General features: G+C 38.2%; 5 protein-coding genes, 1 long non-coding RNA gene and 1 other non-coding gene across 23 annotated transcripts in view; 2 read left to right on the forward strand and 5 right to left on the reverse strand.

Moving 5' to 3' along the window:
* Positions 1–6,436: 6,436 nt before the first annotated feature.
* Positions 6,437–51,573, reverse strand: TECPR2 (tectonin beta-propeller repeat containing 2). Of its 4 annotated transcripts, XM_074583944.1 has the most exons (21): positions 51,400–51,523; positions 50,527–50,771; positions 46,458–46,742; positions 46,237–46,365; positions 45,689–45,820; positions 44,592–44,749; positions 43,177–43,489; positions 42,239–42,371; positions 40,479–40,943; positions 38,834–39,825; positions 37,211–37,394; positions 35,038–35,211; positions 32,648–32,828; positions 31,047–31,188; positions 29,438–29,678; positions 28,567–28,656; positions 27,481–27,714; positions 23,613–23,761; positions 10,583–10,724; positions 9,199–9,348; positions 6,437–8,932 (listed from the first exon to the last, which is right to left on the reverse strand). In XM_074583944.1, exons 2-21 carry the CDS (start codon positions 50,587–50,589, stop codon positions 8,775–8,777), a joined length of 4,515 nt encoding a protein of 1,504 aa, XP_074440045.1. In that variant the 5' UTR covers positions 50,590–50,771; positions 51,400–51,523; the 3' UTR covers positions 6,437–8,774. The 4 variants fall into 4 exon arrangements, with proteins under 4 accessions (XP_074440045.1, XP_074440049.1, XP_074440048.1 ...); XM_074583948.1 differs by lacking the exon at positions 50,527–50,771 and having other exon boundaries at positions 51,400–51,573; XM_074583947.1 differs by lacking the exon at positions 50,527–50,771 and having other exon boundaries at positions 43,177–43,486; positions 51,400–51,531.
* Positions 51,061–57,638, forward strand: CINP (cyclin dependent kinase 2 interacting protein). 6 transcript variants are annotated; one of them, XM_074583964.1, is made up of 6 exons: positions 51,553–51,580; positions 51,957–52,117; positions 52,592–52,760; positions 53,927–54,053; positions 55,621–55,750; positions 57,308–57,638. In XM_074583964.1, the coding sequence occupies exons 3-6, from the start codon at positions 52,684–52,686 to the stop codon at positions 57,508–57,510; spliced, it is 537 nt and encodes a 178-aa protein (XP_074440065.1). In that variant the 5' UTR covers positions 51,553–51,580; positions 51,957–52,117; positions 52,592–52,683; the 3' UTR covers positions 57,511–57,638. The 6 variants fall into 6 exon arrangements, with proteins under 6 accessions (XP_074440062.1, XP_074440063.1, XP_074440065.1 ...); XM_074583961.1 differs by lacking the exons at positions 51,553–51,580; positions 51,957–52,117 and adding an exon at positions 51,061–51,241; XM_074583962.1 differs by lacking the exon at positions 51,957–52,117 and having other exon boundaries at positions 51,495–51,580.
* On the reverse strand, positions 57,632–60,520 carry LOC141742220 (uncharacterized). Its single transcript, XR_012586632.1, has 3 exons — positions 60,396–60,520; positions 59,070–59,126; positions 57,632–57,746 (listed from the first exon to the last, which is right to left on the reverse strand). It is a non-coding gene; the product is annotated as an uncharacterized LOC141742220 (long non-coding RNA).
* Positions 60,521–60,525: 5 nt separating this feature from the next.
* ZNF839 (zinc finger protein 839) lies at positions 60,526–73,595 on the reverse strand. 2 transcript variants are annotated; one of them, XM_074583950.1, is made up of 8 exons: positions 72,653–73,595; positions 70,680–71,612; positions 68,495–68,746; positions 67,658–67,750; positions 67,151–67,303; positions 65,312–65,452; positions 64,168–64,306; positions 60,526–62,437 (listed from the first exon to the last, which is right to left on the reverse strand). In XM_074583950.1, exons 1-8 carry the CDS (start codon positions 73,331–73,333, stop codon positions 61,461–61,463), a joined length of 3,369 nt encoding a protein of 1,122 aa, XP_074440051.1. In that variant the 5' UTR covers positions 73,334–73,595; the 3' UTR covers positions 60,526–61,460. The 2 variants fall into 2 exon arrangements, with proteins under 2 accessions (XP_074440051.1, XP_074440050.1); XM_074583949.1 differs by having other exon boundaries at positions 70,680–71,609; positions 72,653–73,480.
* Positions 73,596–73,953: 358 nt separating this feature from the next.
* On the reverse strand, positions 73,954–74,027 carry TRNAI-AAU (transfer RNA isoleucine (anticodon AAU)). Its single transcript has one exon. It is a non-coding gene; the product is annotated as a tRNA-Ile (tRNA).
* An 887-nt stretch (positions 74,028–74,914) lies between these two features.
* MOK (MOK protein kinase) lies at positions 74,915–94,828 on the forward strand. Of its 3 annotated transcripts, none has more exons than XM_074583960.1 (11): positions 74,915–75,046; positions 79,586–79,700; positions 81,444–81,533; positions 83,170–83,240; positions 87,179–87,257; positions 87,704–87,752; positions 88,673–88,851; positions 91,289–91,390; positions 91,813–91,986; positions 92,214–92,325; positions 93,299–93,803. In XM_074583960.1, the coding sequence occupies exons 1-11, from the start codon at positions 75,040–75,042 to the stop codon at positions 93,662–93,664; spliced, it is 1,344 nt and encodes a 447-aa protein (XP_074440061.1). In that variant the 5' UTR covers positions 74,915–75,039; the 3' UTR covers positions 93,665–93,803. The 3 variants fall into 3 exon arrangements, with proteins under 3 accessions (XP_074440061.1, XP_074440060.1, XP_074440059.1); XM_074583958.1 differs by lacking the exon at positions 81,444–81,533 and having other exon boundaries at positions 74,939–75,046; positions 93,299–93,496; positions 93,584–94,828; XM_074583959.1 differs by lacking the exons at positions 79,586–79,700; positions 81,444–81,533 and having other exon boundaries at positions 74,919–75,046; positions 93,299–93,496; positions 93,584–94,828.
* A 4,105-nt stretch (positions 94,829–98,933) lies between these two features.
* Positions 98,934–144,179, reverse strand: part of WDR20 (WD repeat domain 20) — a 47,682-nt gene continuing 2,436 nt past the window's right edge. Inside the window, exons 2-5 of one of the 6 annotated variants that reach the window (XR_012586631.1) lie at positions 117,483–117,665; positions 111,165–112,442; positions 109,329–109,396; positions 99,880–99,916 (exon numbers count right to left, since the gene is read on the reverse strand). Coding sequence is in view for 5 of the 6 variants with exons in the window: in XM_074583951.1 (XP_074440052.1) it covers positions 99,863–99,916; positions 111,165–112,442; positions 117,483–117,665 (1,515 nt within the window). In the remaining variant the exon portion in view is untranslated. Of the gene's footprint in view, positions 99,421–99,715; positions 99,917–103,919; positions 104,040–109,306; positions 109,397–111,164; positions 112,443–117,482; positions 117,666–144,179 lie in introns of those variants that run through there. The other 5 variants (XM_074583952.1, XM_074583951.1, XM_074583953.1 and 2 more) reach the window with 5 other exon arrangements.

Below are 144,179 nucleotides of genomic sequence, written 5' to 3' on the forward strand. Positions count from 1 at the left end.
GGAAGATGCACATGTTCTGCACCTTCAAAAGCCCTAACTTCCTGCTAATGCCATTCAGATCTACCAAACAGAACACAAAAGGAGACAACAGTACTTAAAGAATTGAAAACAAGGTAATACCACCTACATAAAAGAATCAAGCAAAGCAATGAAACATTAAACGGCTCGGATAGGTGTTCTCATCCCTTGATATTATTACAGGGATTGCTCCCTTTATCCAGTCTTAAATGCTTCATAGAATGGGACTGTCCACCATTTCCTGACAACAGCACAACCAAATAAGCCTTTTTAAGTGTTTCCTGCCATTAAGCCCGAGTCTTATTTCCTCATTCTTCTTCCACAGGTCAAATTATTCTCTGCAGCATTCCCTGAAACCATCATACTACCTCTACTACACTAGCAACCACGGATGAAGGCAGATATTCTTTAAAGTCTCACTGACTTCTTATTCCTGCCCCCCACCCCCCATGTCATTATCTTTGCTCAGCTCATTATTAATACTGGTTTTCTCAGAACTTCTTTTCTGAAATTCAGATGCTTCCAGCAGTTTGTAGTAACCTAGGTGCGAACACATCAATATCGGAGAGAAAATAAACTACGTTAGCACTATGCAATGCGAAAGAGCTTCACCCTGAACCAGGAACAAAACTGCAAATATTACACAAAACCTACCAGACAGGTCTCCCTGGGACTTGACTATCTTTTGGAAAGATACGCTCCTGTTTCCCAACCAGTGGCACAGAATGGCTTCCAAAGATACTCCTTACTTATCTGGACTACAGCAGAGACACTAGGAAAAAGAAAACAAAGATGATTCCTTCCCCAAGTGTCATCCATGTTAAAACTTTACGAGTCACTGCCAAGGAAGAAAGACAATCAGTACCTGGCTATCACTTCATACAAAGTAGATGCATTTATTTTGCAAAGTCACTCGCCTGGGATGGCATCCAAAAACATCCCTTACTTAGCTGAACAGAAGCAGAGTTGCCTCTAGAGATGTCATATGATGAAGCCTCAGATCCTACTAATATTCCTGAAGCCATATCCAGATCCATTGTAGTGAAAGCTTTGCCATGGATTTATACAGGACCAAATATGAAAGACAAGCATTCCAATATTCCCTACTTGCCTGGCTGTGTTTTCACAAAATAATTTTTCAAAATAATCAAAAGATATTTTTTTTTCCTAGACACCACGTTATGATTATAACTGTTAGCAGTATTTCTTCAGCTTAACATAACAACTGAATTCAGATACTGCAAATCTGCTACTGGGAAAACGGCTAAATATAAGCCACGAGATCAATGATACCAATGTTAATAAACAAAAATAAACTCATTTTCAATAGTTGTCAGATTATGTATTATTTTTGGGAAAGCAAGAATATGTACCCGCTTCTCCTGCAGTAGTGTTTCTGGAGCAGTGATTCTCAAACCATGGTCTATCAGGCACTGACAAGTGGACCATATTTGGTTTACAGATGTGTACAACTTTTGCAGTGCTTTTTTTATTAGAAGCTTGACGGAAAAGTGCAGGAAAACCTGCAAGGAAGTTTTAGTGGTGACCCAGGTCAACGCACTCAAGAATCTGGGGAATCAATATTTCAAATTTACTCACTCCGCACATGTTGGTACTTGTACAACTAACAGAGATTAATACTGAAAGATGAAAATTTTGAATGCAGAAAGCAAAAAGTATGGGTACACAGAGACAGGTCTAATTGTTGGGTCCATTAGACGATGGATTTCAAAAATACCCAGCTCAAGCTAAAGGTCACCATGACCCATAAAGGTCCTTGAAAAATTGTAGATGGTAGATACAACAAGAGCTGTGCTTGTACACAACTCTAACTTTTAAAATGAAAACTGCACGCAATTTGGTGAAATTCAGCATGAAGAGAGCATGAATAAAATTTCATTTGTAACAACTGATCGAGGGTGTGGTATATACCTGTGTTATGCTGACATGTTCCACCTTGGCTGACTTCAGGAACTGTAGCAGGGAACCCTAGACCTAAAGCAAGAATCCTTAGAGACAGACCTAAGAAACCACACGTTTGCCAAGATCTGCAAAAGATTCCTATTATCCACCACAGAAGCTGGCAAAACTACAAGGCATGGAATCGTATGTAGGCTATGAAACTATCCACGCTGCCCAGAACAAATGTGCTATGGGAGGTACTGAAGTTTAGCTCTTAGCAGTGTGGTTCTGCAGAGAGAATATTCTTCTTTAGGTCTCTGAACCTGACAGTAAGAGCTCCCAACCTGCTCCTAAAACTGGCTTTGAGCGATCACTGGATGTATGAACAAAGCATGGCCTTTTAAGTGAAAGCTGAGCTCACCTTGCCCAGTATGCTTTGAAAACTCATCTGGCAAGATACAGCATCTCTTGCCCATTAAAAATAAAAACAGCCAACCATCTGTCACCTTCCATCTTGAAAGTCTTCTATTAAAATCGGGTTTAAGAAGTTACCATATATTGCAAGCAGCCAGCAATGGTGAAAATCATGCTGCGAAGGACTATGGACAAGGTTAAAGGTAACAGAAACATCCGCTGGCTTTAACTTCAGTTTTAATAAAATACCAAAGCTTAAGTAGGAGCTGCTTCGCAACATCCCTGGACCTCAAACTCCTGTCCCAGAGCAATTAGAAGTGGCAAGATGGGGCGGAAGGAAAGAAGGCAGCATACACAGCACTCAGAACTGCCCCTACACAATCCTGCATTTTCCTCCCAGGAATGCTCTACATGTAATCACATAGTTGTGCATGGAATGACAGGAGAAAGATGTCTCCACTGAGCAAAGAACAAGTATGAAAAGAAGTCAGCAGGCCTTAAAATCAACAGGATTTAGCTCTCCAGTATATCTGTTCTTACTACAGACAAACATCTATTTCAGATTTTTTTGTTGTTGTTTTAAACACACGCTCCACGCTGATAGTATTTTTAGTAACCAGCCAATTAGACCTGAAGCCCGACAGATCTCCTGCACAAGTACCTATGGCACCAATGTTAATATTTAACAAGGTCAGCATTATTATTACAGTAATTTTAAAGTGAATTAACAGTGCTAAGCCTGTTACTTCACAGCGTTACACTGATCGTTTACCATCTTCTCCTTAATTTAAAAGGTCCGACTTTCACCCCAGCACCGTGGAACGAAGTGCAGATCCGCAGCTTCACATGTTTGTTATTCCCAATTTGGAGCGCTGGGTGCGGCTCACGGAGAGAACAGACTATAGCCCATCTGTTGAGGCAGAGAACGGATTTAGCAAGACAAGCGTGGGAGCCGAGCAAGTAAAATCTCAGTCATCCTAGCAATTACCCTACTTACTTAGCACTTCCCATGATCAGCTGCCTGGTCTGTCTCCTGTAACAACCAGGGATTGTGGGGTTTCTTGCTGGCAGTTGCATTTTCCCCCCTGCAGCTCAAGCAAACTCATTCTTTTTTGTACATTCCCTCACTGCGTAACCAGGCACATGTGCCAGGCAGGCTGCCGGGGGCTACCCTGGAACTTTCCTCCCAGTCTTTTATTTTTTCTGGGAGAGGTCTAATTAGCTTGATGTTTCACTTGACCCGGGGAGCTTCGCTAAATTCATCCAGCCCACAGTTAGGCAAAACACAGCAGTGTAACAATTTCAGCAGGGAGTCACTTATCGACTATTCTTATTTCATGCTTTAACAGACATAGTATCTATGCCGCTTCTCCATTCTATTTAGACGATACCTATGCACACTCCTAACAACAGAGAGCTCCTCCTGGCAAAGTATACAGGTCCACTGAATACAAAACAAAGCACGCAGGCAGCTTGTGCAAATTCTGGATGGTAAATACAGGACGATAACACAATTCTGTAAAGTTCTCTAGGTATATTTTCTCTTTCTATGAGATTCAAAACACAAGTGTTGTAAATCAAAGTCTCCTTCCTTTATCCGCCATAAATGAATCTCAGCTGAGGCTATGAGAAAGGTATATTAAAGAGGAAAAAATAAGTCACTGGTTTCTTCTATACTGGACAGAAATAGTCAATAATGTTTGAAAGAATAATTCATAACTACAACTCCACTCAGTGCTATTCAGTTGTGCACTATGAAGTGCCTGTATCAGAATCACAGGCTATGAAAATCAGTATATTTTAGCCATTTCTGAGGGCCAAGATAGAAAGGGCATTTTTCAGTTTGGAGGATTTAGTATTTTAGTATTTAAGATTATATTAGCTTTTAGAGAACAGAAACCAAAGCTTTTATACATGTGTGTGTGTATACGTATATATAGTCCACATTCCATAAGAACATAAAGTTTCTCAAACAGATATTTACTTTTTCTACAGCACTGGTTTTTTTCCTCACACTAGCATCAATCAGGATTTAACTTCATGGCTATTATAACAACTTTGATAGACCTATTCAAATAGATTTCGAGTCAGATAAACTCAAAGACCAAAAGGAATTATAACAGTAATTTCACCTAGCTTCCAGTATTATACCAGCCACAGCATTATCTACAACATTTCCTGCACTGAACCCAAAACCTCACTTCCTATCTTGATTTCAAGTGATGAGAAATCCATAACTGCTTATGTGATAAACCTAGATATCGCCATTTAGTAGTCTAGGGAGATCATTTCATTTACCCAGATATTTTAGTCTTTATCAGTGGAGCTCTGGCTGTAATAATTCACAAAAGATAACGAATGCAACTCAACCTTCATTTTCCAGTGATTAAAATCTAGTCCTCTATATTACAAGTTCTCTTCTGTTCCACTGATGTGAGAGTCGTTATTTTTAACTACAATAGCTCATTATCAAACAGTCAGGGTGATCTACTCTGTTTGGCAAGGGATACATCTGCTTTCTTTGCTGGCTACTTGCCACCATAATACTACTTCCAACATGCAACTTTCACTTTCAGGAAGGCTGTAAGAGGAATAAAGCCTGCATCCCACATTTTACAGCTAGAAATCCTCAACTCAGGTCTTATCTCTCTACTCCTGATGGTAGGAATGGGATGTGGACAGGGCTGGTTAACGTAAAAACTGAAGAACAGAGATTTTTCACCAAGGCAATGAGGAGATCTCTTTAACTTCAAATATGACTTATGCTTTTCTAATTGCTAATTAACAAGGCAAAGCCATAGGCATACAGGCACTTGAATTTCAAGCCTTTACACTCAGAACAGCATTACTAAGCATTACTGTCTCAAGGTTGCTCCTTGAAATCTATCCAAAAGTCTAGCAGAAACAACAAGCAACAGCTCAACTCATTGAAGGGAGTTGTATAAGAGAAGCAAGAAAATAAATGAGAATGCCACGCTAGTCTGAAATAACTCACAAGTGCCTTTGAGATATTTGACAGGACTCATCTATTGAGAAGTAATGAAGAGGAGTTATGGGGTTCAGACCTTCTGATGTCCACATGTGTGTGGGGCGAAGAAGGGAGGTTCTTGTCCATGACATCAAAAACACTTTTTGTAGAGATACAAATAGTTGGGAATAAATGTGACTCTTTGTACCTGTATAAATAAAACTATGCTTAGACAATCTCACAAGTCCATAATTAAGTGTTCCTCACTGTAATTTTCTTAGCAGTAACAGTGTTTCCTAACAACAGTTCTACGATCTAACTTAAGCAATTAATGTATTTTCTTTGACACTAGATAGTGAAAGATTTTCTTTGTACCATTTAACACAATCCTATTCATTGCTGCAAGACAAAGAAAAACAAGAGTTACTTATATATCCAAGACGGCTGTTTCACACCAACTCATCACAGTCATCTGAACTTCCTTAAACTGTGACATAAGGATTATTCCTGCATAATACCAACAGGCTGGTGCTGTAAGGAGACTACCATTTCCCTGCAGGAGCCAGCAGAAGCAGCAGAACCGGTTTGTCAAGATAAAAGCTATGATAATTAGCGCAAGGACATCGCCATCTGAATCTGAACAGGATTCCTGGGGATGGAAGTGGGTTTAAGTGTCAGAAGCATCATTAATCATTGCTATGCTTTCTTGTGTGAAGTTACTCAGGTCGCAACTCTTGTCAGGAAACAGTTCTCCCCTCTGGGAAGTGAAGCCAAGGTGCTCTCTTGAAGCCCCAGCTGCAGTTACAATTAAAAGCCAGAAACACAGGAAGTCTTCAGATGAGTTCAGATATTTTAAAATGCAAGGAAGGGTGCAGTTACAGCACATGTGTCGAGGCTTAACTGAAAAGTAAAGTTACTGAACAGAAACTTGGTTCTGGTTTTACCTCAGACCAGGACAACATGGTACCACCACCTCTTTTCTGCTTCAACATTTTCTAGCACATGCGCATCCTTCATTGAAAGCTGAAATATTTAACATGCAAGTGTAATTTTTGTTTAGCATGTAAAGAAAGAAACTTGTTTACTTCTGTTAGAGCAAGACCATCTTAATATGAAGGCAATAAGATTCATATTCAAATATGAGAAGAGTTTAATTGTCTTTGCTTGGAAGATGACCATTTTGCTGTTTGACACACCTGTCACAATTTAAAAAAAATATATGAAATAAGCTTTACAATATCCAGGTCCTTACATTGTCATTATCATATTGTCTGGGGTAGGGGAGGGGTTTCATAAGCATGTCTGTCTTCCATATCAAGACAATTTCCAGACACAGAGAACTGTCCTCAGAATCATACAACAGATGAGTCTTACCACAGTAATTTATTTCTTAAAAATCTAGTTTATTGCACTTGTCTCAAAGCACAAACAAAACAAAAAACCTAAATACAGAAATAAAAGTAAAAAACCCATCCTATTTTCATTAAAACTACCCTAAAAAGTAGTCTGAGAAGAGCTCTTGACACCAATTTAATATTAATGACCATAGCAAGGTACAGTATTATACAGTAAACAAACAACTAGCAAGCTCAAGCCATTACTAAGATGACTTTGAAAAACGTAATACAAAAGTGTCACTATTAAATAATGTCATTGTACTTGAGCATCTGGTGCTTGGCAGGGCACAGAGAAGTACTCCTGTCCCTTCTCCAAAGTGATAGACTCAGGAGCTGCCACAAGATACTTTTAAGCTGAATTTCAGCTTCTTCGGGGTCCTCAAGATATCAAGCTATGCTTGCATGAAACAGACTGGTTACTTCACAAGCTGATTCCATTACAATCCACTGCCAGACAGGCTAAAAAAAACCCTCCGGGGTTATCTCCGTATACGGATGAGATAGCAATAAAGCAAACGTATCATCTGTAAAAGGGAAACAAATCTGTCCTCCCTATAAGACTGAAGGATCAGACTGAGAACTGACAGCCAATATCACAAGTGCTACTAAAAAAAAAGTGACATAACTTGGTTCTCTCACCACCGATTCACATTCTCACCTTGCACCAAGTTTGTTCCAAGTTTAGTGCAGTACACACATGAATTATTCTGAAAGAGAACAGAGGTTAAAAAGAAAACACATCCTTTTCCGTACGTATTAAGTTCTCAAAACAGAAACATCCCCACTTTTCAACTCTTGGCCTTTTCTGAAGTTGGCTCTTCTACAGTATCGTTAGCAGCTGCTTAAAACATTCTGATGATTTATAAGCTTAGAACGAACACAAAATAACTCCTCCGCCTACATACTGAAGTTCTCTCATCTATAGTTCTATTGCTTAAAAAAGATGAGGTATCTTTCAAAGAAGATTTAGAGTTTAAAGAAAAATAAACTGCAATGATTAACTTAGGTTACTTCCCAGTTCATCACATACCTCTGCTGCAACATCTGTTAAGTATAAGACACTTCAAAATTTAGCTAACATAGCTAAAAATGAGAATATTGTTAAGTATTTTCTCACAATATCACAATTTTTAATGGGATATATAGGTAATTCTATCAATTACCATTTTTCCTTTTAATACATCTAAGTTTGGTACTCAAAACAATTTGAGTCCAAATGTTAAAGCACTGTCTGGAGGCACAAATACAGCACAACAGGAATTATGAAAGCTGCCTTATACATTCCTGCTTTGTACTACAAACCCAACATGCAACTTCTTCCTATTCCAAAGTGGGACTTACCCCCCAAAATCTGTCACCTTCCTGATGGCTGTGTGAAATGGGCAAAAGTCCCCTTGATACTAGGTGTAATCCAAACTTCTCCCTTGGGAATGAAGCCAAATTATGAACCAAATTTCTAGAAATGCAAGATTAGTATAGCCTTGCAGATATTCATATGGCGATGGATCAAACTAAGTTCAATGCAATACCAATGCTGTGTCATCATGATGTTCTGAGATATTACTAAGAAATACTTTGCCATATTTTCTTCCATGCTGCAAGGGAAAATAATTCTAAATACACGTACAATAGTCGGAGAGCGTTCCCATCAGTTTGGAGTTCCAAGTACAAGAAGAAATTGAGAAATGCTTAATGTTTCTGCTGTAGAGAAATATTTAATGCAACAGAATTCCTTCTCAAAATAAGTACACATGTATTAGTGTGCATGCTGTTGTGAAATAGTCACTTTCATTACTAGTAGGATTAACTTAAGAGTTATATTTCCAAAGGAGCTTCTACAGTAGTACGGTATAACAATTGCAGTATGCCACACCTAAAGAGTCTCCCAAGAGATAATGGAACAAACATGAGAACTCACAGCTTGGGGGATATTTAACAGGTCAGTTTTTCAATACAAAAGTGCTAATATCACAGGTCCAGCATGAGTGGCTTTTAGATCCAACATTCTGTACATACATTACAGAAATTCTGTATGTCCTTCTGTTTTTTTCACGGCTTCACATGCTTGAGAGACTTCATATCACTTCCCATTCATCTTCAAAATCATCAGGGTGAAGCAGAACAGAAGTGTCATTATTTTTTGGCAAACTATGGGAATGGCTAAAGGTCTTAGTGAGGCGCTGGAGGAGGGATCCTGAAGCACTGATCGCCCACAGTTCATCTAGAGGGGTCACTGCAAAGCATAAGTTATCCATCTTTTAATGAAGGTAGCAGGTTCCAATTATAAATGTTAAATAAATAATATTTGGATCTATTTTCCTAATTATACCCAGAGAAGGTTTTTACTAATGTGATAAAATCACCCTTGGTGAAACTCTCACAGCCAAAAAAGCATTTAGATTACACAGCTCTCCCTGCATATGGTCAGCTTGAGCACCGTCAGGCAGAAGTCAAAGCAGACATCACAATGTTTTGGGCTGTCACACAGAACAAACTTGCCTGTTAACCGTGAGACGTTTCCAGGAATCTTCTTCCAGTAGTCTCCTGCTGGATTCTTGTCAGTAATCCCATATCGACGAGCTACATCTCCATTCGGACAGCGTGCCCAAACGGTCCTTGTACTTATAGCCAGCTGACAAGCCTGCAAACCTAAAGATAATTGGACACGATGAGGGAATAGTCACAGGCTTTCTTATATACTAAATACACTCACAGAAAAGTTTATTAAGAGAACACGGCAAGATTGTAATAGTTTTTATATATTTATACATTAATCTAGAGAAGAACTCTCCATTATAAGAGGGACAAATAAATACCTAGTTTTTCAGGAGGCTTTCTGAAAAAGGACTGGCAAGAGGACAATTTAGGACTACCTGTTTCCTTACACTGACTTTAGGGGAGTTGAACAGAGCAGATGCTATTCAAATCTGAGCTTTTGCCCCTGTGTAAGCAGAGTATCAGAAGGTAGGCCACTTGCAGCACATGAAGCTCCACATGAACATGCAACTGGTGAACAAAAAATAATGCTTTAATTGCAGACTTTGTACTCACTGCACTTATTGACCATAAGGATATCACACTACAGATACATTTTGGTATGTGGCCACAGCCACAAGCACCAACCAGTTACAGGATCTTCAAAACATACTTTTTGAGCCTCCACTGCATTTTACTACCACATGGGGGATAATCCAATTTATAGCTTTAGTTTGTCTAAAAATGGTTAACATTATAGACATTGTGGACTTTTTGTTTCTTCCTCTTCACAAGAAAGCAAGTACTCCGCAACTAAATGCCATGCATTTATGCAATGAAAAAATCTTTAAAAAGCAGACAGTTTCAATAAACAGTTATTTAGAAAGAAACAACTAAAATTTAGTTTTATTTCCAGGCAAGGCAAAAATGTAATTACCTAATCTAGAATGCGTCCAGCACACAGGATTAACAGAAGGATGTGCAAAATAGCATTAGGTTTTTGTTAGCCACATCTAGATCACATTTAAACACAAAACTTCCCACAGCACAGTAGTCTCCTGTTACTTAGGAATACTACTTTAGTTCTAATTGAAAGGGAACTCTACCATTTATTAACTCAGTGGCAGGAGCCTGAAACAACACACAACGGAAATTCATCCAAAAAAATCAGATTTCTCTTTAGTTAACTACTCAGTGTTTTCAAGTAAAACCAAGGTCCTTTTTAAAAGATAAGAGTTATCAAACACTTTACTATGTTCCCTATAAATAATCACACTTGATTGCTGAGAAAAATATTTTATTTAAGCATTGCTATTTAATTTAAAAAGCAACAGGGAAAAACAAAACATCAAAAAAACAACACTGAGAAATGGCAGAAAGAACAAGGAACTGATGCATTAACTTTTACCTGGTACATGTTCCCAGTCAGTGCCTACTGGCATTTCATCTGTAATTCCAACTCGTACGTGGACATTCCATTTGCTATCAATTGCCCACAACATCTGATCATTTGGACTTGAATGAATGCTGACCAAGTTGATTCCTACTGGCTATAAAAATTAAGCACAGTATTTAAACTTTGTACTATTGTATCTTTGTACTATTGTATCGCTTGTTCACAGAAGTACACAAGGGAAGTAAAACATTTACCAGATACTGAAGACAGGAAGAAATTTAACTGACATTTTATTTGTCATTGTGCAAAATTACCAATTTTCCAAAAAGTCAATACCTTCATAAATAGAAAAGGAAGATGAATGAATGTCATGATGTCATGAATGTTACTGATAAAGATATTCATATTTAAATGTTCAGCATCCAAGTCTAATAATATCAGTATTTGCTTAACCACTGTTATTCCAGTCAGGTACGGTTTCAACTGCAAGTTGAAGAGGGAACTCCTCCACTGAACTGCACAAAGTGCAATATTTTCCTCTTGCCTTCCTGAAAGTTTTCCTAACAACTAAATCTGCACTTTATTTCTAAATAGCAGTATTCTAAAAAAGCAGTACATTTTTACAGTCTGAAAGTCTCCTCTTTGCAATGAAATGGTGATCTGCCTTCTTCCCTGTACTCCATTCTACAGGAATACAATGGTGGAACTCATTGCAGACCACTGCAGTAGTGGAGCAGCCACACCTGCAAGAGAGTATCCACAACATCACCTGTTGGCAAACCCAAGTGAAACACACTTCCCATTCCGCTCCCAGGCAAGTCCTTACTCTGGCTGCTTCTATGGGGATTTGCCTTAACTGCTGTTCAAAATCAGTGTTACCGACCACAACATCGTACGGATGTCAAAGACAGTGATTTTGTAGCAAAACATATCAGCCAACAGGTTTAGTGAACACTAATATCCTGAAAAAACATGTACTTTAAATAAAACACAGATAAGAACAAGAAAAAAAAACCACCTTTTTCTTTGCATCAACCTTATAAAGCCACTGAAGACAACAGTAAGATGCCCCGAAACGTGTCATCACCTCACAAAGCACTGCATTTCTTGCTTTATCCTCATAGGCATAAGCTGAATAAATACACGAACAAGCAGCTCTTTGCATGTATAAACCTAGGAATACAGAAGCATTATCTGCATATGTATATAAGGACACGACCCAATCCCAGATGGGTGTCCTAGGCACATAAGAGTTACCTGCTTTGGTTTTGCTATTAAAATTCTGGTGCTAACACATGTCTGACAGCTCCAACCATGTTCAACTTTGGATCACCAAATCAATCCTGACTGTTCAGGTTGCTAGGCCTTTGATAAGACTGTCTTCTCATGTTTGTGCTCTCATTAGGTACTTGCCCTCCGTTGGAAGTTTGAGGCTGGTAGAGGCTTGATGAAGTGTTTACCTCTGGTTCCAGTAAATTCACAATGGCTGCACTTTAAACACTTACAGCAAGACAATAATTGTCTTGAAGAGTGGTGACTACATAGAATATATAACTGCCTAGCTACTTTCAAACTGGTATTCTGCCATACTACAAATAAACTAAACTACTGTATTGCAAGGAAAAACCAAACCAACAAAACCCAACACACACACACCCCCACCCAAAACCAAACCAACCAAACAAAACCCAAACCACAAGAAAACCAAAGTACCCCAAAACTCCATACAACTCTCCCCTCTGGTCTTGCTGCCTCTTCACTGGAAGTCATCCTCAACTCGTGGGCCTGTTCCTGTTTCTCCCCTCCATTTTTATTTGCTTGTTTCTATGGCAACTTTGGCTCTGACTCCTTCCCAGTTCACCCTGCTCTCTTCCTCACACCACCGTCATGGGGTGTGCCTCACTACTGTGCTGCTTCCAGCCTCATCACATCCCTCTCCATATTTCTACTCTTATAGTCCCGTGTTTTCAAATAAGGGGTCTGTGCAATTAATAGCTTGTGCAGACTGAATTACTGCACATAACAGGAGAGCTTTGCCTTTTTTCTTTCCCTTTTCTTCTTCTTTTTTTTTTTTTAAAATCCACTTATCCCATTCTCCCTGCAACGTTCTTCTGCCACAGTCGCCTCTTCCTCGGATTTCGGACTTTCTGCCACTTTTCCCCCCCCATCTCCTTCAAACCATGAATTGCCAGTGTGCCTGTCTGAGCTCCACACTTCATGTTCCAAGTACAGTCCTTCACAAACTGTGCCAAACAGCTTGGTGTGAGCCTGTTTACTGAACTGTTGGGATTTGCGCACCTAGCTCTCCACTTTTGCATGTCAGGATCCCACTCCTCCCTTTCTCTGTCATTTGTCTAGAAAAAGAATTCCCTGAGAAAGAACTGGAGAAGTATTTCCACCCAGAAAGCCTTACTGAGTGCTTACACCCAGTACCTAAGCCTCTGCATTACTACATATTTATAAATACTGGAAGCTAAGAAAAGCAGATAAAACACCCCAAAGGGGTAGCATGAAAGGAGCTCCATGATGCTCAGCTAGATTGCTTCAGATACCACTGTGGGTTCAAGTATAATCAAAGCAATTACCTCTACCTTACTCCGCAGCATCAACACAGCTAAGAAACAAACAGAAATTATCAGGTTCAAAGTGCATCTCTACAAGCTTGGCCAAAATTCTTCTCATTCTTTGTTTTTTTAAGTGAGCTCCTGTTTCCTCAAGTTTCCTTGCCTCTCTGTGTATTTCACTTTCGGTTTCTCTTTCTTTTTCAGGCTACTTAGCTCTTTCTGATAAACTCACATCAATAAAACAATCCTCCTATTCACTCTCAGTATAAAGGATCCAGGCAATACGTTGATGGCAGCGTCCAATGCTGTTAACAGAACACACCCCACTCCTCTGCAGCTTTCTGCTGTGACACAGACAGCAAATGACACAACTGACAGGACAGCAAGTGATATGATAACACACTGCAGCTTTTGGCACAACAGTGACAAGACATGGGGAAACAAGTACAGGCAATTCTTAGAGCCTGTTGCAGAAGTTTTACCTCTAGGTTTTTGTTTTGTTTTTGTTTGGTTGTTTTTTTTTTACCCAGAAATCAGCGACCTACAACAAAAAGGTGTTCTCATGGCTACCACACTAGGGTGGAAAAAATTAATTTAAAATTTTCTTGACATAATGTACCATTTTTTGGAACAATCACACTGACATAATCTCAGATATCCCTCATTTTCACTAAGCTTTAATTACCCTAAGCAGGCTTTAAGTATTTTATAATCTATATAACAAGAAACAGATCTCTACAGCAGCAGTTAAAGATTAAATAAACTTCTGTCATAGCTTGAGATATCTGTGCAAATTTATAAATCTGCTGATAACATTTCAGAGACGGATAACCATGAAAATTAATGAATTATTTCAGCATAGCCTTTTCTCAGCTGGTTTAACTTCCAATAGCATTCATGAGATTTATATACCTTGACTGTGAAATATGTCATATTTGTAATTTACTGAAGACTTTGGAATTTTAAAGAGTCTCTCACCCTTCCTCCTCAGATGCTGACACACCAAACTCTGTTTATTGGTTTATCCACAATACTCATCACTGCAAGAGATCGACTTGGTACGGAGCATTAATGGATTCAGCGTTATCTGATTAAAAAAAATGGTGGAACACTGTTTTCCTTTTACTTGTGGAGCCAAAAATTTCTACTCAAAAAGTCTCAGGAGACTGACTGTTTTAGGCAAGAACAGAACACAGATCCTCCTGCCCTCTGGTCTTGTACTTCAGCTACAAAAAGCCCAGTCATTCTCTGTCTTTTGAGGATTTCCCACTACAGCCATGGACTGCAACACATGCCAACTATGTACTTTTCAACACTTAAAACTATGTGCTGAGGGCTGTGCATACCTTTATCGTCTGCTACGAATAAAAAACAATGAAAAATACTTCATGAGCACCCACGTGTCTGATGAGAAAACAGTGCTGATAAAATCAAGTAAACCTGAAGGAAGCACTTACGTGACAAATTGTTAAATGATATCAAGAAAGAGTGCTTGTGCTAAACATATTTAAGTTATGAAGTTGACCATTAGCCTTATGATTCTGCGCAAGTCATTTCCTTTCTTTCTGCAAACCACGGAGAGATAAGCTTCACTGTAGGTACTTCATTTAAACAATACTATCAGACAAAATCCAAAGTAAAAACTAATGCAGTTCCCTCCCCTGAACTACTACTCAAAAGTTTTATTTTATTGTAATTACTTCGGTCACAGGTGAACCCAAAACACAGTGATTCAACTTCCTTGTCAAGGAGGAAAGGACAAAGCATGCACATACACATGCACAAAAGACATCAGAACGTTTTCCACGTCACGTCTCAGAAGCAGAGAACCCATGTATCAGCAGACCTCCGCTATCTCTGTTCTCATGCAAATATCCAGCACCAGGAAGACTAAACATAAGATTCTTAGTCTGTCCAAGCCCAACCCTTTTTATAACAGGTTGGTTGCTACAAGCAGCAAACAGGTTCTCCTCCCTTCAAAAGACAAATCAGAAACACCTTCAGCTGGTCCAGGACAGGCTGCAAGAAACTCAGATCAAACATACTTCTCACACTGTCAAGCATTATCTGTAGATCAGACTAGATTTTCATCGCTAACAGACATCCAGACCCTATTAACTAGTATAACACACAAAGATTGCAATTTAGAGAGAACCTCCCAATATAGGCCTGACTATTTGCATATTATTTTCAGAGCTCCATTTGAATAAAGGTTGATAAAGCACTTTCAGCATTGGAGATACCAAGAAAGCACGAGCAATGTAAGAGCAGTATTGACAAGAATGTTTTGCATTCAGACTTGGAGGAGAACAGCTTGCTAAATTAAGTGCCCCTTTTTTCTCTGCAGAGAAGTTCAAGGCAATATACAAGACCAGGAAAGATGAAACTATGTTTAGTCTTCTTGGAAGGCACATGTTCTTCAGTAATACTGCCATTGAATTGTCAGAAAAAAGATTATTATTTATTGACTGAAAAACCAGAGCACTATTTTCCTCAGAAGCCTTCCAACAACATGACCCTTTCCCCCACTTTCTGCCTTTGGTGAATAAAGAGATAAGGGCCTTCACTGGATATCTCCAGTCTATGGCTAGCACAATCAGGAAGAAAAGGCAAAGCCAAGCAGTCAATTCCTTGACCTCTCCTTTGTTGACTCTAAATTTTTTATTCCAAGGTTTTTTTTCTTGCAGAAACACATGAAAGACTACAACATATGGCATCAAATCCTAGAAAAGGTCATACCAAACCCATGTGACTATTCAACATGATAAAGCTCAACAGAAACATAAAATACTTTCAAAATATTTAGTACAACTGTTCCTTACAAGTAATAAAAAAAAAAAAATTAAAATCTAATGCAATCACTTTTAAAGACCATACAAACTACAGGCCTACTCAGGTTTGCCCAATTGTCTTGTGGTCACACTGTCTTATACCTAAGATTATAAACTGTAATGTAGTGGATGACAAGCTGCCTGTAATTACCACTACAGCTATTTTTAATAACGTACTGAAAAATTGAACTATTAGGACCAGAACAACTAAGTTTTTACAGAAACGCATGTCAAGTAAACACTATGTGCAACAACTTCCCATGAAACTGAACATAATTTAGCACGAGGTAATAAAAACCTTGTATAAGCAAAACTCTGAGTAACCAAGGCATTTTTTCAATTTTGTTTTTTAAAAACACACCTTTAACAAGCATCAGTAAAACATCCTCTCACGCAAGCTACACCAGTAAAGCACACCCCTCTAGTTTTTGAGATGTAAATACCTTACCAAGGAAAGTAAAGCATTTTTAAGGTAAAAACACCCATGCGTTTTTAACATCAGCCTCCGCTCTGCTTTGCTTTGCTCTGCCAATTTTAAACAGTTATTAAACTATTGCTTTTTTTGCCATTTTGCTTTTTAGTATTTGTCCATAGTATTTAACATGTTTGTGATGAAAATGCCACACACCTTTGATAGTAACAGAAGTTCCCATTTCATTACTGCACTGCTTTATGAACAAATGCATATAACCTTCATGTGTTACAATTCATTTACATAACCAGAGGGGAAAAGAGACATCAAAATACCTGTACAAGAAAACTCCACAAACTCAGAGAGGGAGTTAAAAAAAAAAAAGTAAAAAAAAATATAAATCAACAAATGTTGACCAATTCTGAAAAGTTACAATCTGAAAGGATGCAAAATATATCCCGTAAGTCACAGGAACAGTAGAAATGCACTCAGGATACAACAATTACTCCTCATCATGTAGTACTCATCCAGTGCTAAAGCTCTGGACTAAGTACTGTCCCAGGTAAAGTGCGGCCCCCAAATACAAGGCAATGCTGTCTGTGTCTTAAACTACTGGATAAAACAACAGTACTCCAGGGGTGAAGGATCAGAAATGAGGCCACTGCTTCCCAGAGAGATGACACATTTGCTAGACTATATAGTCCAGTCTCCTCTGCCGCGCTTACTTCTTAGCTTCATTAGACTTGGGTTCAGTACATAGCGTCTTCCTACAGACCAGACTATGCGGCAGCTCTGTAGGAAGGGCCATCCAAGCAGGAGATACACACCACAACCCAGCCCTCCAGATCCCTGGGAAGGCAACTGATTGCTAGGCTGGTTTGCAGAGAGGTTGTCACCACCTTGTCTGCTTACAACATCATCATAAAATAGGGAGACAGTAACACACCAAGCTCCTAATTCAAGGTCAGAGTCTGATGTGCCCACCAGTTACCCCAGAGCGTCTCCTTACTCAGCGTGGACTTTTTGGCTCACTGAAGTTCTCTTCACTGCCCATACACCCTGAGCTCAGAGCCCACTTTTGCTGCCCCAATTTACTTCCCAAAGCTAAGCTCCCAATTACAACCTGTCAACTGGATCCAGCTCCCCCCCGTCTTTAAAAATAAAGCAAGCTGAAGTTCAGTCACACAAAAAACAACAAAAACTGCTCTAACCAAAATTCAGAAAGTGCAGATGCAGATTTAATAAAAATGCAACAAAACAAAAATCCCCAAACCTCTTAGTTTATACTAGCACAAGTCATTTTTTTATGACTGTCTCTCAAAATTCCTTTTCAAGGACTCTTGTTTATTAAATACTTCAGGCTATCACTACCTGCAAGCACATGAGCAGTTCTGCTGAAACCAAGACACATGCTTGCTAAATCAAGACGCATATCCTTTACCCATGAATTTTTACATCATTAGGTTTTTATTTTTAAATAGAATAATTCTGAAAAAACTCTCAAAGCTCAACAATTATAGTTGTAACCAACTGAATGTTAAATATATTTCTTAATCTCTTGGAAAAAAATGTATAATTCTGTGTTAGCTAACCAAAATACAGGCACAATGAAAGAGTGCAGATGTGAGGATGTTTCTAGGACTGAACAAATGAAAGTATGAAAACCGATGGTTCTCCTTCCCACAATTTTTGGTTTCAGTGTAAGCTAGTCTTGTCAAAAAACAAATATACCACACTGAGATCATATTTCAAAAGGATATGGAAGGATCGTCTACTCAGTTTTCTGGGTGTATGTCATTTTGTGCATTTTTGTGATCTGAAGCTTCTGGTGCTGATAATAATTGCTATCTAATGTGACAGGCTACATGCACACTTTTCTGAACACGGCGATAGCAATGCCTTAAAACAAATATCAGAAGACTAAAACTCCAAAGCAGAAAAATGCAGTGAAATATAGTGACAGCATTTTTCTTAACCAGCAACAAAAAGGAAGAAAATAAGCACTGAACTGAGCAATGGAATCGGTGTGAGACAACTTTAGTAAAAATGCTGGAATTGCATTTTTTTGAGTATCTAAAGCACCTTTTACATAACTTAGATTTCTTAAGAAAGTCATGCCTGTGAAGAATAGTACATATGTGAACTTAAACATTATGGTATTCTAAGACAGCTAACCAAAATAACACTGCTGCAGGACCTTTGATTTCCTATACTCATTTGCAACCCACCTCGATACAGCCACAGACTACTGCCAAACGGTTTTTCTCTACATCATTTGAAAAGTGCGGTCCTCCAGGAAAATCCTCTCCCTATTAATGTCTTCAGGGGGAGTAAAGATAGATAGAACAACAGACTAGCTAGTCTGGTCCACAGATAACCAGAAGGTTTAATGAGTGTATTTCCTCTCCAACCTAAGTAGAATTGGTCTAATAAAAGATACTTCTGCATCTCATCTTAGCACTCCGAAGTAGAACTCATAGCAACTCAGAAAGATAATCTGTGCAACAGCTAGGTTATGCAAGCTAGTCTGTGCTGGTGAAAACAACCAGATTTAAAAAGAACAGTCATGTGGATTAGATGCATCAGAAAGAAGAGTTTTTCATGGCAAGTACTTTCCAAAGTAGCATGGATGATTCTGAAGTAAAAGTTATAAAGCATTTTCAACAGAAAAATCCCTCCCCCTCCAAATATTCAATCCTTGAAGATCATTTCAAACAAACCCTTCATACGTTTCAGCTTTGATTTTGGCACCTACCGAGAAAGATCTAATGGCAAAATCTGATCTTGAGGAATGCTCACAGCCTCCTCCTCTAAGTACCACTTAACACAAAACTGGCCTTAATAGTAATAGAAACCTCACTGAAAAATGCAAAGGCGAGGCAGATGAGGGAGGAAGAAAGTCTCCAGATTTGCATTAAGCATTCTGTAAGGTAAGCAGAATTTTATTTAAAGAGAGGAAAGGAAACAAAGGTCATGACAACCATTTGTAACAAGTCACCACTCATCCGTAAGGCACAGCCAACCTCCTCACACTGAAGGTAGATTAAGAGAAAGGAAGGTACTGAAAAGAAATTAAATCTAGCGTGTATTGATTTTGCAGAGTTACAGAGAAATTTCCTAAATTTCAAAGGATATTTTTAACTACCATTTGCTTTGTAGTTTTAACAATTTTTGAGTGACAGTGAAAGTGTGAACAGCCTTAATTTTTTTTTTTTGTGCATGCGTGAGGAAAAAAAAAATAGCTCCTCCTAGATCAGTAAGAATTTCGACTCTCTTATCTATGATATCAAGCTTAAAATATAAAGAGACAGTTACTAGGTTGCTTATGGGAAAAGCAATAAATCAAAAGTTTCTCTAACTTGAATGCACATACTGCAAGAGATCACTTTATGGCTAACTAAATTTAAGTTGCGCGGTACTCTTCTGCTGAGACCTAGGAACTACAAAGGATATACAGTAGGCAAATAGCAAACATCTCCTTAAATAAAGCCCTTTTATGCCACAGTTTGGAAAAACTATGCAGAAATTTACATAAACGTCTCAATGTAATAAAATTGCTTTTTCAATCCTATTCTCTAAGAAATTCAGTTACGAAAGAGCGAAGAGTAGCAATTAAGCAAACGGCAATTAATAAAATGTTTAATCTATTTTTAGAGTAAGATTGATTGTTTACTAGTTGATTGGTCACTCATTACAAATACTTCTCCTGATCTTTGTTTCCTTTAATTCTCTTAAATAAAGCTTTGCTTATCTGATAGATCCCTTAATGCAAACCTGAGAAGGTGGTTCTTAAGGCCAGTTTTTATGCTAAGTAGTACTTGTAGGAAGTGAGCATTTCTCGAGATAAGATTTTGTCTCTGCCTTTTTTTCCAGAAGGTGCCAAAAATAAAAGCTGAAATGTTGAGAGAGTTCTTTTCAAACAAGCATACAATTTCTGGGGACCTTTTAAAGCAATTTGATGATGTTTAACTTTTGATCAACTTCTACTCCATCATCACCCAAATTAGTTTTATTGACTATATTAATTTTATGTTTGATTTTTAATTATTCTTTCTTTAGGCCAGAGATCTGCAAAGCATTAAATCTTCATAAACAGACATGCACAGATATGTAAAAACATACTCTATAGTATCTACATAAATAATATTTATATTTCCTGTTCTTTTTTTTTTTTTCATTAAATTTAATGTATATTGAGGCATGCTACAGCAGGTAATAGCTCTATCCTGTATATTAACAGTAGAATGAAAAACACTTTCTATTTCCTGGACTAAAATAATTTCATCGAAGAATTCTGATCAGCTTTGTCAATGTCCTTGAAGCAGCTTCCAAAAAGCTGCTTAACTACATGATTATTTTGAGTTCTAAGACTGCAGAACAAAATAAAGGAAGCACAGAAAACATCTGCATATAAACTACTACTGCTCAGATACTGTAATGATGTTACCAACCACTTCTGAATTGTTGGGTAAAATAAAGAAAAGGGAGGGCACAGAACATAAAATGTTGTTTTTCATCTCAATAGATACCGCAGAAGGGAGTTACAAAGGGAGGAGTAACAAATGAGAATGGTTTTAGTCTAGATTAAAACCCAACTATACGGCATCACAGAGCAAAGACTGAATTTAAATTATATTCACTGATTTTAGCATGAGTAAAATCTCATCAAAACTATTGTCTCTGAATACCTTTGTGAAGTTGTGCAAAGACGGATGCTGTGAAATTGCAGCACTCCTTTAACGAAAAGTGACACCATAAAAGCAGAGTCTGTAGCTGCTCATGAGTCATGAGATCTGGGATATGGCAAGTCATATTGTCTCTGACATTTACTAGGGAACGAAATATCCATAGTTGGTTTTAAATTACGTTATTTGAGAATGTCCCTGTACTTAAAGCAAGTGAAAGGCAATTTTGATTTCCTTCTTCAAACAGAAAATGACTGAATCGTTCACAAATACTTCTTAAAATATTTCTGTTGTTCTGAAGATAAAGTGATGCAGCATGAACTGTGTCAAAGTGAATTAAGGGAGAGATAACAGTAAGGTGCTGCTAATAAGCAAATACTGTTCACTGAATAGTCCACTCCTCAGCCTGTTATATTTGTTATCCAAACGCTAAGTTAGCATTTGGAGATAATTTTAAAGTTCACATATTTTCTTATTTTGCATTAAGCCTTTGCAAAAGCATGAACGGCTGCTCCTTCAGTACTTTAATGACATGTTTTAATATGCTGGAATTTTCTCAAAACGAGCATGTAACCCACAAGCTTTTATCTCCTCTGCAAGCAATGTTTGAATTTTTGCCCTTTCATATCGACTCATTAAATTTGCAATGTCAGGTGTTGGCAAGATAACAGGAAAGAGAATGACACTGCTCTGGGTATCAGAAGGTTATAATTTTGGAAGGCAACATCATCCAGCTTCCACAGTAAGGTAACAAGAAATTTCAACCTTGTCTACTTAAACACTTTATACATAAGGAAGTCACTGCTAAATAATGATTCACGACAAATCCCAATTTCTTGTAAACACCTTCGTATTGAGTAGTTTAATCTACTTCACTGGAGGAGTAGAGAGTGCACTTAGTACAGACAAAACAGTATTGGCGTAGAGAAACAGCTTTTCAGGCTAATTTCCTAATTGCTTTGGTAAGAAGATACTACACAAGTTAAACTCTGTCTCTTGGCAAACTCAGTTGAAGTGGAACACATCCTGGAATGTGTTTCCCCTCCCTTTTTAATACTACTACCCTTATGGAAGACATCATCACTGATATCCTCAGTCTCCTTTTCCTGCTGCTCTACCCCCTGTTAGCACGAAAAGATTGTCTCTTACAGACTACATCAGAAAGACCCACTTGCAGCACACAAAGAACGAGCAGTGTAATCTAGCCCTTGTTGCAAGTGATATTGGTACTTATTTATCAGTCTGTACTGCTATTCTGCAAACCAAGGTGCCACTTCTCCAGCTCTGACTGACCACATCCCCAGCACAGAAGAACAAGTCTAAATTGTTGTGCTGACTGATGGGATGCAAATCTGCAGTTTCATTTCCCTGCACGTCTTCCCTGTTATACCCTGAGATTCACAGAAGGCGCTAGTAATTGGCTGATGAGAGATAAGCAGAACTAAAAGCGAATGATGTAAAAAACAAATAAACTATTGCAACTCCACTGCCTCAGATTTACTTTTATTTCTTAATATGTCCTTTCAAAAGTACCACACATTTCAAAATCTTCAAGAGAAATTCTGTAACATTATAAAATGTAAATCAAGTATGCAAACACATCCAGTGCTACTGTGCTAGATCAGCAGACAGTTCAAATGATTTTGTGCCAAGGAGCAAAGAATGAAATCAGTAGTCAGAGGTCAGCTCCATTGCAGCAGTCCCAACCCACGACACAGAAATTACTCCCATTTCATAGTTTAACTTGCAAGGCATTAGAGCAGCAACGAAAGCAAGCACTGAGGTTTAAGGAGAGATTAAAAAAGAAACCAGACACTGGAGAAACATTTTGTCCATTCACTATATTCAGAAAAGATGCTCCCAGGGTACTTTAGGAGGCTCCCAGATGGCAGGTAGAAAGGATATAAAATCTGCACATTCCAGGAACACAGGAGAAGAGCTGCAATTGTACTGCACGCTTACTAACCACTGGATGATAAGGAAAGTCCCTAAATCCAGGCGCAGCACCCTGGCAAACATCCCAGACTCACAAGGGTGAGGACAAAGGGAGAGGGAGGCAGGCACTTCACCACGATGCCACTTGAGCAAAGCCTTCCCACACCCTCTGCTTTGTGCTGTTTGCCAGTCCAGCCTCTTGGCTTGCGCACAGCAGGTATTCAGTATAGAGTCCAAGACTGCAGGCTACTACATGTCTATAAAGCTGCTGTGTTACGAGAAAAGTAAACTTTCATTAAGAATAGAAAGCAAAACAAAACTTTCCACTTTTGAGAAAAAAAATGAAGTTATTTGATTTGTAATGATTAGATGAATTTGGGATGACTTATGGTGATAAGGCAGCATATTCATAGTACATTATACAGACTCTGGGTTTTTTTCTTTTTTTATTTTTGAGAGAGAGAAAGCCTATAGAATTCAAACATGTGGGACAAAGTTTTAAGCTACAAATTTAAAATCTGGCTTTATTGTTTTCCATGACTGTTAAAAATTGTTCTTTATCAAACGCATAGAGCTAAACCACTGGCTTACAAAGAATTGTGATCAACATTTTACCTGTATAGGTGGCTCAATCATTATCCATGCGGGAAGCATCAAACTTGGGTTAAGAGGTTGAGTTCCTACTCGGAAATAAATGCCACCACTGGTGTCACAGGCCCAAACATGCTGATTTCCACAGGTCAAGCTGATCAGCTTTACAGCACCTAATAAAAAAAGACTATTAGCAACCTGTCATTTTCCTTTCAAATTCAGCTAATAACGAGAACTTTTATTTAGACTTATTGTATTAAACTAACTTTAAACACAGTCACATAAAAATGATTAAAAGTTAATACAACTTGTGAGAGAAAAAAAATCACTGGATACAATGAATAAAAACAACAGGTAGTGTATGTGAGGTACTTCTCTTTTAAATCTAAAAATAAATGTTTTAGTCACAGGATACTGCAACTTCTAAAGTACGCTAAAAATATGCTATTAAAATAACTGAATTCAAGTAGGGAAACATTCTGTGACAAATGTTATCAGTGCCTAGACAAACTTTCACATGACCTAATGTGAACTTTTCTCTGTAGCTGGCCATGCTTGTAGACTTTTAAAGGTGTTGAACTGCTAACACATTCAGCAAAGAACATTCCTAATGCTACCACTGCTTTAAAAATATATGAGAGCATATGGATTATACATTTCAGTGTTAACATACCAGTGTCACATCTGTAAATAAACGAGCTGATTTTCAAACTGTATTCAACAGTGTACGTATTTATTACACCTATCTCAAAAGCGCAGCAGTATTTTAATCCTATGTAAGTCAGCCCAATGAAAACAAAGCTGCCAAATAAGTAAGTTTTGGAATTTTGAGATTTTTTTTTTTTTGCATACCCAATCGCACCCATCAATCTTGCTATTAAAAGTTTGCAAAGATAGTGGAGAAGCATACCTGATATTTTAGACTAAAAAGAGATGCAAGTTAACTGTCAACTGGAACTATTACTCTTTCAAATTCATTTTAAAATAGCGGTGTGATGTAATATATGTAACATTTGACTTTCTTTTATTCTTTTTTCTCCCAGCGTCAGGACAACACAATGCTAAGTAATGGAAAACATGTTCTACAGAAAGAGGGACCCAATCAGTACAGATATACTACAGAAGGAATGCTCTGGTCACACTCCAAACTAAAGACTCTAAAAATAGGCCTCGCTGGTTGGTTGAACATGCCAGCGCTGCTTGGGATATCCCATTCTTGGTAACAGCTCTGTCTTCAGTGATGCAAAATCTGTCAGCAAATCCTTGTAAAGTGCATCAGATACAGCATTCCTTAAAGAGGGGGGCGCAATTTTATCCCACAAAGTGCAAGTTTAAAACATTTTATTTCTGCAGAAGGTAATATTCCCTGTTGTTAAGGCCCGCTGGGGGAAAGAACAGGAAAAAACAGGACTATACAGCTTTATCTTTTAGTTATCTGTAATAGTAAACAAATCTTTTCATGAACCAAAATTATTTAACTTTCTGAATCATAGCAATACAAATTAATTCATCTCACCCCAAAATTTCCTTTAATCATACAGCTTCATATTAAAAACAAATGACAAAACTATACACAAAAAACTTCTACTTCTTGGGATAATAACATCCAGAACAACTTTCTTTTGCAGGCAGGGGCTTGACATTCAGCTACAAAGTCAAAATCTTACTTTAAACCTCATTATCCCTTCTAACATAAAGTATGACTCGAAGTAATGGCTTTGTCACATGATGTCTCAGCTGTTGAAATGTTCCGATCCAAACAAGCATCAGAGCACTCAAATATGGAATCACATATCACCTACTCGGCATAGCTGATATTATTTACGTCTGCAGTACAATCTGATATTCAAAAATGCAGCCCTTATGTAAATGTTTTGGGGTTTCTCCCTCCTCCCACTGACTGTTTTTATCTTAGGAGAAGGTCATGCTAGCCACATTCAACTACTGTTTAGAGAAAGTAGCATGATTCAGAGGCATTGTTTATTGTTGAAACCTAAAGGTCATTCTGCTGTGTTTAGAAACCTTGATACTGATAGTGGAAACCTAATCAAAATAATATACTAGATACTACTCCCAGTACATAGTGTTAGGGCAAGAAGAAGATAGCACCAACATAATATGAATGTTTCAACATAAATGCTGGCAACCCCATTGCTTCCACACAGAACTCTGGATTGTATTTTACAGCAGCTCCCCACCCCAGCAAATTACAGTCCTAATGTTTCAGGAGTAAACTTAAACATACACTTGATCAATAACAATAGTTCTCCAATTTCTTCATCCTCATTAGAGCAAATAAAGGCTCTTATAATATAACAATGGATATGTACTACCTTGCTGGTCTCTACAGAAGTCTCTTGTCAGTCTTTATGGCAGTGATCCACCACACACATTTAATTGGAGGAAAAATGCCTAAAACATGTTCATGCTTAAGTATTAACCCACAGTGACAGGTAAAGTGGAGTGTCTTTATACAATAATACCACCAGAGTGTCACGAAGCTGACAGGAACAGCTGAATGTAAAGGTTGAACTTCTGAACTACTGAAGTTCACAAGCCAGATGCTACAATCGGCTAGCACCAATTATACTGATTTCCTTTATGAGTGCTTTGAGGTTTTCAGACAATAGCAAGAAGTTATTTATTATTTCAGTTATACAGTTATTATCTAAACTGCTGGAAAGCAATGGTATAATGAGAAAAGTTTCAAACTCTACTAAGCAACATGAGAAGGAGAGTGTGGACAAACCTATCTTTGTACATCAGTGAAAGTAAAGGCATAAAGCAGGGCTTAAACTATGGTACAATTAGTGGTCACAATTATGGTACAGTTCATCAGGTCTGGAAAACCTGGTGTATAACTGGCATTAATTTTAAAAGACACATTTTAAGACGTTTTCCATGAAGTATTACAAATTGTATACTAAAATTCTACATAAGGCTTAAAGTCTGCCAGCTGTGTCTGCCTTTCCTTAACCCTGAAGTTAAAATTGCTTGTCTGTTCTCAGACCAGTCATGAACATTGCCATTAAAAATGGAAAAATTGCAAAACATTTTAATTATTTTTAAAATGGTGCGAGAATGGTGCATAGTCTCAATTTCTTCTGTCTTCTCTTGAAACAGTAATGCAGGTTAGCATGAAGATAAGAATGTTCTAACAGTCTGACTGTTAGACAGACAAAGAAATAAATCTGATTGTAATATTACTGATGAAGCTGACAAGTGGCCTGATTACCCCAGAGCCAAACTTGGAGAGTATTTTAATGATTAAAACATGGCCAACAACCTTGGTCTTATGCCTAACCAAATAAAAAGAGCAGTTAACCGGCAGCGTGTTCTTAACATTATGCTGAATCATTAGATCGGTATAAACCTGAACACAGGAGTGTTATCAGCTGCATCGCGTAGGATGATGCAACTCTTGGAGCATAATTTTTCCTTTGCAGGATCCTAATGAAGCTTTGGCCACTCTGTTAAAAACGCATTTAACTGCAAATTTCAGGGTCTTGTATGGAACTGCCCAGGACCACACGATTACGGTTACACTGTAGTACAAGAACTAGACTGGTTAAAGCTACTGATAGACCTGCACAACACTGTGACAGGCTGAGTCGTCTCAGACTGACAAACTGTAAGCAGCACATACACATAGAAAGTGTGCAAACAGTAAACATGCCGTCTCTAGCAAAAGGCTAAATTAAACATCGTTTGAAAGCCATAGTTGCTCCTGATGTTTTACAGTCCTCTGCTGTGAGGCCCATTATTGTAAGGTCCTATTTAACCCAGTAAATATAATATTCTATATCAGTACAACAAAAGATACTTCTGAAGAAAAATATTGACTGTCCACTAAGAGAGTTAAGAGATAGTCTACTCAATAAAAATGTCATACCTAGTTGAGAGAGATCCAGTTTTGTCCAATGCATCCCTGTTGGACAGCTGGATGAAAGCGTTCTGATAAATATCTGCCCAAGACTATCCAAACCCCAAATGGCATCCTGGCAGGCAGAGTAGTGCACCATTTCAGCCTCCGGTGGCAGCTGCACCGTAGAAGGACGAAACTGAGGATTCTGATCACTGACACAAAACAGATCCTTGCTGCTTTGGCACAGCCACAGAAAGCTTCCTATGGAAAGGACATTTCTGTTATTAAAATCATTCCTAATCCACTCCGAGAAAGCTTACACATCCACTTCTGAAAAAATGATCAGTACATTTGAAGACAAAATTAAAGCTTCTTGGCTATGTTCATAGGCTAAGATTTTGGAGGACAAACACACATCCTAAGCCCTTATTTAGGCACCTAAACACTCACTTTCTCAAATCGAGGAACTAGTAAGTGATCTCGTTTGAAGAAATAATTCATTTGAAGAAACTAATGGAAGACAGACATAACAGTGCACTGTCATTTCCCTTTATTCTTTTGCTCTTCTTTATCCTTGATAACTGCCTTTGAAAAATAGCATTCTTTTTCAGTTCTAAATCACACACTTTTTCCAATAAAGCCAGTGTACTTAGATAATGCAATTTCTAACTATTGTAACTAGCAGTTGTATTCCCTAGCATGGTTGCACTTTTACCGATAAAATGTGCAATTTTGCTGCAATAACTGCACTGACAGGAGAAGTACTTTGTTAGTACAGGCATTCCAGCAAAGCACGCTCCAAGATTTCATATTACAAAATTCTGGCAGTTCATGCTGCGGCAATTTAGGAAGCTACTGCTCCTAAAGGACTGCCCGGTTTCTCTGTTGGATGCCACTCCACATCAAAGGTGGCAGAGTGAATCATATGCTGCTTCTTTTTTTATTTCCAGTACTTATACAGATGTATTTCCACCTTACTTCAAATATTTCAGATCTCTGCATACAGAAGAGGCACCCAAAATCTGAAGTAATTCAGGATATTTAATTACACCATCAATTCCACGCAAATTAAAAAAATTAGATATTATATGCTTGCACTGTTGATTCACTAACCTTCTTTAGATGAAGCTGTGGAAGCCAACACAAAAATCCATTTTGTGGCAGAAGCAGTACCACGAGGCACAATATTATTCCAGTAAGTGCCTTGAAAGAAAGAACAGAGTGCTATTAGTATGAAACTCAATTTTCTATTAAAATTTATTACTTAAAATGCTACTATTTTAAAGAAATTATATTGCAATCAGTTATTAACTATCATCTAGACAAGATTTTCTATGTATATCTTTCAAGAAACTGTTGGAGGGGGAGGGAGAGAAAACCTCCTTCTGACACATATGTACACACACAGAGAAAATTGGGAATGCAGAAAAGGAGGAGAAGGGAGAAGACAAATGATCTTCATCAGGAGACCAATTTGGTGACAAGGTTAAACAGACAATATATTAGGGCTATTCTTAGTGTTTACCTGATCAAAGAAATGTACTAGATCAACATTCTACTTTGAGAAATATAGCAAGAAAAATAAATAAAGCAGTTCCTCTATTATCACTGTAAAACCATAACTTTACTCTTCTGCATAGTCACATCGGTCATGAACCAGACTCCACTGTGCTAGATATAACAGGCACAATAGCTTAAGATTGCCTTCTCACCCCAGAGAAGAGTGTAGGTACTAAAAGGAGTAACTTATGCACAGTTCACTTGTGCACAAAGAATTTTCCATGAAAATATTTACCTTTAAATGGGAAAGTATTTAAGACCAAATGCTAAGGAATCATTTAATTTAATTTTTAAAAATGGAATTGTTTGTTAAAGCTTCCCTAACTCACTGTGGATAATGTTTGTGGTGACAGAACTGTCATTAATTACTTTCTCCTACTTATTTTTCTTCACTTGGAAATATTAGATGTAAAAGCACACCAACCTATTAAGTTTCCCTTTGCCACATGGAATTCATTTTTGCCTGAAGAGATCCAGACTCCACTGCCATTAACTCCAAGGAGGCTGGGTTGACACTGAAGCTGCTGTGACCAAAATGCCATTCGAAGTTTATCAGCCACCTTCTCCACAGGTGCCTGAGCTGCAGTTGCCACTGTATGAGTTGCCTGGATTATCGTCTGGAACAGGCTGCACTGATCAAACACTACATAATCAGTGATGCTTACCTGGAAAAAAAGTAAAATAAGTGTTCTTGATAATTAGTTAAGCTTTTGGGTGAACTGCAGAATCTTTCATCAGAAGCTTTTTTTTGGTGTGTACAGGAAATGTACATTTTTTATGTACAGGAAATCTACCAAGGGTAGATCTACCACTCTGAAGGCTTTCCCTACCTTCAAAGTGTAGGAAGGGAAAAATAAAAACAGTACGTTTTGAATGAGGAAGAGTCTTGATAATAAACCAGAACCAACATTAAACATGATCTTACAACTCCCTCCTACCCAACAACCCACTTTGAATTCTGCATCGTAAGAAAGCCCTTTGTTTTGGGATGAGACTTCTCTCCCGATAAAAACACGTTGAACTCTGCAAACTAAGAGGTGAATTTTCAGTTTCCCAAAGGAACAGAGAAACCTGCATACCAATTTAAATCACATCACAAAAAACTGTATGTAATACTCCTTTACAACAACCTCACGGGCATTTTAATTCATAAGGCAGGAGGAGGTCTAAGTAAGCATATGCCCAAGTTCCGTCATGGGCAACTAGGTTGGCAACACTCTGGGATACTCCTAGAAAGAAAGGGAATGCTTAAGAGCACAAAAACAAAAGCAGTTTCCTGCTAACCTCAAAGCCAAGCTATTCGTAATGCCCATATGCAAGAAGAGATTATATATGCACATAAATTGAAATTCTTTTCACTTAGGTAGACATGTAGACAAGCAAGTTCTCTGTATAACTGGTTTTGTACCCCCTTCTCCCTCACAGCTATCTCTGGGGAAAATAAGAAAAGCTGGGGAAAAAGAATCAGGATTTCTAAATCAATACCAGAGAGTACTTGCAGTAACTTTGTTGTTACCCACATGATCTGTGACTGAAGCAAACAACCCCACACGGTTTGAAGAAACCTCAACTGAATGGAAAAATGAGTAATAAAAGCATTTTTGCAAGGTTACTTACTATTTGTTTCATCTAGCTAAGGAAAAGGAAGGGTACTGGAAGACGAGAGAAGAGCCTGCATTCAGCAGCCAGACTTGAACATTCTGCCTAAACGGCATGTCCTACTACCCCTGTTAAGATACCAAGTTACATGCACCATTGATAGGACCTGGTAGAGCATTTTCTTGTGTTCTTGAAAACTGCTGTGATGCTGCTCTGGATGACCATGGGATGGGGTTTTTTCCCCCCTTTTGTATAGCAGACATGAAAAGGGACTTCAGCCATAGCCACACCGCGGTTTTAATATATTGAATAAAGAGTGCTATAATATAACAAACAATTCATTGAATTTTATCTTAGAATCTCATGGGAAAATAATGCAAATAATAAACCCAAGGTAAAGGACTAAACTGAAAGCAAAATAAAAAAATGCCTACTTGCCACCAATGGTTATCATCTCCTTGTGGTTTCTTTGAAACTATACCAGTTCTGAACCACAGATTTCCGTGGATATCCAAAGCCCATAATGTCTGCTGATCTCCAAGGGTTATGCACACTGGTTCCAAAGCTTGCATTTCACTGGAAATGCAAACAAGTAAAAAAAATTAAAAACCTTACTTCAAATTTATGCTTGCGCTATTTTACGGAAGCTGTTACAATGCTAACAGCAGTTCAAAATGATCGAACTCAGTGTGGCCAAGCTCAAAAACACATTTGACTTTAAATTTTCACAGTTATTCAGTAATTCAAATTTTACTAGTTTGCATAAGTAAAAAACATCCAGCAACAAAAAATTAGTCCTTCAAAGATCACTCAAGATTTGAAACTTGGATACATCACAATAAAACTAAGCAAAAACTATTTTGTTCAGTAAATAAGAAATAAAGAGCTGTGTTCTTTAAATTTTTGATACAGCAGCTTCATAAATGTATCTCCTCCAACTTCCTTGACCTATTCTGAGACCAATACTAGCAGTTCGGGGACCATAAACAGAAAATTCAACCTAACTATGGCAAAGATAAAAGCTGAGTTTAGGACTATAAGTTTCCTGTATAAGTAAACAATTTTCAAGCTCAGAAAGTCAACAAGATCAGGTGATTGTATCAGACATTTAAAAGGTAGCCAACAATGCTATTTCTTTCAGAGAACCTTTCTCAACAGTTTAAGAACAAATACGGATTGCCTTCTGCAATTTTAATACAAAGCCTAAGACATTAAACGTACTCAAGGCATAGGTCAAGCAAATATTTTCATTAAGTAAACTAATCAAGTACATGCAAATTTCGGATTTGAACAAGACACTGAATATTTCCTTAGACTTTTCAAGAGCCAAATACCAGGCCGGGAGGTAACACAAGTTAAAGCTTCACAACAGGAGAGTCAGTAGAAGATAAAATCATATGATGACAAGAACTGGAATTTCTTCCTGTACCTGCTTCAGGCTGATGTCACAAGAGAGACTATATTCTAGATTCTCAAAGCCAGCAGTAAACACTCAGTGCTTTTAACTTTATCACAAACTAACTACAGCAAGCGTAGGCTCAACTACAAAGCTAAATATAAATTATCCAGAATACTTATAAAAATCTGTGACTGGGAAGGGGAAAAGTATTATCCAGCTGTGTGGATGACCAAGAAAACACTGAGATTTAATCACAGAAAAAATTCACTCAGATATCTGAGCAGCTCATTAAAGCTATTACAGCAAAGATTAAAGAAACAGTATTTAATAAAAAATGTCATATTAACAGATATTATAAAGGTCTTTTAAAAAAATGTTAATTCTTAAACTCACTTTAACTGTGTTACCACATCTGTTTATAACAATTTCTTCCATTACATAGCAGTCATTCATCAGACAGAAAAAACACCAATTACTCTGAATATGGCTGGACAAAGACTAAAGGAAATATATATATATATATACACACACATATCTATGTATACACCCGAGTTCAGGTAACACTTTTTCAAATGTCAAGGAGTTCCATCATTGAAAACAATTATTTGTGTCCTTCCGGTTATGACGCTGTCCCACCTGACAATATCACTCTTCCATTGTTCTCCTTCAGGACAAAAGCTGCGTACTCCCTCCCGGTATAGCAGGGCTCGCTGCTCACTCAGTGCCCACACAACATTATTTCTGGATGTAACCTGCGACAGTGGATAAGGGCAGTCAACCTTTACTGCTCGGGCACAAGGACGATCCACACTCAGGCCTAGAAATCAAAAAAGGAAGATTGCTTTACAAACTTTGGCTTTTTTGCAACTAGAAGAAGAGACAAAGCTACCCAACAAAAGAAAATGAGGAGGTGAATATCCCTGACATGCTAACACTTTTCATTTGATGACTATTTCCTTTATCGACTGCTCTTTCTATAAACTATTATTTCCTCTAATATAGCTGAATTTATATTTTAAGAAATAAAACACTGTGTATCTCCTTCAGCATCCCGCAGAGCACACAAGTCCTGTCCTGTCATTTCTGTTCCTCTTCTCCCTCTAGTGTCAGTATCAGGAATCTCCATTTATAAGACATGTATTAGACTTGACAGAAGCATCAAAGGAAAAAGCAGTAATGGAAGAACTTTTGCCAAAAACATGCCAGGCAGAGAGTCAACCTGATCTGAATAGTGGCAGCAGAGCTATTACAAAATAGCATGCCACAGTGTGCAGTACTGAATTAAGGAGAGAGGTTCAGGTAGATTTACAGGCGGTTTGCACACATTTATACATATAATCTAGAGGAACATGTCATCTTCACAATTACACTGAAGCTTGATTTGCATGTCTGCATGTGAAAACACTTTAAGAGACAAAGCTTTTGCTTAATCCTCTCATGCTGCCAAAGCAAGTATGAACAGACTCATCTGTATGATATTCTAAAATAACAAGAAGAATGCTCGTTTCCAAACCTCTGAGCGCACACTTTTGTTACAGAGGTTAGACAGGATCTTGGAGAAACAACTATCACTGATTGCCTCACATTAACAAGACGGGTATACTGAGAATTTATTTTTGGCATCAAAGACAAATTTAGAAACGTAAGAACAGCAGAATATAAGCTATATAATCAAACCTATGTCTCACAGAGAAGAAAAATATTGATTCAAACCTCCACAGAGCCCTGTGTGATTGGCATCAAAAGTTCACTCTATCACCACTATCCATGCTTGATGGCAATATGCATGTCACCTTGGGCAGGCCACTTGATTTCTCTGTAACTACTAAACTTAATTACAAGAGCATAATTTAAGAGTAGAGATTCTTTGAAACAATGTTGTGTATTTAAACGCTTGTCTTAATCATGAAGAACTTCTATACTGTGCTACAGCAATTAAATCTACAAGAGACATTAGGAGAGTACCAGAATTAAATGGAAGATAAATAAGAATTTTGACAGCCACTCTGAAATGTTGTCCTGCTTTACTGTGTCTTACTGTTTCCCTTTTACATAGTCCTCCTCTTACTTCTCCAGTAATTCCTCCATCATGTTATTGGTAATTTTCCCTTACCGACTCAGCTCTCCGTGCAAAGTCTGCGTGCCAAAGAGTCCTTGATACTCTTCTCCCTTAACTCTAGAACTTGGAGCTCCATCCTTCATCCTAGCTCCTTGTATTTTGCCTGAATACTCTCTTCATAACATCTTTCGAATGCATCCTCTTCTATTCACTGAAGCAGATAAAACTAAGGCCATCACTTCAAAGTTGCCACGGCACCGTCCCTTTTTCTGATTCTTGCCTCATTCGCATCCCATGAGAAGGCAGTTGTAAAGATGGCTGCTCCACAGCCCTGTCCATTCCTCCACTGGCTTTACTTTTTCCATCACATGAAATACATACCATTTGCCTGTACTTTCAAAGCGCTTTATGATCTTCTGTCTCTGAATACCTTCCTTTCAAATGGTAACCTTTACCTTCAACAGATCCATGCTTTTTAAAACAAACCGCTTCTACTTTTCCCTACACTGCTCTCCATACGTGAATTTCTTCTGAACAGCCACACACTATCTCATCACCTTTCAAAGTCCTTAAAATTTTGTTAGAATCATTAAAGCAAGAAAAGAAAACCCACTTAAGGCTCAGTTGTTTCAGGGCACTGTACCATTTTCAAGGCAAGGATATTATTTCAATATTTTCTGCAATCCTTTTCCATTTATCTGCATCCATCCCATATCGTTCCCATGTCATAAATCCTCTATACTGTATGCACTCTGTGTGGCACAAAAAATAAGTGGCTATGAACCGCGTTTTCCAGCCTCCTACACAGGATCTCACAATTGTTTCCAACCATTTCTGAAGATAAAAAGGTTTCCCTGTGTCCTGACTGTGGATAAAAGTTTAAAACAAATTGTGACCATTCCATAGACTTGAACTCTAATAATCTTAGCCCGCAAAAATGCAAAGAGCATACAATTAATTCAGGTACCTGTTTGCAGATACAGATCTCCATTTGTTCTGATAATCCAGGCAGTGTCATCACTTAAAGCTACAAACACAGCCTGGGGTAAAGCCTCATACCAGTGGCGTTTTCCTTTTATAGTTACTTTTCCACAAGCAAACGCTTTGTTAGTCTTCTGTTCAATCTTCCAGAGAAGAGCCCCTGTATGAGGAGTTAAGAGAGAAAATAGTATCACTTGGCAATTACTGTAGCAGAGACACCACATTTGTCCCACCTACACCTAAACTAACATGCGGGGAAAGGCAAACCAGTAGCATTAAACAAAAATGCAAGATTTAAAAGCGCTTATAATTTTTTTTTTTTTAAAAGCAAGACCAGAACAGTGGCCAACTTCTCTAGGAATTGCTGAAATGCATTTACCTTTACAGTATGTGCGATTTTTAAACATTAAAATGCAAGTCATTTCTTAGTTGTACACTGAAAACTAACAAACAAAGCAAATTCTATGTCAGGGCCAAATAAACCTACCATTAAGAGACTGAAATTCATGGCTTACTTCTGTACTAGTGTGGTGCATCCTCAGTACGTAAAGGAAATGGATTAATTCTAGTACTTTCAACTTTTACAAATACTAGTAGTAAATCATAACTTTTGTGGACCAGTCATGAGTGACAGACAGCCGAAGAGGTGTCCTGTCCCATGTTGCAGTGGGCAGCGCTATTACCTGCTTGTTATGTAGCACATGAAGAGCAGACAAAACTCAGAAACGTAACTGCACAAATCCATCTTGAGAACTTTTTCCCTCACTCAAATTAGAAAGCATAGCTCAGAAAAAGAAAGCCAAATGGAATTCCAAACTTGGATGCTGATTGGCATCCGTGCTGGTTCCTACTGGCACTACATTGTCATATTCACTTCCTTTGAATAATTCCACAAAGTCGCATTTAATTCCATTCTGACATATGTGGTTAACATGCTCTTGTGTTAATACATCCACAGGAAAACGTGGATGATAAAAATTTCTATGGATTCAATGAAAAACTGGGTGAGCTCCTGGAATTGAGGGATGATAAACGCAGAGAAACAACCTGTTGCCCAGGAAAACTCTGAGCCACCGACAATTGCAGTCTGAAACTACCAAGGGCAAATGTCATACTTGCTAGCCCATTCCTTTTCCTTTTCTGCAGGCATCTGCTTTTGACCACTGTTAAGGACAAGATACTGAGCTGGATGAGCCTACGATCTCACCTAATACAACTACTTTTAAATTTTTTTCGTCCGTAACAAAGCTCAGCTACAGATCAAGAAGAACATCTTTCTTCTTAAAACGGATAGGGAATCTTCCCCTACAGAGAGAAGGGAAGATTGACATGTGCTTTCAGAGATGACAGGGGAAGAAAAGTAGCGTCAGGGCAGGAGACTAAGTAAAGAAAATGTCTGAGAAACTTGCATTTTCACACCAGTCCTGGAACAATCTGGAAGGCCAGAAGTGACGCAAGTTTATAACCAAAAGCTGTTTAACTTTAATCCAACATAATCCTCATTCCCAACCATCCAGAGCAAACTCATATGTAAATGCACCAAAAACTGAAAGATTTTTCTTTAGTATATAAAAAAGTCAAATCAACAAACAAGCCCATTCACAAAACCAATTCTACATTTACAACAAAAATAATTTTAAATTTGGAAATCATAAGCAGTTCTGGATCAAAACCCAAGATTTTGTACAGACAAGGACCTCTTCATTCATCTCTGCCTACCGCTGAACTGCTACTTCTGAAGTTCATTTTCATCAGGCAGCCATGTGTTGAAAACTTCCCAAAATGCAATGTGAACCTGTTAGAAAGACTACCTAGACTTAAACTAGAACATGTTATGCAGAGCTAGTGAGGATTCAGTCATATCACCCAATATGACTTTTTATAAAAAAGAAAAACCAAAAAAACCCACATTACTTCTACTTGAAGCAAGCCCCAAACAGACAAATTTCTAGAAGTACTGTATTAAAAAAACCCCACACAATAAACTGCCTATGTGGAAGTTACACATGTGCTGAACTGTATCTGTAATCTCAGAAAAATTACAAGTTTCACCACATTAAGTAATAGCCATCATTAAAAAAATAAGAAAGCAAGGAAAATGCATGAGTCCATGGAAGTTTCATATTTAGGAGCTTGCAGGGGAGCAGAAGCCAACCGACCTGAGGGGGAAACTGCCACCTGCTGGACTCCATCTTCGAACTTCTGCCACCGCAGCCCGGCGGAGGGCAGGGCGCTGCAGTACAGGCTGCCTCTGTAGTCCAGGCACCAAATATACTTTTCTGAGACAACCAGGCTCAGGATGCCGTAACCGGGGCCAGAGTATCCCATCCAGCTCTCTGCAAACTAAAAACCGTAGGGTCAGAACAGTGTCAGGTGTCTTCAAACCGCACAAGAAAATGGCTGTATTTTCAGCAGCTCTCATGTTTTGATTAAAGCAAGCTAAACTTAAGATTGCTAAGTACCTTGATCAATAAATAAATTTGCCTTGTGTAAAATAAGAGTATGTCTGTCAGTGTTCTCTAAGATAGTATGTATCACAAAATAAGACTGCTAGAACAAAAGTTTTAGCCAAAAACCTCAACTTCCACACTGTCATTACCTCCAACAAGTGGAAAATTTTCTCATTAATTAAATAACACACATTTAAAGTAAATGGAAGATGCAAAAAGGAAAACATAAAAACGTAAGGTCTGTCTGTAAGTCCAGGAAATTTATTCTCTATGAAGTGATGAGCAAAGGGAACAAGATAACTGGAGTGCAGATAGCTGAATATCCAACTCTGATAATCTGTGTGTGGTACAGGAGCCATGTAGTGCAGAAATCTGGTTTACAGACTATCTTAAATTTTGATAGCTTGCATGAGTTGAACCCAAGCACTGCAGACATAGCCTATAATATAAGCATCTGTGGAGCTTTTCTAAACATTCCAGAATGTAAGAATATCAAACCCTGAAACTAAGTGTCTTCTACACTTTGGGCTGCAGTTGTTACTAAAGACACCATCAACTTACAACTCAACCTTTGCCAACACATATTTGTTTGATCTCAATACAAGGCTGTTATAGATTTTAAAAAGAAACAAAACACCCAATTTAGAAGAACTGTATTTCCTTCTTAAGACTTCTGCTAAAACTCAGTGATTTTAGCAATATTGCAGATTTAACAATTTATTTTAATACTTTTTTTCTATATTCTATATGAGAATTACTATTTCTGGACATGTTCACCCACAAAATAACAATGAAAGAAAGTGGGATAATAGAAAAAGGAAAAATGCCAACATTTTAAATAGTACTAACTGCTGTGTACAGCACAAAGACTAATCATTATTCTGAGTATTTACAAGTAAAATGAAACTTAACCAGGGGCCAGCTATGTAAGATAATCAGCATTAACTCCCCATGAAGTCAGCTGAAGTTGGAAACAGCATCGTGCAGAATTTGGGCTACTGAAGATCCAAACAAGGAGCAGCCTTTGAGCATGACTTAGTTCTACTGTTCACTCTTTAATTCATGGGTTTATGACAGTATTTTTGTTGAGCTTTGAATAATACAGCCAGGGCAGCTTCTACACATTGTAAACACACATCAACCATTCTGAAGCCTGATAACACCACATTGTGGAACAGTTGCAAGATACGTTGCTGTTTGGCTTTATGCTTTGTTTACTCAATTCAAATAAGGAAAAAATTTTTTTGCTGAAGAAGTAAAGGATAGTGTTTACGTGACTGTTTCTTTCAAAATGCTGCAATTAAGTATTTTAACTAAATTGAAAACACATACCTGATCAGATTTTAACAGCACCGTTTCATCTAGGCTTATCTTGGCCACATCCTGGGAACCAGGCCCAGCACCAACTTCAGGCATGCTAGTCTCCGAGGATGAATACGGTAATCCATGTCCATAAATATCCTCTTCATCACTTGAGGCAGATTTCTCAGCCTTACTTTCATGAGTGTCTGTTACCCATTCAGCAGTGCTAGTACTAGATTTAGCTTTAATTACACTTTCAAAATTCCACCCAGAAATGGAAGTGTTATCTGAATAAACATCATTGGAAGTGTCAGAGTGGGGCACAGAAGGATCTGACAGAGCACTGTGTATTAGAGAGAGTTGCTGTTGGTCTTCCCTACCAGTTTCACCACTTTCCTTTGGTGGCGATGCCTGAACACCAAGTACACTGTCACATTCCAATAACATTTGGTCTGTAAGGTCTGGCTCTTCAAAAGATTTTTCAGTATCCTGCAGCTTTATTTTATCTAAATCTTCATCTATTTTACATAACGTAGGAAAATCCTGCTCCTCCTCTTGGCTCAGCTTTCCAAGATGGCATTCATTGTCTGCAGAAACCACACCACCATTACATTCACCATCAACACTGCTTGTCAAGTCTTCCGTGAGGATTACAGGAGAGACAGATGTCAAAGTATCTGTAACAGCTGAAGTACCCATGCCACTGTCACTGTTCGGAAGTTTCTGTAAATCAACCATATCTCCATTTTCTTCATTAATTAGTACAGTCGCAGACTCAGGAGACTGTAGGACACTGAAAGTTTCTGAACCGTTATCTTCTTGCAAGATCGTATGCGATTCCACGCTGAACATGCTTTCCTGATCTGGAGATCCAGTACTCAAATGATCAATGCTGCCACTCATTAGGCTGGAAGTCATGGAAAAGGAGTCTGCATTCAATGAATGTGGACTATCACCAGAAAGCTGACGCTCATAAACTGGTGTACCTTCCAGAGAGCTGTGGTTTTTCCTGGTCCCACTCTCTGTTCTCACAAAAAAAAAAAAAAAAAAAAGAAGGGAGGAAGTAGTATTAAAAACATCTATTACATTTTGATACAAAGTAAAAAATTAAAATATTTTTATCACTGGGGGAAGAACAGTTAAATCTAAATTTCAACATACTGATTTCTTTCAACTTCAACACTAAATGATACATATAAAGCCAAAAAAGTCTTAACAGCAAAAGATTTTAAAGTTGTAGCACCAATATAAACAATTAAAATAATGAAGTACTGACTCTATTTTAACAAACTAAAAAGCATGGCTAAGAAAGATACTGTCAAATATTCTAAATAGGATGAATAGATATTATACAATTCCAAAATAAAACTGGAAGCAGAGTTCACTGCATGTTACCATTAACCCATACATTAGAACCTTAAGCCTGTGTACATAAAGCAAAACAAAGTTAAAAGAATAAAGCAAATAGATCTAAAAAGACTTAATCCATTTATCACTTTCAAAACAGGCTTTCATCTTAAATGTAAATGGCCCATCACAACCACTGATATATCTCAAGAGCATGACAATACAATACAAACAAAGCATGTCAAACACACACACACTCTTGTGTGAAACATCAAAAGCGACATGTTCCAATAATGAGCAGTGGCAGCGAATGTTCTGCTAGAATTACCTTGTTTCTTCTTTTTTTTCTTTTTCACTTTAATTGGCTTTACAATGAGTTCTTGATCAAAATCTTCAGAGCTGATCGTGCTGAACCGTTGTGAAGAAAGGTGACCTTCTCTCTGAGCTTCTGAAAGTTGGTCTGCACATATCATAAAGCTAGAGCCACTGTCCACAGAATTTACTGAGCTGCTCCTGCTTCTTGATTCACTTACTATAGAGCAGCCCCTTTTTCGTGTTTCATTGCTCAAATCTCCCACTCTATCAAAACTTTTCTCCGACAGCGTTGGAGTTTCCAGATCGTCTTCCACTAAAGAATAAGAGTCATTTTTATCACCGATAACCGAAGGGGAAGTAACCATTTTTTTATCTGTTTCCACTGAAGGGCTAGATGATACAGGTGCAACTACTGATAATGGGGTCAGCAACTTAGGGCTCATGTCTGTTAAAGGATTCGGCAATTTTGAATTCACATCTGAAACCAACAAAAAGAAAAAGAAAAGTATAAATACTAGTGCATCAAGGGAGTAGGGGCATAGTTCTTTTAAAGTATTGAAAGAAAAGCAGCTTTATGCAATGGAAAAGTATTCTGTTTAATTTGCAACATTTCAAATATATATATACACACACACAATATGCAAACTTCATGTAAGTAAATCTATATTAAATCATTTCAGTAAAATTAATCCCCCAAAGCCTGTATCAAACTTCTATTAGCAAAATTCTGCATTTATGTGTATGTATGACAAATGGTACAGGTCTTTAGCTTGGAAGCCCCAGCTGTATCACACAGTGAAGTGCCACCATGTATCTTCAAACTTCTTCATTCAAACATTTAGTATCTTGAAAAAAAAAAAAAAAATCAAGGAAAATTTACCAGATAAACCACTGGGGTAATTAGAAGAAAATACACTTCAAGAACGATCCTTTCAAACTATACTTGAAAGTTAAGATGAAAATAATAAACACCCCCTAGAAGTTTGTGAGTAAAGAACTGCTTAAATGCCTAAAGCTATCACTAATATGCAATGATAAGAAAGTTCTCTAGCATTCAGTGAGACTTCATAGCATATTTACTAGCATTTTGCTAATACAAAGTATTAGCAAAGATACAGTATTTTAAATAAGTAGTCCTTCTGTGAGTGTAATATGCTGAATAACAGTGTTTACAATCTTTACAAATGAGAAATCAGGCAGCAGCATCATTAAGGAAGTATTATTAATCCCTTTTAGAGAGTTCTAGTAACATAGGTTTAGTTCTTTCTTTTTCATTGCTGGGAAAGTTGAGATTTCCTCTGGAATGTGTGTGGTGACAGGTGGCACAGAATCAACATATTCAGGTATCTCCAACCCAGTCAACTGAGATTGATCAATAAAGAGATAACCATGATCAGGAATCCAGATTGCTTCAGCATCATGGTTTTGAATAAGGTCTCAGTTGCACAGATTAGAGATGCCTGACTAGGATAATGCTGATTTGCTCTCAAAAAAAAGGGAACCATAATTAATTTCTTATTGCCCCCATTCTCACTGCAGCCAGAAGAGAAGCTCAGATGAACAGACAGATCAGGTGCCTAAATATAATCTGTAGAAACAGGTAAGTAACTCTACAGAACCTGGTAGGTTTTTGCAATAACCTGAAGGTTTTTGTGTGGGGTTTGGTTTGAGTTGGTTTGGGTTTTGTTTTTGTTTTGTTTTTTACTATTAAAAAAGTATGATAGGTACCATGTTCTATGAGGTACATACTAAAGTTTGCTAATCTATACAAACCTATTGATGACAGTCCTTCAGGTCTACTTGAAATTCTTATTATGTCTCTATCTCCCTTTAAGAGAAAAATCTCATTGTTGGTACAGGACACAGACACAATATCACCATATCCTTCCAAGCCACCAATCAAAGCCTATAAAGAGTCAACACAGAAAGAAATTGACATCAGGTTAACACACTGTTCAGACAAAATGGTGCTCTTAACAAAAGTGTTCACTGGAATTCAATCAACATATCTCATTACAGAAGAAAGATTTTATCTTAACAAAAAGAAATAAAATAGTAAAACAAAACAGTAAAGCACCCTTTAATCATGATGTAGCTCATTTTTATACTAATTTCTATTCCATAGATCTATTAGTTTTCTCTGTCCAAACTAGCAGCAACAATATAACGACAACTTAAACAATATACAATTTGGTGGCAGAAAAGAAACACAGTACAAATGTTTGATACCATTTAGACAAAAAGATACTAGCTTGTATTCACTTTCATATGCACTTTTAAGAGGACTAAATAGCTAACAGCTCATTCTATACCAAATAAAATGTAATACCTGTTTTTCTGCAGACACCAACAGTAGTAGAAGGGAAAGTATAAGTAGTTCCATGCACATTTTATAGGCCTAAAACTTTTTGGATTAATTACTAGATTTTAGATTTATATATACTTTCCTAAGTATCACAATTGATTATGATGTTAACACATGGATTGAAAGCTTTAAATATTTTTAAATTTTCTATGTAATACAGCGAGCTAGTTTGTGAGTATATCATTGCAATGACAACCCGAAGAGGGAGAGAATAAAGTAGTCTTTGTTAAGTTTAAATACGGATTTAAATCGTAGAAGTGTAATGGATAACCCAAAAAGAGTCTTACAGCACAGCATGAACACAAACAAGTAAGAAACAAAATATGGACCCACAAGATTTACCTACCTGGTTCACAGTGTCTAGTAAGTAGATGCTGTATTCATTCCAGGTCAGCACCCATCCTTCTCGGAAAAAGCACGACACAATCCCAAGGTGTTTCTCTGGGGAGCTGTAACTTCCCCTGTCAGGTGGTTCCAAACGGGGATACAGTTCAAAAGTTTTTATTCCTCCAGCAAATACATCTTTCAATATAAATGTGGCCTGAACAGTTCCATGAACATCAGACTTCCAAAGACGAAGCCCAGGTCTGGCAGCAAATAGTGTTAGGTCACTCTGTTTACACAGGCCAGGTATAAAACACGCTCCATATTTTCCACTGCTAAAATGCAAAAGCAGAATTTATTTTAAAAGCTATATACTCAACGTAGAAACAATTTTAAAAACTAACAGCACAAATTTACAATGGCAATTTATCAAAAATAAGAGTCTTCCATTAGTCAGTCAAATGTCTGAAGTACAAATTTGGTTATAGTAAGACAAGAACAGTGCTTCTAAATACCAAGTTTTCCCTCACCCTTAGATGTCAGACACCATACCTATTAAGCAAGTTCAATGACTCCTCCTAATAAGCTTCAGAGCCTTAACAGTATTCTTTGTCCATCTCAGAAAGATCCTACTATGCAGTCATCCTCTCAGAATAAACAAGCAAAATACAACAAACTAATGCTAAGAAACTGACATCCTCTACTTGCAAGAAATACAGAACAGACTTCAACTATTAAAATCTTGATCTCTCACACACAAAAACACCATTACTATCACCCAAGAAAACCCCTCATACATAAGATGGTCCTTGGTATTCCTCACTATTCATATCCCTGAAAGACACACATTAAACCTTCCAAGGGCCAATTTCCTCTGCTTCCAGATATATCAGTCATGCTGTTCTAAGACTGGGTTCCCTCTTCCTTCATATCCAAGAGAGATTACACAATAGAAGATGCCAGAAATCCATACAAGAAGTTCCCAGCCTTCAAGACAACTTTAATTGCTTGCTATACATTTTCCCTTTTAATACACGGAAGCGTATAAGAAAAATGGGGATTTTACATTGCTTTTTACATCAGATATTACACCGCTCATTAGATGGACCTGACCTGCTCACACCAAGTCACAGTAAACCAAGAGGGTCTGCAGAGGAAGTCTCACAGTGATTTCAGTTTAAACAATGAGAAAACATCTTAAATATTTTTGCATAATAGTCCCCTGAAGATATGACTATGACATATTTGCCACCATGTACTTTCTAAGTAGAGAGAATTGTCATTTCATGTTTCAGCACACATAGCTACTGTAACTAACTTTTTATGAGCTGACTGCTGTGTTTTATTAATTTTGCTGCTTAGATCGCTCTTTCTACAATCCGCTCTGAAAAGCTAGAATTAATAGATGTGCCTGCATCAAGATTTTATGAGGGTTACTTTTTTCTGGGCTGTGTTCCAACTTGCTTGACAGATTTCTCTTCTGTGTAAAAAAGTAGAGTCCGTTGTAAAGTAGAGACAAGCAGCACTTTCTGGTTGTAATCCAACTGGACAATTGAAGACGGCTCTTCCAATACAAGGCTGGAGTTGCAAATACCCTTTTAAAGATACATGCAATTAACAACAGTTAGCCTTTCTAAACATACAAGGTAATAACTAACACTTCAAAGAAATTAATAAGCCCAAGAAAGAGAAAACAAACAAACGCTTTTGAACTACTGTTGCACGAAGTTCACTTAATGAGTGTGGAGTTCCTTTATGCAGACAAGAGAGGAGTTAGATTGTGTGTATCACAGTGACACACTATGAAATTAAGTTTCTCTTGGAATATTAGCTAACTCATTTCACTTGAAATCAATAGAAACTCTAGGACACATTTTCTTCCTTCTTCTCCACTGCCAGGTCGTACAATGCTGAGAGACTCATTACGTTTGCAGATGTTGAACCTTTTTGTCAAATCAAATGAGGGCCAGTCATAGGTAAGTCGGGATGGCTGTTAAAATTTTTCTCCCATATAGAAACTTGAGCTAGTACTTATTTTGTTGATGTCCCACATCTGTATTAATTAACATGGAATTAGAAAAATTCCATTTACTGGTAACATGCTAGTCACCCAGTAGAAACCAAATATTACTTTCATTCTACACTCTAGACTGAGATGCTGAACAATTCCAAAAAAAAAAGTACTTCATCAATACAGTGAATCAGCGATGTCACATCATTCAAAAGTACCCTTTCCAAACAAAAGAGAAAGTACTGAAGGAAGATATGATAGTTATTTCAGACAGAAACATGATAAAATGAGAAGGATCACCACTTTTTTATTTTATATAGGTTATTTTTTTAAACAAGGTAAGGCAGTTATGAAGGATACCCAACGTGTGTGTGCACACTTGGCCAAGCGTACGCAAACCAATGAAGCAGTTCAACTAAATACATGATGCTAAGTAATTAACTAACTACTAAATACTTAAACACACAAGCATTCTTTCAGAAACTTGTAAACAGCAATCAAGGTCTCTATAATAAATACTCACCTGGTCTAGATCTAGAGCAGAGTAGACAATCTTCCCTTTGTCATCTCCAGAGAATAATTTCATTCCATTGGGACTCCAAGCTAAAGCTGTAATGCAACTTTTGTGGATACCAGCAACATCAAATCTCCGAAGCTGTGAAACAATAACAAAGCATTACAAGGAGGGGAAGAGAAAATGGAGACACAAAGCCTATTCAGTAACTCTGACTGATAAAGGGGAGGTCAAGTACAAAAGTGCAGATCATTCTAATTTTTATTTAGCACATAAAAGCTAAACAAACAATCAAAAACACCACCACCAAATAGCTCAGCCAGTTATTACAAATGAGAAACTTCTCACAAGGATTTGTGATTAAATGTATCTCTTGTAATGAAAAGCATGCTTTCAGATTATTGGTTTTATAAGCTTAACATATGAAGCCTAAAATATATTCACAGACATTTCATCAGGCAAAATTATTTGGTTTTCACTATTATAAAGAATCACAATAACACTATACTAGATTTGCCATATTAAACCTCACAGTTTAGCCGAATGCAAAGATTTACCTGTTTGTTTCTTCCAGGTAACGAAGACACAAGCTGAAAAACTGCAACCCGACCTGAGGCTGTACCAACAGCAACTAGGTCATCGAAACAACTCAACAGCTTTACAAAAGTAATAGATTCACACTTCCCCTGTTGAAACAAACCATAGATAAAACTCACAAAGTTAATGAGAGACAAACAGCAGCTCAGCTTCACTAGAAGAGAGAAAAGTTAGTATTTACCTCAAAATTATATTTTTTCATCTGGTTTAAATGTCTGCAGTAGAGATAAAGCATTCCAATGCTGCTCCCCACAGCAATGTAGTCTCCATTGGTATCAAGTGCCGTGAGGTATACCACAATAGAGCGAAAGCCTTTTTGGACCTTTGTAGGAATGGCATTGAGAAGATAATACAAGGGACAAAACTCCTTAAATATAACCGGTGAAGCCACAGATGCCATAGCAAGCATTGGCCTCAGCAATTTTAAGGCTGAAATAAACACATCTACTTGATCACATAAGGAAATCTGAAAGACAAAAGCAAAAGACATGTCATTAACTTCTTGGAAAGAGTAAGTGGTCAACAGAAAGCCACGATTTACCAAGTGGGATGCAGAAATTCTCAGGTTTTGTTTTGTATGAATTAAAAACAAGTTAAACTCTTCCAATGAATGTAAGTTCTCTTTAGAAGAACGTTTTTCTTAAGAATAAGCCTATTTCTTAGGTTCAGCGCACATCTGAGTAACGGTAACCACTAAATATGGGATAACCACTCTTTCTTGCAGTGTGAGCTCGTCAAAGTTGAGTTAAAACGCAGTGTTTCTTCTCATCTGGCTAGTGAAATAGCTGTAAGGGCTCTGACACTGAACAATCCATGTGGTCTATTTATTCATCGATCTGCAAACTCTACCCTCAATCCTCCCAGTGCTGAAAGCAAGGGATATTCACTGTGTTAGACAGCACAATAAGATTCAAGTGTCAAACCAGTACTTATGCTCAACTCCTGCACTCCAAGAAAAGCACAGTGGAGAAACAATTCAGTTAGAGCTACATCTGCTACATAATCAAATAATAACCAAAAATTAAGAATAGTGTGGGAAGGAAGAGGAAAAAGAAAGAAATCACAATTTGACAGACACAGGAAAATATCCATGTAGCAAGAGAATTTAGAAAGATAAGAGACAAAGTACCATATGCCTGTGTTTCCCTTTATGGTTAAGCAAGTAATTTCATGTTCATGAGTGACACTGTACATATACTAGGGGACAACTCTAGTTGTCTAGCAGTGTCTATTTTCTAAGAATAATGGGAAAAAAAGATTCTGTTTGCCTTGTTCAAGAAAAAAAAATGTAGTCAAAGCTCATCATAGTAATAACCTACTGGGATCTTCAGATATACCATGATGTACGTAAGAATATTTAAAAAAAAATTAAACCCAGTAATATTTCTCATCATGGGGTGACAGTCTTGACAAGAACATTTTGCAGCAGTAGCTATTCTCCTTATGGATGACTTCACGTCATGGTTTGGGCACGTCAGAACAGGGAAAAGGAAAGAAACCTTCACTTCTTGAATTTTATTTTGCCACAAGCAAGTCTGATTAATAGAATGGTTTAGAATCTACCAAAAATACATGCAGTTTTCCAAGACAAGGATTTTGGATTTCTATGAAGAAGAGTTTTCTACGGTTGTTTAAGCCTGTAATGCTGAAGATTTTCTTAAGCTTCAGCAGAGTTATAACTTACTTAGAGAAATGAAAAGCAGAAACATGGCAACTGAAGTTAGAAACTTCAAAATGCTCAAAATTATTCTGTAAAGCACTCCTACTGCAATTTGTGTGATATGTCCTATTGTGCCTAGCTTTTATTTCTCTAAGGATGGAAAATGATATTTGTTTGTCAGCTTCACACATTGCTCGCGGTGTATATCAACAAAATTAGAAAAAAATATAGCTGCTCTAGTTTAATATCTCCATTACTGCAGAAAGATCTGATGTCTCAATTTTCAAACTATTTCAGTTATTGTACAAGTGCATTCAGCACACTGGCTTTGGGCCCTGCAACACTTGCTGTCAACATACAATTCCACTAAATCCAAAAGGATTACTTGCATGACATTACCCATTCAAGCCCATGTTAGACAAGACTGCAGCAATAAAGACTGGTTACTGGACCCATATTTCATCTCTGTTACAAAAACTGACAGTAAATAAGCTAGCAGCAGTTATTAGGTGTTCTCAATTGTACTGCTTGCTAGAGCTTAGAAATTAATTCAACTCTCCTCCAGTGTTTACTACATGTCATGATACCTATTTCATAAAATATCACAAGGACTAGCTGATTGTGTGTCCGAACTATTTTTGAATGAATAATTCCTTTCAGAGTTTTTACTAAGTTAACAGATAACTTCAGTGCATAACTAGCCTTTCACAATATTTTCACACACCATTTATTTCCTATCCAATATTTTAGGCCTCCTGCTCTTTCCTTCAGTATTTACTATTTTCTATCTACAGTCAACTAAATAAAAAGAGAACCCACTGCTAAAGTCTCTTGTTTGCTGTTCTAAACATGCTGCTTTGCCAGTTTGGTAATTTTGCTGCTGGTTTTTTTTTTTTTTCTTTTTTTCTAATAAAATAAAATCCATTCTTTGTCCTGAGTCTCACACGTACAAATCTTCTTCTGTCTAAGCTCAACTTCTACCGCTCGTCAGCTACTGCCTCATGAATTTCACATATTTTGTTTTTTTAAGTCCCCTTTGTTACTCCTACAACACACATCTGTCATCATCCCAAGCCGCTCTCATAGCTGGAACCAGCTCACACTCCCCAGTTGCCAATGGACCTTGCAAGTCCTCAAAATTCATCCTCTCTCTTATTTCCATCACCTATCCTTCCAACTTCCTATCCAACTAAACTGTTAAAAACATAATAGCTCATTAAGAACTTGGGTCTTATAGAAATTTCTATTATCCAGAAAAGGACTAGTACTCTTTCCTCTACAACAACCCTGATCATGCGATCTGATGCATGTTTTGTAAGTTTACACTTAATTTACAAAGAGAAAAAAAAGGGAGTGCTTGATAGGGGTTTTTACCCCCACAGAAAACACTGGGGGGAATTATTTATTGTCATATACTAAGTTACATTTAAAAAATCTGCTGTAAGGTTAGGGTTCGCACTCTTCAAGAAATTTATATGCAATCTTATTTCAGTCTTCTCTGATGGCAAAGTTGTAAAAAAATGAAATTAAGTTTTGCTCTCTATAACCCATTCACACTGTACAGTCAAAAATGTATCAATAAACTATAATTTCTTGCCATTATACACAAATTAGTTTCATCTCAAGTGGTTTACATACTAACAAAACACTTGCAATGCTTGTGCGAAAACATACAACTGGAAGCTCAAATCATCACTTTACTAAAAATACTGCTAATTAAGTAATTTTATCTACACCAAACAAACATATGAAGGACTACGGAATTGCAATGTGGCCTATATATCAAAAAAACTCTGCACAAACACCACAATTCTGTGCTTTTGAGCTGAAAGTCTCCAACACCCCCCTCATCACAACTGTGTATCACATGTAGTCTCTTTCTCTTTATTAACAGCTTTAGGATTACGTGTTATCTGTTTTTCCTACTTCATTAATCAAAGGCAAACTGGATATAATCTGTTTTCTCAGACAGATTTTGGAACTGGATGCGCATGTTCACTGTGTCAGCCACGCTTACTCTGAAGTACATAACAGCTGTACAGGGCAAATCAGCTTGTGCTAAGCAGCTATCCTGCAGCAGAGATAAAGTAGAGAAAAATACCCTATGTTGCACATCAAAAACAATACCCAGACAAAGGGAGTCCTTCCTCCTCAACTCACAAAGTTCACAACAAACTTTTAAATACTGCAGTCAAGGCCATGCTTTGAAAAACAAGCTTTTTTTAAAAATTTTCTCTGGTCTCAGAAATAGGAACAAGGCTCAATGCTACCTAACACAGGCAACTAAAGTGAGAGATAATCCCACAGTTAAACAGATCGGCAGTGGCTAAAGGTTCAGTGCCAGGGTATGCCACGGATTGACTGCAGGAGACTAAAGATGTCACTGCGTTTCTCTGAGCCCGAGTGCCCTGTCTGTACAAGAGGGACAAACAGCTCTAGGATTTTTTTTATTCTTTGGCATAAAAACTTAAATTTAAGCCCTTCAGAGTAGCAACAAACTCATATATATATGACCACAGCTAAACACAACGGTCTCCGATCTCAGCTAGATCCTGCCAATTAAAAGACAAGTGGTTTTATTTCCTAATACTTCCCATGTTTTGAGCCTAAGGAGCAGGTCACTCAACTGCCGCATCTCCAGGGCTTTTCCCATCGAGCAGCCGCCAGGCAGCGGGAGCAGGCGAACGCAGACCCTGCGGAGGTGAGGAGCTCTGCCTTCACCAGCCCCTCTGGGGGCTGAGGACCTGCCAGCACACCAGGCACAATTACCTGATTAACACACACGTCGCTTCACGCAGCTCGTGAAATGCTGCATTTTTGGCTCAGAATAGTTTCCTTTGAAAGAAAAAGAGCACACCACAAACCTAGGTGACAGAGACGGAAAGGGCAGAAAAAGGCGCACCTGTGGTCACTGCCCATGCAGGTACACCAAGGCTTTACTCTGATGGCCTCGGTACACCCCGTTTCTCTGGGAAGCCATCCTTCCTTCAATGTATTTCGATATTCCGGCAGGTGTTTTAAAGCATTCCTTCCTAACGCGCTGCGTTCTGGCGCTTGAGGGGTTGCAGCTCCTGAGAGGGGAGGGGGGACACAGCCGGGGGCTCCCCGGCTCGCCTTCCCGCCGGATTTACCTCAGCTTATGCCGGATTTACCGCCCGGACCCGGAGCCCCAGCCGGGCTGGGGAGGTGGGGGGGCGGCGAAGTCCCTCCAGCCGCTCCGCTGGTCCCCAAGGGCCGCCTCCCCCCCGCCGGACCCGCCGCCCTCCCCACACACCACAGCTCCCTCTCCGAAGGGGAGCCGCCAGGTGAGGGGCGGGAGAACCGGCCCGCACCCCCTCGCCGGCCGGGCTCACCCCGGCCGCAACAGGCGGCCGCGGCAGGCCCCGCTTGCGGCGACTAGGGAGGGAAGCGAGAGCCGGGGCAGACCCTCAGGCAGCCCCCGCAGAGAGGCGGCTCCACTCACCTCCTCAGGAGCGCGGGGCAGCCATAGCTGCCGGCAGCGGTGGGGTGAAAGGAGAGAGCGCGGCGGCGGCGTCGCCAAGGCCCCGAGGCGGCGGCGGCCCCGGCTGCCTACGCCGCTCGGCGGGGCCGGGCCTGGGCGGGGCCGGACGTGAGCGCACTTCCGCGGGGCGCCGCCATGGCGGGTGAGTGAGGGCGGTCGTGGGGGTTGCTCCCCTCCCGTGGCCCCATCGGGCGGCGGTACCACCAGCCAGGCCCTGAGGCCGGCTGCTTTCCCCTGGCGGGAGCGAGGTGCGGCGGAGGGTTGGGATCAGGCCCGGGGAGCAGCCGGAGGCCGGGCCCTGGTGCTTCACAAGTAAATTAATAAGGTGTCTGTGGTGCCCTTCCTGCCCGCCGGCGTGTTACTTTCTCGCGTGGATGTGGGTGAGGAAGGTGCCCAGCACCTCGCTCGTTACCCCCGGGAGAAGGGAGTGACCCCCGTGTGTGTGGGCTTCGCGTTTGTGACCGCTTTTCAAGCGTCCCTGTGAATAAAAGTTAAAAATAAGTAATTGATGCTAGCAGGGTTTGCAGCCCCCTTGCTGCCTGGGGCAGGGCCGGAGGTGTGAAGGTGCGGCCACTCGCCACCCTCCCCAGAGGCGATGCTGGAGCGGTGTATGGCAGATTCCCCTTGCCGTGGGGTCCCTCCGACGACACATGGTGAAATGCGGGCTTTAGGCTCAGTGGTAAAGCACCCGCCGTCTCCAGTAGGACCCAGCTTTCTCCCAAATAACTGCTCACATGTAGACGTGAATTGAATTAATTCAGTGCTCATTCGTGGCATGAGCATTGCATGCAGGCAGTAGTTGTTGCTGTGATTTCTTACCATCATACGCTGTGTTAGCATTTGACTATCCTAAATTGACAGAAGTCTGCTAGATTGGCCAGTATCGCAAAGCCACTGCTCTCCATGTTACAATATCACATCTCAGAACACGCTTGCATTTTTTAATAACATTATTTTCTTGTAAATATTAACAAGGCTGATAGACAAAGAACTGGATTTCATGAGTGAAGACAGCTAATGTAAATTCCATTTTACTTTAATCAATATTCAGCAGTAACGCACAGAAATCATTCACACAAACAGCTGCTGGCCGGCACACTGATGTGTTTCTGCATGCTTTAAATAGCTTGAATTTCTTTATTTTCTCATATAGCAAAAAGTCCTGCTGATAGTACCCCAAGAAGACCTGTTTTATCTGTCAGTGCAAGAAAAATTAAAGATAATGCCGCAGACTGGCACAATTTAATGATGAAATGGGAGAGACTGAATGATAATGGATTTACTGCAGCAAACAAAATAGTCAACATGAAGATCAGCGAGCAGTAAGTATGCTAATAACACATACAAGTAAAGACAGCATAAAGATTGCGTTTATTGAGAAATTAATCTGTTTTCTTCACTAGAAGGTTATTTTTGGAGATGGGAGAAAGATGTTAGAGTGGATAAGCTAGCTCTTAGATCAAACTCAGTAGCTGCACTTTTTGGTTATGTAAACTATTGGCATTCAAATAATAAATGTCTCATAAAGATTAAAATAATCTCATAAAGTAATGATATTTGCAAGAAATGGAAGATGTTTATTATACATAGTCAGGCATAACGGATATTTAAAATACTTACATAATGTAGGAAGTTAGAATCTAATCCTATAGATCTCAACCTATGTGAGTTCCCTTACTCACTTGCATATTTACACTGAGGCCAATATTACCAGATTTCACTAAAGTTAAAAACTCAGCAGATTTAAAGAAAGAATCAGTGATTTATGTAGACAAAAAAGTTATAGTACTGATGATTTGAAGAAAAAAAAAATAAAAGAAAAAGATAACTGGTAGAGCTATTCCCTTTGTGCTGTAATGAGGAACTTATAACTAGGGTTTTGAGAAGAAACTTCTCCGGAGTCCTGACAGCTGAACAGGGTTTGTCTGACAGGTACAAGCTCAGGAATATTTTGCTGTAATGGTGTCAGATGTTGCTTTTGCTCTCTAGCAACTCCCTCTCCCCTCTCTTAAGTTTACAGCTTCTGTGGAAAAGTCAGCAAGACAGCCTAGGTGTCTGCACATTAGCTGCTCTGCGTTCACAGTTAAATGGCTTGGCTTAAATTGGGCATGAAAGTGAGTTTGTGGTGAGGCACCAGATTGTCGGCTGGGGCAGCTGAAGCCTGGGTATGCCTTGTCCATTACAGGAGAATAACCTCCAACACAGGGGCAAGGTAAATAGGAAGAGGTGTTATCATCTTGACACCTGCAACTGTTTTTTCAAGCACGTGCTCTAAGGTAGACTAATTCTGTGTTCCTCTGAAGATTATGGTACCAGCCCCAATTGGTTACATGGCTAGTTATGTCTCTTACTATTTTTTATGTAGAAATTCTCATGAACAGCCCATGAGAGAGAGATTGTGTAGGATCAGACCCCATCGATTTTAAATCTGCAGAGCTCAAGTAAACCTATATGCAGTTGTTTCCTTTGTCTTACGTTTCTATTTTAGATTTCAAGACAACAAACTGGAGATAGCATGTGATAACAGTGCCACAGAGTCTGAAAAGCCAACTCCAAAATACAACGAAGAGCTGGACAATTGCTGTGCAGAATTACTTCAGACCTTAAAGCATATGGTAATGCTTATTTTTCAGTCTTAGTCAATACAAATCAATTCCAACTGTGTTCAAGTATGACATAAGGAAAAGTCCTCAAGTATTCATTGTAAACAGAAAATTGGGATTTTTATTCATGGTTCTTTGGCTTCAAACCTAAATGATTATAAATCCAGTATGCACCATTTATTTGCTTAACTGGTGAATTTGAAAGTTGTTTTTGTATCTGCCTTCTGCTTATAATTTTACTCCTCCCTTTATAAAGTGGTCTGAAAACGAGTCATACAAAAATGCACGCTAAAACTGCACCTGTTTTGTCTTCTCTCATCCTGAATATTCCCTCTGTTTAGAACAAAACCAACAACAAAGCATAAAACAGTGCTTTACCTGCCATCATATCTTTGCAGCTATCTTTGATCGGACATAATGCAGTTATATTTTTAGTCTGCCTACCGGCATTTTCTGCACAGAACTCCTTCTCTAGAGAGTAGAGTAAGATAATTATTATGTAACCCACCTTTTTTGTGGGTACATTGCTAGAAATTAATGTCACCTGTCAGTTTGACAGGAAACAAAAATAATTTTTTTTTGCCTGATACTGTAATTTAAAATTCTTATTAAAAATAACTTTTACAACCTTCTGCCATAGTGGAGGTCCATTAAAAAAAATATAGTTCTATTTATTTTATATAGACAGGATACCAGTCCAGTATTTAGAAGAATAAGCAGGAAAGCAACTATATTTGCCTCAAATTTTGTTCTGTGGGAAAAAGTAACAGTAATTTTTTTGTTTTTTCTTTTTTTTTCCTTGAGGTAGTTTCGTATTCAGTCTACCCAGTATGTTGATGCAAATTTTTTATTACTCCTGAGTCTAAGCAGCCAGTGTTAGACTGGATACTAAAAATAGCTACTACAGACATATTTTATTTTTTATTCCTTATGAGTATGTACCGGCTTACGAGTTTATAGAAATATCTGTATTTTAGCTTCTTGACTTAAAGCTCCATTTTCTTGTAAATATTAGTCCCCATCAGTAATGCATAAACTTAGGTGAACATGAAGAAAGCGTATGGAATGACCTGTTTTTTGAAGCAAGCTGTTAAATCAGCCTAGATATATTGTCAGTTGTAGCTTGAGCTGCTTTTCTCACCTGCCGCTGATCTTTTGAAATCAAATTTAAATCACCTTGACATGGTAATGTAAGAAAGCATGTGTTTATAGAGCCTGTGTCACACTTGTTCATAGACAGTCTGATGTTTTTCCCCAGTGCTAAATCGCTACAGGAAAAACCCAGAGAGGTGAAAAAATGAGAGCACACTTTAATATATTTCTACATGGGGGAAACAAAAGAATTACGCAAAATCAGAGTCAATAAGCCATATCTGCAGTGTTCAAAATTTTAGGGTGTCTCATATTAAATCTGTATATAAATTCCAGCTTTGATTCCTGTCTGGAGTTAAAAAAAGTGAGTTAGAAATGTTAAGACTAAATACTCTTCAGAAATAGCATGTTTTAAAAAAATGTTTAAGATTATAGTAACCTAATGTTCCTGAGATATTCATTAACTTTACATGTTCATCATTTTCAGACAAAAATACAACTGAAAATGGAAAAGCTTACTTCAACTACTAAAGCAATCTGTGACTTGGAAACATTCCACCATGGAGCTGGGAAATGCACAGCACCCTTCTTTCATACATGGCCTACACCATACTTCTGTAAGTAAAATATTGATTAACTTAGCTAATTGCATTGTGTCGTTGATGTCATCTAATTTAGGACTGGAAAATAAACCCTTTTATCTGGGTGTCTTGCCTTAGAGAGAAAGAGAGAGTATCTGTCTCCTTTATAATTGACTAATCAATAAACACATGAATACATCACTTGGCTTAGGGTTACTGCTGATGACTGCTTGTATGAATTGCCAAGCATTGTCTGACATGCAACAATTACAGCATAAAACTAAGCTTGTCAGCAGCTTACAGTGTCCAAGCTGCAACAGCCACCTCCTTTATAGAGATGTATTTGCAACTTGGTAGCGTTAAGCCATAGGCTTAACTGACTTGACTTGTTACTTGACACTGAAATGAAATCCTTGAATGCAAAGAACAAGCTACACCTCAGTTAATTCTCAGGCAGCCAAAGAAAAATTCCTCTGATCTCAATGTCAGTCAAGACAAGTAAAGAAATGTTCAGTTACTGTCTACTGTTAATATTCTTTTAGCATTCGCTTGATGGCAAAAGGTGCGGCCTCCCAACTCGTATTACCACAGTTTTAAAACTTTGAATTCAAGAGAAGCCTGATTGCAAACCAGCTGCTGCCTCTGTGAAGTGAGCATTGTACCTTTGTGAGGCCCTGCTTCCTACTTCATTACCACGAGTCAGTGGGGATTTTATGTATTAGTTTCTGTCAGCTTAAAAGGGTAGGAATGACAAAGACAAGTGCTGTCAAAACGCTCGTTGTCACTGAATCATTTAGTGATGCTCGCTACTCCATGAAAGACTAAATCCTCCTGAAGGTAGTGATAGTTAAGGCTAAGCTAGAATCACAAGATCAATCTCTCTTTAAAAATAGTTTGTGTGGTTTATTTTTTAGAAAGTCAAACAATAAAGATTATTACATATTTTAACCCTCCTACTAACATAACTAGTAACAATATTAGTTTTTACATTACACGCTTCAGTTTTGGTCTGTTGTTCATAAAACTTTTCACTCTTGGTATCGCTTATTGGTGATCGTGCATTGCTAAAGTGCCTGACAGCATGTGAGGACATCCTTTAGATTAGCTAAAATCAACAATGACTCTCAAATGTGAAGCTTGTGTTTCAAGATAGCATTACCAAATTTTAAAATCAAATTTCAGTTATTTGAAAGAATAGTTATAATTGCTAATTTTACAGTGGGTCCTGAGAATCAATACCACTGCTTATTCTAGAATTAAAAGGGGATTCATGTCAAAATCACGTGTGTAAAATACATCCAAAAGCTGAGGAAATTAAACAAATACATCGTATTAATAATATAATATAATTAATAATATAATAATATAATTAATAATATTTAATTAATAATTAAACAAATACATATAAAACATCGTGTTTTATATTCTAGTGTAAAAACATTAATGCTGTAAAAACCCAGATGTCTAAATATGGGGAATATCTTATGTAAGGTAGGGGGTTTTTAATGTTCAACATATTACAAGTATGATTTAACTTTTGGAGAATTGCTGAAATGTTGTGGTCAATGTGCTTGGTTTTTCAATCCATTTCAGTCGAGGTTTCTCTGAAGCTCTCTGAAATGTACAAGAAGGAACTCCAACTCAAGCAAACAATTGTACAAGACATTGCTCATTCTGCCGACCAGGATCTGATGATGGTCTATTTATCATCATGGTTGTACCAGCCTTACATTGAGAACAGCAGCAAACTACTACTCGAAGCCATGCTGCTGGAAACAGGACACAGACAGTGCTAGAATTTCAAATGTTCCACGGTTTGCTTCTAATAATGCTTACATGAAACTGAAATGGCAAATTGCAAGGCTTACTACGTAAGCTGAGTTTTGTAAAACTTATTAAAAATATTTTTGTCTATTTGTATTTATTATTTTGTCTCAGCTGATACTCACTTTTCTGCATGGGACAATCTGGTTTTGGTTGCTTTATCCACTTTAAATGCAATAGAGAAGCTACAGGTAGGAGGCTAAGTCCCCTGTAATCAGAAAGAGGTAAGCACTACTTGGTGGTCTGGGGGGATTCAATGCACACAGACACCTAAAGCAAAGAATTTAACTACTTTTCAAGTCTTGACAGTCTAAAAGATCTACATTGTCCCTTTCACCATAGAAATTCAGCACTTGATCTTTTGTGTTTTGGTTTTTTTCAGACATAACAGGGCTTTCGTACTTGCTTTATAAATGGGGAAAAGGAAAGGAAAGCATAAAAGGCAGGATCCAAGAGTGGATCCAAAAGGATCCACATATTTTGGTATGTGGTTCTGAAATGCTGTCGCAGGCACTAGTGTAAATTCTGGTTTGGTTTTGATAATGCGGTTAGGTACGTCACCCTTGAAGAGTGATCCAAGCCTGGACTAGCACAGTGGGAAGGTTTAGTACAACTCACCCTTCCACAACTGTTATATGAAAAGGTCTTGTCTCTTTTAATTCATTGTAACTTTTTTTGTTCTAGAGATGTTTCATGAAAGCATAATAAAAACAAGACCTGCTTCAGTCATGGCCTTATCCCATATTGTTTGCTGTCGCAAGTCTCAGCGAGTTTTTCCTTGGATTACTGTTTCTGATGTCAAGTGGTTTTGGTATATAGGCATGCCCCTCTGTATTTTTGGTTAGCAGTTTACATTACAAGAATTGGTGGCTCAAATTCTTGTCTTGCTTTTTTATGCTGCCTTCTTGGTAAAGAGAGTAGAGAGTGCATTCAGGAGAAACGGTTAATGCAAAGGCTAAATGCTGAAGTGGAATTCAATAGCCTTTTTTGCTTTCATGCTTTCACTCCTAAAGACATAATAATCACCGTAGCATACTGTTACATCAGAGCTGGGTAGCATGGAGAAGCTGCTACACTTACCCAGCCTTAGTAACTCTTAGCTGCTATTGCAAATTAGCACTTTTCAGAAAAGTGTATTACAATGTCGAAACTATGCTGCTGTATCATCAAATTTTTAGTTAAATCCCTAATGTGTAGTGAATTTAGACCTTCTGCTTACTTCATTATGACAAATAGTCTGAATTCCTGCCACTTACTGATTGCCTGTATGGCCTGTTCCTATATAAACTGTTGATTTAGATTTCACACGGTTATGTAGTGTTTCTAAGTGCTGTTGACTCATTGTTGCGCCCTGACAGATGTTTACCCTTGATTCTCCTTGAAACAATTATTTGAACTAAAAGACAGTAATATGAAATGCACACTGCTATGAAATGACCATAATGGCCGTGGTTTGACACTAGAAAAAATCTAATTAAAACAGTGAGAGACTCTGGAACAGATTTCTGATAGGAAAAGTAGGGTCACTTACTTAACGAGTTCCAAGCTGAAACCCCGTAAGCTTGGTAAGGGAAAATACACGAGTTTCCTGCAATAATGGGACAGACAGACATGGATTAGAAAAGTTTTCTCGACATGCTGCTCTGTTCAACAATGAGGTTGTTTCTGAAGCTTAATAGTGTTCTATTTCTTACCTCAAATTTCTAGCATCTAAAAAGAAATTCTGCAGTAACTCAAGGAGAATACAAGCTGTTATGAATAGCTTTGTTGGCTTTTTTTATTTTTCTGTGCAAGCACTCCACCTATTTTAACAGCCACCTTAATTTAACCGAGTAGGGTCAGGCCTTTGTCACTATGGAAACACCTTCATACTTGAAAAATATTTTCCAAGGAGAAAAGGTTGGTTCACTTATAGAATTGTTCTTTTAAGATGAGAGTAGGTGTATTGTATTTCCCAGCATGTGCAAATCAATAGGGAAGGCAGAATTGAAGCAAATTGTAATTTTCTGCACAGGTGGAAACTGTGGTTTGTTCTTGTTTCTTAGAGGAAATAAGCTCTTCAGGAAGGGGTCTTCATATTCGCAGACCCCCTTGCTCATTGACTGCTATCAGACACAAGAAGATTACTGCAAAATCATTGCAGGGATGTTTTGCCATTGTAGCTCTAAGCAGTTGATTGTTATATTTGAAGCCCTCAGATGTAGTTATTAGACAGTCAGTACAAAAGAATGTAATAAAGAATTGCTCACTGCAATCAAAAACTTTGAAAGACCACCAGAACCTTGCTTTGCATGGTATCTTCACTTATAAGGTAGGCCTGTAGCCTCTTACCATCACCACCTCCTGAAAAAAAGAGGGGAAAAAACCCAAACCAAAAACTACACCATAAACCCAACCACCATACAGGAGCTTGCTAATATATGATGACATCTTTCCGATCCACACATGAAAAGCAGTGTTTTGTCTAATCAAAATTAACCTCCTATTTAGGCAACCAAGGCAAAAAAGAAAAAAAAAACCAACAAAACCAAAACCAAACCCCACTATGTTAAAGGGATACAGTAGAGCAGATTGTTTCATCTCTAAGTTGTCCTCTCTCCTGTTTAGATTCAATTTTAGTGTAAGTTTCTGCTCAGTAACAAGACCATGAAAAATCAGTGTTCATACTTAATTTAAGAACAGTTCTCCTGCATATTACAGGTCCTTTTAGCTGATTTATCCAGTTATCTCAGTAGCCTCATGTCTTTAGCAATGAGGCAACACACACATTTTAAATGGGTTACCAATTTTCAGTAACATCTACAATAGCTTATGAACAAAATAAAAATACTAGTCATTTAAGAGTGTTCTTTTTCACCTGCTAAGCTTCTTGAAAGAAAAGACGGTGCCTTGGACAAGAAGCTGCTACACAGGTCTCCGCAAAAATACTGTCATCCAAGCAACATACTGAAAGTATGACAAAAATACAAGATAGCAGTAAATAATTTGGTACATTTTCTGTCTGCATAGAGAAATGGGGATTATAGTCAAGGATACCTTTTTATTATGATTAAATATTACAGGGCAGTGTGGAGTTACTAGGAAGGTCACAGCTTAGAACTGACAAAGAATGCATTATCTGAAAGAAAAAATATAATACAATTCTAAGAAAAACAGACTGTCACAGACTAAAGTGAAAAAAGAATCTGTTATCTCATTAAGGAAAATCAGATCACTACTTACACACCTTCACATTTCTAAGTAACAGCAATTTTTAAAGGTTAGACAAGCATACTTAAATACATTTACAGCAGTTCAGTACAAATCGGATCTTGTTTGAGGCTATTTTTGTCCCTAACTTGGATGCTTATTTAAGGATCAGTTAGGTTGTCACATTGTTCCTGGAACGCACAAGTCTGGATTATATTTAAAACTGTCCATTTTTCCAGGCAGATTTACGCACATCAAGTCTAGATGCTAATCAATATTCAAGGTAGCTTTAAGAAAGTGCACTAACGAAGTGTTTTGTCATCTCAATGGCACAGAAAACGCACATTTTTAATATAGTTTTTATTTTACCCATATACAGCTTGCCAGCACACAGCACATCACTGCTGAACAGCAGTACAACTGACTGCATTTTTAGATGGCAGGAGAGAGAAAAGGAATTATGTAACAAAAGGGAATAGTGCAACAGTTTTAGGGTTGACAGATTTCCGCTTTCCACCCACCCCCAACATATAAAGCAAATAGAACGATGTTAATTCTAGAATTTTTGGTTGCAATGCTGCTAGATTTATATAAACATAAGTTATAAAAAGTACAGGGCATAGAAACAGTTTACAAATAAGTTAAATTTCAATTATTTCAGTACTCACATTAGAAAAATATACATTTTATAGAGTCAGTCTTTTCCAGAAGAAAGCATATAGAGTTTTCTAATTTATGGCTCCAATTCACTTTGCGAGAGCAAAATATCTTCGCTTTGGCCATCTGCTTCCATTGCCAGTAGTGCTTCCACAGTTTCCAAAGGTATCCCCTCAGGTGTGCGAATGTGCATTGTCGTACCATTGGAATCGGTTACAATAACGATGCCTTCTGCCTGAGACAAAACAGCAGTATCTGGATGAGACAGGATAAGCCCGTCTGAAGTCTGAATAAAAATCTGTTCATGTCCCTGAGACAAAAAATCATGGCTCTCATCAGTAATCTCAAAGGCTACAGTTTCATCTACAGTAACTGTATTCTCCAGCTCATGTTGTTCCCCTGTCCCGCAAAATTCATTCATGTTTTCATGGTTCACATGAGCAGACAGGGAGGCTTCGTGGACAGGGTCCTGGTGCGACTCAGTCTGAGCACTGTGTGGGTAGTTTATTGGCACAATGTTTGTTGAAAAAACTTTTTCAAGTTCCTGCATCTCATCAGTGATATCAGCATTGTGAAGTTGTCCAGAACGTTCTTTAACTGCAGAATCATGGTTTTCTTCTTGCACTTTCTGATATTTTTGATTGTAACCATTTTCTTTGCTTGTCGGTAAGTTAGTGCTCTGACTGCCCGCTGCACTTTCTGACACAGAGCTGCAAAGTTCAGGAGCTGACAGTCCACCTGCTGAATTCTCACTCACAAAGTGCGCTTGAACTACTTCAGGGGACCCATCTGCTTCAACAGGCAATACAACTTCCGCGTGTAGCAGAGAGGCGTCACCTGCCATATCTGGTCCCTGTATATTTACTGCTTGGGAATACTCTATCCTCATTTTCACAGTCTGGGAGAAGGTACCTGAATTTTCAGCATCGATTCTAACTCCTGAATCAACAAGTAAATTATGTTCCTCTGCTGTTGGTAACATACTTCCAGTTGTGCAGCAAGTGATATGCCTGTCTTCTGAAAGCACGATTTCTCCATTTAATGGAATAAAACCTGAAAAGACGAAAGAAATGTAATTTTGTTGGGGAATCTAATATTGCTAGAATCTAATAAAGCTAGACTGCTTCCCTGCTTTCTTCCCCCAAACTAGCAAATCTGAAGCACTTTGCAAGAGTTTCACAGCACTTGAGGAAGTCAGTATAAAAATACTTAAGGAATTTTGGATAATGAAATATTATTGAGTATTTCCATACCGAGGGATCTTACATTAGAAGCAGCGTTTTTCTGTTAATCCTGAAAACAACCTGGCCTGGAAGTCAAACTCAATTTTTTTCCATCTGGTATACAGCTGGTAAACGTTAAAAGGTAAAGAACTGACCAGGCACAAAGTAGTCAGCTGCTCATCCCCATTACCATTAGTAAATTGACAAAAGCATTTAAAGTTGACAAAATTTCTGTTGATAATCAAGCTTATCCTGGACTCAGACATGTCACCAAGTTACTACATATCTAATTAGCTGTGCTAACAGCCCCAGGAGCACTTTTGTCCTGTGACAGAAAAGGTAAAAAACACTAGAAATTTAGTGCGTTTTACCAGATATTTGACCTGGACCAACAGCCAGGTCACAAACCCAGTAGGTAGTTGAACAGTAACTCCTAAGCTGCAGTAGTATGAGCTGTCTGTTTTTATTACGGAAGATCAAAAGGAACAAGTAGGTTATGGTTTTTTGGTGTTTTTTTTTTTTTTTGTTATGAAAGATACCACTGCACAACAAAGGGGGCCTAACGCTGCAGACCATTTTTAACTTTTTGTGCTGTAGACTAAAAGCCCTATCAGCAGGTGCAAGTGAAACAACATTTTAAAAACTCATAGCCCAGAAGCAAATCATAATACAACAAGAAATAAGCACGGTCATGCAGAAAGCCTTTCAGAGAAAGAAAAGTAAACTAAGGGGGGAAACAAAAAGCCAACCATTGACAGAAAGAGATGCAAAGGGCAAAAGCAAAGCATCTTGCAGCAACACCAAAAGGAGACGTATAGAAAGCAAGAGGACAGTACAGATATACACATCTTACTAGACATGGGTAAGGGCTGGAATCTCTCGCAATGGTGATTATAGTGCCTCCGAATTACTGCAACACTTTCACATAAAAAACCAGTGGAGTTTTGGGAGATTACAGCTGGGGACCCATCTCACTTTCCTTTCTAATACACTGTTACTCTGCCAGTCTGAGGGGCAAGGGGAATAAAGACAAAGGAGGGATAAAAAGAAAGGCAACCACCCAAAGACTGTGGTGCAAAATGTTGCCTCAATTACAGTCTTCAGGTCCGGCATCTCCCCAGGAATACAGGACAACCAGCACCAGCTCTCCCCCTCCCCCAGGATCCACAAAGCTCTGATGGTTCTGCTATCGCAGCCTGCTGGGGCAAAGAGGAAGGACACACACGCTGCTTCCTCTTCCTCTGCTCTCCTGCTGCTGACACAAAGGTCATGCACTATCTCCACTATAAGGGACGGCAGACAGGAAGTGGACGGGCTGCAGTAGCAGCAATAACTGGATTATCATGCATTCAGAATTGAGCTACTGCTGTGGTCTGCATCATCTGTAATATTCTTCCCCCTCCGTGAGGCCTCTTCCAGTTAAACAGCTGATTTTGAAGGACTTGGGAAACAAGGTAAGAAACAAAACCTTAAGACAAAACCCACAGTAGCTTGAAGAACAAAGAGATTTGTTCAGCTCCCCTATCAACAGGACAGAATCAGAAAATCTGAAGAGGTTACCATCTTTTTCAAACAGTGTACACAAATTCCCACTCTTTTCCTTCACTTCATCTTGACTGGCATAAGCATTATTCACATTCTCCGTTACGTCTTCTAACTTGGTCCTTTTGGCTGATGGCAACAGTTCCTCCCCTGAGCTCTGTCAATACAAGAGATAATTAACTGGCTGCCAGCGTAACAGCTGACAATATTGGAAAAGATCACAAACTAACTGTGGGCACTTCATGGCAGTGAACCAATACTCTCCGTGAAAACAGGATTTTACACTAAAGGTCTTCCTAAACAGTAAGAATTTAAACACAACCCTCACACTTCGCCAAAATGCCACTGTTTACTTTTGATATTTGGGTGAAACAATCAGCCTATGCTTCAACATCAAAGCTTCTCTCTGAGCCTTTGTGATTAGCTGTATGGCATGAAACCTGCCATAAGCTCTCTCCAACCTATGAACAGCCTGCCCAGACTGTTCGGTTAATGAAGACTAATCAGCTCTTTAAATTTAACTACAGGCAGAAAACGGCAAAGTACTAGTCTTATTTATCCACCACCAGAAACAACTCTGGATTAAATAAGAAGTAGAACAGTTAAGGGGACGGACGATAAAGATGTGACTTTCAAGAAGAGGAAACGCTGCTCCGTGCTACAGCTGTGAACAGACTAAATCTAGTCAACTGACTTGTTAGAAAGAAACTGTTTTCATGCGCCTCTACCAACCACCAATGAGCAGAGCAACCACTTCTCCAGCCTCTGAGCCTGCTGTAGGTTAGCCCATTTCCTCCAACACAAGTTATTAGAATATGAGGATCCTTCTCACTGTGGGGCCCACATTTACTAACGCTTCAACAAAGTTGTAGCATCCCTTGTAGCATAAGATTACCTGTAAGCCTTTGAGACTCTGTCCTGAATGCTACCAAGTGTCTTCCCAAAGCACATCTTTGGCATGCTAGTTCATATGCTCTGCCATGATACCACAGTAGAGAGTACTTCTTTACATATTTCCAAACACAGTGAAAGCCTTACTTTAACATGAGTCAGGTAACACTAGTATGATTTTATAATGAATAATAATCTGTCTTTAAAACTTTTAATTTGTCTTAGTTTCATTTTTAATTTTCACATATATTTTTCACATAATAATCCATACCTTAGCTAGCCGTTTTTGTCCCAGTATCTCCACAGGCACTTGCTCACTAACCGCTTTATTTATACATTGTGAACAAGAGTCTACACCTTGCATCTTTCGTTCTCCAGTGAGAATTTCTGTAATTCCTAGTGATTCAGCAACCTTTAAAAACAGTTACAGGAAAAAAAAGTAAAAGTTAGTCTCTCCAATCTGACTATATAAATGCTGAAATACTGGTTTGTTTTCTTAAAGCTGAACTAGAACTACAAGGGGTCTAATCTGACAATCAACCATCACAGCTCAATGAAGCAGTCAAACTCCCATGTTTTCTACTAGCCTCCACGTTAATAGAACACGACCTTCATTTCAAGGTGAGCATTAACAGGCAAACTCAGAAGAATTAAGAGTACAATGCTTATATATAGAATCCAGAGACAGTTACTAAGAGCAGAGTTTAATAAAGAACACTGTCGAGGCTTTCCATTATTTAAAAACCATGTAAGACTTCCTGTTTAAGAGTATCTCTTAATAGTTAAGGATTTCCCCCCCTCCCATTCCATTCCTCTGCTTCATCCTTATGTAGGTGTGCTACTATACAACTTCTCAAGGCTAGGTTCCCTTTGTTTGTTCTGTGTGTCCTTTGGGGGTTTTGGGTTTTTTTGTTTTTTCTTTTTTTTTTTTTTATTTTTTTAAAAGCATAATTCTATATTAAGAATGCACATTAACAATGAAGAGAAGCAAGAAAGAGGTTCCATTCTGGGACTGCCAGTACCAACACCATCCTTTTATTTGGTGCTACTTCATTTCTCCAAAGGGAAACATCGGTGTTACGTACAAAATAGCAGGATAAGCAAACAGTAATTCTAGAAAGTTTTTTAGTACATACAGTGAAAAATGTTAACCACTGCTAATAGTCCATATGGGACTTCATTTTTTAAACCAGGATTATTATAAGAACGAAAATCTTATCTCCACCATCCCTACTCTGAGTTTTCAAGTACACTCCCCTCTCTTAATAGTTGCAAGTTCAGTGCTGATGTGCTTTAATGAGCACATTGTTTAGAAATTTTGTTGGAGGTAGTATACAAACTAGTGTTTTCACTACTGGAAACAGAGAAGGGAAAACCAAAAATATGCTATGTACAAAGCACTGTTTTATTCTAAGCAAGGGGAACACAGATTGATAAGGATCCATAAGGATAAACAGATCCACATTAAAAAAAAAAAAACCAAAACAAAAAAACAAAACCAAAACCAAACCAACGAACAACAACCAGGCAGAAAACCAAACCTACATTGTCTTTCTAGATACATATGCATAAACAATGAAACTGAAGAGTCACTGAAATAATGGTTTGCAGTTTTATTAATGTATTCACTACCTTTCATATTTGTTAGTACGACTGTGAACTGCACAGATGCATTCAGTTTGTCCTCATTTTGCAATGAAACCACTTATCCCTTTAAATCAAGGCCACTCATTTTAAATATAGACCCCTCCTTCCTAATCAAACATCATGATGTACTTTTTTTAGCAGTTAATGCTAAATACACCTTGCAGTAACATGCAGCTTCATACTACCCTAGATAGACAAGACTGATATTAGTGCCAGAATTATTTTTTTTTAAATATTTCTAGTTGTATCTGTTTCCATAAACTAGAACTGTAGTTTTACTATGGATTTCTTCTTCTCTTCGCTTAGTTGTCGGACTTCTTACAACAATGTCTATTTTTGCTCATCAAAAAACATGTTTTCTTCAGCATGACAAAGCTTATCAGAGAAAAATAAAAACACAAAGCATCTAAAATAAACAAAACAAAACAAAATAATCACAGTTCCAAACAGAGTGCTTTATTACCTTAGCATCTTTTATTTCGACAGACTGCTGGCAACTCAGCAAATCAGAGTTACTGAGGTGATCATAAGCCATTTTCTTTACCATATTATGCAAGTCTTCAAATTCCCTATACACATCTGGGAAGTAAGCTTTGGCTGGACACCCTTTTTCAACCTAGAAATAAGAGAGGAAAACAAGGATTTGTTTCCCCCTCACTATATTTTAAAAAATAATTAAATTAAAATCTGTCAGTTTGTTTTGTTCAACATTTTAAAATAGAAACATTCAAATCTAAAGATCATGGAATATTCAAAAATGCCACTGAACTAGTCAGCAAAAAGCAGGACTTTCAATCAAAAGACCTACCAGAGTTTTTGCCTGTGTAAAACATAAGCAATGTGTAGAACATCTACATTCTGCACAATTCTAACTTAGGAAACTTAGATACATCTCTAAAGGAATCTTTTTATGTATACTAATGGAAGTCTCCCTGAAATAATTAAACATTTTTACATAAAAAAACCTCACCTTCATCAACAGAAATTCATATACTGTAACAAGCTTTGTAAGACGTGGGAGAGCCAGCTCCATTAAGTCTTCATTATTGCATTGTTGTATTAGCTGTCAAAAGCCAGAATGAGTTTATTAGAGCAGAGCAGCCTACAGAGGTCATGCATCCCGCATTCAGAACATAAAATATCACTACTTTTTTTGAAAGATACACTGTATATTTCAGCAGCCTTGAGACTAGATGCAAATACAACATCAAAAGAGGAGATAAATTAGAAAACCTCAGAACAGTTACTACCCATATACAGACAAAACTCAGTCCCACAATGCTGCCAATTCATAGAAAGAAGAGCAACATCAGTAGATTTAGTGGCCATAAAGGATCTTCCACAACACACAGGAAACAAACAAAAAACTGTGTCAGTAGCATGGATTTTAATCTCTATTCTATCCTCCCAAAGAGTTTATTTGTGGGTTTTTTTTTTTTCCATTTTCAATGTTGCCCAACTTCAGTTGGGTTTATTTCTTTATACTTTGTTGGATGCGATACATAATAGTAGCTAGTAGCTTTCCTTCTCCAGAAAAAGGATAGCGAGAGTATGTCTACACGTCAAAAGTCCCTTTCCAGACTGAGTTCCCATTTTCCCTTTGTCCAGTGTGTTGCTAAAGTATTTTTTCCCTGAACGACAACTTAATGTTTTCTTCTTAGAAGATGTCTTAGGCTTTCATCTTGTCAGTACACAAAGATGTAAAAAAGAAAAAATTTTTTTTTTTTTTAAATAAGCAATTAGGAAAAAAAAGAGGGCAGGGGAAAGATACTCATACTTGTGAAGTAATTGCAGAAGAGAACCATACCTCTTTTAACCTAGCTTTTCTTCTGAATACATTGTGTTCTGCTGACACACTACTAAGTGACTTTGAAGGGGACTGACCAGGTCTGCTAAGCCTTCCAGAACACCTAGATCTTCCACCCATCCTTGGTCGACCACGTCTCTTTGATCGTCTGGGTCTTCCAGGTCCTTTTGGTGCTATGGGTCCCCGGCATCCTGAACTGGTTTCATTTTGTTGTTCTGCCAACGAGTGTCTACCTTCTGCAGACTTACAAGTCTTAATTAAAAGAAAGAGAAAAATATTTATTCACTGTTTTGAAGAAGACAATTTTATAGTGAAGTTCATCTATGCGAACAATAAATAGCATATTAAATAAATGCAAAGCTGGACACAAGCATAACTGCAAAGAAAGTTGTGGAATAAATCCAAACATTAGTAAGACTGCTACTGCTGCAACACATATATGCCATTATTTGCAAAGTTAACATTTTTGATCCACAAAATACAGAGATTAAGGGAATATAACTAAAGACCTGGTTTATGTCAGTTAAATATGTTTAGCATTTTTGAAGTAAAATATGTGCTCTTCAAATAAAGAGGTTGTAGAAATAAATCTTAATTAGCGGTAAAACATACCCAAAGAAAAATTTGGCTTTTATTGTAACTATGTCAAAGCATGAAGACTTTATATGAAAGACAAAAACTCTGAACAGCCACGAAGAGTGACAAGCCCATAAATAAAAACAAATACATCGTCCAATTTCCACATTTCAAAATCCTTACTCTTCCCTGAGAACACAGTTATCATTGTGATTTCAATGCAAACTTTTTTTACTGATCAAAGCTGTGATTTCTTACTGAACACATCTTGTCTTCCCTTCCAAGCTAGAATTTCTAAGAACGTCCCAGTACTTTTAGAGAGAGGCGTTTACAATAGTACTGAGGTATACCAGGCTTCTTTTCGCAATCGGTACATTTTCATCCCAAAGTTCAGTACTTCCCTACTATTCTAGTGATTAGGAGAGCTCTAAAAAGGGCAAATTTATGTCAGTTCTATCCAGGGATTAAATTACTAAATTAATTCTAAATATGACATAAGACTAGGTTGAGCATGGGGATCTTCATTGCCTTCCTGTCTGTATCAATGTACCTGTTTTAGTAACCTGGCCATTCTTTCTAGAAAGTATTTACCTGACCGATACCCTTAACAAAATCAACGAGTTAAAATGCAAATTTGTAGAATCCATATTTGCTAGTTAAAAGTAGCAGGTACAATAGCAATCTACCAGTCAGTAGTAGTAAGTATGAGACTGAAATTTTTCTAAATTCACATCATCCTGGGTAAAATAAATGCTGCACAGGGAAGTAACAACTACATAATACAGAGAGCAGACTTTGGTATTCTGCAGTTCTCTTTTTCCAAAGATGATAGAAGACTGTAGAAGATGGGGGAGGTTTGTTTGCTGCACTGGCATCTTAAGCTCTAAATTTTCATGTTTCTGAGACCAACTTCACATTCACAAATAAAAGTAACAAATGTGACACTGCTACACCTAACTGAGTATTCTTCCTAGACAGAAGCTGTGTCAGCTCTTACTGCAAGATGTTAAGTCATTTTAACATTAAAAGAGAAACTTTACTTTGAAGTGACCAGCTTAAAACACCACAGAGAAAAATTTGCAGCTAAAGTAGCTTCCAACCCAGAGACTCAAGTTTAACCAAAGTGTTTGGTTTGCAGGGGGAGCTAAGTCAGATTTTCAAAACCTGCTCTAGGAAAAGCTGCAATCCACTGTTGGATTCCAAATAAGAGATTTTTCTGTGATGATGCTTTTTCAGTAACAGAAACTAATAGAGCAGATGATGTCTTGCTGTCTGTCATGCTAAAGGCTGTAACTGTACACAGTATTCTTATCCGAATGCAGAGAAGAATGCTATTTATGCAGACAAGGTTTTTTCAAGACGAAAACTATGTCAGAAAACCAGTAACAAATGAACACTCAGTGAACATTTTGGTTTATGTGCCTATGCAAGAATACTACTCCTGCAACACTGCAAGAGATAGTAATTTGATTTTCAAAGCACTTCAATGGGAAATTTGTTTAACTTAATATATCAGTGGATATTTCTGAGCAGTACAAGACTATGCAGCTACAAAATTGCCATTCTACTTTCCACAAAACTGACAGCTTTTCTAAGTAATACACTTTACCTGTTCTCCAGCCTTTGAATCAACAGTTTCTTCCAGACTGGTAGCTAGTGCATTTTCATTATTTAAAGTGACAGCAACTGAATGCAAATGTGCTGGACTCATCATTTCCTCTCTTATTCCACAGGCACTGTCCACAAATACACTTCCATTAGGCTTATTTAAAGGTATTTTTTGAGGTGAAGACTCCAGCTGTCCATGGCCTGGGTTAAGTTTATAATGTCTTGCTAATCCTCCTTTTCCTATATAGGATTTTTCGCAAGTCTGACATTTAAACATTTTGGGTTTCAGATTATAATTTGAAGAACTGAATAATGCATCCTTTCCCTTCACTTTTCCTTCTTCATCATCTTCTATACTCAGCTCAGAGTAGTCATCAGAATCAGACTGATGACCGTCAGCCAAATCCTCCATTTTAATGAATTTATAATCTTTAGCTTTGTATTTGGGAGGGCGTGAAATCCGTCCGGAACGAGTTTTCACTTTCAAGGATTTTTTTAACTTGTCATCTTTTTGGTTTTTTTCAAGGCATGGTGTCAGAGTATTTGCTGAAGTGGCTGCAACCATGGTAATATTTGGAGACCTTGTAGCCGATACTGCGGCATGGGTAGCTTTCTGTCCATTTAGCATCTTAGATGTGGGAATCTTGTTCACGGATACTGATCCATGAGATGGTAAAGGTCTCTCCATAAGCAACTGAATTGGAGACTCTGAAGAACTATGCAGGAATAGCTGCTGCTGCTGCTCAGTTCCTGTAACGGGCTGTATCCTAATTATCTGGGGATTAATAATGCCAAGTCCTGGTACGCTGGAATTTCTACTAACTGACTGACTCAGCGTAATAGTTTTGGACTGGACTGGTGCCAATGATGGCATTGGCCTTTCAGTTTCCTTCATCTGTCCTGGCTGAACTTGGATACAAATGGCTTCCAGCTGCTTTTGTGGAAAAAAGGAAGAGTTAAGATTACACAAATACAGTATTTATAAATAAAGACAATATTTATCAAGATGATACACACATGCCCTTAAAGCAAACCATAAAGAATCCAACGCACATCATTAGTTTTCCATTTTAATGCGTCAAAGCACAGATTTAACATCAAAGCACAGATTCCCTTCCTTCAAGCTACGGGCTTTCCTGTGCATTTACTGATGTGACTGCTGTTCAACTAGAGCATGTAAAGTTTGCTCTTAGCCCATGTCAGACCTTCGTTTCCTGCTAGCCGGCCTGTTCTGGAATAGCAGAGTCAATGCCATCACTTAAGCAGGTTCATAACCTTCAGCAAACCAAATGCAGCAGAACGACAGTCTGCTAAATGACACAGGCCAAATACCAGATCCAGGCCACACTGTAATAAGTGCTCAGTTCAAAAAAACCTTTATGATGATGATTAGGAGGAGGTATGTGATACTGTTCATCTTCCTCATTCATCCAAATTTCTGCCTCAGCTTGAACCAATGACTTGACACCCCCTGCACCCCAAAACGTGGACTGAAAACCCAGGTATTGTCACCTTCTGTAAGACGGGTACACATTATCTACCTGTGCATCACCATTTAACCACTAAGAAACAGCTCCTCTACCCCAAAACGCAGGCTGAAAACCCAGGTACTGTCACTTTCTGTAAGAGGGACATGCATTATCTACCTGTGCATCACCACTGAACCACTACGAAACGGCTCCTCTATGCTGTTTCAGCTGCGCTTGTAGTCGGACCGAAATACTGACCACAGCAGCTAGTGCCTGCATTCAAACACAGATTTTTCTAAACTGCGTTGAAAGTTGTGCCTTTCAGCTGTGAGACTCGAGTCTACACCCAAGGGCAGGTGTGACTGAAGAGAAAAATCAAAAAAGGAAACAATAAAAAAAATACTAAAACTCCTCCACCCGAGACCTGCCCTCGGCGGTGGATCACCGCCAAACGGGCGCCGCAGGCTCCCTCTTTCCCTCCCTCCCCAGCCCCAGCCTCACTTACCTTCTGCGGGAGGAGCCGGGCGGCCGCCATGGATTTGCCCTGCTGCAGGGCGACCTGCTGGGCCACGCTCTGCAGCTGCTGGGCGGCGTTCTGCATGATGCTGGCCAGCGGCGGGGCGGCCCCGCGGGCCTGCGGCGGCAGCAGGACAGCGTCCCGGGGCGGCGGGCAGCCCCCGCCGCGGCAGGGCGGCGGCCCCGGGCCGGGCTCCAGCTGGGCAGCTGCCGGCGGCGGCTTCTGCTGCTCCTGGGCCTTGCTCACTTGCTCGATGACCCGCTGGAGCTCGGCGGGGGCCAGCGGCGTGGCGGCGTGCCGAGGAGGCGGCGGCTCCGCCGTGCCCGGCCGCGGGCTCTCGGCGACGGCCAGCAGCTGCTCCAGCAGCCGCCGCTGCTCCTCGGTGCTCAGCCCCGCGCCCTCCACCAGGCTCCCGTCCGCCTGCAGGTAGAGGACGGTGCCGGACAAGCGCTGCGCCAGCTCCTCCCTCACCGCCAGCAGCTCCGGGCCCTCCGCAGGGGGCGGCGGGACGATGGGCCCTACCGCGCCGCCCTCCTCCTCCTCCTCCCCGCCTGCCGCCACACTGAGGGGAACCCCGCAGGCGGCGGCCGCCCCTCCGGGGGGCTCGTCTTCAGCGGGAGGAGGGGGGGGCGGCGGCGCCTCGGTGCCCCCCTCCTCAGGAGCCGCCATCTTGGCGGGCGTTAACGGGCGGGAGCCGCATCGCCGCGCCCCCCCCCCGCCAAACTCTCCCCGGGGAGGTCTCGGCGGCGTGGGGCGAAGCGAGGGGGCACCGGCGGCGCGCGGGCCAATGGCGCCCCCGGCAGCCGCCCGCCGCGCCCCCGGGGCGGAGCCGCCCAGCACCGACGGCGGCTTCGAGGGGGCAAAAAGCCTTCGGAGGTGCGGGAGCGACCCACGCGTGACAGGAACCGGCTGCGGGCGCGGTGTCCCTCTCCTTCAGACTAAGCATGCACTCCGCCACTCGCTCCTCCTTGGTGGGGTTCCGCATGCCCATGGGGAGTAAGGACAACAACCAGGCGGCAAGTGAGGGCGTGCCACGCGTGAAGTGGAACCCCCACGTAAGAAAACGCGCCTGAAGGGGTGACCGGAGCACGCTGCAGGCCGGCCGGTCGGCACGGCGGCCGCCCTCGCAGAGAGAGGAACCCTCACTCTGCTGGAGTCGAGGGGTCGTGAAACCCCCCACTCCGCCACGGCCGTGTCCTTGCGCAGCGGTGACACGCGTGTCTCGGCAGGAACAGGCGCGGCGGGCAGGACGGCGCCGCTGGGACACAAGAAAAAAAAAAGTTTGCCTCTGGCCCGTACGGGGATCGAACCCGCGACCTTGGCGTTATTAGCACCACGCTCTAACCAACTGAGCTAACCGGCCAGCTTACAGCAACGCTTCACGCCGCGGGCAGACAACCGCACCCCAACCCCACCGTTCCCATCCCGACCGCAGCGACGGATACCCTTGTTCCCCCCGCCCCACACAGGCGGGAACACGCCGAACTCACCGGCAAGGCTAGAAAAGCCCTCGGCCTTGCCTACAGAGACGCAGCGCCTGGGAAGTAACAATCACAGGGACACGTTCATGATTTCACCTCTCAGTCAACAGTCTAACGCTTCCCCAGGTTTTCCAGGATATGAGTCCAGTTTCACTTAACTAAGCAAAATATTTATTTCGGGCATTTATTTTAAAGCAATTACTCTTCAGGCTGTTTAATACATCGTTAGGATCTTAGTTTGCACGGACAAACGACTGACCTTTTCCTAATATTTTACTACATATGCAGCATTTAAAAGACAACTTTTCTTCTCAGCTTCGAAGCTTACGTTAAAATACCATTATGTCCGTTTAGCAAAGCGAAGGGGGGACACACACACACCTCTCCAAAATTTATGTTCTTTTGCAGGCCGGGTCACCACAGCTCGGTGAGGAGAACGCGGGGAGCGGGGCCGCGGTCCAGATCCCCGCCTCTCCTGCCAGCTGGGAACCGGAGACCGGGCACCACACCCACCTCACCAAGCCAGGAATTAAAACCCCCGCGTAACTCACGCCTGCAGTGCCGCAGGGAAACCGCTGGGGATCAGGAGATCGCCGGAGATCAACGCGAGCTCCTCGGAGCGCAGCGCTCTGGGCGAGCAGCGGCGGGCGGAAAAGATGGCTGCAGCCCACTGCGCGTGAGCCACCTCCCTCCCCGCCGGCCGCACTGCGCCTGCGTGGCGGGACGTGACGTAACGTGACGTCCCTCCGCGGGGGCGGGGCCGGGGCCTGCGCGGTTGCCAGGGTGACGGGAATACAACATGGCGCGCTGAGGGCTGGGCCAGGAGGCGCTCAGCGATCGGGAGGGGGCCTGGCCGCTCTCTCGCTCACCCCGAGACCTGCAGGCGAGCGCAGGATGAACAGTAAGGGGGTGTGGGGGAAAGCAGTCGGGCCCTGCTCGGTGTGGAGGCGGCGGGCAGAGGGCCCTTCCTCAGGGGTGGTGTGGGCCCGGGCGCTTCTGAGAAGGCCGGCCGTCACCGGTGACTTTGGCCTGAGGGGACCGGGGTCTGGGCCGCGCGGGGGGCACCCGGGCTGAGGTGGTCGTAGGTGCTTTTGTAGTCCCTGGAAACCGCCGTCACTGCAGCCCGCTCCTAGATCTCGCTGCCGAGACCGCACATCTAAACGCTGGTCTCTCTCTGCACACCAGTCCTCCTCGTCAACAGGGCGCTAATAAATCTTTCTCCCGCTCCTGTGAAGCAGTAGCCTATCTTCTGGTCTCTCTAAGTCCTTTCTTAGAAATTGCTAAGTTTTCTCATTCTTTGTTCTTAAAACTTTTCCTTCCATTACTTGACATCCTTCAAATCATCCCGTGTCACATCCTACACGTTTAGCATGTTTCTTAATGCAATAATTACGTGCCATGGCCTTGTGACTGTGGCTGAAGCTGGGCTTCTTGTTGCTTTCTTAATTTTTTTGTGTCATTTCTCTCTTCCCACTTGCATCAATGTCATGTTTAAATGTCATGGCTTTATCTTCCTGAGCATCTTGGCATCTTTGCAACAAAATACCTGCTTTAGGTTTTTATAATATCCTGGTTTGACTATTGTAGTGCTATCCTTTCTGTCATTTTGCATTGGATTCTTTAATTCTAAATGATGATTGATTTTTTGGTGCTCTCTAGTTACAGTAATACGGCTGTAGTCTTTAAATTCCATTACTTTCCCATAATTTTAATTTACGTTGTTCTTAATTTCCTGAGTCCTGTAGCCTCTTGCACATTAAACTTTCCTTCTGTTGAATGATCACCTCTCTGCTATTCTCATGGCCACTTTTTTGGTGTTAGACTAGTGCAGATTGCTACAACTTATTCTTAAAAATAACTTCTACCATATCTTTTGCACTTGATTTTCTTGATTTGTATGGAATTTCATTCAGTTTTCCTAACCTTTTTCTGCCTTTCCGCTAACGATTCTAAGCCCAAACATCTGTGTGTGCTGAGAGGAGGGAGGGAAGAGGTTAGGTAATATCTAGCTTGTTGTAGATGCCATGAAAGAATTGCAAACCAGTGATTAGGTCTTCTTTATTCTTTAATGTTATACGGAAGTGCAATTAAAACACTTTATTTAATTTCATCCTCAAAGCTTTCAGTCTTAAAATGCTGATAAAATTTTTAATATTTCTGTGATTCTTTATCTTTGAGTACCACAAATTCAGGGAAATTAACTAGTAATTAGTTTTGTTTTGCAGCTGTTGTAAGTTTCATAGCTTAAAAAGTGACATGCTTTGACCGGACTGTCTCTTTCAGTGTGTGTTTGAAGTCCCTTGTTTTAGGGGTGTTTTTTTTGCCACTTGGTTACTTTTGAAGGATCAGTTATGTGGTGCTGAAGAAGATTTTTAAGAATCTCCAGAAATCTTGTCTTGTGGATGCAAACTCAATATTTGTATTAAATTGTTAGTACATTTGAAGTCAAAATTTTATTTCTTCTTATTCTATATAAACTTTTATGTTATTATTTTTACAATGTCTGAGTTTCTTTCAGCTTCTTATTAAATGATAACTAACTTGTCACATGATCGTTCTCATTTTCTCCCTAGGAGAAAAGCACTCTCATCTTCAGTGATCTATTTTGTTGAGAGTTTACACATTGATTTTATGCATCAAAGAGTCATTTCAAATAATGCAATTTTCAGTCCTGATTCTGTACTTTATTCAATCAATTGAAATTATTCAGGTCTTTGCTGTCATAGCTCTCTCTTAAGTGCCAGGTTAGAACCTCAGTTGTGTGTTATGTGTGAGTTTTCTATTTTGTATGTATAGCAATCTATTGTAAAAAATTAAAATAACAAACTTTACAGGCTTAAATTAAAAAATCTTTAGTGCTGTAAGAATGTTTTAAAGTGTGTAAAGAATTAACTCTTCTTACACTATCAAAACTCTTCAGTTTAAAATAAAAAATATATTTTGAGCCTTCTACTGTCATTCAGACTTCTCTTGTAGGAGAAAAATACATATATAGAAGAAAATATAAACAAAAACAAATTATATAAACACATACTATCCATCTTCATTATATATCTAAAAATATTTTAAATTAATTTGTACAATAATGCTTTCCCTGTGTTTCTCTGCTTAAGTACCTGGTTCATTAGCACCTATGGTTGGTTTACCATGGATATTCTTATTTTCAGCTCATATGATTTCTTTTTTTTTTTTTTTTTTTTTGTCCAGAGAGTCAATTACTTGCACTTAAGAAACAAAAAATAAGGGATTGCCATTTATTAGAATCAAAGAGTAGGTCAACAAATAGCTAATTTTTTTGTATCAGTCTTGGGTATTTTTGCCTTGGGGACTGGCTCTGACATTATATGAACTATATAAGGCAGGCAGCGTATATCTAACAATTTGGAGAGTACCCGTTGCTACCAACAAAACCCATTGACACTTTTTCTTTGGACTTCTGTAAGAGTGGGTTTTAAGTAGTCTGAATTTAGACCTCCATCTTATATTTAGCTATTTAGATAGATAGGAAATTAAAACTTAATGTGGGGGTAAGAGAACACGGTGCAAAGTGTGATTTTTGCTGACAAAGCACGTTACTTGCTCAGTCACGTTGCTTAGTGAAGTACTGAAGACTAGGGATCACCTTGCTTGAAGCACTAATTGACCAGTTATCAAATAACAGCTACATGAATTAAACAGTCCCTTGGTCTCTTCCTTATTTTGGAGTTAGAGATTGCCTCCTTTACCTATAATGATTTTCAGATTTGCTTTCTGCTTTTAATTGTCTGTATAGAGTGCATTAAATGGTGTCATTAATTTTTAAATTACTCTGCTTTTTCCCATTTTTCAAATTTAGATGGCCTAATTAGTTAGTTTATGATCCAGCATAATGCACAATGATGAGAAAACCTAAGCAGCAGGTCATAAAAATGAGAAGAGCAACTGACAGTTCTCACACAAGTGCTGCTACTCTATTGGAGAAAGAGGGATTTTCAAGGGGAAGGTTTCTACTAATTAAAATATAAGCATTTGAATCACAAAGAAAGACTTTTTTTTTTTTTTTTAACATGAGTAAGTGTGAAAGTTGGGGAGGAGAAAAGAGATGAAGACAACACAAATTGATTGCTAGTTGGAAGACAGTATTAGAATGTCCCTGCCTAAGTAACTTTCTCTCCGCAAAATTTCTTGGCAGGCTTCTCCACTGTGAGGCTGTATTTATACTTGTAAATTAAACATATCTGGAAATCTTCTTGGACACAAAGAGCAACTGGCATGAAATGGCCCACATCTATGCTAGTAAATTTTCTTATCTTCCAAAACAAAGCACTAGGACAGAAACTGCTTGAGGAATGACCTTAGAAGGAGCCTCACATCAGGCTGGGAGGGTACCTAGGAGAGTGGTGGTTGTCACAGTAACTAATACAGGCAACTACACTTCATTGAATTGACTGCTATCGATGTAGCTTAAGACTCCTACGGTTATTCTAACTCCCATAAAGGGTTGAATATGATAAAAGAGGTTTCCTGCTCTGCCTCCCTCAAAATGACCAGATTTGGATCTTTCTTAAATAATAAGACTACGTTGAAAGCAACAGCAGCATAAAGCTATCCAGAATTGGGTTTTGCCCAGATGAAATTACTGGAAGAATTATCAAGGATAGAATCTGTAGGTGCTAAAAATAAAGGGAAACAGGAGGACAAAGTGGGTGAAGGGAACCAGGCAGTGGGATTGGTAAGGAACAGTTAATCACAAAAGCTGAAGCAGAATAAAGGAGGAAAGAAAAGAAATGTCAATTCTGAAGGAAATTAGGAAAAGACAAAGAAATTAATATAAATAAAGCTTTCTTTATAATCCTTATGTTATCTGCTTAATGTCTTAAAATTCTGCAGAACTAGAATTGACTGATTTTCACATCCTTGTGTTTGGTGCACTTCATTAGTAAAGCCAAGCATTATTTTTGGTCTAGTGTAAAACTCCTATCTGAATTCAATATGGAAATAAAGCAACTGCTTTGCTTAAAAAAAAAAAAAAAAGCAAACCCAAAACCAAACAAAAAAACCCCAACCCAAAAAAAAGAGAAAAAAAACCCCTCACCAAAAAAACCATGTTGGAACAATGACAAGATACACTTGCTTTTCAAGATAATTTTATGTTTTCAGTACAATGTAGATAAAGGTGGTTTTTTTGTGAAAGAAGCAAAGAATAAATTCAGGTATGAGTTGCTAATGTGCTGCAGCAGAAAAAAGGTATGAAGTGCTGCGTGCAGAGGCATTATGTCTCTGAGCAAGGAGGTAGTAGTTTATTGTCTAAGATATTTATATATATCTTATGTGTAAAAATCCTTTTATTTAAAAATTTTCCATTAGTCAGAATTCTAACAAATCAAGTATGGTTTGATATGCAGTCTTCATAACAATTTCTATTTTAAACATGCTGAAACAGTATATTTTTGTTTTTTAGAATATAAACCCATTGGTAAGATAGGAGAGGGAACCTTTTCTGATGTTCTGAAGACACTGAGTCTTAGGGATGGAAAGTACTATGCATGTAAACACATGAAGCAACATTTTGAAAGGTATGGATAATTAATCATAGTGCTACAGAAAATCTTACGTAAATTTGGTGGGGAAATGTGAAATTAAGACTAAAGGGACAGCAAGGGAACTCTGCTGCTGATTATTCAGGGCCTTCCCATTTGGCATTGCGGTTATTTCCTTGAGTACTTTGATGTCATCTGCTGTACTAAATGTTGCCTGGCCACTGGGGCGAGGGTGAAATGGGAAGAATGAGGACTAAATAGCTGATTTTTGCCTTTCCAAACACACTGAATATACTTGTGCTGGTTTTCTTTTTGCTGTAAATAATCATAGGAGGAGGAAATGCATCAGTCCTTCCCCTGGACAATACTTTTTTCAGTCTTACTTAAATAACTGTTTTAATGCAAGTTAAAAACAGTGTATTTATCCTTAGTCCACATATAGCATTAGTTCTACTTCATACTTGCATTTATATTTAATTACATCCATCAGCAAAACGCTATTTGGTCACAAAATAGGTACTTTTTATCGGTTAGGAAAATAGAGGAGAGGGCTGTGTGGAAGTAGCCATAGACTTGACATTCTTCTCCAAATATATGTGCACCTTTTGGGTCACTGTATTTGTATTCTCAGTTAAATATTTTAATTTCCTAGTGAGATCAGTGGGAGTGACACATTTGTACATATGAAGTAAAATGGGACATTTTTCTCGTAGGTGAGGTTTCACAATGTAACTCAGAGCTTCAAAAACTAAAGGAAAAGTGGAGCTCTGAAAAAATTACTGTAAGTTAGAAAAAAAAAAAACAACTCAGAGATCTGCAAGTAATGTGGTTTCTGATTCTCTTTTGTGTTGTTAGAGAACTGTTGGTCTATTTATAAATTACCTACAACCGACCAATTGTCCAATTTGTGATCAAAACAGTATTTAAGCTAACTGCTTAACTACATGAAGGGCAGATGGTGTACGATTCAGTGGTAGGACACAACAAGACTCTCTTCCATGTAGCATGTTTAAAATATCTTTTAGGCCTTTAACCCTTTGATAAATTGACTGAGAAATTCTTTTGATGTAATGAACTCTTTTAGCAACAGGTAAGAGTTTTAAACAGAACCTACCCAAGGTATTTCTCCGAGTTTCAAATTGGAAAATATTGTTTTGGTGTTTAGGTTTAAGTCTGATGTGTCTATGTGTCCCGTTCTGATCCATCAAATAGCGTGCAAAGCTCTCTGTTTCCTGCTTCCTCCCCACAGTTTCTGTAGCATGTAGTTTATTAAAGCCTAGGAGTGCAACATAATAATGAAACAATAGTCGAATAGTGTCTGTTTTTCATGAAAGAGGTTAGCATCAAAACTTAACTTTAAATGTTAAATTTGGCAAGGCTAGATTGTCACTTTCAGCATCATGCTGAGGAGCAGTTGGAATGTATCCTACACCAGCGCAGAATAAACGGTATCATACATACTACTATTACGCAACACGAAATTCCTCCCGGATAGCTCCTTGGCATAGTAACTGATGTCTGGAGTACAGTACATTACTACTTATCTTGTCTGGGTAAATCCAGCTACTCCAGATTGCAAGGAGGATTAAAGCCATTCTCATGATCACTGATTTGCTCTATAAAGAAACAAAGCAGGCAAAAAATTTAACAGGTCCTGCATTTGAAAGTTCAATTACAAACTAAAGTGGAGCATTCTGACAGTCTCATGGCAGGGAAGCAAACAATTATAATCTGGTCCCTGATTGCAAGTCAGTTTTCCTCTTTTTAATTCAACTTTAGTATGGAACAAGTGAATAAGCTGAGAGAAGTACAAGCACTAAGGAGGCTGAGTCCACATCCTAATATCCTTATGTTACATGAAGTTGTTTTGTGAGTATGGTGCATTCATTTCTTTCCTCCTTATTCCTTTATTTGAATGATATCCAGTAACTTTTGGGTCTAGAGGCAGCCTGTAGGCACTTAACCAGCTTTTTATTCTAACAGAAAGAAAAAAACAACAAACTTGTCCAGTTCTACAGTCTTCGTGCCTTTTTTGTTAAGAAAATCTGATGTAGCGCTCGCTTTATCTGGCTCTTTCGCAGCAGACCCAAAATATTTCAACATCAGTATGAAAATTACAGACTAGATATGTTTTAGGCATAGTTAAACTTGGTATCATAATATGTAATACTTGCTGATGATTTCAACCCATGTCCCATATCCAGTGAGTGCTTTAACTGCACAACAGCATGTCTACTGGAGACACTATTTTGGTTAGGCACACTCGGAGCTTATCTGCTGGAATAGAATCTTCTGGTACTTCAAGGATCTTTGCTTGTCTTGTCAGTTTGAACTAGGGATCCAGGCAAACCATTTGGCAGTATCATTTCGTAGGCAACTTTACAGACAACCCTTTGCAAATAATAGAAGTTTAGACCTCTCAATTAGGCAGCAGCCAAGCTATGAATTTGGAAAGAGATCAGTCAGTGATGGAGTTGGGTTCCTTAGCCTCGTTAGACGCTTAAGTGTCTTCTGGGGACGGGTTCTGTCTCATGAAGAGATCAGGTTGTATGACAGCATTTACTATAATACATTACTGTGCGTTATACTTCATCACTATGCAACAGCAGACTTCATTATTCAAATACCTGACACAAAACTTGTTGACTGCTCTAAAATATTTTTTCTTGCTCTTCAGGCTGTCTTATTCCTTTGCTCAAAGCTCTGGTACTATGCTGTTATTGACAGGCCCATTTTCTACCAATATATGGAAAGCCAGTAATCGTGTCAGCGGCTTAGCTTTCTGGAATTCTCAGCTTCAGCTGCCGTGTTGTTAACGAAGTGTAATCCAGATGGCCAGCCAGCTCGTCCAGCTCTTTCACAGTCTGTCTGCGAACTAAATTGCAGATTGTACCCTCAACCTTTTGCTGTCTGGGTTAATGGAACATTGCAGAGGGGTGGTACTATAATGCAATTATCTTAAAAAAAAAACAAAACAAAAAAAAAAAAACCAAAAAAACAAAACCTAAAGATGTCTGCCCCTGCAAGGCAGTGACATAGAAATTAAAATCTCAGATGTATTATCATATTGCGATAATATTTAAAATTAAAACACAGATTCCAATCACATACTCATTTCCGTGCAATAGAACACTACTGTTGACCTAACTAGAAAGTATTTTCATATATGGTATAATGGCTTTCCTATCTTTTATTGTAAGATTGTATCAGTTAATTTACTGGAAATTTCTTGATACTGAACAGTGTGATATGCTCAGAAAACATGCATTCAAATAACTTCACTGAGGAAATCGGTTAACTTTTGCAACAGATACTTTAGATAGTATAAACTAAACCTATGATACCTCAGACCCAAAGTTGAAAAACTTCTATGCGAAACTCTCAATTAAAAATGAAAATGTCCATTTTAATACTGGTTAAACTAAGTACTTTTTTCTATGCTGTGTACAAATCAACATGTAAATTTTATTTCTAGCTTAAAGTTTCCTTATATTTGTTTCTTCAGTGATAAAAAAGCTGGCTCCCTTTCACTGATATGTGAACTTATGGACATGAATATTTATGAGCTGATAAAAGGTATGTAGCATATGCTTAAGAAACACACAAACACTCCTTGTGTAGATCACGAAGTGGAATTAATTATTAATTATTTTTCACTTGGTTGTTCACCATTACATATTATAAAACTGCTAGGGAAATTTTCTGCTGTACTGCTTTACTCTGTATTTCTTTCCAGTGCAATATACCCAGCCATTTAAGGCAGGGATGCATGCAGAAGGTTTCTAATGAGTCAGGTCAATGACCATCTATTTCTACAGTCAAACTTTACATGAAAACAAAGAAACAACCTTGACTGCAAAACACAAAATAATTGCTTTATGAAACAAAACATACAACTTAAATAGGTTCTTTGTTAGGTCTGGACTCTAATGATATAAGAAGAAAATTATTCCCATTTGTTTCAAAAACTAATGAATCAATAAATAACGATTTTCAGTTTTTATATCTAGTAAAAACGCCTTTTACCAAGATTTCTCTATAAATAACATTGTTCCCTGAAAACTCCTATATTTAATAATTATGGAGCTGTTTGTCAAAGCAGGTGGGAGACCATAAAAGCTTGAGAAGAGTTACCACAAAAAAGTTCAGAACAAAAGCCGATTTAAAACCAGATCTCATATAAATGCCAAAGGAGTTGGATACAGCAAATGAAGGGGCAGTTACTTACAATTCAATATTAAAACAGGATTTTTTTTCTGAATAATTAAAAATTTGTAATGTCTTAACAGTTGGGAGATTCATTTAAATAACTGAGCATGCAGCTGTCGTTCAGTGTAATAGAATAAAGACTTGCTCCCATGCATTGCATTAGTGACACTGAGTATTTAGATCTCTAACAAAAGTCGTAAACCTGTTCCTGACATAGATAAAATATTGAGATTAAAATACAGTTATTTGCTGGTCAATGAAGCAGACATGAATATTTGCTGGTTTTAATAAGCCATTTTATTTTTCTGTGATAAATTTGTTAAATTGTAAAGTCAGAGTAATGGCATATAGGAAAGAGTCCTCATTGATAGTAAGTTAGTCCAGTGCATTAAAACAATCCTGCATTGTCTCCTTCTAGAAAAGATACTGTACTTCAGTTATGAAAAATCAGAATGTTTCATTTCGTTCTTTAACTGCTTTTTTTTTTAACCCCAGAGTATTTGCTTTCATTTGGTTATATTTCTCAGTGTTTCTCTCATTCTTTTTATGTGAAAAAGCCTGTTATGGTAAACATTGTATACAGATGGAAATTAGTCTAATAGTTTCATTATGTTCCGCTATGTTTTTTTTTTTTTATTTTAAAATACAGTTTTTATCAAATGCAAGTTTTCCATAAGAAGATTGTTTTCCGGCAATCCAGTGGTTAGACACTGGAATAGGCTGCCCAGGGAGGTGGTGGAGTCACCATCCCTGGATGTGTTTAAGACTCGTTTAGATGTGGTGTTAAGGGATATGGTGTAAGGGAGAACTTTGTAGAGTGGAGTTGATGGTTGGACTCGATGATCCCAAGGGTCTTTTCCAACCTTAATGATTCTATGCCGCTTAGTTTTAAAACCCTCCTTTTTTTATGGCATGGTAAATCAGTTCAAAATGAAATCTGTGTTCAATTGTAATCTGCAATGCTGCAGTTAGGGGTTATCTGAACACTAATCTGGGTCTACCTGAACTTCTATAAATTGCTGGTTCTTCTTTATGGTCTAGATTTTATGTCTGGACTGTGTTTCCCATGATACGATGTCATTTTTTCACCTAGCATGAGGTGGTGGCACATGGAGTGGAGCTTGTCAAATCGTAGAATAAAATGGGAAAATGAACAACAGATTCCTATGGAGATTATAATATATAAAAGAAGTATTTTGATAGTTTAAAGTATTAAAGTATTTAATTTGTAGCAAGTGTTCCGCATTTTTCAGAAATTAATTTTGGGGCTTCAAAGTAGACATGTCAACACCACAATTTCCTATGGGGCAGAACTAGCTTTTTATTTGTTTTCTCCCCCAAACAACTCTACTTGTGGCTTACTGCAAAGTCAGGAAATGTAACATGTAGCAGTCATTTCAAACAATAAATAGGGCAAAAACTCCCAAGTACGCAATTAAATTGGAAAATTAATCTTAGTTCTGAGACAGAATGCTTATTAACTGAGGATATCTAGTTAACAATGGTGAGTAGAAGGAGCTCCTTTTGAATTTTCAGCGTTGTGATTTGAAGGAGCGCATTACTAATTTGTAGAACAATTAAATTGTGTCACAAAACGGTTTTCAAAGTGTACCGAAGTAGTTACATTTCAGATGATTTACAATCTTTTGTAAGTTTCTACAGTGTATAGTAATACGATTGCTTGTCATTTTCTGACTACTCTGAATCTTGCAAAATTAAGTTTACTATAGGAGTAGAACAATTTAAAGAGTTTTAAGTTAGAAAACTTTAGAGGCAAGCATGGTTTGTACAAAATTTTGTAATGAAGAAGAACTTGAACCTGGGGTTGACTGAAAATTAATTTCTAATTTAAGAAAGTGTATGGAGACACTTCTGTAATTAGGAGGACAGTCACTGTAATGCCGCTAATGTGGCAAGTTGATCTTTTTGGTTTTTTCCGTAATAACCTGCCAGATTTAGGTTCTTTCAGTCAAGACAAGGCTATTTGTCTTTACCCACAGTCATAATCCTCTTGCTATTAATTTATAGTGGTATCACAAGTCATTTAATAACTGAAAAACAGTCTTGCCTTTTGTCTAATCAAGAACGGTGTGGTCATTTAAAGCAATGAAAAAAATACGGCTCAGAGAGAGGTGCGAAAGGTGCCTCAAGCAAAAATGATTGTAGCCTTAAGTGCCGCCACCTTATGATTCACTTCACTGTTACTTCCAAATGAGGTTTCTCTAATGATAAATCTGGAGGTAGAAGAGCATCTGCTCCAGATTTTACTAGTGACCTGTAATGAGAAAGCAATTGAGCGTGACTTCTCTTTATGAAGGCCTGATTTTATTAAAAAAATACTAATAATCCGAGTTGGCTTGAATAGCTGCATTTTATAACATCTTTTCCTCTATAAATGACAAAAACCCTGATGTTGAAAACACCATATATCTCCACTGGGGTAATAATACTATGGTTCCTGATGTAAACGGTACTCTGTTTCAAGTGCTTTGTTACCTAATCCTGCTCAGTGGATTATGTGGCTGACTGGAGGAGCGCTGTAATCAGTTTGGAACACAGGTCCTGCTGGCTGCTGGGACCTGCAGCCTCAATGAGTTACTGTCCTGATAATCTCCCTCCTCCTCCCCAGCCAATTACTCATGCTGCTGTCATCAGGCAGATCAGTACCTGCTTTGTTTTTCAAAAATGTGATCATTTCTGCCTACGTTGATGACATTGCAGTGTTACATAAAGGCATTACAGCAAGATTAAAAGGTCTTTGGAGCCTATAAAAGAAAAAAGCTGAGCGGTTACTGAATGGCTCTGAAAAATAGATAAATTCTATAACTGTCATTATTGTGCAACGGCAATAGCAAGCTAAACTACATAGGTTAACCTTTAATTTGCAAGTCAAATGTGAATCACAGTCATTTAAGCATTGCAGTAATCTGAGCTAGTTGATATGAATCTTGACCCTTAAGGACAGTTACTTTGTTTAGAGAGGAAATTAGATGTTTAGAAGTGAAATACTGCAGTTCTGTTAGAACTGGGGGAAACAGATACTGCGAGAAAAACATGCAGTAAAAGCTAAGGTAGATTACAGACTATTGAACTGACAGTTGTTAGCTGAGCTATTCTGGTGCATACTGAAAGCTAAATTATGTCTGAAGTAGAGTGGAAAATGGATTACAAAGCTAGCTATAAATGACAGAAATAGTGTAATTGAAAAAAAGTAATATCAATGCGCTATTGGAAGCCAAAGAATATATTTTTTGTATTCTGTTGTTTGCTAAAAAGGACTTGTACAACTTGAAATTTAATTCTAGGAAGGAGAAAGCCATTACCTGAAAAAAAAATTAAGAACTACATGTACCAGTTATGCAAATCTCTTGATTACATACATAGGTAAGAGACCTGGTTCAGCAAAAGTTTTACATTAAATGTATCATACATTTATTTCAGGGTCGTCTCTAAGCAGAGACATACAATTGTCTGGGGCAGCAGACTGCTGCAGGGAGAAAAAAGGCCATGGCCCAGATGCATCTTTGCCTGTAGCAGAGCCCTGGAAGGCAGCAAACAGGCATCCCGCGCTGCTGCCAGCGCCCAAAGGAGCTGTAGTGCCTGCTGCAGGAAGCCCTCCTGGGATGGGGTGGCCCTTGCAGTCCTCTGGTAGCCTTGGTCAGAGCAAAAGCAGAAAGCCTGCCCTCAAAATGCAGTTTTTTTACTATGCTGTTGATAAGTTTGAACAAAGTGTTAGCTTCTTCAAGTGTTTTTTTACAAGTAACTGGAAGCACTGATAGCGTTTATCTTTTTACTGAACTCTTCTCTCTGGTGTGTTTATATTGCTACAGAAATGGGATATTTCACAGAGATGTGAAACCAGAAAACATATTAATAAAGGTAATTAATTTTATGTGAGAATATTTAACTGAAAGTGAAATATATCAGTGTTTTTCTCCTTACTCTGAGAAGGTAATCCTTCTTCGTGAATAAAAGTACAGTTTTCAAAAAATGTATAGACAGTTACTTCTAGTACCGTATTCCTGATCAAGAGGAATGAACGAGCAAGTTTGTTATTGGCTAAAACCTGACACGAATCAGATGCATTACAGCCTGCACGTTCCAATCTAAAAACCTGCTCTTTATTACTTTATATTTTCCTTTCTGTGTTAACCCAGAAACAAGATATAGGGTTCAGTTCTGCAGCCCTTTCTTTCTACATTCAATTCCTATGTTTAGTGGAAGTTATTCATACAAAAGACAGCAGAAGGTATTAGATTTCAGAAGATTTCTTTGTGGAAATCTATTCTCCTGACAGTTTCAGAATGTTATTTTGATCATGTCTGAAAAGGAAAAGGAAGGATTTAAGAATTCAGTTTATGAAATTTTATTTTCTGGTGATAAATTTTTCTTTTAAGTCTTAGAAGTGTACAGGAGAAGCCGTTACAAAGAGAAGCCAAAGCCACCTATTATATCACTGCTAAACACAAGAACTCTTAACAAAATAACTTAATCCAGATGTCCTATTTAGTCTTCCCTTCAGTAATAGTCCATATGCTTTTCAGTTAACTCTTAGCTCTTTCTTTTAATGATGTACAGAACAGTATTTGCACATATTATAGGACACAGATACCTTCAACCCTGAAGCTACTTGCTATTTAAATGCACTATTACTGCTATAATACTACCCCTGGGATTTCTGAAAGTTTAAAGTAATTTGTGGTTTCTTTTATGATGACTACTTCACACATTTAAGGAAAATATTTGCTTGAATATTTCAGTGTTTCTAATTTGTCAAAATACTTTATTTATTTTTGCAGCAGAATACTCTGAAGTTAGGAGATTTTGGATCTTGTAGGAGTATCTATTCTAAGCAGCCACATACAGAATATATCTCTACACGCTGGTACCGAGCACCTGAATGCCTACTTACAAATGGCTACTATAGTTACAAAATTGATCTGTGGAGTGCTGGCTGTGTTTTCTATGAAATCACAAGGTACAGTGCTCAGTGGAGGGTCTTGCATATCAAGAAAATCAAGGGTAGATAACTCAAAAAAGGAGCATGTGGTATGGGTAATATGATCTTTGTTTCCATGGTTTTGTGGAAGCTGCTTCTATGATTATTCTGCAGGGTTGGTGAGGCAGTAATCCTGTCTTGTCTGGCACTCTGCACCCTGTGGCAGGTTAGCAATAAAGCAGTAGGATGTTCAAGAGAACAGAGTACCAACAAATATTATTTACAAGCAAAATAACGTTTTTGAACAGTTTGTTGTTCTGTTGTTTGGCTTGGTTTTAGGATTGTTTTCTAATGGCTTCATGTTTAAGTTTGGTAAGTGTGTTTTCTCTGCTTTATCTCTGAATGGCTCATTTCCTGTCATGAGCATCGCTTACTATCCTCAATCTTGTTAATGCACTTGATGGTGAAGTTTTTCCCCTTGTTTTTTGACTTACTATTCTGCAAAACCAGAGGAGATCAGAGAAGACGCTCCCTCTGATTTATTATTTTGATTTATACTATAGCATGTTTAAGGCCCTTGTACCAGGACCTTATGTCCTGGCATTTTTTGAAGTCAGATTGTGATGAAGGAAGAGTTCAGGAAAACCCGGATTATAGTCCTTTAAGCTTTTCGATGGTGATGGAACTATAACTCCAAAAAATTGTCACTGGTCTTCAAAAAAAAAAAAAAAAAAAAAAAAAGGAAAAATAACCACCATGAGTATTTCTCCCAATATCTTTGTGCCCTAGCAACAGCAGCAGTTCTTCTTTATTCTCCTCCCACACTGCAGTCTCCGATATGCAACCAGGAGTGATAACATTTGCTTTGCTTCTTTCCTCCTCCTCCACATGGCGAGTGCAGCTGCTGCCATCATCATCACATTAAATGACAACCCTTATGCTTTGCCTGCTAACTTGTAGAAACAGTTCTACTTCGGTCAGAAAACTGTTAACACAAAAATCCCAAATGTGGCAGTTCTCTTGCAAAGTAAATCGGGACCAAAAGCTTTAAAAATGCTGTGGTTTTCCATTTCAATTTGAATCAGGTAGGCTTTGAAGTTTGGCAAGAAAATTAGACGCTGGAAACTTAAGTTTTCTTAGGGCAAAAAACCCTAAGAATGATATTTCCTCATAATTTTAGCTTAATGTAACAGATTTCATTCTTTGCAACCACTGCACATTTTCAGAGGCCTGATAGATGTGTTCAGAGAGAAATGAGGAATATTTATTGGAAATTACCAAATTAAAAAAGACACAGCCTTGCCAAGCTAAAGGAAGTTATGGGCAGATTTGTTTCTTTTTATTTGCATCTTGCAGCATTTGCTGTTTAATATTTGCGTAAGCCTTTATGCTTCACGCCACATTGTGTAAGAATTTTTAGTCTTTTACTCAGCCACGCTTATCTTTCAAATCTTGGTCTCCCCCTTTCTGTTCCTTATAAATCATGCTTCCTGGATTAGATTTTTTTTGTGGATTGCACAGTTGTTCTTCCCTAAATTATAGCTTTACATTTGGAGACGGCATATTTTTGTAGTTCACGCAAAAGCTGCTCCCAACTGCTGGTCTGGATAAAACTGCACAACACGAATCAGACCTGTTTTCTCTCCTTCCTCTACTCAAAGCTTTATAAAGACATTCGGAGAAGTGTGCAGCCAGCTGTTTGATTGAATTTGCAAACAGTTCACAGAAGTTTCCTCCTTCTACAGAGGGCTGAATGTATTGCTTTCAAGAATCACATGGTGCTACTGAAGTGTTTCTTAAATTATAAGCCCAAGGAAATGCTTTGCTAACATGGAAAAAAGCAACATGTGCAAGAAACAAATGTTAGTGAACCTAACTTGTTTCATCTGATTGCTCTATTGATAACAATGTTTTCAAGGACTCTATGCAAGTTTTATATTAACTGAGGATCAAGCTCAGGAATGCAGTTCAAATTACCATCTTTCCACCATTGCTGCTTCCAAAGAACCTGTGTGTTAGGAATGGAATGTTTCTTATAAATATATTTCTATGTGCATGCACAACACGAGGGACTGCTTGACTCTCTTAAAATGAGGAAAACATACTGTCTTCTGGGATCTGCCACTTCACTAGAAGAAAACACAACCCCATTTCCATTGCCTTTCACCAGGAGGGATGTTCTCTTTACGTATTTTATCCCTAACCTGCGAGGGGAGGCCAACTAAGGTTTCTGTTTAATAATCCAAACTACTCTTTCCATCTAAACATGCAGTTGTATTAATCTGCTCCTCACATGTTATCCTTCAGTTGTTGGTTGGTGTTAAACTGCCCACAAATGAATAATTCTAAAATGTATCTTCCTCGTAAATGAACATTTTTTTGACTGAAGTCAAAAAAACTTCAGTAACATAGCTATGCTACTTCAACTAGTTTAATCATGTCTTCTGTAGTGCTAATACCACCTCTTACCTTGCAGTTTTCAGCCTCTCTTTCCTGGATCTAATGAGCTGGACCAAATTTCAAAAATCCATGACGTTATAGGCACTCCCACTAACAAAACTCTCAACAAGTTAAAGCAGTAAGTATGCACTCCTGTAGTTATTAATCTCACTGTTTAAATATCCACAATCCAACTGTACAACTGTGTGTAATTTCTGCTCAGGGAACCACCACAACAATCTAATAGTGGTGTGATGGCTGCTGACTAAGTCGGAGTGTCTTCTATCCCTATCCAGAGATAGTCACGCATTCATGATCCTTGTAGGCAGAGCAGAGGAAATCTGAGCCTAGGTCAATCTTATTTGGCCTTTTATTTCTGTAGTATCTTTAAGGCCAATGACATAACTTACTAGGAAAGAAAACATTTTTTTTCCAAGTGTTACTTACTTGTCCCTAATAAATGATTACCTAAATCAGATTAGATTTTCTTTTTTTCCAGTGAATTTTAATTCTCTCTGAATATGCATGAATAACTGTTTGTTTTTAACTCACTTAACACAGGTCAAGAATTGCAAGTTTTGATTTCCCCTTTAAAAAAGGAAAAGGAATACCTCCTCTTGTGCACAATTTGTCTTCCAAAGGCTTCTCTCTCCTGTATGCAATGATAAAATACGATCCTGATGAGAGAATTGCTGCCCATCAAGCATTACAGCACCCTTATTTTCAAGAACTCTGGCAAGTGACTGTAAATCACTTCAATCTCGAAGACTAAAATTAAGAAGTGGAGGGAGCGCTGTGTGCTTATTATTTAAAGTGGACTGAAATGAAGTTTGCTTACAGTGCTAGTACTTAGCTTGCAAGACAATGAACGTAATTCAGTCAACATAATTCTTTGCTTTGAGTCCAAACTTCACCTAAAGGACAACTGATGTTTTTCTCTTTTTTTCCCCCAAACTTTTTAGGGCAGCTGATACGCAAGCTTTGGCCACGCACAAAAAATTCAGATTGCTAGGAAATACAGCAGGGCAAGTACCTCTGCATTTGTGGCAAATTTCAAAGGAAAGTCAAAGACAGGTAATATTAAAGTGGAACAATAGTCAGCCCATTTTGAGAAAGTAATTTGTGACACTGAGCTTGTTAGCTGGAAACAAATGTTTTAAGCTGATTACTTGGTTTTATTCAGTCTGCCTAAACACTGATCTTTATTGGGTCTGATGCAGTTCCACCCCCTACAAGCCCTGAAAATCATGAGTTAGAATTTAGAAGCTGTGATACCACATAATCCCTGCAGTAGACGGTTGTCATAGTTGATATTACTTAAGAGGGTCAGTTCCACGGTTTTTTAAAATATCTTCGTCCTCCTCTTTTGTTTTCTGCCTTTGAGTTGCAAAGTTGTACAGGTGAAGCTGTAGCAGAGGCAGAAAGTGTCCTTTTGCCTTCTTAGGCCTTCAGCCTGCATTTTGAACAAATAAGATTTTTTTTTTTTTTTTAACTTAAATATCCTGTATTTAGATGATACCTGGGAAAATCCTAAACTTATATTTAACACTGGAAATCAGCAAATTAAGATCTGATTAAAAATTCTGGCCAGTTAAAACTTCATCTTCAAGCTATGTGAAAAACACTTAACATATTCACTCTTAAGGGTTTACTATATCTGCAAGGTGTGATAGAAGTTAGTACTGCATGAAAATCTCTCAAATTAATTTTTTCCCCACAAAAACCCAAATTACGCTAGCAAAAAAAATAATAAATTTCTGCTGTGCATTTAACCTTGAAAGTGTGAACTCTTCTGCCGTAGGAGCACCCACATTTTCCACCAGTTTAGTTCTGGGATCCATCAGTGTGAGCTTAGCAAGAAGTTCATTTAGGAAAAAATTGCAAGAAACATCCAGTAGGGCAGTAATTTTTAAAAAAGAATTACCTGAAGTAATATTTGGCTGAGGCTTTGGGGTTGTTTTTTTTTCCTGATTAGTTGTATTTTCTTCTTTTATTCCTTAAGATGTTCTCAGAAAGAAATTGAATCTTATTTTTTTTATTTTAAAAGTTTTTTCTTAGGAAAGTCCAGGAAAAAACAAAACAACACGCAGCTCCTCGTGGAGAATTAGCAAAATTAAATCTTTCTGAAGTGGCCAAATTGACTTCCTGCCCTACTCCTACATTGCATTCAGTTTTCCGGGCACCTAAGGAAAGTGGTGAAACCCCTGTGTTACCGCCTGTTAGATTTATTGGATCGGATACCAAGGTACAGACCCTAACTTGCTCGTTAAAGTGTAATAGCAAAAATGTGTTTTACACAGTGTATTTCAAAATCCTGTTGTTTCCTCAACAGTCTGAGAAACAGAAGGTGCTTAAGTCTTCCCCGAAACGTTTCCACTTACCTGCTATAGACCGAAGAGGAGGAGGTTACTGACCACCTTGTAAAGTATTTGGCGTGTGAGGAAAAGCCACGACTGCCCAGTGAGAGACCAAATCATGCTTCTGTTGGTAGAGATCTAACAAGAACAGCAGCGCCTTATTTTGCATTTCTCTGACAATTGATAGGAAAACCCCACAAGGTTATGAGGCTTACCTGCCATTTTGGTATTCTGTTCCTGAAGGGTAACGATATTTAACTAAAGGATTGTTCTGGCAGAGCTTAGAGATCATCTGTATAGAACTTTCTAAGCATTTTTTTTCCTTTTAGAACCCGGTGGAGGAGGAGGTTGGTTAAAAATAACATGAAAGGATTCTTTGAGCTTCAGTATTAGGAATGGAATGTTACCTACAAAATATAAGTTTTCATGTTATATTGTAAATGACAGCTTTTGTATATTTTTTAGATGTAAAAAAATTTTATTTTTCAGTCAACTCTGGAAAGTACTTACCTCCTAGATTTAATAACTTCAACCTCAAGTTTTATTGAGAATGTGCAGATTACGCAATCGTATGAGGTACTTGATTTTGATGCAGTTTCTGTAACTGCTGAATATTTTTACGTAAGTATAATATAGCTAAAAGCTGAAGCAACTTTTTATTTGATTCAAAAGCAAATAAAACTTAGTCATAGTTTTCTTCAAGCCATTGATCTTAATAAAAAGTTTTAAGAGGGACTGATACCTCAGCTAGTTGCTTAAAAGAGCAGTAAAGGAACGTATCTTCTCGTGGTTCAGAAATTTTGCACACACATCATCAGTAACAATTTTATGTAGGGTTACTGTTTGATAGTGCTGTAAAGGGAAGAGTTAAAAGGCAGCATTTTTATCTTACGGGGAAAAAGTAGTTATTGCCATTTGATACCATTGATTTTAAAACTCCTGAGATCTCCTAAAATTTTGCAATAGTTAATTTGCAATACTTCAGTTTGGGGATGTGTTACAAAATAGTTTTGCTATTTAAAAAACAAGTAAATTTGTAGCTGGGGGTTTAAAAATCTTCTGCCTACCAAGTGTGCATGCAAGACAGGTTTTACAAAAAACTTTGTTGTTGTTGTTTTTTAATAGTTCTAAAAGTTACTCTGCTCATAACTGGGAAGTGATCAGCTTTTTTTCTCAGTAACCAAACACCTCTGTCTGCTGCTGTTCAAAATTTTCTGTGCAACAAAAAAGTGAAAAACCAAGCAATGGTTGACGAGCGAAAGCAGGCAAGGGGCACGCTGTATTAGACATCACTGCTGCACCTGAGGCACTATGAAAAAGCAAAGAAGAGAGGCAGCGCACTGGGTAGCGGATCATGTTAAAGTTACTAAGCCAAGCTTCCAGCATCAATTTGAGACTGATGCTCTAAATCCAGACAAACCATTTATTCTAATCAGTTCAGATGCCGCTCAAACAATGCAGTAACAATACACATTAAGATTTTATAAAAATACTGGTTGTGTAGAATAAAAGATATGCCCATTATGCGCTCAGTTCTCCTTCTGAGATTTTACTGGGCTATGCATTTGTGAAAATAATGATTTTTCTCACTCATTTAGAGGTTTTCCAGTAGTTGCTTTTTTTGGGGTGGTTGGTTGGGTTTTTTTAAGGATCAGTGTCTCAACACTGGCAGGATTCTGTTGTGACTGCATTAGATCCTATTCCTTGTTCTACTGTTCAGCTTCTGGATAACTTCAGGCATGCCCAAATTCCACATTGTAGCTTTTCAGTGTGGGGAAGCTCACAACACTCTAGTTCTTGATGAATCCTTTTGAGATTTACTGCTTAAAAGTACCTGTCTATCTTAGGTTCTTCCCGTGTTGAAGAAGGTACTATTTTCACATACTGTACTGAGGATCAACATGGCATTTACTAGCAGATTTTTTAACGTGAAAATATCGGCAGGCTAAATGTTTACGGTGCATACCATGGGAATCATTTTTTGGTATTGATTCAGATTTGACTGTCTGAGTTGAGTATCTTGCACCTGCATCATGGGCTACTGTACCTTTGCTCATTTTATTCCATTTCTTCACAGCAAACTTTCAGAATCTCACTAGCAAGAATTTAAAGACAACCCAGTCCTGGCAAGAATTCCTGTAAAATAAGGCTGTAGCAGATGATCAAGGCTTTGCAGGGAAACCTGTATTGCTGCTACTCGTCCCACCTATGCCAGAGGAATCGCAGATTTCTCTTACTAGGACCAAATAAATACGGAAGCAGAGCTTTAGTGGAAGAACTGAACGTCATAATAAAGGGAGAATTAAACAGCAGAACATAACGGTATAACTAATGGCTCTTTCTCATTTTATTGAAACTCATTCTGGATGGATGCTGTCTTTCCTCCAGTTCGAAGCAGAAAATATGCTCCTGACCATGGTGTCTCAACGTGCAGTGGGGGGGCACATACAGACAGAGCGACTGCCTGAGTTTTACTGCTCCGTTACAGTTAATCATCTCCACACTTTGACATGCTTTCATATTAGCAACTCATACTACAAGAACAGATAGAGAGCTTCAACAATAAGGCAATACAGCATTTGTTTGAATACCTAGCACATGGGGGTGTACCTGTGTGTGTGTGTGTGCGTGCATATATATATATATATATATATATATACACACACACATACATATATATATATATAAAAAAGAAAGGGGTGATGCTAAACTTAGGAAAGGGGATTAAGGACTGCAGGTCTACAGGCAACACAGTGTAACCGGTAACCTCTGAATTCTTACCTTTGGAATTCTGAGCAAAAGGTGCCATCAGCTTATCCAGGTTTTTTTCCAGAAAGGAAGATGCTGAGTTGCTTGGTGTTAATATATTTGGAGTTCAGCATGGTGTGCAGCAGTAAAAATGATGGTCTAAAAATAGGTAACTTACTGTGTCTGAGCAATCTTGCTCTCCACATTTATTAATTTCTTACAGGATGAAAAAAAAAAAAAGACAAATCCTACTCCCTCCACTTTGGACTGATTGTTCAGACTCAGAGCTCTTTTACGTAGGCCAAGGTTCATATTTCAAGAGTATGTTCCTGATGGAGGTATGTTAATTCTATTGGTAGCTTCCCATAATAATTTTCTGGAAATCTCAAAGCACAGATGCTGAAGTTAAAATATTTCCATTCAACAATTCAACTAAAAAAAAAATAAAGATACCTCAGATCCTGTGTGCACAAGGTACTTTCCTATTTTCAAAACTGTTACTGTAGCTGTTTGCTTCTATAATTAATATCATGTAGGTAATTGCTTTATTCATACACCAGGAAAGTGGTTGGTCTTTTTTGAAATGAAATGAAATGAAAAAAGATGAAGTCAGAATTTTTGGTAAGTTGGAGAGAAAAGGCTATCGGAGTAGTGTCTTGTATGTTACCAGCAGTTCTCTCGCATGTACTCTTATCAGGCTGGTCTAATGAAAAAGGCAATTTCACATTCAGCACGTCATTTTTGCTATGAAAATTGGGGATTTCAAGTGAAGGACCACATTGGAATGTATTCTTCATTTATTTTACGCTTTCAGGTGGATCTTTATACACACGGTGCTTCATGGGTATTTATTTCATAACAAAAGTTCTTTGCTGTTTCACCTCTGGAGACAACTTACGCTACTCTGGCTGTTGGATTAGTAGGCAGACTTGAGTTTTCCCACCTGCTTTATAGTTAAAATACACTGAACTTTAAACTACTAACTGGCAAGTATTGTTCCTACCCTCATTCTTCTAGCTAAAATTCCATATTGAGATGATCTGTGTTCCACTCACTTGTAAACTTTTTTTTAACATAATAGGAAAACATTTTTTATTAAGAGCTGTATCTATAGTAGAACACCAAGTTCTTTCCAGGTAAGTTATTAGTATCTCTTTTCTTCCTAAAATATTTTTTTTCCCACATGGAATAATGGGTGGGATGGGCAGTTCAAGCTTCTAGATGATTGCCTAAGAGTAAAGAAGAGGCTGAAAAAGGGAAAACCACATACACTCCTTGTATGCTCTTCAGCTATGATTTGTAGCAGGGACATACTCCACAAGTAGCTGCTACTCTTACCCTAAGGTTGGATGCTATGGTCCTTTCAGTACTGGTTTTATATTTTTCCAGCAGGAGGAAAAAATTCTTTTAAAGTTATTACATATTTTCTTAACTCTTTCATTTTGACTCAGACTGTATGAAGCCCTTACGCAAAAGAAGCCTACAGGGAGAGAACTACACTAGTTTTCAGTGATGAGGTTTATTTGTATTTTAACAGTTAAACCCACTATGTTAATAAAACTAAACTTCTGAACAATAATCATGCTCAGTTTCAGTATATTCCCCATGCCTCATATTTGAGAAGAATGTAAGTAGATAAGAATTGTAAAATGCAGCTCCATCTTTAATGAAGTAGACAACCTCAATGCCAGCTTATAAATGTATCTGGCAGTTTTCCACGTGCTAGCTGCATTACAAGAGCCAGACTTAGTTACAAGTTACTGCGGTCGCTTCTCCCCAAATTTGCATTAATTTGCAGAAAAAAATTTAACTTCTCATGCCTGAAACTGTCTCAGGTTTGCTTGCGATTTAAAACATTCTACCCAGCTTTATTGCTGGGGAGCAGGAAAGGCATTAATGTGTGCCCTCATATACAGCGTGTGCGTAGTCGGGCAAGTTCCCCTCCGACCCACTCTGCCCGCCCACAAGATTCTGTAAAAGCTTAATTGTGAATATTGCTGCATAGGATAAAGGGAAAGATACGGCGGATACTTCTGTCATTCTGGGGCTTGACACAGAGCAGCATCTCTTCGGGGGTGTTTTAACCTTTGCAAGAACTACTGAAAACGATTTGCGTTCTGTTGCTGCATGATTAAAAATAACGTGTGCTCAGCCAAGCAGCATGAAACTACACAAATACATGGATATGTCTATCTCCACAACACTTAACAGTTTAAGAGTGTGTTGAATTATAAACGAGATGCCTGATTTAAGACAAACAAGTTGTCTCAGAAATGTATCTCCTCCAATATGTTGACCTAATTTTAGATTGCCAAGTCAGAAAGCGTGTACGGCTGCTACTGCTGGATCTTTCACAACTCCCAAGACAAATATGCGGGGCTGTGGGATTACAAAATCCATACCCCACAAAGTTGCCTGTCTGCAAGAGTTCCACTGTATGATGTATTTAGAGCTAAGCCATTACGAAGGAGAACAGAACAACTGTATTGCACTTTCCTAACTGAAATTCAACTCTATTGGATATGAAGCAATGTTCCAGATGAAGTATTCTTGAAAGGAATTTGTTCTACAAAGTTTAGATGATATTTCTGTACCAAACATTTAATTCAACAAAGGATTGATTACATCAAAAGTGATTTGAATTTGAACAGAAAGTAAACAAAAATGCATATTCAAGATAGTTTAATATGTATTTTCTGAATTAGAAATACCAATTTCTTAAACGAATGAGAATTTCTAGTGTAATGATCCATTACTCCCCTTTCCCACCACTGAATTACATTATTTATACATATAATACAGAGCCGATTGCAGTTGGAAACAACAATATTAAAATAAATGTTTAATAGATACAAAGGATCTTTTCTCCACAACATAGTTTTTCTGGTGTCTGGACACCAATTTTAAAGTAATTCTCTATTAGCATTAAACTATTTAAGTGCAAAACAATTTTGTTTTAAAAATCTATGATTGCAGCATCCATCTTCCTGAATAACATTTTGAAGCCAGAAAGTAACGACTTTCATTTTCCATGAGTGCATTCCAGGCTGTCTTCTAGCCATCTCTGGTTAAAAAAATCAGTGCAAAATAAACAATGGTGAAGTACTAGTTTAACCATTGAACTTACTTGAATTTAAGAAACATACTTTATTTTACACTATATATATATATATTATTTATATATTTATAGAGAGAGATTAAATTCCACTGGACTCGAAAAGTATAAAGAAAACCAAAAAAATGTTACTATTTTTTCCTGCAGCACCAAAGGAAGCTTTTTTTTTTAAAATGAAAACTCTTCCTTGGGTGAGCAGCCTAGCAGTATTAGCTGTAATAAGAACTCATTACATTATTCCTTTGCAAATGACTATGTGATTCACATAACTCCGTGTTTACACTCTGCCACATTATAATTTGTGATGCTCTTTGCCTGAAGAACAGCTCCTGGTTCCACTGTCATTACTTCTTGTCCTGCGTTCAGAGGTTTGCTAGCAGTAGTGTGATGGCTATACTACAGTTCCACTTGGAGAATTGGCCTGGTTTTGGGATGACAATAAACCCTGCAAACAAAGCAGTTTACATTAATCCAGCAAGAGAACCTGGCATTAATTTTATAAAGTTCTTAGCCTGAAGCTAAAACGAGTACAATTTATTTTTACCACCTTGCTTACTTTAGACACCAGCACCTTCTTCCCTACAAAAGAATCTACGCCACTGTCATATCAGTCAAGCAGCACAAAAGAGCTTTCAGTAAATCAGAAAGCGCGTGCGCTCGTGACACACGATGATTCTGATCCCAGCATTTGATTTAATCTACCTTGCATTTTGAGTCACTGCGAAACTTTAAAAATTGTACACCAAAAAAGTGATCGGCATTTTATTAGGGCAGCAACAAACAAATCTATTCCCAGACCAACAAGTTTGCCACCTGACCTGGCACAGGGAAACGCTCAATCCCTTTTATGCTATTCAATATTACAAGCTTTGAATAGAAAAACAGATTATCTAACCAAATTTTTATTTTGGTAATTTCAAACAATAATGAAACACCGAGTAACAGTTCAATAAAGACTTCCCATTACAATTTAAGCTTGCATTCAGGAAAACTTTTTACCAGCTCGTTTAACTACGTTGCCATTGAAATAAAAGGAGACTTAACTTCAGACACAATCCCGCAACTGTGCGGCGCCCCTTGCTAGACAGAGGCTACTGCTCCGGATTAAGGCAACTATACCTTACGGATCCAGATCAATGGAGAGACTCCATTTCAGATTTATGTGTAGTAGTCCCTTTTTAATCGTTTCCATAAAAGTAACTGTATATCTGACTTATTTCGGAAAAACTTAATATTGAAACACAGCCTTCTGGCGAGGTCGTTATTTAGTTATAACATGCGCCAGCAGGCCGAGGAGCGCAATGGCAGCTAAGCTGGAAGCGCACCAGTGAGTATCACTGCGCAACTCCTTGCTACGTAGGCACGATAAATGCAGTTTTAGCAATTCCTCTGAACAGCTACCAGCCTAGGTTCTTACCTCAAAATTAAGATGCTGTGACTCAGATCCATCAAACTAGACAAGCTCAGGCAGCAATTAGCACGCAATGTGGAATGAGGTCACATCTTCAGAATCTACAGGAGCTCTTTCTTGCTTGGATCCAAGAACTGAGAAGTCACGACTGACGAAGAAAACCCTGACCATAGACTGAAGAGGTGGAAAGGAGGCCTGGACTGGCTGGATTCAAGTCATCAAGTTTTTACTAAAACCGTAGCCCTTCCTTTTAAAAAACATCTATTCTACCAGTTCAGACACATTATGAATCTGGATACGTTTGTAGGATTTATAGCGGACTCAGTTTATGTGTGTGTGCATGTGTGTACATACCCACGCGCACATTTTATATTACATTTATATATAATGAAGTAACGTGGCACTTAATTTGGTACCTCCATGGATCACAACTGCAGGAACTAGAACACTTTTTTTATTTTTACATGTTTATTTAGTGGATATCTGATTCAAACACTGTTGAGGTAGACTGAAGTGGGTTGGTCTTTAAACTTGTTTAACATTCAGAATGTGCAAAGATACTGCATATTTCATAAGAGAACAAGTTTCCTAGACATTAGTTAAGGAATAGATAGTGAAAAAAGGCAGAATTTCAGAGCAAACAAGCTACTGAAGCACCTCCGAAAATTTTTACCCAGAAAGTTTTGTTCAAAAGTGGTGAAGATGAATCAGAACTCTATAGTTCATTACCGAAGCATTCTTCAGAAGTCTACTAAATCCAGCAGCGACTGGAAGGTCTTTCTTGCCAGAAGATTATATCCACTAAGCAACTCTCAAGTACCCTGGAAAGACGTCCAAAGGTATTATTTTCAGTCTTTAACAAATCAGTGATCCAAACTGTTCATATGAAAAATATGTGCTTTATAAGCACACTGAAAGTACTAGGGCTGGCACAAGATGAAGCCTTTTTCACCAGGCTCCTAACCACGCTATACAGATGAAGAAGATACATACTATTCTAGTATCAGATTTACACTGTAATGCAACCGATTGCTGGGAAACAAAATGAGGAGCCATTCGTTTTCCTACAACTCCTCTAGAAACAGGCGGCACGGCACATGCTGAAATTCACTGTGGTGCCTTGTTCCCCGTCAACTACCAGACACTCTGGAATTCAAGTTCCAAGACCAGGAACAAGGAGTCAGTCCTGGTTTCAGCTCCCTGGCCTGATTTCAAGAGCAGCAGTGCAGCGCAGGTGGCTCTAAGTGAGCACTAGGCACTCCTCATATTTCAGTCCTTGCTCTGGATTAATTCTGCAACTCTGAGCAGGCCAGCCAGAGGAACACCAAAGTGGAAAGAGCATCAAGATCAATAAATGTCCTGGTGCTATTGCAGGCAGGTATTTCAAAAACTTTGCAAGGCCTGCCTTAAATCTTGACCAGGCTATGATGGTCATTCCAGAACTTCACTTCCGTGGGAGAGATCAGAAATTTTGTGAGTTCTTTCAAGTACTTAATTTCAGAAGACGTCTTAGAACTTAGATATTCATACAAGAAAAGCAAGAATAAGAATTTGTTTTTTAGGCACAGATAGAAGTTTTACCGAAGCGGTGAGTGTTCTTAGAGGGTCCCGAGTAATAAAAAAGATTCTATAGAATTCCAGCATTATATCAGAGCCTTTCAAACAAGGCTATTTAAGAAGCTATGTTAGGTCTAACATAGGAAACTTTGGAAAACCACATTAGAAAAGCAAGTGAGGGCTCAAAAAAAGTTGCAGTTTTGATACAAAAGTTACCCCACAAAAGTCTGAGCTGTAATACAATGGGTGTGGGACTAGAATATTTGTAATTGCATTCTCTGGGAACAATAGGATGGATAAGGTTATGAAAAAATATAGAAAGCTCCTGCCTGTAAAGGAAGAATAAAGAAATTAGACTGCAGTGCTTTCTGTGATTAAACTACCTGGTCTAGTCAAGCAGGTGGTAGAAGACGGAACAAGAGCTGCCACAACTTGTTAGCGTAATAGCACATCAGCAGAGTTTAATAGCCACGACAGGAAACACAGAAGTTGAGATGCAGCAACTGCAGCTCTGCCGTGCGGTACAGTGCATCAGCCTGAAGTTCAAGAACAAACAGATCATACTGAGCAAGCAGCAGAAACAAATTAAGAGGCTGTTCAAAAAAGTTTTGAAAATAAATGTAGTCTTTTATTAGTAGTATTATTTTGTCAGCATGTGGGTCTGGCAGGGGGTGCGAAATGGAACAGTTATGAGACCCAAGCCAGGAATTTGATAAAACAATCTTCATCACAACCTCAGAGAACGTCCTCCAAGTAGGTGCTACATCATCTGCCATCTCAGTAGATTCCTCTACAGCTGAAATGTGCTGCTTTTGCAGAGGACTGTGTCGTTTTTCTTACTTCCGTTAGCTATATGAGAGTATTAAACACAGACTGTTGCTTGGGCTACTTCATGTTTATCTATGCATTCACCGACTTCCCAAAACACACAGGACTTTGCATATTTGGTAAGAATAGGCTTGCACAGCTAGGAATGAAAAGCCGTAACAGATACAATCAGTGAGGTCATTTCCACCCAAGGTTCATGGCACTCAGAGCTGTGGTCTGTCCAACAAGACCTGCAGCACTCTTAAGACTCCTCACAATTAATGAGATTGCAAGGGGGGGCTATTTTTATTTTTTTTAAATTCCACATATGCTCCAGCCAAAAGATTGTGATTTTCCAAAGGTATGAAACACAAGGTTTCACAACAGAGACTAATTCTATGAAAGATGAGCATCTAATTGCTATATTAAAAAAAAAAATACAAAAAAAAAATCAGGAAGATACTACTAAGTAAAAAAAGACGACACCAGTAACTACTGAGTTAATATTTTCTTCACGTAAATCTGAGTTAATGTTTTCTTCATGTAAATTAGAGGAGGCTTAATTGGAGCCAGAGATGCAATCGTACGTAGTTTCACTAATGCAGATAATAACCTGCAAGTTTGGACACATGAGCAGGACAGGGGCAGTTCATGTCTATGTGCTACTTCACAACACCCCTGGCACACACTCAGCCTCGGCCCTGGCCACGCGCGTCCTGCTGCCGCAGTCACCGCTCAGCTGGCTCCCCGTAACTCCCTGGATGTCAGAACTTTCCTACTTTCTGTTTTGAAACTGAAAGGTGGAAAAGCAAAAAGGTCCGATGTAACAACCAACATTAAAAAACCAGAAAAGTCTCACAGTGCATTTCACTACTGCCATCAAACCAATTTTAAGAACGGCGGCATTAATGACTGCCCATACAAAAAAGGTCTGAGACCTTTGCTTGACAAAAGAGCCCACGGTCCAATACATTTATTATAATATGCCAAAACAGAATGAGATTTTTTACATTTCTTTAAAATTCCGTAGTCAAATCAGCTGAATCGCTTTTAAGATTTCCATGAACAAAGTCTCTGACAGTTTCTGATTCCAAATGAATCAGCATTTATTAGCATAAGTCTCTGAACTGCATATACTCACTAAATCAGATATTAATCTCTAGTGGAGTCATAAAATTAATTGAGAACGTTCAAGGAAGCACAGGCTGAACGTTCATGTAACATACTACAAGGAAATACTTCGTATGGGATTTAGGGGGGACATAACAAAGCTGGTACCTATATTTACACAGTCTGTATGTTCACTAAATAGAGTTTTAAATACATTATTTGTTTTCCATTTGCCTTTTTCCCCCCCGCTTCGTTCAAGCGGCGTTACAGAAAAGCATAAGTGCTTGAACCATTTGACACCAGATCTTGTGAAACCACGTAGTTGCATCAAGGAGGTTTCACTTGCAACTTCTGTGCACATAAAGGAGTTTTTCTCCTAACAAAGGTGTATCACCATTTTACTCATTGTCAACAAACAGAAAAGTCAAGGCTGCTCGAAAACCAGCAGAACAAGACTAACTAAAAATCTGTCTAGTGCTATTAGGCAAGATTACTTCAAGACTAGTATATGATTGGCAAATGGCAGATATGCACATCCAAAAGAAAAAGAATTTAAATAATTTAAGATGCAGCTACTTGTGTGCTGGGAAAAGCACAAAAGGCTTTTGCCAGCAGAAACCTGATTTGGCTCGAGCAATAGGACCTTAAGCTTCATGTAGGTCATAAGGGCTCACGCGCTTAGGAACAGTCATTTCTCTAGCTTACTCAAACTACAAAAGTCTGCAAGGTTAAAAATTTTCAGATTAGAAAATAATGAAATGGAGATAAAGCAGGGAAAACCTTGGGGAAAAGCATATGACTTAAGGCATACCCATTTTGGTAAGTTATAAAATAAGTGTGATCTTATCAGAAGAAATGAGCCAAATGAATTTGATAAGGTTGAGCAGCACCTACCTAAAATCCAACTTCAAAAAACCAGAAACCATACAAGTGATTTCCTTGAGAAGGCTGTGGAACATTATTAAATAAAGACAAACAAGACAACACTTTCATGTTTCAAGACATCTTTTGCCAACGTATCTTCTATGACCACAGAACTTGTGGAAGTTTGTTCCGTTTCATGGTCACACTGACTGTTGAGAAACTGGTTTGACCAACCAGTTCTTGCATCATTTGATGTAACTGGCTGTTCCCAGAAGCTTTCAGGATGGATTTCATGTTGTTCCTCCATTGGCACCTGGTTCCTAAATATGCACATGTTATATACATAGACCATCAGAGTGGTCAATCAGTAGCTTCTGAAGTTCCAGAAGGTTCTCAAGTTCACATAAGAAAGAAGATTTTCTCAGATTTAGTTTACAGAGTATTTTCCCCTAAGAGACAGAGTCCTACCTCAGACTGGACCAAAAGTAACTAACTTTTTCACTGAAATGTCTCCAAAGTGGCTTTGAAACGCTTAAGTAAGTATCGTTTGGCTCCTTCATCGGTTAACATAGAACCACTGCTGCAAGGGCGATTCAAACCCTACTCCACTCAGATGGAAGGGCAACATCTTAAATCTTTGCCTAAAGCGGTTCCAAGAAATTTTGCAGCCAAAGTTTTAGACTAGTTCAGAGAAGTTTAATTCTAGACTAGCCAGTTTTTCTAGACATAAGCCACTTGAATCATCCGCGTGAGCCATATCCTCAGGGCTGTAAATTCAGCATTCATTAGAGGTAAATGTCAAGATGTCAAGCTGGCATAAAGAACATACCCTGCACCAGAGTCCATAGAGGAAAGAGCTCCTGTAGAGTCCTAGAAGGAATGACAACGCTCTGCCCCAGCTCCCATTTGACAGGTAGGCAGAGAGAATCTAGATACACCCGTGTCCATGTTTTACTGAATCTGAGTTTAAACAGGTCTGGTAAGTGGTTTGATAAGTATTCTATTTCATATTACTCTAGTCTTAAAAAAAAATAAGTATCATGAGACTTGACCTTATCAGCAAGATTTAAACATCAAAAGGTATGCACTGTCTTGAGATGAAGTGGAACATTTACTCAGAGCAGGTTACAGGATGCATCAAGTTCTTACTTTAAAATATGGCAAGTTTTCATATAATAAATCTCATTTCAATAAGCTTTCATTGTGGCCATTTGTTGAGTACAGAATAACAGCATAAGACCACCTACGGACTGCAAGATAAATTAAAACTCAAATGTGGAAAGGACTATTGAAAGTTATCTACATTTACAGTTCAATCACACATTTTTATTTAACATCAGTATACAGAGGACAACCCCAGCAAGTTATTTTGTAATGTCAAGTATTTAGTAAAGTTCTTCAGCTGTAACAGTGACAATAGAACAGCTAAAAATAAGCAGTATGAAACAAACATGATCTTCTTAAAATTATAAATATACCAACAATACTTCTTAAAGCTTAATTATTGCAACAGTTAAATCAACAATAGTTCATGTTAGAAAGGCTCTATGAAATTTATTCAAGTTGTCAAGAAATTAGATGGAAGTGTAAAAAGGAAATACATATGAATTTTACTTTTGATTTTCACTAAAGGTAGTCAATACAATTTTGTACAGTATCACCTAACATGTCAATCTTTAACAAACTCCAGTATACAGAATTCATAAAATGCAGAAAAAAAATATTGTTTAATCTTTACATGTAAATTGACAGTAAATTATCTGACACAAATTTTATTATTGTAACATAAGCAGGCCAGCATTTTAAATATTAATTTAGTAGCTTTATCTTGTTAAAGGGGCAGACATATACAGTCATTCCAAGTACATAACCAAATTTTAAGAGCTGATAATTCAGAACATGGGTTTTCTAAAAAGTGTTTAGTAAAAGTCATGTTATTTCCTAATCCAGACATCTTCATCATAAAGCCTTTACAGGGTTATGATCTCTCCTGGCTTTACCGGAGCCACTAGTCACGCCTCCTCACACACGCACACGCGCAAACACACATACCTTGCTATAAATATCACACCAGTGTACTAGGTTTAAATTCACCCTGATAATGCGGGTATGCTATGTGCAACTTTGCTATTATGCACATTACAGAAAGCTTCAAATTTCAGCATGGTAACCTGAAGTCATATAGCTGTGTTTCAGTTTTACTATAATCATCCCTGAAGTTTATACAGATACCGTATCACGTTGAAAGAAATCTATTTGATAGTACTTAAATACCAGCAATTGAACTTCAATTGTAATGATGAAATGCTCCTTTCCATTGAGGAAGAATTAGTAAGTATAGCTGCTCATCTCACTCAAATATCGTACATGAATGTTTAAGTACTTTCACTAAGACAAAAGTCATACTAAAACATGATACTGTACTACAATTGTAGTTAACTAGAAAATTCAAGGATGTTATAATTTAAGTCTAAGTTTTCCTGTACAATAAGTCAAATAAATAAATTCCATGTGCATTTGTTTTACAAAATGGTAGCATGTTTATCTTGCTAGGTTATACACTGCCGTTTCACCTCTTCACGCTTCTGGCCAATCTTACCTTGAGCTTTCTCACAACTAATCAGTAACTTTCACTTAGATAAAATGGCGATGAAGATGGTGAATAGTTACTTAAAATCAAACGCAGAAATTATATAGTTCATCTGACCACTAAGTTCAGAGAAGACTTGTTTTGCATATTCAGGTACCACTTCGGGTTCTGGGGAGTTTTGTTGAGTTGGGTTTTTTTGGTTTTGGGTTTTTTTTTAAATTGCTTCTGCAGGTCCTCTAATTCAGTTTGAAGTAGCTATAAAGATAACATACGAAGTTTACATCGGTCCCTTTAAAATTCCTTTTCTGCGTTTTCAGATTAATACAAGAGTTCTATAGTCCCATTTAGGTTTCCCACCAGGGGCTGGGAAAGATGGGGGCGGGGGGAGAGGATACGGCAAACTGTCACCACGTTGCAAAGAAAGTTCATGCACTTGTTAAGGCAACCTATTTTTCTCAGCACACTGAACCTTCTTCCTCAGAAACAGGCTAACAAAAAGTGAGAGTAAAAAATTGAAACTAATGAATCCTGAGCCTCATTCAACTGGTTTCTTACTGGATTTTGCCATTCACTGGACCTCACTCTGACTGGGAGTTAGTACAACGATTCTGGAAGTGCAATGCAAGAACGGCCTATCCTGCGAGGAAGCTCAAGGTATGATTATGTATACGCTGAAGTAGTAATTTGGAAAGTTTATAAACAAACTGTCAGGACACTCTGTGAGCACTGTATCAGCTATCATAAGGATCACGGCTGAAGAGACATTTCTGGATTTTTTTTTTCCCCCCTAAGGGCAGCACCAGCCCAACCAGAAAAATGAAGAGAACTTGTCACACATAGAAGTGTCCAATTATCCAGCACATCTTTTGACGGCTATTAAAACCAGAGGGAAAGGTAGCACTGGCTCAATGGAAATTACGTTAGACACTGCAAGCCTGCTTCGCTTTTCCATCCAATTCTTTCTTTAGGCTGGCAGTGGCATGAATTTAATGAAGGCCTTTTGAGGCAACGATGGAAGAAGCAGCAAGATTCAGAGGCTTTCACTCTACAGTTGGCAGACAAAAACGTGACGGAGTTTTAAGATCACTTGGGGACCCATATTTCAAAAGGAAGACTAGAAATAGCAGCTTTAAACCCCAGAGTATTGGGATAGCCTAGGATAAAACAGCTGGCGAAACAGAAATGAATGGTATATAACCCAGTAAGAAAGACATTACCATGAGTGTTTTATACTTTGACAATTTTCATTAAATAAAATTATTAAGTGCTTTCCTATAAACAAAAAGGATGCTCGTAACGTCCTTCTGGCACAAATATTTTCCTATCAAAGCCCTGTAAACATGCCACCAAAATTTAGTTTTTACCAGCAGAGTGAGCTCTCTAGAAATGCAAGTGAAATCAGAAAAAAAAATTAATTTGAAAATTTCTAAGTAAATACTTCCTAAACAATATGGCATATACATCAGTGTGCAATATATTAATTTTGAAAGTGATAACTTCAGCATGAAAATTACTTACCTGTAATTAAAGTTTTCCATATTGGCCAATACATAAATCCTGATTTTTTGGTACTGCATACTTTATCTCTGAAATATTTGAAATGTCATATTCCAAATCAAAGTCAATACACAAAAATATTTAAGTTATACCCAGCCTAACAAAACCCACCTCAGCCACTGAAAAGAAGTTTAACAGTGTAGTGTTTAGTAGTATGCAAAGGAGTTTTAAAACAGAAAGAAAATATAGGTCACAATAAAAATCTGAGGCATTGCTGTACGTGTATAAAGTTAATTCATAAGCACATGTGAATTGCACTGAGTCACAGAATTGATAACTGCTTTAGTATTTTCATTTAGGAAAAACATTTTAAATAATTTAGTGTTTGGGGGGAGGGGTGCTTGCTTTTTTTTTCCTTCAATTAATGCTGGATCTGTAGCGTTTAGGCAAAAAATACTTTTAGGTAACACCCTCCTCCCTTCTCCACAGAAAAGGGTTTACAATTCTTAGTTTTAGATTCAACCTTTAAGTATGCATTAAGATGCAGAGCAGACATAGCTCTCTACACATACCTAGGTTGTGACAAATTCGATAACATCTCAAAGAAACTTACGTTATAGAAACAGTTCTAAGAAAAATTATTGAGGCTTACTTAGAAGCTTATGGCAATGAATATGTGGTATATAAATACCGTACCTCCACTTCAAAACTCAGATTTATGAACCAAATGATTAAAACCTAATAAACATCAGATTTTCATTTCGGTTGCCCAATGTGGCAATGTTCAGGTATTATAAGATTATTTCTTTTTCTTCAGGTGATAACCTACATCCCCTTTCAGAATTTTTCACAAAAATAATGTTCCTTTTTGCTAGATCCACTCTGGTAATGTTTTCATAGCTGTATTCCTTTAAAATATTGCTGACAAACAAAGCTATTGTAGCACAAAGTACTTTTTAATAAAATAATAATCACCACGTTTAGCTTCATTCAAAATTTAGCTTACTATACATTGGACAGAAGAAAAATAAAGTTTTACCTGTGTTCAAATGCATTAACAACAAGAGCTAAAACTAGTAATATATTTTAATGAAGGGAACTGATAGAACAGGTGCCACCAAAAAGCATGAGCTTGTCGATGATCAAACTGCCTAACAAAACTGACAGTAAATTAACACTGAAACTACTTAGAGAAAGCTTGCGTGATTTTCCCCTAACTTAACAAACACATAAATCAAAAATTAGAGTTCCTTGATAATACTGATTCACAACTGCAAAAGCATAAGCTACAGTCAAGTAAAGGGCTCACAAATCTGTCCATAAAATGGCTGACGTTGGAATAAGAAGTGGATTTACACTAATGTCAGGCCACTACAGAAAAGTATGCAGGAACAAAACACTTTGGTTTTCATTTTTTTCAGAGGCTCACGTTTCTCATTAGACGTAAAAGCAGCAGCTTTTCACAAGCTACTTTCATTGGGAGTACTGTATTTTGTAGAAAACATTAGAAGGATTATAATTATTTTAGTGATTGACAGGTTTTACTTCAATTTTTACATAAATAGCTTTCACCATATTGTGGTTATGCTTAAGTATAAGAACACTGATCAATAGTTTAGATGCACAGTATTTATTTCTTCTGCTGGAAGGCAACTATACTTAATAATTGTATCCAAGACACTTCAAATCATTCAGAAATATGGCATGCAGTATCCAAAAGTATGGCTCTGAGGATTTTTTTTTTTTTTTTTACATTAAGCATAAAGAAATTTTATATTCAACATTCATTTATATTTCAAGAAAACTACCTATTCAGAGTTCTAGTTCTTTGATGCAGCATTAAGGATTAAAACTTACCACTTTACCAGGCCTTGCCCATGTGCAAATAAATCCCTCCTGACAAGCAGTGACTATACAGTCTTCAAGAAAAATTAACACAGTCAGTCTTTCATGTGCTATCTTTTTACAGATAAGAGGCTCTAACAAGGGAACATCTTCCATTCGGGGACAGAGAGGTGTTCCCAAAGTTTTAGCTGGGTCCGTTTTGGTTTTAGTAACTAGGTTCAGTTTGTCACTGCTCTTGCTAGATATATGTCCCATGCTATGATTTCTCTTGTGATCTTTTTCATGGTGTCTTTCCTTCCGATCGTGTAGCGATAAGGTTGCAAATTTACTAACGCCAGAAGCAATGGCACCATCCATGACACTGCTTTTACTGCCAGCGTTTGAGACTGCAGAGTGTGGAAGGCTGTTTGACCGTGGAAGAGGAGGGGGTACAGAGTTTCCAGGTGTTGTGATACTGTTTCCGTTACTTCCTGGGTTAGTTCCACCACTTCCAGCAGGTGGACTTGTGGCATTCATGACATTTGTATGTGTCCTTGCTCTTGAGAGAGGTTGGTGGGGAAAGAGGATATCTTCTGTAAGATCCCACAAACAGAGCTGTGTGTCCTGGCCTACTGAACCAAATCTATACGTAACGCTTACTGGACGACTGTCTGTAGAGTTCCTTTTGGATAGCCTAGATTGCGTACTATTTGCTCGATCTCTGCCAAAATGAAGGTCTTGGAAATCCTCATCACTTCCGCTAAATTCCATCGGGTCACTCTCTTCTACACTAGTGGTATATGGATCAAACGCGACAACACTGACCCACGATTTATGTCCGTGGCCTCTCGCTATTACTCGACAGTCCACGAAAGACCAAACTGTTACCAAGTCATCCTCTCCACCTGTCACTATGTACTTCCCATCGGGACTCCAACACACACACAGCAGTCCTCCAAAGTAGCTTTTCATTGTACCATGCAATTCCACTGAATCAAAGTTAAACACACGAAGAAAACCATCCTGGCTCACACATGCCAAGAACTTCCCATCGGGGGAAAAGGCAAATTCATTCAGGGCACCCTCACCTACTGTCCATTTAAGCAGAGGGTTTCTTGTGGATTTACTCTTGCAAGTGTGAACTGCAAAACTTTCTCCTTGTTTAAGTAGCTGGTAGTGCGGGGCTGTGGTACCACAAGTGTGCTCCACGTTATACAAGTACATATTGCCACTGGAATGAGCTACTAGGAAAAGGCTTTCCGAACCTGGTACCCATTTTACACAGGTTACTCTGGACTTGTCTATTAGTCTCTGTGAAAAACAAAGAAGATACACATCAGAAAGTCTGAAAATTAAAGTTTTAATGATTAACCGTAAATCTGAGCTTTCTGAGGGGGATGGGGAAAAATACTTAACCAAAGTGAACTCAACTTTCTAGAGAGGAGCTACGTTACTGTATTTGCAAAAACTTATCATCTTATCAGGCAGTAGAGAAGAAATTATTTTTAGACAAAGTGCTACCAAAGATTATTATTACGGTCCAGTCACATTCCGCAATGAACATACTTCACTCAAGCCAACCTGTTGTTATGAATCTAAAGGCAGTGTTCTTAGGTTTATTTTTTGCTGCGTAGGTTGAAGAGCGTGAAAAGGAAACAATCAAGAAAACACAGAATGAGCTAAAGGGAAAAAAGGCAGTTACTCATCTGTACTACATAGCAAAGAGGTTACAAATCAACAGCAGTAAATTTAGACTCCGGTTTTATCTGAAATCACAAATAAAATCCATCCTCTGAAAGAAGAAAAAAAAAAAAAGAGTCCTTAGGAACCTTTACCAGCTTTTACTGATTCAGGGAGCAAAAGCTACATACACAGTGACCCTGTTATCATGTGGCTGGAAAGTTAGTAGTTAAATGCAGGTGGTTCAGTGAATTCAGAAGGTACCACATACTCTTCACCTTGTAATTCCCGCCCTCCAATTACTTTTCATTCATTAGCCAAGGACCTGTCAATACTCTCAGTTACTACCTGACTAGGAAGTTTCCTTAAAAGAAAAACATTTTAACAGAGTCCATCATTGCAAAAGAATGAAAACACACACAGTAAACAAACATTCCTGACCATAATGTCTTCAGTGCTGTAAGAATTGCGAGATAAAGTTTGCCTCCTTGAGTTCGCTAGTGTAGTTCCAGTGGATTTCTAAAACTTACCAAGTCACCCATGGCATCATTCAACTGCAACTTGGAGATAAGTAATTCTTTACATGCACATTCAAGATTTGCATTTGGCATAGATTGATTATAGGCTGAAAGAAGAGCTGAGCTACACAAAAGGCAAGAATGAAAATACAAAGAGCCTAAGGAAATACCAGAAAAGTTACAAAAGCATTATAAAACAAAGATCAAAAAAATCCCCCCAAAATCTTGCTATACTGTTTTATCACCAAAAAACCACAAAACCCCAACCGAAAAAAAACAAAGAACAAACTAATGGATAAGACGTTGACTGTTATCCCTTCTGAGCCTGTAGCTACCACTGGAATGCTGCACCTGTTCATTTTAGATTATATTTTTGTATATACTTTTGCTGCTGTCAACCTCAGTGTAACACCAGGAAGTCCCTTTTCTGTAATTTCTCATTGGTTAAATTAGCCGTTTTGTACTTGAGAGCCAAAAAGATATAACTTCATCTCAAATGCAGTAGCTTTAAAATAACATATTCTTAGCTTCTGTGGGGATATTTTAAACAGTTTGTCATGTGTTCATTGATACAGAATCACAGAATTCCTGCCTCAGTAATGATGATATCAGAAATATTAGACAAAGTTACCTGGTACACACCAAGAGAATATGGACAGGGAACATCAGCCCAACTGGCTTGCTATAGACAATAGTCTTCTCCTTACTAAACTACCACTAATATGGCAACAAAGAGAAATTTCTTCCTCTCCTCTACTAGAGCACTCAACCTGACACCCAACCTCTACTCATAAGGGCAGCTGCTCAACTTTTATACTAGAAATGGCATTTTAAGTCCATGATCGTGTTAAGCTACATAATCTTAAATATTGTACAGAAATCCTGCAAACCTGATCTTTACCTCAAGGAGGCTATGAACAAAACAGAAGATTGCAAGCTGCAATGAGAACAGATTAGCTCAAAGAGACCAGACACAGACTTTAGGCTGATATGTTGCAAGTGACTACAACTCATTCCCTCCTCAACCAGCAGAGCTTTAAATTCAGCAGGAAGATAAAAACTCTGAAGTTATGACTTTCTGAAGTTTTAAGAGCTTTCAACTGGGCTCACACACTTCTGCAGCAAAACAAAACAAGACCTGACGTCAGTACGACTGGCAGATGCATTACAAGAACGGACTGAATGCAGTATCAAGCAAATCAGTGGAGTAGCTGGGATAAGGAGCTTATGTTCAGTTTGGTGAAAGAATAGTAAGTGAAGGAACTTCAGTCACTAGTCAGGAAGACAAGCCAAGATCATCTTGGTAGCCATGTTTTGAACAAGCTTGAAGGCAAAACATTATAGACATAGGCCATAAAGGAGTGAAAAAACTGATGCAATCAAGGAATAGGCATTAAGGGAGCACAAGAGCACAGAGCATAAGGCACAAAGAGCTCTGGCAACAGGAGTACAGGAAAAGTTTATTAGGAAAAAAATGCAACTTAAGGCTTTAGTTTAAAGAAAAGAATTTTAAAAAAAAGAAACAAACATAATTCACTTGGCTAGCTTGAGAATAACCAACTATCACCTGGAAACAAGGGAATCTGTGAGGTATACTTTGTTGGTTTTGGGAATAAGAAAATATCACTAATTAGTTTTGACACAACTAGAAGGAATACCACTGTTGATACAGATTGATTTAGGTAGGCAGACACAAGCTGCATAGTATCACTCACCTCAGCCTTTCAAGTCCCTATTGTCTTCTACATCAATAGAATTAAAAAAAAAAAGAAAAAAGGAAGAGTAACAAGTTAGACTGCATTAAGGCTATTGCATTTTAAGTTCAACATAACCTTCTGTTTCACAACGGGTTAAGTTATTTCACATATCACATACGATTATGTGTTATCCTGATTGCTTTATCGCAGGTGATAGTCAAAACAGAGCTTTGGGCTACCTGAATCACCAAATTACTAACAGGACAGGTGGTGAATTCTATTACCTCTAGCACTAGTGCTGAATATGTCAAAAGATGTAAACACTCATTTAGACCACTTTCTGCCTATGAAGACATGTTTATTCTCAAATACTATCTAAACTCTAGATATATTCAAAACCCAACAGCCACCTTCATCTTGAAGCAAATAAACTGGCTCAAACATCAATGCTCACTGATGTTTCTCTGAAATGGCTTTTAGATACAAGCCAGAACTAACTTCCAGACACATCCAGGGCACACTTCAGTTCAGCAACTGACAGATTAAAAATATATGAGAGTTTTAGAATTGGTTGTAACTGCAGATAAGATCAGTGTAGGAAACAAGAATTCATCATTTAATTCTACCCTACTGTGTGTGTAGTTTTGGTAGTAGAAAACATATATCTTATTTAACTTCCACCAAACTCTCAAATGACGTATTCTCACCACAGGGAAGTGATGTTGGTTATAGCACAGAGAAAAGACAATACTGTCTAACAGAAAGTGGCTTCAGTGCTTCCATAATTTGCGGTTTACCACAAGAACTATTCAGCCTGCAACACAGCTTTATGCTGTAGACGTGGACAGTAAACAACAACAAGGCATGTAAACATGCACTGGACCTTTACGCAAGTTATTTCAGCAGAAGTTTTTCCTCAAAGCAACTACAGTTCAGCTACAAGAGCGGGAACTGCTCTGTGATATGAAACTCTAACTGTTCATAGTATTCCTACTGCCATTTGTAATACTTACACTATTATCATACAAGATTAACTCAGAGTTGTATTCACACAAGGAGCTTGTTCACATCCAGACCAGCACTTCCACTGGTGAAGTTGCACCAATGACAAAGTTTGGTGTTTTTTTGGTTTGGGGTGGGTTGTGGTTGGGGAAGGTGTAGTGCAGCTGGAGGGGTGTTAAGACAATGCTAAAATGAACATGTCAACTACTTTTACAGGGGTTTCTACCAAACAGAGCACTCCATGCAACATTAAGAGACTCTCCAGCACTGCTTCCCACTCAACACAAGCAGAGAGACAGAACAGGTGGGAAATGGCTAGGTAAGAAGAAAAACACCCCCCTTCTGATGTAGATGTAGCTATTTTTACAAAGCTGAGGAGGAATTAGACAGTTCTAATTATAACACATCCCCATTGAGAACAATACTTCAATCTTCTTTGCACAAAGACAGAGCAAGACAACACACCTCTCTGAGGTAGGAAAGATATGCTTGCTCAGTTTGAAAGCTGAACAAAGCTTAACTTCATCTGCAAAGCCCTCATCCAGATTTGAAATTCAAAAGAGAGAGACCTGCAAAGCTCTGCTGTTACCCCTCCCCACAATTCACCTGCAGCTGGGTTATAACACAAACAGTAGCAAAAAAACCACCCCCACAGAACAAATCATCCCCCCAACAAACCACCCAAATTCCTATAGCTTGTCCTCTGCAGAAAGTACTATCAAAAGTTGTACCAGTTGCCAGAGCTTTTGCTAGCATCCAGACACTTACTCTTCCAAGAATGCCAATACTAACAGATGATCAGAGCCAGCAGTCTTGTAACTTGTCATTAGTTCCCCCATAGTACTCCCTTCTATCTTGCCTTATTGCACAGCAGCAGAAAAAGCAGATGCAGAGTTTCTTTCTGGAACATCACATGGCCACAACCTCATAAGCCTTCAGCTTTTTCTATACAGCATTCAGCTTGATATCCTAGTCTTCCCCAAGCAAGCCTTTAGGAGTCCGTGATACAGAAAGTTTCTGCTGTAACACCCTGACCATAAAAATTGGTATTTTTACCTTATTGAATATTTTGACCAAAGTATATTAGTTAAATAGGGGCTTAAATATTTTCTTCTGCATTCGGAACCAGAAGTCTCAGGAAAACTGGCTGCAGAGCACATGCAGCAACATTTAGATTTGTAGACCTTTTTTCCATCAGTTAACTGTCATTAACTCTAGTTACAGTATTACTCCAACTAGAGAATCCAGATTTTTAATCTTAAACCACAAAAGATTCCTTCACGAATAATATTTTTGTGTAGGTATTCCAAGCCACTGAAACAGCTGAAAAACAAAAGGTAGTGACTGAATGATAAGCTATATAGGCAAAGGGAGCCATCTATAGTACTCTGAGAGTCTAGGATCTTTAGTATCAAAAACACATTGCATGCAACAATGTTAAGATTTCTACTTACTTCCTCGTTAAATAATTTGCTAGTTTCTTTTTTAATAGGGTCTATAAGTTGGACCTGGCCTGCAGAGAAGCCCACTAGAAGAGACACGCTTTCTGCTGTGGCTGTTAAGTGATTGAAGTCATGGCATGTAGGTTGTGTTCCTTTGTATATCCTTTTGTCTATTGGTTTACTCAAGTCTGCAGCCTGCAAAGAGAGCAAACAGAATTAAGACAGTTTGTCACAACATGTGCATATAACCAGTTCTATTTGCAAATAATATTTATACTAAGAAACAATTTATGCAGTTGCAAAACCTTACTGTAAAAAGCAGCTCTGTATTTATCAAAGACATCCACGATGTTGTCAAAAGGTTTATCTTTTCATATAATGCAATACTTGTGGTTTTCAGTTTTGCTAAATACTACACCTACCCCAGCCTTCGCAACTACATCGTGACAAATCAATGACAACCATTCAGTAACACAAAGGCTTCAGCGACTCAAGACCAACCTATTCACAGAAGGCTTCTCCTGCTGGAAGGGTCACTCCGTCACAGAGACAAGATATCTTCTACTTTCTTAGTAGTGGCTTTCTTATTGAGTACAACCAATTTTGGATTAAAAATACCATATTCTCAATCACCTGATTCTTGTACTGTAAGCCTATCCTTTTATAACAGGCAAACATACGATATCGGTCTCAATAATAATAAAAAAAATTATCAACTAGATGCTAGGAAAGCATTTTCTAGGAACACTGACTCAGGATGCTGATGCTGTGATTATAAAATACATTTTAAGCCATTAAGTTACAACGTAATTGTGCTTTTGACACTGAACACTGAATTCAAATATAGCTCAGACAAAATAAGTGCCAACAAAACTGAGGAACTTCAATATAAACAACTGAAGATCTGGCACTGAAGTGTCAGAAGAATCAAATGGAACAGAAAAGCAATTCAAAATGCTCTCTCAGTTGTGTAAGCCATGTTTATCCCCGTATCACTTCAGACAACCGAATCTTTCATCATCCAGAGATTAAAACCCACACATTTAATATGCAAGATCATACATCAGGTTCAACTGTTTTGTTGTTTTTAAACTCCCTGTTTCCTAGGTTCAGAGTCTGTAATTAGAAAGCTGCAGATACTCAAAAATATTACAGACCCGAGACATAGCTGTGATTCAGGACTCAGATTCTAATTTTCATATATACTTTTTCAGTATTTTTAGTTGGAGCAAATCAGGACAGCAATATAAGAAATAAAACTTCTTTGAGGAAGAGGACAAGCTTCACATAAAAGAAAATTGCCCCAGCATATTAAACCTTTGAGGATGAGGTCTAGAGAGCAGCAAATCCTTGGTGTGCATGGAGCTACACAGAGAAAAAATAGACCTGTCAGTAGTGAAAAATTGTAACTAGCTATACAGTGAATCCTGTCAGGTGAGCCATTTCCAAGGCAAATTTAACTAAGAGATACACATGATAAGTATATATACGCAACAATATTAAATTCGCACTTATGTTTTGCAGCATATATTATAAACCAGTTTAATCAGGTGTATGGCCTCCTGGTTGAAAACTCCAAAATGAGATGATGTATTCCAACTTCTAAAGTCAGCAGATTAAAAAGTTATTCTCCAGAGCCCAGAGATCCATTATAAGCCAAAAAAGAATATTAACAATACCTCTTCAAGGAGAACTTAAATAGAATATTCGGTCTACTGGGAGATCATAGGGTAAGGCGCATGCCTACCAAGGAGCATTCACAGACAGATGTAAATCTGTAATTTGAAGCTGAAAGATCAAATCCTAGAGGCCATGCAGTTACCTCTTATATTGTACAAGAGTCCTTTGTCCTCTATCGCTACAAAATAAGCGATACCAAGAGATAACTCTCAAAATTGAGGCAGCATTTCTATCTGGAAGACCATTCTACAGAAATATATAGATGCATCCTTCCGTACCTCAAAGAAATGCAGAATTAACAAGGTTAACCTATGAGACTCAAGGTTGTATCCTCTGGACAAAAATTCCAGCAGGACCCAATAGCTAAGAAGGAAGATCCCTTGTGAAGTAAATAGAACTCAGCCTGAATCATACTGAATGATCAGAGAATCACAGACTCTCCCAGCCAGCAGAAAACATGGGTATTCCCAGGTTCTTCTTCTGAATCTTCAGTATCCTTTTAAGTGGCAAAGAATCAATAGGTGTCTGTTTTCAGATTGGAGCTGTATCTTGCACTTTCGTCTGGTTGAGGTTTTATATCGCTAGCTTTTGTTTTTGTTGTCCAACAAATTTGGTGTGACTGAAGTTCTCTGTCTTCTGAAATTGTGTGATAACAGGACTAGCAAGACATGAGATTCTGGTAAATTAAATCTAGGCACAGACTTTATTGTGCTTGTTCTTAGCTGTTCTCTGGCAACCAGATGGCAGTGACAATCTATCTGAACTTAAATGGAGTATAAATAAACTAATTCAACCCAGAATTAACCAGGCTTCTACTGACAGGGATGCCCCGCCTTTTATTTACATGCAGCTAGTGTTTTCTGTTATAATATAGCTGTGTCACAGAGACAAGTCAAATCTACAAGCACCAAAGTACTCTTTTGGTCTTGATCTCTCTTAATTGAAAGACAGGGTAGAATCAATGAGTATAAGAACTAGGAGACATTTTCTTTATTTCTGCACAATTGAAGGTTGCTACTGGATTTTGTTAAGAACAAGAAAAGCACTTACTCATAAAATTCAAATCGTGCCTGGGACTGACTATTTCATTAGCTCACCAATAAGTCCGTTTACTATAGCTATTTTGCGGAAGATCTGATTCCCAGAAATGAGCTTTTACATGAGATTTGAGTTCATAACTGTCAAATCCTAGGATATGACACTATTTACTGAAGAGGGTGATGTGAACTGCCCCCCTCTCAGAAGAATGGTGATGTACTTTGAAAGAGAACAGAAAGATCTTGGGATTAAGTGTTACCAAACATGGAGGTTAAATGCACAGGATCACGCACCCTCACCTCTGCTTGAGCTGGTAAGCAAGCTATTTGCATGCTTCCTGTCCCAGTTCCTTTAAGATTTTCTTCTGAAAAATACTCAGCACCATTCCAGCCTATCCACTTCGAGAAACTTACTCCATTGTGGATGACTCATGATGAGAGCAACACTTTGTAATCAAAACTGACTGACAGAAGGTAGGGACATCTAATGCCAGGCTAAGAATCAATACCATCCCTCCCCTTCAGTAAAAATTTGTGCAAGCTATTGAAGTACATCTTAACTAATCAATACTCTGGTATTAGCACCTTGGCCAACTGATACCTCCATTAGAAGTCTGTTCCTTCCAACATACAGTGGTATTTCAAGTACCCCTTGGGCAAAGGAACAAGGAATAATGGTTATCAGGCAACAAGAACAAGGGAAATCTCACACAACACCTGTCTAAAGTCAGTGATACAGCTGAATAAAATCAGTGTACCTTGAGCATCAACAGCTTCCAAGTCCTGTGTCTGAACAGATTAAAACTCTCTAGAGAACCTTACACTTCCTTACAGAAGAAAAACTGACCAACTTTGCCATTTAGATTCATGATGAATTCACACTCATAATAAAAAGTGAACCATGTAACTGTCTGGGGGACTTCCTAGTCCTATTTTGTTAACTCTCACAGCATGCCATTTTAGCAAAATTGCCCCAACTCTGCTGGAATATGGAGAAAAAAAATAATAAATCTAATATCCTAGCAGTTGTCCATTCACCCTGAATTATGACTTCCAGCAGAAAGGCAGTCAAATGGAACATCTTAACCACAGCTTTAAGTACCTAAACACTAGGGAAAAAAAAAGGGGGGAAAAAAATAATTAGTTACCTTAGTCTGAAGCAAATATTTCAGTTTTCAGATTCTGCTGTTTGAAATGTCTGATTAGGATGGACATCAATAACCTTGCTTCTATAGCTGTATGTAATTCTTAGGTCAAAGCCACGTTGATATCTGTCCAAGATTCATTCTTTTTATGTACTATTGATCCAAGACTTAGAGCTTTCATACTAAGATTTCCCAAACAGTGAATCACTTTATTTCAAGTCAGCATTTAATCATGCTCCTTGACAGATGTGATTTCTTCCTGTATCTTTTCTTTTCCTAACTTACATCTGCAGCTTTCTGCAAATTTTAACTGAATGAAATGTATCATAGACACTACATTTCCTTCCAAGCTAAAAAGCATCTCCAAGATCAGAAAGGAAAAGAGTTATTTTTTATTTTATCTCAGATAATTTCAACTGTAGTCATCAAAATGCTTCCTTTAGATACTTAAAAGTATTTAATAGCCCGTTGGTCAGGACACTGGCTTTCAATGGGTGACAGCTATAAGTGAGATCAAGACAGAATATTAGGTCTTTAAGCCTGGAAGTGAGGGCAAACATTAAATAAAAATTTTACTTCCAAAAATCCTCTTAAGAAAAATCTCTCCTGTCCAGAGCATTAACTGATCTTGAGCAGCAGATTACAGATTGGCTATGTATGTAGAGCTCTAGTGCAAAATAAAAGAGAAGACACAAAGAACTTTTGAAAACAATTTCCTCAGTATTTCTGGAGCTTGGAATTCACAATTTATTACCTGTAGCTTGGTATCTCGGCAATACCTTGCTGTCCAGGAATTTAATGGTTCCGTCTATAAACAGAACAATTTGAGAAAACTGTGCTTTTTATTATGCTATACAAATAACATGAGAAATCAACTATTAGAATTATTACTAAGTGAACTTCATTGAACTTCACAGATGCTCTTTAAACCCTAGCTGAAAAAAAGAGACAGGGTAACCCCTGCTGCAGCACTTTGTCTTACAGTATCCCCTAGTGAACAGGGCAAGGTCTTCCAGGACAGACTTGCTCACTGTATTAGCAAGGACAGGGAAAACTAAACCAGGAGGCCCCTTAAAGCTTGTTTATCCTTCCTCCATGTCTGTGCTGGTCTCCCTCTCCTTCCTGCAGAGCTAGCTGAAGTACAGAGAAAGTTGAGGAACATGACAAGAAAGCTGAGTTCTCCTAGGCACTTTTGTAGAGTTTTCTGGAGAACTCTGTTCATTGTTTCTGTACACAATTTTTTCTGCCAGAAACACCAGCTTCAATACTTTACACTGGAAATCCCTTCAATTACTTTATTATCAAAGGAATAGATTATAAGAATCTTTTGTAGAGCCTTAATACAGCTCACTTAATATTAGCAATAGAATCATTTGTAGTTATTTCTCTGTGGCTTCAAGCTGGTCTGCTCTCATAGCTGACCCCACTTTAGGCAGGAGGTTAGACTAGAGACTCTCAGAGGTCCCTTCCAACTTGAATGACCCTGAGATCCTAAGCTTAGGATCAACCAGAGCAGCAGCAACATGGCCACTCCTAGCTTACTTAACAGGTCTGGTTTATGTCTGAAATGTCATGCAGGAAGAAAACTACAGGAACAAGTTAGTTGTCTTTCCCATAAAGAACACTGATGTAGGGCAAAAGTTCTTCTGAATTTATGCGAGATACACAACAGAAAGTCCAGGCAATGCTTCCTGCAACTATAAAGCCCTAATAAAACACTTCAGTGCAGCTGACAGTGCCATAGCCAATCAGTAATAAAAGGACTTCTACAAATATAACTGCACATAAGCTGGCAAACTGCTGACTAATGGCCTTAGTTTTCTTGGTAGAAAGTTTAAAGTCTGGCAAGAACCCACATCAGTCCCAGAATCTCTTCAGATTCAACAGCATGAACCTTTCAGGTGGTGTACAAATAAACGCACACTCAGGGCCACTTCAGAAGCCCCCAGAAAATTTATAAACTAGTTTGAAAGCTTCTGGAAACACTTATAAATGAAAAAAAAAAGTAGAAATTTTCTTTAGGATTCTATAAAAACCCAGCAGACAATAATAATTTGTGAAGTTGTCCTATTTACACAAACTATAGTAGGTTTCTTAAACGTAAGGACAGTTTCTTAAAGAAGTAAGAGCTGCTTTTTTCCATACCTGAGTGATGTGCTTGGCTTTAAAGGTTGCACAATAGGTGTTTGTGTGTACACACAGACTAGTCTTAAGTGTCTCCTAAGCCTTGCAAAGCCATTAATGCTATGGAAATTTTAGGTCTTTATTTTGCAACATTGCATTCAATGCACCTGCTTTATATTAGAGTCACATTTGTAAAGCTCAAGAAAACTATCATTTTGTTTTTAGTTTTGCTTTTAAAATTTGGATGAACTTTCAACTCTATGAATTGAAGCTCAACACAACAGCACAATCAATGCTGGATTTGCTGCCAATTAACATAAAGGCAAGTATGAACTAACACTAAAAATAAGCACACGCATTCACTTTCCCTTATTCATCTCTAATTGAAGGCAAGAAAACCTATGAGAAAGGAATGAAAGCTGGACTGGAAAACGTGAATTTTGGAAACTAAAAACTAAGAAATTGGGGCAAAAAGCAATTAGCAGGCAGGAAAAAGAATCTGCTACTTTAAATATACTGCCTCAAAGACTTTCCATTAAGGTATCTCTCTACAGCTTCCTCTCTCCAGAAAGTCTCCAGAAAGCGTAGCTGCCAATTTGTGTCAGTTTTACTTTCATAAATCCTAAGATCCCGATCTTCAAGACATTATTAATTTGGCTTCAGTGGCATATCTTCTGATGTTCTTTTTCTAATACATATTTGGAATGATGACACTTAAAAGTTTAAAATAATTTCCATTTATACCCGCTTCCAACAAAAGCATTTTAAGATTTATTTTCACTCAACAGAATATTTATTCTCCTGAAGAACACTGTTCCTCATAAGTGGGTTCCTGTATCTTTGCAGAAGGTTTTTTTATAAGTTACAAAGCACTTGATTAAATGCTGAACAGGAACACTTAAGGCATGTGACAGAGTTTCTAGGATACTGTATAAGAACAACTCTGTTAGTAAAACAGGGACACCAAGTAATTTTATTTAACCTAATTTTTTCAAGTGTTCCACACAATTCATCCATAACAAAGTCTTAAAGATCAATTTTGTACAAAGCCGTTTGCAAATTTGGGAAGCTACTTGATATTCTTCTCCCTTCTATGTTTAATTTCCACTTGGGGCCATAAAAAGACATACACAACTTTCGAAAGGAGAAAACAAGATTTCAGCATTTATTCATACAGCAGACGAGTATGACCACATACATTAAGATAAAAGCTCTAGTCCAAACAACTGGACATAAATTCATATTTAGGCAAAGATCAGTTTAGTTTTATTATGCATCCAATAAAATAATCATATTCTGCTTCCAGAAGAATTATTCTAAGCACTCGAACAGAGCAAAGAGCACGCACTGGTTTGAAATAAATCTATGTGATATTAACTGAAACAATGGTTATATAATTGGCAAGATGAAGAAAGTGGATGTGAACACCATAAAGAACACGCATAAAGGACTGTCTGATTTACAACTTACCGTAACAATGTTAGCTTCATTTTAGTAAGGCTATAAACCAAAATGTTTATCAGCTTACAGTATATATAAGCACATCCTACTGGAAGTTACCTAATGTGAAAGCAGCAGTCTATCAATAACTCTAGAAGAAGCAGACATTTCTATTTAAAAAGAGTTCAAAAACCCACAACAGTAGACCCCCCCAAAAAAGAAAAATCCGCTTTTGTTTGCAAATCCCCATTCACTTCACAGAGTGCATACAGAATCAACTTACCCTTTATTTCTCTATAAGACTGGGCAACGGGCATCAAAGTAGGACAGGAATGTTAACACATTTGAACTACTGTAGGCCAGGGAGGTTCAGGGAAATTGAAACAAGGTTTTGAACCCCTCCACACAAAAAAATACCTCCTCTGTCTTCTGAGCAGAGAACACTGCTGCTGCCTCCGCTTGTCACAACCCAACAGAGGTCTCAAGTCACTGAAATTGTTCCTTTAAAAACTTAAAGCATTTTCAATTCAACACATTACTCATTTGGTAGTATTTACACCCATGCTGACACTGCTGCTTTTGAGTGGAAGACCAAAACATATAACTTGTGACAGTGCTATTCAAAGAGTCGGGTCAGACCCAAAGCTGACCACAACGCTCAGCTCAGCACTCCAGAGCAAGTCCTGGTTAGTCCTGAAAAGGTCTGTGCTTTGCATCTCCAAAAGAAACCAAACAGACTGCTCACTCCAGGAGGCAGACTGGAAGCACTCCAAGTCACTCCAGCGATCTTCGGCTGCGCTAGAATCAAATCACTAAAACTTCAGGGAAACGACATGACTTAACTTTTCAAAAGGTACTTGTTTCTATACGTTTAACAGAGTTAATTTTTATTACACCTGCAGAACAAAACCTGTCCCTTTCCTCCCTAGAAGTGCTCCAATCCTTCAAATCCCACTTTGCACAAGGCTGCTTTACCGTGATACAGAGAGAGCACAAGAGCCTTAACTTGTTCTTGAGCATCTAAACAATCTCTCAGAAACCCACACTGCAGAACAGCTAACTAAAGCAGTATTTCACAGTTCCTTTTGCAAAGTTCACCTTATTGTGGGTGTCAGTTAATGGCATGATCGATTCAGATAAAAATTGAGACTGACTTCAGCATTATACATTTGGCCACACTAAATCTGTAAACAGGTTGGTTAAACTCAAACAACTCTGAATATAGTGACTGTATCACACATTCCCTACAGACATGAACTGAATTAGATATTCTATTTTGGTTTAAGCAATTAGTTGCCTTTTTTTTTTTTTAATAAGAAGAAGGGAAAAGAAGTATCAGTATTGTCTCTTCCCAGTGACTGGTCTACAGAATTTTGGCTCAACTAGCTCAGCCTGCTGGATAAAAACCTCTTCAACAGAAACCTAATTCAGAATCATATATGTTCTGCACGCGGTGCAGACACCTTCCTCCTCTTCTCCCCCCACTCAGCTCTTTTTAAGGAGATATGTAAGAAAGAGATCTCACTGTGCAGTTGTAAATTCAAAAACAATGATCTCTCTGGGCTATTAATAAATCATGGGTGACAGGTCACATTTCTATACTGGCCTTTCCCTCACTGGCTTAAAAATTGAGACACAGATTTAGCAAGTCATGGCACATAAATACTTCGTAATCATGGACTGCAGAACTGGACCACAATCCAAGACTTTTTACTCCAATATAATTTCTTCAACAGTGGACAGATACATGTTCCAGAACTAAGTTCAAGAAGTTAGCTGCATTAATGGATTATTGTCCATCCCAGATTTCCTTCAGGAAGCCATTTAAATTGCAAACATGGAAGTTTAATAACCCTTTACAGGATTTTTTTTTTTTTTGCATTAACTACTGCATGGAATTCCAAATATTGCCAAATTTTGTTTTAACACCCACTTTCTTTTCATTATTTACTTAGATGACTGAAGCAACACATCCTGAGAAAGTTAAATGTGAAAAAAGTATCAGTTCTGAATATTGTTCCCCTCTGATTTTACTGAATATGCTCTTGTTCACAAGAAGAAACAAGGTTGTCTAACATTCCTTACACAGACAGCACTTATACACACACACACAATCTTACTAGAATAAGCAGTCACATCTTCTCAGTATTTCCACGGATATTTTCAGCTATCACAATTTTCACCATTTCTCTGACTCTCTTTGCAATAATTATTTTTTTCAGACCTGTATGAACACTTATAGATGGATCTACTGATTTATACAATGCCATGTGAATTACTCCATTCTTGTTTCTAGTATTCTTCCCCATTCCATTTCTTACAATAAAGAAAAATTAGGATTCAAGTACTGAGCAATTAGGGCAGTCATCTATAGCAATCCCATCTTCTTTTTTTGTGCAGTTGTTCCAAACTGACTCGTTTTTTTCCTCCAGTGCGTGCCACCAAAAGATTAGTGGGAACACTCCTGCTCATTCACCTAGCATAACTGCATCTCCCAAGTTTCTTACTATTACACCTCTTGCCTCAACAGTTAGTTAGTCAACTTAGTCCACCTTCAATTTCTGCTGCTTCTCTCCTTTATTTCTTTTCCTAAGTTACAGATCTACCAGAGAATTATAAATTACCATATGTTAAACTTAGTGGGATGAAAGCTAGAGTTTTATTTACCGTGGCTAATCAACCTCACAGTTCGTCACTTCCTGTGGCCTCCAAGTTCTTACTTTTCCTTGGAGTTAAACCCTAGTATAATCTTCCAGAAGTTTTCACATTCTACTTTTATTTTAATTATGAAGTGATCCATAAATCCTTTTTAAAGAGGTCAGCAAAAAGCACAGACTAACCTGTAATTCAATATAAGAGTTGCTATTTGTAACAAGTCTGCAGCTCAGCATCTTTACACTTAAAATTCATGAGAACTCCTGAACACCATTTCAGCCTAATACTTCAACTGCTTGTTCCATCACCTCCAACACTTCATGTTCCAGTAACACCACTTCCTAGTTATCACAACATCAAACCTTCCTTCCCAAGACACCATCTGACATAAAGGCAGAGGCAAATTAAACATAGTTTCTCAATAACCTAAACTGCTTTCCCTTAGCCTCCAACTACCTAACATAATCTCCAATCCAGGTTATGCAATGCATGAAGTGATGAGGTTGAGTCACATGTCAGGGTAGGTGTGCACAATCTTGATGTCCAACAACGACTCTAACCACCATCTTCAGGAAGTTTTTAGAAGTAGCGTCTCTCGCAAGCCACAGACTGACCTTCCTACATAACAGCTTTCTCTTTGGGGGATGAGATGTTGGAAAAGACACATGTAAATACACATACTAATTTACATTTGAAAGAGAAAAATAACTGTGTGATTTGCATGTGACCACACCTATGGAAAACTGTACAGCAAGTCACATGCAATAATATCAGATTTAGCCACAATATACTGACAGAACTGCAATATGAAATGCTGTGTTCACAGACAGTTCAAAGACAGCTGACTAAACAGGGAACCTATCAAACTGAAAATCACCCCATTAAAATACCAACGTATAGACCTTTGTTACAGTTAGCAAGCCTTAAGACAAACAACTGTGGGAAAGTGAACTAAATACTTCAAGATCTTTAACATACACAAATCATTACAAAAAATATATAATACACGTAACCACGACTTAGGGACGTGGTTTAGTGGTGGACTTGGCAGTGTCAGGTTAATGATTGGACTCAATGATCTTAAAGGTCTTTTCCAACCTCAATGATTATATGAGCATAGACAAATCATTAAACATACATAGATCATATATATATGATCTCACTTACATATAATCATTAACATAGACAATTTTTTTACATATACACACACTATCCTGGTCACATCTGTTAAACAAGACGCGGCACACTGAAAATATGTCAACCTTGATTACAGTACTTAAGTAATTCAGCTGTCTCCAAGAGGCTATTCTGTTCACTCAATGCCCTTACAGTTAGACTGCAAGCCAACAAAGAACGTCACTCTTCCCTGCTTGTGACTATTGCCTGCTTTGTGTAAAACTCTGCACTGGCAATTAAGATCTGCTTGATAAAACAGGATTTTAAAACAGTGTTCTTTGGAAAACAGACTAATAAATTATGAACAACTGTTTTTGCTCTCCAAAGTGATTATTTCAGTTCACAAGTTTTCTTTTGTGTATCTTATTTTCCAAACTTTGGCATGAATTTCCTACTGTGCTTGCCATAGTAACCAAGCAGCCTGAGCCTCGACTTGAAATTCTGTTTAACTGTTTAGTGTTGCATATTGATCAAGATACATTAACACCCTAATGTATTTCAAAGAGTGAAGCAAGCAATTCTTATACTGCAGGAATCACCTTATTAACTACTACAAACCTCGAAGGATTTTTGCTGTTGTTTAAGATGAGAGGGTAATGGGGAAACTTCATTGCCAAAGACGTGCATGAATAGCTCCCAAATAAAGAGAATACACGCAGATGTGAGAAACAAGATATATTCACTATATAAGGAGCTACACTAGAACAGCAAAGAGTCCCTATTTGACACTATCTTCTCTTCTCTGAATCAAGACTTTGCACTCATGTCAGAAAGGAAAGTTTGTTCCAAGAGTGCATTTGAACGAGAAAGACATTTTCCATACATTAAAGCCTGTACCCTCATGGAGAAATGTTCTGTTCTGGTGCAAGAGGGGCCAGGTAACTGGGTAACTTACTTGAAGTTCTAGGATTAACATTAGCAGGGAAAAGCCAAGCCACAGTTGCTAGCTTCTCTTAGTTTCCACTTTGAAGAAAGATCTTTCTTCAAACATTTATCTCAAATACAGGATCATGAATATGAAAACATCTGTTCTAAGCACATGGAATCTTTCCTGATTCCCAGAAAACATACTAAATACCTCAGCATACTAAAATTTTATATGTAAGTAAAAACAGATTAGGAAAACCCGAAACAAAACAAAGCTTATGGCTTAGTTTTTTCAGTCTCACTACCCCATATCATTAAAAAAAAAAGTAAGGGTTGGCTGGTCACCTCTTTTTATAATAAATTAATGCACCCACTATTACCTGATGTTACTACTCAAGAAGATCTCATCCTTTACTCTGCTTATGGTTAAAGATAGGATGAAATCTTTCTGACCTTCAATGCCTGCTATATAAATGCAGACTTACAATACAGAGAACCATCTCCAAGAATACCTAAAACACTAAATAAACTAACTAAATAAATTTTGTAGGAATCTTCCCTACAAAACTACTGAGACACTGTTACCATAAAACATAGCATGCTCTTTCCATGGTATCTGCAAAGTCAGCTGTACTTCCATTCTTTGGAATTTACTATGTCCAGCTCCTCAGTATGTTATACTTCATTTCCTCTCCTGGATCTAAAAGCCAATAAGGTAACCTCACTGGGTACCACACAGATAGTTCTATTTGTATCACTATAAATATATTTTCTTCATCCCATTCATCTGGTTCAGCTCTAAGAAGCTTCTGGATGAAAAGCTCTGCCTCTTCTTAAAATCTATTCTGTAGATTCTGTAGCCTATCACACCATGGTATTTTCATTATGCAGTTCAACTATTAGCAATAGCTTATAGCAGGGCTGGTCAAAGAGCAGGAACTTTCTGAATTAATAGTAAATTTTACATGATTGGGATTTGTGGGAGACCTCACCATGTCTCTCATACATCTAGGGAAAGTTTTGTATTATTTATTCTCTCCCTTCTTTTTTCTTTCTTTCTTCCTTTTAGAGCTTTAAGAAATAGTTATTGCTTTGCTCAGCTAATTAAAATCACACTCTTCTTTTTCCAGTTTCACATTAGACACCATCTCCTCCTAGTAGCAGGCATTAAAATTCACCTTCATCACACAAGTAACTAGAATATCATACAATACTAAAGCTGTCTTTTAGTGCCATTGTACAAGGCATTGAAAAGACACTTCCTTATTTCTTCTGGTAAACCTCATTTGATCTATCTTTGAATTGCATTTATCTCCTCCTGCCTTCAACAGCTGTATCACAAGCTGACTCAGCTTGTAATCAACATTACACTCTGGTTATCATCTTTTCAGTGTTTTCTGGCTGAAGCAAAAAATTCCCCATGTATTTTTTCAATTGATTTTCACTTCAATCAGCTTGTTTCTCCTTATAAAGTACTACAGTTATGAACAGTGACGCCTCCCAACTTTATTATGAGAATTTTGCCGTCATGTGTGTGCTCTTACTTGTCCCAACGTCACCAATGAAAATACTGTTTCCAAAACCACTCCTTGAAGACCTCAACTTGAAGCTCTCTTCTTAACAGTTGACACAGTCCCTGTAACCAGTAAAATATGTAAAAAGATGTCAAGAACTATGTATTTTAATTCTCTCCCCATTTCAGAACAGAATGAGCTTAAGGTTCTAGAACTCCCTCAGATAAATCATCTATTATACCAATCTAAAATTGCCAGTTCATATAAGGACATGAACTTAAGTTACAATTCTCTCTTACTGACAGAGTGTTACACTAGAAAGGCTGAGCACCGGAACTTCAAATAAAGCTGTCTGTATAATACATGTTATACATTAATGTTTTCCCACCACAGGGAGACAATGTTTTACTTTAAGCAAAACAAAAAAACTAACACAGAAGTCTACTACCTCAGAATTTCAAAACCTAAAACTGAAAGCAACTTGAAGCAGCTCAGAATTTTCTTTTTTGCAATCTTCTCTGTTGTTATGGTGGGATGGGGGGGTATGTTGAGTGCTCTTGCATGTTTCTCTCTACCTAAATACAATCAAGGATAAGCCTTAAGAAAATACCTGCCTGTCATTGGAGTAACAGGCAGTCAAAGCGTTTTTAGCAGAAGTTTTCACCATTAGGGATATGGTGAATTAAAAAGCAACTGATTTCAGAACAGGAGAGAGCATACCTAATATTTGCAGGCACTGACTGTCACATGCTGTGTAAAGAATGTATCACCTTCTGTAAAGACTGGAATGCACCGAAGCACACATTTTAGTCTCTTCACTTTTGGGGAACTGAGAAAATTAAGTGTACTGTAACAATTATCTCTTAACTACACTTCATAATTAGGTTCTGCAAGGTTCACTTAAGATTTATGCTTAGTTAACTGTAACTCCTTTCTCAATAGTTACAATATAGTAAGTTATAACAGATTCATAGCTCTGAAGTAGAAAAGTGATAGTTATCTTTTTGATCTCCTTCTTGTTTCTTATCCTCCAGTGGATCCTTTCATTTCCTCCTACAGTCTAGTCTATACTTACAATTGCCTGTACTTACAATCAGTCCCTTCTCATATGTTTTTAATGCCGAATGAGGTATGATTCAGCTGAGCTGAACCAAGATAAGATACATATACTAGAGCTAAGAAATAAATTAAAATAAGGAAAACAGGTATGTAAATATCAAGTGGATTCCAAGTAAAACCACACATTCTGGCACAATTCCGCAACTCTTCTTGTTCACTTCACAGGCTCAGTTGGAATATTTATTAAACACTTAGTAAGTTACTTTCACTGGGAAATAGTTTAAATTGGCTCAGCTCTAAGTAAAACTGGTTAGAAAATTATACCTGTTAAAGGTGACACTCATTTAAATGAGAGCTGGCAGGCTGCTTTTAGATGGCCGCCAAAATATGGAACAAACTGGAAACATTGCATGACTTAAGGATAGCGTCATCTCTGAGTTGTTCGTCTCCTCCCCATGCACACACAAAAAAGCTACCTGACCTGTTGGACTAGCGCTCTAGTCAGTCACACCTTCAAAGGAATTACTTTCACTTTAGCTTTGAACCTCATTTTTTTTCTTCTCTAAAACATTGGTATGATTTTGTTATATCATCAAAAAATGCACTTCAACAATACATGCACACCTATCAATAGCATCCTTTGAGGTTGACTGCATACACAGCTTGCCAGAGACAGAACTGCTGGTTTTGTTTTTTCTTTCAAGTGATCAGATATTCAAAGTATACTTAAAATACATCACACAAAATTAAGCTCCCTGTTGAAAGACTAAGGCTGCTGCAGCTTCATCACTGAAGTTGTTCAAATTTTGTTTCTTCTAACTTTAAAAATACCAAAATACAGTAACGCTCAAAAGTTGGCTTTACAAGTGTGTTTTATGGCAAAAAAACAACCAACACCTGCAATCCCTTTACAATACCCTCATCTTTTCCAATTTTAACATTCCTCTCTTTAAAGGTATTCAGAAGTATCAAAACAAACAAAACAAAGAGACATGAAACATATAAAGAACAAATAAGCAAAAGCCTGATGATTCAGGGAATCAGCATCAGGACTAAATTTTATTGATTGATTTACTTGAAAGTTGAAAGCCACTAAATGATCATTATTATTAAATTCGAGCAAGTTCAGTTTCACATAGACTTGGGAATAGGTAGAAGTGAAGTGTAAATTCATACTGCACAATAACATATCCAGTATACCTCCATCTTGCTAAATAACACACAGGCAAGTAGCAGTTGGTTGAGTTTACACCCATCTACCACCCTGGTATTTATCTTTGAAAGTTTCCCCCATTCCCTTTTCAGCACATAAGAGCTCAGGATTATCTGTTGCTATAACAAAACCATGTTTTAGTCCAGCAGTGTAAATTCACCGCTTCTAAGAAAAGATTATCTGTTACAGAAAAGCAGTCTGAATAATTGCACCCTGCATTGCCCTGTTGCTATAGAAACGTATTTCACTATAGCAGTTAATTGATAATCAATGTATATTTTTTTCATTACAAAGCTCAATAAGAGTCAAATACAACACAGTAATGTCTGTCCAACAACTCAGAATTATGTCTTTTCTGGCTACTGTTAGATTTTGCAAGCCCTACAGGAATGCTGGACATTTTTGATACAGTGTTTTTATTAAGCCCATAACTCCATCATGTTGCAGCATGTTAACAGAATATTACTAGAACAAAGCCCTAATTACTTTTGTACTAAAAATAAGATGTAAGTGGCTGGTATTCTAAGAGCCCCAGAACAGTCCTACAGAAGTTAAGAGAATAAATTATCAACCAAATGTATAACCTATGCTCCAAAACCAGAATGAGGCCCACTGGTTTATGCTTTTTGTGGTCATATTTAGTAACAGACAGATGAAATAACATATTTGCCTCAACTCTTGTCCTGAAGTTGTTCATTCGCAATGCATCATCCTTCTGGGGCTGCAGACATTTCATAAAGACTCAACTCAGCTAGGCAGTGTTACAGAACAAGAACAGGAGCACGAGCTACTAGAAAACAAATATCAAGGACCAAATCCCTAACACAGACACACTGCAGAGAACTCAGACTTCCCACAATCCCATACCTACAAGGTCTAGGATATCACCTGGTCTGCAAACCAGAATCCGCTTCAGAAGTTTTAGAGCAAAAGGAGCATGTTCCCAATTTCAGCACTAGCTTTCCCAATAGCCTTATTTTAAAGCAAGCAAAGTATTAAGATACTTCAAGTAATAGCAAGTGCTGACAGTTTCACTAGTACATATATTACTTGGAAAAAAACCCAAAACCTTTTGCCTGCTATTAATCACTTTCTTTAAAAATTACCATTAAAGGGCTATATTGTTTAATGTACGAAATAGTCACACAACATTGTCTCTTTCCTCAGGCTGATTTTTGTCTCAAGAGTAGGAGGGAGTGATCAGACTATCTATTGTCACTTACTGATCTTGCAGACAGCAAAGGTGCCCACCAAGTAACTGCCCACACCTCAAGCATTTTGCTATAGGTCCTAACAGAAGTCTACATGAGGGCACAGAACTGAACACGATTAGGCTACTGACAGAACACAGCCCAGCTATTAAATCAGCCCTCCCATTGATATGGGCATACTAATATGCATACTATGCATAATAATATGCATACTATGCATGCTAGGGATTTATGCTGTCAAAAATAATCATACCTTTAACCAGCACCAATATCAACAGGTTGTCCAAATCTAAATTTTCCTTTATATCAACTTCCACTGGAAGTGCCACAGCTGCAAAACGCCTAATCAGAGATGATACAAATGAAGAAGGGGTTCCAAATGACTGAAGAAAAAGCACAGCAAAAGTGTTTTCTAGCATTGCAAGACTGGACTTCACCGAGCACTGATCTTCACAGCATTCCCCTTTGTCTGTCTCTCTTATGCACAAGCAAAGCCTCTAACAATTTAGGACTAACAAAAAAACAATACACAGATCAACCAGGTCAATGCCAGCCCAACACTTTTTTGCACAAGGGGTTACCTATTGCTCAGAGGGAAGAGATGTGCATGCTGCTACAGGGCAACACAGAGTTAGAGCAGCTATGCAAGCTGCCTCTGGACTGCTGCAGGAACTTAATCGACAACGAGTACTTTGTTACTCTAACAAAGGAAAAGTGTGAATCATCTCGAACATCACTAAGGGCAGCTTCATCTGGGCATCTGAGTCGTTCAGAACAGTTGTTTGCCCATCTCTCCTATTCAAAAGTGCTAAGTGCTAACGTGTGCCCACACTTAACCATCCCGGTTCAGCCTAGTTCGCTTATAGGGGCTGCATTTTGGCTAAAACACAGAACTACGCTTGAACAGTCACTTCATTGGCACAGAGTCTACTTTTCCAACATTGTTAGAAGGTTGCAAACTTCATCTAGAAAGAACGGCACCTTAAAACTTTGCAGGTGTTTGCAAACCGTACATGACAGAGACAGGAGTTACTCTGTACAAGGGACCACGGTTTCACTGCTGAAGGTGAGAGACGCAAGCCATCCCCATGTGTTAAAAGAGACTGTCCAGTTACATTCACATCAGTTCAGAGAGGATAGGGCGTAAGATACCATTCTCAAGTAACAGCAAGATTTTGCTAGGAGTCACCTGTTGAGATACATAGCTAATGCTATTAAACAGCAATAATTCCCTACTCCACCCAAGGATCTTTCTTTTACAAGCAAGCTCCATCCTGTATTTCCAAAGACTTCTTTGGGACAAAACTCCTCCTGGATCAATATATCACACTGAACAGGCACACTTTAAAAAAAAAAAATTATTTGGTTACTTATAAGCAATAATTTGAACTGACACATACAAACACATGCAAGATGGGCTACACCTATAGGACAGGTAAGAAATACTGCATTCTGCAGTATACATGGTATCAAACTTCAAAAGTGTTATTGCCTAACCATGCAACTATTCCTGCCTTCATAAGCTATTTTTTTTAAAGATAGACCCTCCTGACAACCTAAGTGCACACAGGTAGCTATTGAAGATCTCAGGCCCACTCTCCTACTGAAAAAAAAAAAAAGGGACACAAAGCTCTAGAAATACTTTCATTTAAAAAAAAAGTCTGAAAATAAACGCAACTGTTTGCTATATAGATCCTAGTAGGAAAGAAACATGGGAATTTGAAGGAAAATGCACACTAAACCTCAGTCTATGGTTTCACAATACAGAATTAAAGTTGATTTTTTAGAGGTAGTATTTGCCATTCAGACCACTAAATTATGCAAACCTAAGCTATAATTTCAATCTTATGATTTAGAAAAAAAACATCGCACAACTATTTTTCTGTAATAATGAGGACACTTAACTAATAGAAAACCAGAAAAATCAAGACAACAACAAAAAATACTTTATAATTTCTGCCAATGATAGCTTCAAACTTGTAAAAGGGTCATGCTCCAATATCCGCCTCAAATCCAAAGAAAACCTGCACAACTTCTGTAGAAGTCTTAGTTACGAGAACTGTGACCAATAAAAAAATAATCCTTAGAAATAAATTGTCACAGTTAAAATATGACAAGACTATGACTTGTAGGATTACATATTTGTTATGGTTACATTTGTAAGTGTCAGGAAGAGAAGACATTTATGTTAGATTTACTGAGTTATCCTCTGACTGTGCAGGCTAAAGTGTCCTTAAGGCGTCATTCCAATAGTTTATTTCAGACTTGAGGATTTTTAACAGATAGTTTCGATATATATTGGCATCCATTCAGTCTCCTGCTGTCACTGCTCCCCCTTCCTTTAGTTGAAAGGGAACATTAAAGCCATAAACTGGAGTCCTCTCAAAGTTTTACGTGGTATCATTTTCCCGACAAAATGTATGCAAACTTCCTGTAAGATCATGAGAATTCCTTTTTTTTTTTTTTAATTCCTAGGAGACTGGGGATAATGACGTTTGTTCATAACATCCAATCATTTCTGCCTACTCCAGGGCATTTTTAAGTTAAAGTTCTTGCTTAGACTAGCATTTAGATTAATATAGCTTTTCACATTCTCTAAGTGTACAAAAATTAGGCATTATTAAACAAAGAATTGCTTAGTACTGCCACTTTCTAGCCTCACATAGAGTTAAAAATGAAAAAAAAAAAAAAGTAAGTAGTATTTCTTTGACCATTACAGCCATGTGAGAACCTTATGATTAACTCATGAAATTAAAGACCAATTATAGTTGGTAAACCAAACCTGAAATCAATTTGCAGCAAGTATCTATTAGAGATCTACCATTCCATTAGGAACAGTTTTACTGAATAATGCAAGAGAAAAATCCCATCACAAGTTATGACACCGTCACTGGAAAGATTTCGATTGTAGTGGCTGGTGGTCCTGCCCACAAAGACTACAGGGCTACATCCAGTCTCCCAACAGTCTGATAAACAGAAGCTGGAACAAGCAAAAGCAGCTGCTTTATTTTAAGTTACAGGGCACAAGAAATGGGAAGTATGCAGATGCTAGAAGATGGACTGCATATACATTTGGACTTACAAGTGGGGTGAGGTAAGGAAGGAAAAATACTTGATTTTTGAGAAGGACACAACAGAATATTATAACTTACAGTATGGCACATTTAATGTCAGTTTTTAGTCTCCTTAAGCTTTCTAAGAGGACAACGGCATTATTAGGCACTATTGGCACTAAATGGCCCCATTTTCAAATAGTAATTTGTCCAAGTGTGTCAACTCATAGTCATAACAACTGGGCAGCAAGTGGCCTTTGGATACATGTGCTTCAAAAGAAAGTGAACTACAACAATAGTTCAAACTAGGGCATTACATTTAACTCTAGAACGTCAAACAAGACAATTACGGCTTGCAATCCTCTCAGAGATGGGTCTAGGCAACATTTAATTAGAATTTGAGGCATCTTCAATGTACATTTGCATTTGTGAAGCATTATGGCTAAAATTTTGTCAGTCTGCAAAGAATAAGTGACACAATGTTTTACACTAATTTAAATTACCCAACTGAATTAATGTAAGTGCAATATTACTAAAAATATACTTCAAAACAAAAAAACCCCAAATTATACCTACAGTGGCAAAGCCCCCCCAACCAACCACACACACACACAAATTAATTGCCTATAAAATACTGCACACCAATTTGGAAGTTTGGCCACCATAGGCTAGTATTCACTCTCAAACACACCAGCCAAACAGGCAGCCATGGATAAATGAACTATTACCTCGGAGAGCAATCCTTCAGAGGATACACTGCAATAGCTCACTGAAGTCAAACAGTTGTGATATAGGCTTGAAGCACAGGCTAGGAGAAGCAAAAGCACTACAGACTAATGACACTATCTACAACTCAGAAGTAGCCCCCAGATAATAATCATCTTGCAAGCTCCATCAAGTGCAAATATTTCGTTCTCTTCCACAGCAAGAAACATTTAACAGTGTAACAGTGCCATTTTAAAGCAGCTTTTTAGTCTTTCCTCTTACTCAAGCCACTCCTACTTGTTCTATATTAGCCTCTCAACAGAGTTAAACACTTAAATCTACCTATACTCCCGTAATTTACATTGTATCTTCACTATTTCCTTCAGAAGTGCCATTGAAAGGAAGGAGTCACCAAAAAACCCCCACCCTTCAAAAAAACTCTACAGAAATATTTTGTAACATGTCTTGGCAGTTCTTAGTACAGCCCAGCTAGAATTAAGAAAAAAAAAACATCAATCTACACTAAAAAACTTGAGCTGGTAAGTATATCCATCAAACACTTGAGAAAATTTCCAAGAGACTTTCAAATACCTTCACAAGCACAGATCTACAGGTAAAGTACTACTGATCTAGCCACAATACCTCCACAGGACTGGCAAATTCAGTCCCAACATAACACCTATTTTCTACAAGATAGAGAAGAAAAAATTCAGGAAGAAATTAAGGGGTTTCTTGGAAAAAAGAAATCTACAACACCCTTTTGAAGAGGGACACACCTGAAAAACGTGGACTATGCAAATTCCTGCAGCACAGAAAAAGAGCATCCCTGTTGCAGGATGACACGAGATACCTTTGAGAAAAATTCTGCGGCTTTACCATGGTACTTCCATTAGCTACCTTTGCCCATCATCTTTTTGACAACAAGAGTGATGTTTGTATCTAGTATGAATATTTAAATGCAGAACACTTTGTAGTAGAATTTGACAGTCATAGAAGTAAACCTTTCTTTGGTATCAAAACCACGGAAACAAAACAGACTGTAAGCACACAGACAAAGCAGGGGAAAAAAGCACACAAGGTAAACTTGCCAAAAGCAAGCACCAAATGAATCTAAGCGGCTTCTGAAAAAATAACTGGACTAGAAAAAAAGGTCAGCAGCAAATGCAACATGTGGTTTTTAAGTTCTATGAGATACTTTTGCTAATGGATGAGAGTACACATCAAATTTGTGAAAGACATCAAGACTGGAAGGATTTTTTGCAGCACAGAATTGGAAATAAAAATGCTCTCTAATAAACTTAAAAGAATAAAATTCAATGAAAATGCTACATGGCATTTATAAACAACAGCAAAAAAAAAAATCAAACCATGGATAAAAATGGAGAGAAAGCAGCAATATGACAAGAAACAATTCAAGTGGGTCAACACTACGAGCAGGATTCAAAAATGTCAATGCTATTCAATATGTTAGAAGAATATTAGAAGACAGACACAGTAAGCAATGATTCTCCCTTACTCTGCAGAGTGGAAGAGCTAAGTTTAGTTTAGGTACCAAAAATGCAAGCTAATAGAAGCCAATATAGAGGACGGCAATCAAACATACGGAACTCAAGTTCTGAGGAGAAAGCTTAAAAGAACTAGATTTGTTTATGTCCTGGGTTGAGCGACACAAGACTAATTTCTTTTCTAATGCTGGGGAAAACTCCACTTTTGGAAGACTCTAGTGTCTGAATTTGTGAAAATATTTACTTCATAGCCAGCTAGGCTATGTGGGATTCAAGGTCTCAGTGTTTTCAAGCCTTGCCAGGTGCAGGGATGAGGAAGAACGAGGCCTGGGCATTTGACCCAGGCTGGCCAACAGGATTATTTCATACCATGAATGTCACATTCCATATAAAATAGAAAGTTTGCTGTGTAGTTTTTCTCTCTTCCTTGATGGAGGCAGTCCAGAGAAACTCCTTGCCCCAGTGCCAGACCCCTGAGGCATTCCTTTCCTCCTAAAGCTGTTGTGCTCGCAGTGTCCGACACTTGTTGTCCACTGCTGGGAGTGTACAGCTGCCTACTGATAGAACTGGCTGAGTATAATTCTTGTATATCTTATATAAGTATGAGGATTAATACTGGTTCTTTAGTATTATTGTTAATTATTTAGTCTTATGCTATTAAATCTATTTATATTTCAACCCTTGTGTTTTCTTGCTTTCCCCGATTCCCCCTTCCAGGTGGGGAGGGGTCATCAGGTGATAGAATAATTATCTAAACAACAATAAATTGTTATGGGTTTTCTCAAACCATAACAGTTTACCTTAGGAAAAAATCAGAGGACAAACTAACAAGTTTTCAAAGATGTAGAAGCCAAAGGCAATAGTCAACTGTTCCCTATGTCCAGAGTAAATAACAGCATTCAACCTGATTTTTTCCCCTTGAACAAGAAGTATAAGAAGGAAGTGGGAAAACTAAGCACCAAAACAAGCGTGGGGGGTTCCAAGTCCACAGGGGGCCGTGGAATTCTTGCTAGTGCAAGTTTAAGAACTGGTCACAAAGATGTAGGTATATTTCACACTGCTTCAGAGCAAGCGTACCTTCAAAGATCTTTACAAATCTCAGCATTTTTATCGCTCATATATGCTATTAAAACTTACATTTTTTTGAGGTCTGACACAGCTTAGCAATCTCTAAATATACAGTAACATAAACTCCCCTTCCCACCACATCTTGAGAAAGTTTAATGGTTTTCTCCACAGATTACAGCTTCCAGTCCAGAATTGTCTCTCGCTGCTCTTCCCAGAGCAAAATATTAAGCACAGTGACAAATGCCACCCATTATCATTCTGTCGTTGAACAGTCTATAGAATGAAACTCACCACACCAAGGATAATGCTTCCCAACTGGACAACAAAGACTCCAGTATCAAGCCAGTCATAAAAAAGGTAATTTAGAGAACTGCAAAGGAAGGAATCCTATTTGTCATCAGTATTTTTACTGATAACCAGGAACTGCCAATATGCTAACTCTTAATAAAGAAGATGAAATATAAGATTACTTGCATCTTAGTACAAATACAATTATTTCTAAGCCACTTGCTCACCATAAAGTTAAAAAGATAGTCAACAGATTCTGCCCTCCAAACCTCCACTAACCTCAGCTTACCACCTACATATGTTTCTACTCTAATACTATTATAACATACTACAATATTCCACAGCTATTGACAGATTGCTGCTTTAGGTAGCTGCAGAAAAAAGCAGAACTGAAGACAAAGCCTCTTTTCATAAGAAAGAGGTTCCAAAAAAATGAAACAACCAATGTTAGGAAAGTCTGCCACACATTAACAAAGAGAGTAGGTAGTCAGAATTTAAATACAATACAAAAAGCTTAACATAATGTAATAAGCTAAACTACACAGTCAAATTTGATAACTTCCCAATAAGTTATGTAAAAACTAAGACTATTTACCTTGTGACACTGTCACTAATATGTACCCCTATATGACTACTGTGGTGACAGCTGCAGACTAACTTGCCCAGAAACCTTTACAAAATAGAGAATATGTTAATTATCATACACACAATTTCTTAAAGGAAAATGCACTAGCTTCCTAGTAGAAAGGGGGGGGGGAAATGGTAGACAGTGTCAGCAACAATCTAGAAAGCCTTGTTTTGTCAGTCATTCCTAAGGCAAGCAAGATGAGATAGTGCTCTCGCTTTCAAGATTAATGCATCGACTAATAAATCATTTTGCAAAGCTAGCCACAAACTATATTAAAGTAGCCCAAGACTGCCTCACAAGCAAGAATCAAGTAACAGCCCTCACTCCTGATTTGGGGCTGCAGGAAAAGGCAACCCATCCAAAGCATCAATGCATCATAGTCTGAGCAATAACTTTTGAATTATTACTTTATAACCCTACTCCATGAAGAAGCAAACCCCTAGAATAATAGAAAAGGCTTCCTGTAACACCTATAACTTGCTTAATCAAAATTAAGTCAACAATCCCCCAAGAACAGATGATTCGGAATCTGATTTAAGGCTGAAGTTTTATTCAGGTGAGACCTCATAAGGCAGTGGATCTGATCTGACAGCCCAGGCCACTGAAAGGAGTAACTTTGTCCCTTCCCCCCCAACCTCTTCCTTGCTGTCACTAATATCTGACCACAAGATGAGAAAGTTCAACTCACCAAATCAAGAGAAAATGTGCCCAGAAAAACAGCAAGCATTTTGCTACTGGTTTAGCAAGCTGAACTAGCTCAACCAGAGGCTGAACACTGCCAAAGACAGCAAGGAGACAGGAGCACGCTGACAAGAGGATACTATACTGCTAGACCATAATTTTCAGCTGTCACTAGATCAGTTGAGTTCATGAAAATTTTCCCCTTCTCATTAACAAGAGATCACTGTACACATCTAACCTTAAAGCCAAAGTTAAGGAGGACTGAAAGGGAAAGCCCACTGACACTCAGTACAGTTGAGAATAATTATATACTTACATAAGTAAAGCAACCACATCTCATTCCATCACAGTTTAATTTCTCCTTACTAAACTACAAGTTTATTTCTTTTTTCAGTGGATCCAAATCAGAAAACAGCAATTTTCTGGAAGCCTGTATTGCCTTACTAACACAAAGAGAGCTGCATAAGTTTCATTATAAAAAAAAAATAATGCACTGTCTTATAATTGATGTGCTTTCTATGACACGGAAAACATGGAAACATGGCAACATGTTTCCATGTTTTGGTAAAGTTTAGTGGTAACACAGAAACATGAAACAGTAAAAACTCAGATTCTTTTTTAAAGAGGGGAAGAACAAAGTTGGGAGAAAATACCTTTTTGCTTCAAGAAGTCCCTAAAGACAGCTTAAAATGCTGCCCAGAACTCGCTCTTGTCTCTCTACCAAACTATTATCATTCTCTATTAGTACTCTAATCTCCTGGACACTAGACATAACTTTTCAACCACGTTTCTTGGAAGAAGGATCAAGGTTAAAGAAACATCCCTGGAAACATTTTTTCTTTATATAGGCTAAATATCCTAAGCAGAACACAGACATTATCAGTCCACTTAAAAAGATGACTTACAAACAAGATGTAGCAGATACAATGTATTTAGGATTTAAGGGAAACTAAAAGAAGCTTTGCATCATTGATTTCAAGAAATATCCTTTCAAGTGGTGTCTTTGACTCAGTGTTACATTATTTATTCTTAAGTGTCATTCATGGCTTAAGTGTGACTCTTACTTGATGTGTACAGATCTGCAATGGATTACTGATGCAAGAATTATCTCAGTACCTAAGACACACAGTTACTTAAAATAAAGTCCTGGTCATTCTTCCACTCGTTTTAGTAAAAATATAGCATTTTCTTCGCAAGAAAAGAAGCAGACCTTAAAAAAAGATCAGAAAAAGACAAAATCGTAGCTACCCGATATATACACAAAGCACAGCTTCACTAAATTCAACTCATACTCTAATATTCTAATATGACTTAACCAAAATGAAAATTATAGTCTTAAAGTCATTAGGAAATTTTTTAAAGGGATACTTAGATAATTATGAACTAACAGTTAAAACAAGTTATTAGCATCTGTATTATGGAGAGGATCACAAGTAGGTAGGTCTTCAACAGATAAAAGTCCCTCTTGCCCCCAAGAACAGGAAGGCATGCAGAGTCTCATAGTTTGCCCAGTTTAAGGCAGAATTGTCAATTTAGGTGACAACAGTGCTCTCCCTTTTACAATAGCCACAAGATATAGCTTTTGATTCTGAAAAGCTCAAATAATCAGTTGAAAGCCTGTCAGCCTGTTCTTATGTCAACTTTGTACATAGACAAAACA

This window comes from Larus michahellis, chromosome 4 (genome assembly GCF_964199755.1).
Source record: "Larus michahellis chromosome 4, bLarMic1.1, whole genome shotgun sequence".
Lineage (NCBI taxonomy): Eukaryota > Metazoa > Chordata > Aves > Charadriiformes > Laridae > Larus > Larus michahellis.

Coding starts and splice junctions, on each gene's coding strand:
- TECPR2 (XM_074583944.1), bottom strand. CDS start 50,589: ATGGGAAAAGCCCTGGAGATGCGGCAGTTGAGTGACCTGCTCCTTAGG. Junction 31,189..32,647: donor TGGAAGAGTGATATTGTCAG/GTGGGACAGCGT, acceptor TTGCATTTCCAG/TGAAATGCAAGCTTTGGAAC. Junction 23,762..27,480: donor ACTGGATCTCTCTCAACTAG/GTATGACATTTT, acceptor TTTTTTTATTAG/GTGCTGTAAAGCTGATCAGC.
- CINP (XM_074583961.1), top strand. CDS start 51,076: ATGCCGGATTTACCGCCCGGACCCGGAGCCCCAGCCGGGCTGGGGAGG. Junction 51,242..52,591: donor CTCCGAAGGGGAGCCGCCAG/GTGAGGGGCGGG, acceptor TTTCTCATATAG/CAAAAAGTCCTGCTGATAGT. Junction 55,751..57,307: donor ATGGCCTACACCATACTTCT/GTAAGTAAAATA, acceptor AATCCATTTCAG/TCGAGGTTTCTCTGAAGCTC.
- ZNF839 (XM_074583950.1), bottom strand. CDS start 73,333: ATGGCGGCTCCTGAGGAGGGGGGCACCGAGGCGCCGCCGCCCCCCCCT. Junction 65,453..67,150: donor TCGAAATAAAAGATGCTAAG/GTAATAAAGCAC, acceptor CTGTTTTTAAAG/GTTGCTGAATCACTAGGAAT. Junction 64,307..65,311: donor GACAAAAACGGCTAGCTAAG/GTATGGATTATT, acceptor TTGTATTGACAG/AGCTCAGGGGAGGAACTGTT.
- MOK (XM_074583960.1), top strand. Junction 83,241..87,178: donor TATTTATGAGCTGATAAAAG/GTATGTAGCATA, acceptor ATTTAATTCTAG/GAAGGAGAAAGCCATTACCT. Junction 87,753..88,672: donor CAGAAAACATATTAATAAAG/GTAATTAATTTT, acceptor TTATTTTTGCAG/CAGAATACTCTGAAGTTAGG.